Genomic DNA, 144179 nt, shown 5'->3' with positions numbered 1-144179 from the left:
GAGCAGTTCAAGGATTGGCAATGTAATTGCCTGAGGTGGGAAATAGACTGCTGTGATGATAACAATACCTCGGTAGAAAGTGTGGTGCGCATTTAATTGTCAATAACTCCATATCAGTAGAGCAGCAACAGAACAGTATTGTAATATTCCTATTGTCACACCGATTGTTCACTTCCTTTTTTCCCTTTACTATTCGTTATTAGAGGATTTAGTTTTTGTGAAACAAAAGCCATCACAGTTCCTGATATCCTGTGGGAAACTGAGCAGGGCATACAGTTTATTATCCAGTGCCTGTATGTTGGCTAGCAGGATGCTTGGCAGAGAAACTGTATGTGGCTGTTTGCTCAGACGGTTTTTTACTTTGTGTTTCTTCCAATGCTGAGATGGATGCAGGGATGGACAGACAGCTGGTCTTGCTTGACTGTGTGGTCGGGAACGTAGATGGTGTTAATTTCCTCCTGCTTCTTCCTCCTCTTCCTCGATGTTTACTCAAATATTTTCATTTTAGAATCCCAAGTTCACATAGTTAGTCCATTTAAGTTGTGCATTTCCCTATTCTGATGAGCATCTTATACTGTAGTCACTAGTTAACATTGTTTTGAAAATAAATAAATACAATTCACATTGTAAAAGGACATTTAGCGAAGCTGTTGAAGAAGCAACTTGATAAACCATGCCTTGAAACTGACAGACTAAGCAGCAGGGGAGACAGGGTCAGTTTGAGGTGCCAAGGGTGCTGATATGGCTGCCTACTTAAATGCAAACACTGACTGTTAATGTCTTGTCAAAAGAATGAAAAGTCCATCTGCTAACCTGTTTTGATTCACTGAACACTGAGTTGAAATTCAACACAACCCCATAACCTGTTCACTGTTAACTTGCTGCCACAATAATCAGATATTATGTCCACTACCAAGCATTGTTGTATTGAATCACTTTTTTATTTATATACAGATTATATGTAGGATTGTCATTCTAAGTGACCCCTTTCACATAAACAGTCATTTGTGTATTTAAAAAGTAGATTATAGCAGCTTTAGTAAATTCACTGGAATATAACCAAGTTCTCCTGACACGCCTCCACCTATTATTTGCATGAACCTCCCTTAAATACAGATGCAATAAGCACACTTTGCAAGCACTGTGCAGAAGCTTTAGTAATTTCAGCCCTGACTTTTTGTAATGTGTCAACTTCTATGAAGTAGGTTCATATACAGCTAATTTAAATCAGCAAAACACTTTGAGGAAACAATGCCTAAACTGATTGCAGCTTTTGTTGCGTGTCACCCCCCATGTTTGCAGCCTACCACAGCTTCTAACTGTCAAGTGAAGACAAAAATATCCCAAAAAGTCATCAATCTGCTTGGTATTACACATTTTTTATTTCAAAGTTTATTAGCCAACATGCATGAATTAGTTGTATCATGAACATAATTTAAGAGATTGGGTTGCCATTGTGCCCAGGGCCCTGTCCCATTTCATTATGTCCTGTCCTTCACTGACTGCTGCTGCCTCCTTATTTCCATTTTTTTCCCCCTGTCCTACCTGTCCCCAGTCAGCTCAGTTCACCCAGCATGCCTTTTGCCCTCTTCTTTGTTGCTTATACTCTGCACTGTGCGTTTCATCTGTAGCAAGTCCTTTTCATCTATGTGTCCTGTCTTGATGTACTACATGGCCCCTGTAGTACAATAGACACTCGACTTCATGGTGCCATGCCTGCAGCATCACATCAACGTTGTGTTCTGCTGAGCTCCAGTTATTAAACAGAAAAAAGAAAAGAAATAAAGAAATTAAAAATGACCTGGATGACAGAGAGTTCATCAATAAAATACTGTCCGTTTCATCCCTCACATCTAGCACTATTTGTTTGTGCTGCACACTGCATGCATACATTTATAGAGTTCCCCACTGAATGAAACATCAAATTTAAACTTTAAACCATTGAGTTTCCTCATATCAACGACAACCACTTTTGTTTAAAATCCTTTAATACTCACCCTACTGGAAAACATTGGCTTTTGTTCATGTTATTTACAAAATGTGAACAAATTTATGTCAAGTTTTTGTAAGAACATGTTCAGTATAGTTACATAACAAATATACAGGTCATAAATAAATAAATTGTGAGATTACTAAATAATGCAAATTTGTGGCTTAGAGTGAAAGAAAATGTTTTTTTGCATTTGATGCTTTTATGGAATTTAGGGAATGACTTGCATTGCAGATGCTGCAATTGTACCATTTTTTTAAATTTTATAAAATGTTTTAATGAAATATAACATTATATGTATACATAGTTAATTAAAGGGAAGTGCTTTGTTTCCTGTGGCAACCATATCAGTGCACTTCACTTAAAGGAAATGTCTTGAATACACATCAGCTGCCTACTTCAGGACATGTGTAAAAAAAAAAAAAAGTGTTCAAAATAATAAAGATGTCCAAAAAGCAGTGAACAATACCAGAGCGTGGTATGAGTGGGGGGAGAGCGGTTAGCCAACAGACTGTAATGTCATGCTTCAGTAAAGCTGCTCTGGTCAGAGCAGTCAGCAGAGGACAAGAAGAGAAAAGCAGCACTGGTGACATTATTTGTTGAATCAGTGATGTCTGTAAGATTCTGTGAAATGTTCACCTTCAGAATGCACTGTGCTGAGGCATGCTTCAAAATGTCCGCTGTGGTTTGTAATTGCATTGTCATCCCAAATTGAATGATGTAATGAACTCATGCATGTTTCTACAATAAAAAACATGGTAAAGGTGTGTGCAGAAAGTGGGATATCATATTCAGCAAGGACACTGAGATCCCTACCTGAGCTATGCTCCCTACATTTTTAGTAAATTGATTCTTCCGATGAGCAAAATGGGAATTGGCATCCATTTATTTACGTATTCAGTTGTTTTGTTTAGCTGCTAAAGAAATAAAAGCTCATCATTTGATGAGGTCAAATATACTGGTGTTATAATTATGCCCAGGTGTTTAAAACCATTTAAAGTAATCTTGAATAACTAACTGATCTGGGGAGCTCACTTCCTCTCTATTGGATTTACTCGGTTAATTTGAGAACCTTTGGGAACTACACATACACAGTCCTGTGGTGCAACACCCTTTTGAAATGAGATTTAGCTTTGGTACCTTTTTCTTCGCTTTTGTTGCATATTTCACTAATGCACAGCAAAGTGTAATAGGCTTTTTCGCCCAGGCCATGGCATAATCTTTATTACTGCAGCTACAGTGTGATGCAGCGTGGGAAATAGCACAAAGAGCAAGGTGAAGTAACTCATTTTTGACTGTATTACTGGTAATGCTTTGCATTTGTTATCCATTTAACATTAATACTCACTCACTGACATAAAATGTGTTCAGAAAAGGAAATCTATCTGTGTGAAAAAGAGGGTAGCAATTGTCCCTTCCACAACACACAACAGTTCTTACCAATCTAGAAGTTTTGCAAATGTGTTTTCTTAATGTTTTGTGGTCTGATATATTTAGGGAAAATCTAGACCTAATTTTCTCCAGAATATTCTTAGATAATGTTCATCTAGATAAGATAATGATTATCCAGGAGATTAATGTTGCCAAGAAGTTAATGGGTTATTCTACAGCTTGAAAGATGGTCTTTTCATGAAATGAGGCTGTGTATGCAGTAAGAATATATATAATAATATATATATATATATATATATAGATATATTAAAGAGATATATATAATATATATATATAATATAGTAATGGTGTCCATTTCATTCTAAGACCGTGTCAGCTCCTATTGGATATTTTTTAACCAGAAATATATACTGTCTTGCCAGAGTGGGAGAGAGTTCTCGTAGGCTGCGTCCGTTTGTCCAGAAAAACCTTTTAACCATAATGATGTCAACTTGCATTGTTCTGGGTGAAAGGACTTGAACAGTAAATGGCATGCTGGAGTGAGTTATTTTCTGTTGCCAGTAAAGGATCCAGAGTGTTGTAGGCAGTGGCTGACGGCAGTAAATAATCCTAAATCTGGTGGAAACACAGCTACGGGAAGACTTCAAAACCAATGAGTGTGTAGTTACCATTTAAGAACACATTTCTTTTAACATAACTTTCAAAACTACACCAAATACATGAAGGATCTGTCATAAGCCATTTTTTAGTTTCTGAGAAATAGGGAAAATAGTAAAATTCTCCCAAACTACTGAATCTCTGAACCATCTCTAACCAAATCACACATAATTAGGCTATTCTATGTGATCTCCTACTAATAACTAATGTAATATTTTTACCATTTTCACTGACTGAGTCTCCCCTAAAACTGTTTGGAGCCCCCTTGGGGACGCCTGTCTCACACTTTAAAAAACATCTAGGCTATTTATTTGGGCATAAAATGTGAAACTAGAGCTGCCAAATGACTGGGTGTTCAGGGTACAGGCAACATGCATACTACCCACATTAAAAGCTGGTTGAAAATCAGCAAAGGAAAAGACCTTCAAGTAAATTAGATATGTGTTAATACAAATCGGAGTGTCACTTACTTTACAAAAATAGGTATTTACAACATTTTGCAGAAGTTACTCAAGAATCAACATTATATGATGTGGCTATTGTTACATATGCATGCATATAGTATATGCTGTAAATATGCTGTAGCTCTCCATTCATGCTAAAGTCACGCTCACATTTGCAACTGAACATGGTCCATCACAGCTGCATTTAACTGATAAGGCACTTAAGGAACAAACCTGATGGCAGCACTGAGACCAAAGACCAGTAAAAGAGATTGACTGTATAAATCCCATGTGGAGCTTTCCATATCTTAATAGACCAGCGCGAGGGCAATGATTTACAACACAACAAGCTATGGTGGTAGGTTGGTGCTATGTGTGTGTGTGTGTGTTTATGTGTGTGTGTTTGGTGCGTGTTTGTGTGTTTGGCAAGCTCAGGATTTTTCTGTGCAGGACGTCACATTACTTTTCCTGAGTAAAGAAATACAGCTCATGCACGGCACATCTGCTCAGAGCCACAGAAGGACCAGGAAACCAAATGAGGCTGTCTGCTAAGCCGCCGCTCTCCACCCACGCACACATTTCCACAAACTACTCACTGTTTATACCTTAATCCAATCCATACCTAAAACTGACAGCAAATCCAAATGAAACTGACACTACAGTTGGTGGATCGACTATAGGCTGGATTTGATGTATGAATGCTCCAAACACAGAGAGATGGGAAATTCCCCACCTGTAGGTCTGGATATCTCCACACAGAGTCGTAAGATAAGTGTGAGGGATCAGAGGACTAGGTTGACAGCAGGTCAAATTTTGTACAGATGTTCATGGTCCCAATAGGATGACTCCTACTGACTTTTACTGCAGGTCAAATGTTCACCATGTACAGTGAACTCTCTCAACATCTACCAGATGGACTGGGACATTATTTCGTACAGACACATTGTACATGGTACTGAGAGCATGGTCCCCTGACTTTCTTCTTTTATTAGGTTTCATTAGGTTGACTTGTAGTTTTGAGTAAAAAGTCTCTGCTGTTATATGGATTGTCATTAAATCTAGTTCAGACTTCCATATCCCAGTTAAGATGGATTGTAAGGTCACTGGTGATCCCTTAAACCAATGGAAAAAGAACATTCTCCTCAATTTCAGTTGCACTTTTTAATGGCATGGTAAACATTACATCTGCTTAAAGTTAGTTTGTTAACATTGTCATTATATGTTAGCATGTAGATACTAGCATTCAGCATAAAGCACTGCTGTGGCCAAGTACAGCCACTAGTGATATTTCAAAAGGATAATAATAATTTGGAAACCAACCAGGAGATAACCTGAAGCCAGCAGATGGAAAAAAAGAAACACAAAGCTTCATATCACTTTTAAGTCTGTTACCCAAGAGAAGCTGTCCTTATTTTCTTAGACCTTTGATCTGGGATTACACTGAGGAGAGAACTATGTGTATGGACAAGGAGAGCTCATGGTGCAGCCTGAGGTGTTCCAGACCTCTGAAGTCAATGCTTCCACTGAATCCACTGAAAAGACTGAAAAAATGTCAAACTGAAGACTTTTATACTGCTGGTTTAAATTATCATGAAGATGGTCATTTGGAAAAGTGATCATGTGGAATAAATGAGTATTTAGAAAGAGAATAATTAAGAAAACTCAACAAAATTGAGCTCTTCAGGATCGTGTGAATTTTCTGTTGCTCCTTTTTTGAGTTTGAGCAGTTTATTTTCTTTCTTTTTTTATGCTGTTACAAACACAAGAGATACTGTATTAGTTTTCTCTCAGTAAAATTTTACATAAATTTCTCTAGTCCATGCTGGAGCTCTTGTGCTCTTGAGCTTTTGTCTTATTGATATTGATGAGTCTCTCCACTGATCCACTTACTGAGAGACACATGCCCTAGCAAACCACAAGTTACAGTTTATAGGCCACCTGGACAGTGAGTCTGGGTTGGCCAATCTGGGACCATGAACGAGGGGGTGCATAGTTGTGACATCACAGCATTACAGTCCTGACAGATTGTTGAAAATGCACTGAATATGGTCTTTCTTTGTTAATTGAATGAATGAAATTCCATAGGTTTTGCATTGTTTGTACAGCACCTAAACCTACTTTATAATGATAATATGTTTGGGAATCTCACTTTTTACAATATGGGATATTTAAGACCTTGGAAAAATACTTTTTGCATTTTCCATATTCCATATCCATATTTTAATTGAATCCCAATTTATTCATTCACTTCAAATCAGTGTTTTGTTTTGTTTTTTTGTAAATGTGTAAAGTGATCTTCACCGCCTTGTGCTAAAAGGATTCTGGTAGGGAGGGTGGAGGTGAAACACATGTAGCACCCATTCTCACACAGCCTCAGGCTCGACAGCTCACTCTACTTTAGGAAGATGTCACTTCCCCTCAAACCAAAGGCGTTATACGACAAATTGCACAATATGTGCGTCACACAGCTTGCCTCTGGTCTTTAGACTAAGAGGTGAGATGCCTGCTGGGATCACCTTACATCACTGCACTCACCATCCTCAATGAGCTGAATCTGCAGAGGAATATCCTTCGGAATGTAAATAGACACATATATGTGTTCTATATATTTCCCATTTGATTTTCAATTACCCTGAAATGAACTTAGGGAGGATTTTCTTTTACCTAAATGTTTCTTCCCTCTTCCTTTCCTCTTTTTTCCCCATCAAAAAGCTTTGAATCAATTTCATGCCCTACAAATGCTGTTTACCCTCTTGGGTGTGAAACATCTGCTGTTAGCTCCCGCTGGCTGCCTGAGCATCCCTTGCTCTCTCTTTCCCTCTCCCTCTCTGGCTTTTTTTCAAAGACTTCATAAAGAAGCTTGTCGCAGTTCAGGCCCTGTGTGGAAATGGTCGATTGCTCATAATGTGCCTTCAAGAATGGGTGGTGCAGTGTATTTATTTCCTGTATTCACTTATGAGGGACACTGCTTGAGTGCATTGTTAATTCAACCTACACTATATTTTGTGCTGCAATTTCATCTTTGTATTCACTGATTCCTTGGTGTGAATATTATACTCTTCAAAGTTGTTGCAGAAAACTTATTTCCAAAGTCCAAAGAGATTTTACAGTCAATAAAATAATTCCACCATCTGGAAAAGCCTTTTATGAAACATTTAAAAATATAAGTTTATGAACGTCCAATAAATGCTATAATTATTCCCCTCTATGTCACACTGTTTCTCTTTCTTCTTGTTAAAATTGCTGTTCTAGGGGCTGTCGGATTTAGAGTGATTTTTAAAAGCCTATAATTACTGATACACCCCAATGCAGTGCCACGCTAACAACTGAAAAGCAGCTGCTTATACCAGAGTGCAATCTTAGGAGGAGATTTACACAACTATGGTAAATGGTTTTAATGTCCTGTAATCTACACTGATATAGGAAGACTATTATGGGTGCCCAACTCAAAAGAATGTAGCATGACACTGTGTAATCCATATGTCCTTAGCACATGTTTATTCAGAAATATATTATAAAAAATGTTCCCACAGTTATCAAAGCTACTTTACACAGACAGTTGGCAATCAGGTTCATATATATTCTATTTTTTGTTTCCAAAATGTCGAAGTTTAAAGTCTTTAGATACATTTGTGTTGTATGATCATAAAACACTACAGCCGATGATTTGTATGAGAGCTGATACACATTATGAATGCCAAATACAATGTCCTCCAGCTGCTGCACATCAACTCTCAGTGATTTACAGAGTTTCCTGATACACAGTTAAGTAAACTGCTGCAAACTATAGCTGCTTTTAGCAAACACTAGCTTGGTTTGTTAACCGGGCTGCTCAGGCTTTGAGCTCAGAGCTCCTGGGGAGTGTTTGTACCCCAGGTTAGGGTTTTCAAGGCCTGGGTGTGCAGGAACGCTGACAGGGAGCAGAGCCAGTGTTGTGCTAGAACTGGTGCTAGGCAAGCGGGCAATGTAACAGGGCTCAGCAGCCTCTATGGACAGAAAAGAAAAAAAAAATGTGACAGTAACTAAGCAAGAAGTCCCTGGGTAAGAGCAAATCTGGGGCTCTTTTCACTAAACATGCACTTTATCTTGAAAGATGTATATGATTAAAAAAAAAAAAGCTCACATAATGTTCACTGTAATCTCTATGACCACAGCTATAGTGTGAAATACAGCCAATATTTTTTTTTCTTATCCAGTAGATTAAGGTCAGACTTTAGACATTAACGTGTGCCAAGATGATATAGTGACACATTTATCCAATGCAAAAAATGTTATTGTAAATCAGAACTCTAAACATAATAACTTTCGATAAGTGGGACTTAAGTATATAATCCTTTCATTTGTCTGATAAGGAAAATTCTCCTTTGAACTTCACTGAGATGATGTCGAGTCATCCAAGAAATTGGATAGAAGAAATATTGGCTTATTTTTTTTCCCCACTTTTCAGAGAATGTTTTAGCCTTTGGTGTTATTGATATAAAATGGTTCATTACAGAATGCATACTGTGTTATGTGCTGTGAGTCTTGTGTTGGTACATCGAAGGTGGGCTGTTTCTGTTAACCCTTACCTGTGCCATAAACGGGTCACCACTCTGGGGAGGTGATTATTCTCTAGCCTGGTTAATGGTCCTTACTGACAGCACTTAATGAAAATTAATGACCAGCTTTGTGCACACAAATAGGGCAGCAACTGTATTTTGCTTTAAGATCCCATATTCAGAAGCAAACCACAGTGAATTTAGATGGATAGATACATTGATGGATACAGATGGATGGGGTTGCTAGGAGTTTACAAAATCTTATCAATGTGTTTATACCCCTTGCCAATGTGTCCCTGCAGATTAAACATTCAAAAATAAATCACACCACCCTGCGGTAATACCCTAAATTTACTTGATCAAATGAACTCCGGGATGTCTTTCTGTCTAATAATAACAAATTTCAGTTCTCAGCCAAGCCTCTGATGAACTACCTTGGCACTATTCTTGCTTCATCATCCACTCATCGGCTCGGCCCAGCTGGCTGCAGAGAGTAAGCAACAACAGCTAGAAGAGATCAGACTCAGCCTTAATCCTGTGAGAATCCCATTAATGAGTATTAATGGATGTCTTGGAATGCCATGATCCCTGCAACATGGATGGGATCTACAGTCTTTTAACCTGACTCAGTCTCAAGGATTAGGTCTTAATGGATTTAAAGGTAGATACATTTTACTTGCTGTCTTTGAGACTTTAATTCAATACCTACACTGTACATAGTTGGATCGAAGGTTATTTTCCTTATGATGAGTTTATGGAGAGTTTTGTCAGGAGTGTTGACTTCATCTACTGGCCTAAAAATATAAAACATCTCAAAAATAGCAAAAGTGTGGAAAAGAAAACATTGTATAGTCTGTCATGAGTTCATCCAGGTTCCACACAGAGCTAAAGTTCACCTTATTCTTACAAATTTCCTTAATCTCCAACTGCCTCTAGTGAGCTTTCAGTCCTTGTTGCCCACATTGCTGCATCCATCTTCCCATCTACTGAACTTTTTTTTTTTTTTTTTTTTTTTTTTTTTGCTACCTAAATTGTTAAGGTTAACTGTTTTGGATCAATATCGGTCTCTCTTTTTTTTTTGTTTTTTTTGTTTTTTTTGTTAAGTCATATGAGAATTCATACTTGCTGATTTTAGACGGTTGCCTAGCGACACAATGTCAGTCTCTTATTCAGATTGTCCATGGTATTTGGATTTTATTTTATTTTTAGATGATTCAGCAGGTACAGCTGCAGGATTCTGTTTTAATACAGAATATATACTTTGGAGTGTCATGTTGTAGATTATGCCTCCGGTATGTTGGGTTTGCGTGAACCAGTGCATGGTAACACTGTGTACAGAACAATTTAATCATTCTTGGGAGTTTATAAACCTACACCAATGTTGGCCATCAGTGGGCATATACAATGGGAGAGTCCAAGAGTCATGGATCGTCTAAAAGTGAGAGAATTTAGCTTGGAAATACACTTCAAAATTTATCTGAACAGTGGTGAAATCTTTAAAAGATGACAGTGTAATATCCTTGATTCTTATTGAAAGTTGTTGTTGATGTACAAGTAAAAAGTGGTCTGCTGATATTTGGTAGAAAGCTAAATTTCAAATCTATTATCTGATGAAAAACTAGAGTGTAATATGTGAGGCAGAGACCAGAAATTAACCAAAAGGCAAACATATCCAAGCACACAATTATGTCCAGGTACATTACCATAGAAACAGGCAGGCTATCTGCTTTTGAGGACAGGAGAAAATAATTTGTTTGCTATGTGATTTAGGTGAGACTGAAGACTGAAGCTCTTGTCATGTTTTAAAGCACATTATAAGATGGATTAAGGACTATTCTTTTGAGGAAATATATACTTCTTCCTGATGAGTTCTTCTGGATCAATGATTAAAAGGAACTTGAGCTGTGTATTTAGAAGGCAGATTTTATTTTTGTAGAGCTTGGGACAGGAGTTTATTATTTTCTTATGTACAAAGTCATGCTGATGGCTTTGTATATTTTTGGTGTCTAGTCGATACTAAGACGACTAAAGCATTTTAGTGTCTTGCCTGAAATTATGTGTATGTTGGTGAACGGCAGTTGAAAAAAAAAAAAAAGTCTGTGGTGTGTCTTTGTCGGTTACATAAATCTAGTTCTAGGTCAATTCCAGACGTTGACAACATTGGGAATCTCACCTGTGTTCCAGCTATTTATGTTTTAAAAATGTAACAAGTAATGTCCCAAGAGAGGCACAACATTGCTGGTTGGTTCACATGTTTCACTTTAATACACACGCGATTAGATGTTCATGACTTATGGACGAATGATTCATCTCACCAGCGGGTTCAAAGAATACTCCGTGGAGGGCAGTGCATTTACAGGCCAAAGCAAACTTGTCACAGTTTAGCTTGAGGGCAAACATTGCGTTTATTGTTACGTGCTCCCCTTTGAGAATATATTCTACATAGTGCATGATCTCCAGTCTGTCATGACTTCGAATGAGCTCATTGCTAACGCACTCTTTTACTCAAGAGCTATTGTTCTTTTAATTATGATTGATTTTTGCATTGTGCATTTAAAATACTGCATAGGTGGTTTAATAAATGTTGCAAACATGCTTATCGTTTAACTGCTTTTCTGTTTTGCAGAGTCAGTTGGTGAATATTCAGTAAAAAATGCTGAAAAAACATTAAACAAGATGAACACTTTTCCTTCATATAAGTAGATGGAAACATTGGAGCATGCAGTATATTTGCATGGACACATACTGTACATAGAAAGCATAGTTGTATATGTGATGGATATGTCAAAAAAAAGCTTGTGTGCATTATAATGTATGCATGGATACTGTGTTCTGCTGTGTTCACACATGTCTTCCTGTAGAATTACAGTGTCTTTCAGAGATAACAGATATTTCTGTGTGTCTGGTTTGTTCTTGTGCTATTCCATAGAGGCCCGGCCAAGATATTAGCAGTCGATACTTGCATGAGGCATCTGAAACCATTGCAATTTATAGGCCTTGTTTCTGCTGATACAGCCTGGCTGTCAAAATCATCAGTGTGCACACAAACACCGGTCCTCCCCCCCCCCCATACACACACACATACATACACACCCTACGAATGAGAGGTGGGGAAGAATTGAATCTCTCTCTCTGTCTATTTCTCTCGGCTTCTCGTTCTCTTTTTCTCTGGCTGTTTATCTTTCCCTGCCTCTCCCACCCCCTCAATACTTCATGCCATTCAGAGATTATCTTGTTTTCCTCCACTTCCACAGCTGCAAACCTCATCAGGCTGGGATTTGTGTGGAATGCTGTCATTCAAAACCTTTCAACCGTGTTTTTACAAATAATCTATACCATTAAAGGAAAATAGCTGAGATTATCGCATGCATGGTAGTAGTGAAGAAGAGGCAAGATGTTGAGCAAACAGAGTTAAGAGTTACTTGCATTAGAGGCAGTCAGTATCTCTGCATATATCTGCATTTATTATGACTATGGAGTTTAATTTTAATGAACACACATTCTCCTAAGGTTTATGCTGTGTCATAAATTGGCCACCATTCTTTGTTCTCAGCTAACCCTGTCCCTGGGGTACATATCAAATCTCCTTTTCCACATTGAGGAATTATACATTTCAATTGGCCACAGTGGATATGCCAAAATCCTACAGAGATAAATGAAAGAGGAGTGTGAGGAAAGCTATCAAGGACTGATAAGTCAAACTGATAAACCCCACAGTGGTTCCTTTGGTGGCCTGATCTAACATACCTGTTTGTATCAAGCCATACTGTCAATAGCACGCAGTGATTTGATCTCTGCCTCCGGGCCCTGTGATAATTACCCTGTGAGAGCATCAATGAGGATTTATTGGTCTTCGCTCCACAGTGCACAAAAGAGCCTGCCTTTAATCTTTGTGGGGTGAGAGACTTCGACTTGTTAGCAACGTGTGAGAAGCCCCATCGTTTCTTTATCCTTGACTAATCATTAGTGGAAATTAGCGTGTACAGGGATGGAGTGATTGTGAATGCTGTGTAGAGAAAAAAAAAGGTGAAAAGTGAAAAAGTACTTACAAAGTAGATGGTCACTGTCACTAACAAATAAGTTAATAAGTGACCATGAGAGGCCAAAGAAAAGACTGTTGAGCATATTTGACTAATCCTGAATAAAGGAACTCATTAGCCAAAATTTGAAAAGTATCTTCATTAATTGTGCCTTGTGTGAAGCTTTTTGTCAGATGTGGGGACACGGTTTTGAATAGAAATCTTTTGATTGGGAATTGCTTTTCAAAGACTAAAACTCGATTGAGCTCACTTGATTTGGTTTTAGGTTACAAAAATTGCTTTTCATTTGTGTTTGTCAGTGTTCAACGTCATGTCAGTCAAACAGAACAAACCTGAAGCATCATTTTTTAGGCTTCAAGTTGTTTGTCTGACCAACACACAGCAATACATGATTGTGTAATGGGCTGTGAATGCTGTCAAAATGGATGTATTAAAGAGTTGCTCACCAGGCGAATACGCCACAAAGATTTTTCAGCAATCTGCAGTTTTTGAGCCCGTATAGCATTGATACTACAGCTCTTTACTGGCTGAGCTGGCACATATTCATGACCAAATCATTTACTGATATAGCCTTTTGAGACTTTGTCATTACTACCAAATCATTGGCTCAGTGTATTTTTGGGCCACTGGAGTTCCTGTGCCTGTAATACTGATTGTGAGCACTTGTGGCCTACAATCTCTGCACAGCTGTTCCTCTGAGCCTCATCAAAATGACACTTTACGTCACTGTGATGTCTTGTGATTATGAGACCAAATCAAATGAGAGCAAAGGCAGGAAATCACAAACCTATCATCGGGTGAGATACTCTTCAAAATGTACTTGGTCTTATCTATTGAATTTTTTGACATGCCTAAATACATAAACTGACTCAGTAATACAGAAACATCCACCCAAAGCTCATTAGTTAACATGGCAGGCTGTAGTAGGAAAAGCCCTGAGGGTACTGGATTTAGGATGGCAGCTTATTGCCAATATAACTTTTCATTTAAATGAAGAATGTGGTATTTTTCATTAAAATGTACATAGTAGGCCTACAGGCCTTAAAGCAGTTATAATCTATATTTTTTATTAATAATGGATACGGCTTAATTTGTAAGGGGTTGCTTCAAGTGATTAATCTACAGTTAATTATCACCCGACTTTGTAGTTCCTGTCAGTCCCAGCATTTTAGCATATTTTCTCATCTAGTTTTCGCTCGGCAATGTTATTGCTTCGGTTCACTCCCACTGCTGGGCAGCTGTTTCAGCAAATGAGCTCCGAGAAAGCCACGCAGCCCAGGACCAAATGGCAGACAAAGTTAGTGACTAGCTGCTCTGTGTCCGCTAAATATGTAAATAAGCAGCTGTTTGCTACTATTTTCACATTTAAACTTTAAAGGTGATGATATTTTAGTGAGAGTACAGTTTGTTTCCGCTGGCCCCAAAGAGACTAAAATATCAGTTGTTGCAGGTTTAAGGTAAAGGTTATGTTTAGGCATGACTAAAGGTTAAAGTAGCATCCAGGAAATGAACATGTCCTCTAAAGTATCCTACTGTGTGTGTGTGTGTGAGTGAGTGAGTGCGTTCACATCTGTGTTGTGTATTCCCATACCATCCAAATCTAGGTCACAGAAGCCAGAACGTTGTGCCCTTGGCCTAAGCGTGTGAACCCCGAGGTCTGAGGAAGGTGACTCCCACAGTGTGTAATTAAACAGCAAACTGCCTCACTAAACATGGATGCTGCCCTACTGAGCGCCTCCTTGCTCTGGCATCTGTGCCCGACACTAGACCGGCTTCCTTCGCCCATTTTTCATGAGCACTCCACACACTGTCAAAGAAGTCAACAAGCAAAGCAGGGGAAAAGAGCTGTACCGTGCCATCAACCTGAAAGGTTAGAAGTCAGGAACTTTGGAAAAACAAAGAAAAGTTTGTTTCACCTAAGGTAACACATCTCAAAGTGACTCATTATACTGTATCTCCCACAACACTGAGGTACCATTTAATAGATAGCAGCAAAGAGCACACTTTGAAGATGAGCTTTATGTATTCTTTAGAAAAAAATGTCATGAAATGTCAAAGACAGCAGCACTGGTGTTCGCTCAGCTATGTCAGCTCCTTTACTTTACAGCACCCAAGCTAAATGCCAGATGTGTGGTTGATATTTATTTCAAGTTTTGTCATCTCATATCTTGCAGATGATAAATAGATGGATAGATGGATGGAAGCCATTCATAAAAACATGTGCATTCATTGATGGTTAATTGACCTCCACAGGAATCTTCTTTAAAGCTGAGCCAGAAACTGGAGGTTCTGTGTATGTCACATAGTACAAGCACACAATACACAGTGCACATTTGAACACAACAAAAAGGCCACATCGCGCGAGTACAAAATCAAATACACTCTCACCAAGCTACAAGTAATGAAACCTTATATTTGTGTGGGTTTGAAAATGATTCTGTGCATTGGTGTTTAACCACGGTCACCCGTATGAAATAGCCTGAGACCATCTGCGATTTATGATTCGCTCCCAGCCTCTGGCAAGCCAGGCTGAATAATTTACATTGTGCTGAGGTCTACGTGCCCAGAATGTCTGATGCCAAAAATAGAAGAACGAAGGGAGAGAGTGGGATGAGGGGACAGAGTCAGACGAGCTACCACTACTGTTGGGTTTGTGGCACAAAGTGGGTGTGTCGAGGAAAAGGGAGTGGGTAGCACGCTGAGTAATTGGCCAAACATGCTGAGTCACATGGAAGTGCTCTTCTGAGCCTTGCTAATCTGTGCGCCTCCAGTGTGTCACCATGACACTATAAACACTATGTGCAAGAATCTCTTTCCCCTTTCTCCTCGGGACTAGAAAGAGATGCTCACATTAAGTCTGTGATCCACATGTCAACAAAAAAAGGAGGTGGAAAGGATGAAGAGCCTGTTTTTTTTATATATATTATATATTTTCTTACCCCCCTTCATCTGTCAAATTCTGTTCATTCAGCTCTGGTACAAAAGCCTGACAGATATAGATGAATGAGAGGTATGGAAAAACGTGTTGAATCTTTAGGTAATCTGTGGTGGTTGTGTATTTGTGTATACATGTTTACAAAAAAACAAACAAAAGTCTGTTTTCTCCTCCAATGCCTCCTGGCTATAACCTTGGATGGCTCTGACTCTCTCACAGGTGAATGCATCTTAACAAAGGTGCAGCCCCACAGCTCCCAGCACTCCCAAAGGCCCCCAAAACTGCAAGATGGGTAAAAAAACAACAACCAAAAAACATAACAACGACCCTGTTTTTCATGGCTGTAGCATGCACTCATTCAGCAAAGGTCAGATGTAAAAGAGTCATTAACATTGCTGGAATTTCAGAAAATAATGAGCTACAATGATATTGTCTCCAGTAAAAAAAAATACAAAATGCTATTTGTCACTAAGCACATAAAATGTGTCCTTGAGGATGCTTTCCTTGTGTCTTTGAACACAAAAGTAAGCAGGCAAACAGCGATTGCGTTCGGTGATAATCTCCAACTTGTGCCAATCAGTCAGCCTAATCACATTGGGGATTTAATGAAAGTGGAGGACCACAAGCAGCACAAAGTTAAACTGAAGCAGATAAGAAACTCCAGTGGCCTGTGATTGGACCTCATTGATCTGCTGGGTTTATAGATCCTTATCATCTTACATTATGTAAATTCTTCCGTCTCGTAAGAGCATTAGCACACATCCCTCGTGTCTTTACTTTTGACCGCACATGGTTGTAAAAGGTTCTCTTTATAGAAGGGCTAGTGACACTGAAAAAAACATATTGTGAGACAGTATTTGTTCCTGGTATTGTTTTTGTCTGAGTGCAAATGAGAGATCACAACACAGCTATGGAACCAGCGATGGAATTTCCCCAAGAAAACTGAAACATATTGCTTAATTCATGGCTTTCTGTTTTCTTTTATACGTATAATTACTAATAATTAATAATGAGTGTCATGAATCAAAGGTGCCCAGCTCACATGGTCGTACAAGACATGGGGATGTGACAAACAAAAGTAATAAACATAATACGAGCAAAAGAAATATAGTGCAAGATAAAAAACAAAATCACACCCGTGCTCTGAAACACAACGGTTCCTTTAAACACATCAAACATAAAGTGCTCACTTCTGTTGTTGTTAGGCATTTAACACAAACTGAGCAAAGTGAAACACATTTTTCTCTATAAACAGGTACTTCATTCATCTGACATAGAAAACATTTATTTTCCCCAAAATAAACAAAATGTTGAATATCCCCTAAACTGAACTGGAAACTACTGGCCTTCCCATGTTCTACCCATGTGAGCTTATGTCCACAGAGACCCCATGGGCAGTTGACAGATGGCGAGGCACTGCCATACACAGATGCCCACCTCTTATCTCGCACATCTTTGCCAAGACAAAACACATGAAGCAGGCATGGAATCAAGCAGTTTAAAGCAGATAAAAAAATCTGGGGAACAACACTGAGGGAAGAAAGACAAATTATTACACGATAGATAAATATGTTTATTCAGCAAAAACTTTATATATTCAATGTTGTGATGTCTAGCACGTACACACACATGGACATTTATTTTCTGCGTTTAGAAATGTCTTTTATGCGCATGGATTTGCAAAACTACAGATCTAATGCTTTGAAATCTGTTAACATGAGGTACAGTGTTAAATGTGTGTTACATTAAAGAAATAGTGCTTAAAGGACCACACCAATTTGTTTCCAACTTTTAGCTCCATCATTACAAATCATGACTCTCATTACCTATTTAGTTAGCCTGTTTTTCAGTGCATGTAGTTCCACAAGCCTCGTGTGGATACGGGAAGGAAAGTAAACGTAAAGGCTTGTGTAATTTACAATACAGCCCCTCAGTTCCATAATCGGCTATACCTCCCTCATGATGTCATCCATAAAATGAATTTGCTACAGTAATAAAAAAGAAAGCGCAACCTGAACTGAAATACCTACGTGGAGAGCAGTGTAACAGTGCAACAGACTCATTATCAGTATATACAGTTGAATTATGACAGCATTACAACCATTACAGTAGATGGAGTTGAAAAGAAAACATGATAATTACCTCTGATAGTTTTTCAGTACCCTCAAGTATTAAGACTGGAAAATCTCCATATTATTTTGATATCATACAGACAGTGTAGGGAGAGTTTGAGCGTTCCTTCTTTGGGTATCTGCCCATGCACAGTAGGTGTGGAAGGCAATGCGGATGTGGACATCACTAAAATAGCAGGCATTTAATGTACAGGTTCTCTTGAATAAATATACATTAAACATATTATAAAAATACATTTGCAAAAGTTATGGCACATCAGTGAAACAGTGTACAACAGTTTGTATTGTGGGCAGGAACTGACGGGAGGAATCCATTATTACTCTTCTAGGTAACTGGATTATGCACATTCTGTAATCAGCCAGATCTGTGTACTACTGCAAGGTAGTGATAAGAAACAAAGGGAAGTAGGAGCTATAGAAAAGCCAAGACCATAGTTTTCTCCCTGTATGGTGTAAAACTTAACAATATATTAAATATATCATTGCATTATAATGTAGTGTGAGTGCTGGTTGATCTATGCTGGATTAACTACTAATGTTCAGTGTTGGCCAGTTTTTACAGTAATTACTCATTACATATTACTCGTTGAAAAAGTAATAGCATTACTGATCCTGTAGTGGCACAGATGGGTTACTTTTGGAGATCAATCAGTGCCTTTACATAATTCAAAAGCCTCCACACTTACACATTATAAGCTTAACTCATGTAGGAATAAAAACAAGACATTGTGTTTTAACAATCAGCAGGCATTCAGACTTGTGTTATGATGTCGTAACAGCTATCTTACCACTGAACTCAATGCTCCAGTGTCTCATCCTCACTGTGAAACTTATTCCAACCTCTGAACAAAGCCAGTGGCTATTGTTAGCAAGTCAGCTAAGAAGACCAGACATTGCATTTATCCCCTTTTGGTAGTAGGAAAAACCTTCAGCTTCTGTACTAACACGTCCAAGTCCTGTTTCTACTTTGAAAGCAAAGTGTTAAAACTGATGTTAACCATCCTGTTTAATCCCTGTAAATTAGCAAATGAGACCACTCCCAAAGTTGTTAAGTAACAAAGTATTACACTACTAACTGCTGAAAAGGTAATCACATTGCTGTAATGCATTAATAAGTAATACATTACAGCACTGTTTAAGAAGCAGTAGGATTAAGTGGCAACTCCTAGTGTGAAGGATATGGAATAGGATAGGAACTATGGTCAATGCAAAATGTATGAAAAACATGAATGGCCCAATGGAGAGTCAGCCAGTACTTGTACTAGTCCAATATGGTACACTCTGTGAAAGATTACCTGCAGCATCTAAAAGGCCATATTTTCAATTGTTGCCTGTACGTAAGAATTCCTGTGAATGAAGTTTCAAGAACATTAAAATTGGTGTTATTTGCAGATGACACTAGTATTTTTTGTTCTGGGGGGGATTTACATGAACTACTGGGGAGGATCACTACTGAAATGTGCAAACTGAAAATGTGGTTTGACAGAAACAAATTATTGTTGAACTTAAGTAAAACTAAATTCATGTTATTCAGCAATTACAATAAGAATACACAAGTACAGTTACAAGTAGATGGGGCGGTCAAGAAGCATTTCAGTTCTGAACACAAATCACTCCACATTCTCTACTGTTCACTGATTTTACCATATTTACAATACGGTGCAGAGGTTTAGGGCAATATTTCTAAATGTACAATACAATCTCTATCCATACTGCAGAAAAGAGCCATAAGAAAAATTCATAATATCGGTTATAGAGACCACACAAATTCACTATTCTTAAAATCAAAAACATTAAAACTCACTGATCTGGTTCATATCCAAACAGCAAAAATCATATACAAAGCAATAAACAATCGTGAGGCTGGCCTGGGTGTGGAGCTCAAGCAATGTCCAAGCATGACGTGAGGCTGGCCTGGGTGTGGAGCTCAAGCAATGTCCAAGCATGATCTAGTTTAAAAACATGGCACAAACACATGGTTTTCACGAGGTACAGGGAGAAAGAAGGGCTTCAACAATTGGGTGTTTTCATAAATAATAAATGGTGTATGTATTTGTTTATTTTATTGTTGTTTTGACTATTTTTATTGGATTTGTTTGTTTTTGTTTACTCGCACATGTTCGAAAGAAACTGAAACTGAAACTAAATTGTCTCCCTAAATCTTTCCCACTGATTCACATTAAACACAGTGCTACATATAACCATGCGATTTGCCTCATTGCAAATTTTGGCATATGTACTCAAAGAGCTAAAACGCAACACTGGTGCAGCCCTTTCACACAATATTGGAATAATACTCCTCCACTCTATGATCAATACAAATGGTGTGCTTTATCCTGCTTGTTAAACATGTCTCATTCACTTTACATATGTCTGGTATCATGTACATCCATGCCCAAACACCTCAGCTCCAACCTGAGCTGCAGCATGCGCAACACAGCTCTCCAGATTGGAACCCAGCTTGGGGTAAAGGTTAATGGAAGCGACCTGCAAAACAGAGATTTACAGCTACCGCATCTGCTGTGGCAACCTTGGCATCATAACATTCTTTGTACCAAAAACAACTTTTTAAAGAGAAAAATAAAAATAAAAAAATGAAAGCAAAAGGGAACACGAAAATGTTTTATTTTCGCACGGCACAGTGTAAGCTGTCCCTGTATATTTGCTCGATGATTCACATTCATAGGTGAACTCGAGAAACTCAGTGTCAGGCTGAAAATTGCCTTGAGGCAGGTTAAGATGATTCTGCCAGGCTTAAGATCAGAGGAAATGGAAAAAGAAAAGAACACTAGAGAGAACAAGTCCCAGTCTAATGTGAACACGGGAAGGACAGAACGGAGCTGTCTCTCACCCTCGAGAAAATCTGGAAATACCTTCTGTTGTCAGAATCACTTAGACAGAACATGTGCACTGGTGTAGACCATACATTTACCCATACAAGTTGATCATCGAACTGTCCACACCCTATTCATCCATCTTTGTATCTGTCTTGTATCTCTGGTCTTCTTGTATCTCTATTATTCTAAAAAAAAAAAAAAAAAATCCCAAAATGTTTTAAACATTTAATATGCACATTTTATTTCCCAAAATGATGCTTCATCATTGACGGTAAGCAGGCTGGACAGGCGGCCCGTACACATTTTTTTATCTGATCAGCTGTAGGATTTAGTCACTGAGACATTCAGACATTGATTAGATATACAAGTAGAATGCAAGTGACTGATTGTGTTACTTCTCAAGAATACATATAGAGCATATGTACATTCATGTGTGAATACTGCAGAGCAACGCTCTTACCATTTCCCACTTGTCTTACATTCAGTCTCCATATCATTCGCGTGAAGTATCTCATGTGCACGCGCACCCATCTCTGTAAGCATGTGCATTTCATTCTATCAATAGCTTCAGAGAGAGCTGAAAAAGAAGAGCTATTGAAATCACTGAAGGCCTCAACATTTGCAACCTGAAAGATTATTCAACATGTGAACGTTGCCGGGCAACAAACCCAGTTCCAACCATGGAAGTGTTTTGCTGAATATTACCTTTAAAAATGTATTTTTGTTTTAGGAGGACACAATTAGTCACCGAAATGTCCAGCTACAGTTGGCTGTATATTGTCAAAACAAAGAAAAAAACATTTCACCTGTGTGCAGAGGAACAAGAGGTTTTTCTGTTCAAAGACTCTGTCTTTTTTTTTTCTTCCTCTCTCTCTTGCAAATGTTGAATACTACCTACTTGACAGAGTTAAACCAACAAGCAGAGGCAATTCATTGGTGGAGTTAAAAAGTGATGGTAAACGATAGTTATATTTCTTGAGGAGAGAAATCACTGCTGTAGCCTGTGTGCTGGCACTGTCTGTATCTCCATAACTTCACAGGGTATTAATTGTTTCAGCGCCGTCAGCAGAATGGCCTCTGCTTGTTGAACCAAATCCAGAAGTAAAGTCATCAGCCAAATTGCATGGGAGCAGATACTGAGGCTGAGCCACTGTGCAAGATGCAGAATTTTAAGATGATGTTGGATAGCGTCTAGCTCCATTTTGAGAGGTGCACTAAAAAAACAGGTAACCATTACTGATCAGATAGGTGTGTGGAACACTGAATACTCTGTAGGCTGGCATCATGACAAACTGCTGATTTATCAGGAACAGGTTCAAAAGAGTTGTCAAAGGTGGAGCCGCTATTGACGTCATGTGACAGACACTCTTACCAACAACTGACTTACAATACTGCTTAGCATTCCAGAATGCCTGATACCATCAGAACAAGAGAAGAAGGGCATTTAGTGTCAATCAAGTAGCAGTGATTAGTTGGGAATAAGTTCATGACCCTCTGTGCTAGCTCAAAATTCTTCTGAAAGAGATTTTTATTAAAATAATACTGTGAAGGACATACAACCTATTTAGCTTGAGTATAGAGCATTTCATTGAATATAACCAAAGCTTTGTGGGTGTGGTATTCAGATTTTTTTCTGAATTCAAGTAATAAACTATGGTGAAATGTACACAGAGGTACAGCTGCATAAAGGGCCAGAACTGTAATGTTTTGTTGCTTTATAATGAGGCATTTGTTTCTACAGATGCTGCATGTTCTCCTTCACCATGTGGAACTGCCATGTTTATACAGTAGCCCAGACAAACTAAGCACTGGCTCTAAATAGGGCCTTTCACATTTTTTGGGTGTTTCGTGCCACTATAGTTTCTCCTTCACACTAGGAAGGAGAGGGTGAAATGAGGGTAATGCAATCATTAACTATACTGCTAGATGTCACTAAATCCTACACACTGCTCCTAAATGGTACACCTGCATGTCCAAAAGTAAAAATACTCACTGTTAATGTTTAGAATATTAAATAACGACCTTTTAATGTTGTGGTTGACCAAGGTTCCATTTTTTAAGTAGTAGTGGTACTATGTTTGATGGAAAATCTTTATATGCAAACATAGTGAAGAAATCTTTGTTTTGCCACTTAAATGTAGCAGAGTTTGGAAAAGGAAAGCCCCAGCACCTCTGATAAGGCATTTCATGAACAAATTGTCATATTTAAACGCTATTTATGGTTGCCACAATGCCAGCTAAGCTCAAGTCTGAAAGAAAGGAGCAACATTAGATTAGTAACTCAGTACAGATGCAATGCACATTAAAAATTCAGATGCCTATTTCCTCCTTAAATACACACAAGCTTTAAAAAGGCTGCTGGGGTGACGCAGAGGGAGGCCGCTGTCGATTAAGTACCATTGCATTTCCAATACGGGCTAGTGCAGAATGTTAAGTAGAATTATGTTTATGACTTCTGGTTCAGTCGACCCTCATAACCCGTTCACACAGAAACTCAGAATCCGAGAACACTTCTTAGAATCAGTGCAGTTAGTCACTCAAATGTGCCATTTCAGCACCATGGACAGCGTCCTGTTATAGTATAGCTGTTTATAGCTTTATGTGTATGTGTATAGGCTACTTGTGAAGCCAAACTTAAAACATTTACCTCAAACTGAGTTTAAACTCTCAAACAAGCTCAAAGTGTCATCATTTTCCAAGAAAATGTCCTCACTCTGAAGTCCTAACATTCAAAATGGTTCTCACAAATATAGAAAAACACACAGTGCAGCAAGATACTGGTTCTTATGCAGGAAGCGATAACTAATGAATGCCTTACTATTAACAAATGTCATCTTGCATCCATGGATACTAAATACTGAGCTATGATAACATTTCTTAAAAACACACACACACACACACACACACACACACACAATTTCCTCTCGCCGAAGCAAACAATGAAGCTGTTAAAATGAAGGACGCTTGCAATATTTGGTTCCACCGTGGTGGTGACGGGATTATTTTAGGTTTTATCCGTGCTGACCGTCCTTAAAACGGTGCCACAATAACGTTTAACTCACGGTGCACCTTTGGACGAGCTCATGGGTCGCAGTCTCACCAGAAGAGGGCATTCCTATTCTGCCTGACAAAGTTGCCTTGACACGCAGACGTGATTAACAACAGCGTCATGCTGTATTTCAAACCGAGCAACAACGAGAGTGAAAGGAGCATTTGGACAAAAAGGTGGATATCTGGATATTTGACTATTCCACGAGACTCAATGACAGCGTTTCAGAGAGACTTGTGGATAACCGAGCGTTACTTTCCTCTGTGCGCCATGCGCGGATCAGACTGAGCATCCCTGAGAATATAGACGCCAGGGTTTTACTTGGGAGAAGGAATCTAAGGGCTGCTTGACTCATTTGGAAAATTACGCCTTGTTATTCTCTTTTCTTCTGTCTTTTTTTGTGCACGCCAACGTTTCTGTTAAGTTCTGTGACGGGATTTTCGCGGAATCTCCATGCGCATGTAAGACTGACATGAAACACTTGGATGTGGCTTCGTTATTGTCTGCGCCTACTGCAGTGCTCTTTTTGGCTGTAACTTGAAAAAGAGAGAACGATTCATTTCCTCTGAAGACATGGATAGGGAGTTCTGAAACCGGATTTTTTTTTTTCTACCCGTTTTAATCTGGAGTTGGAAGTAAATGACATTCGCCCCGATTCACTTGTACGCTTATAGATGCAGAACTAAACCGGATAGCACATCCAGGTCCGGGAGAGTAAAGGGCAGGTGCGCTTTGGAGTCAGCGTCTGCGCGGAGAGACCGGGCTAGTGGATTAGGACGGTACCTGTCTGTGGAGAGCGCGTCATGCGGACTCGGATGTCGCGCACTAGAAGCCATTAAAACCTGTAGGCTGGAGCTGACAGATAAGCGGATATGGGTAAGTTCTGTTTATGTCACCATCTTTTTTTTTTTTTTTTAAATCTGATAGCGTGTTTTAAAATATACTCAAGCTGTGCTTCATTCTCATAGCACACAACAAATTGTCTCTTCCGAGCAGAACCTGGTTCGAATCAGACGCTTGCGTCAAAAATGGTCGTCTCCTCCAATGCACAGTTCTGACATGTAATAAGGGTTTTGGTGTCTTTTTGCCAAGTGGTTTCGGGGAGGTTGAGGAATGTGACTGAAGCCTGTGCTGTAGCCTGTTAGTCGCAGAGCTGCAATGTGCTTTTCCTCCATTTCCTGACGGTATGTGGCTTATTAGAGACTTAATTCGGGGGATTTTACAACCCAGTGCGCTTAAAGATCTGCTACTTTAAAAGCCAACAAGCCTGTTGTCCTTTTATTTATTTTATTTATTTTTTCCTTGACTACTTAGACTGTCTGCCTCATTGACATGGACGGAAATGCTAATGACGGCAAATGTTGGAAGCCAGTCAACTTTATAAAGCGTGGCCCTGCATAATCATTGATTGTCCTTAATCTGTACGCACGGAGCCTATTGTCCAGTTTCAGCTCAGCGCAAACGCCTCCCCAAAACTCTTGTGGGTTGAAGGCACCGGTCGTGCAGGTTTTGCTTAGCAGACTGATTCTCATTCAAGAAAGCGGTCTTTTTTTCTGCACCTGCTATCAAGAGGGACTCTCCAAATCGAGCATAATACTGTGCGTCCATCTATCAATACTATGTGTTTCTCTCGCTGTTTGTGTGTACGCCTCTCCTTAAGTATTGCATGATTATATTTCTGTGTCTGCGCGCGTTCATTTTCCCATCTTATGTTCAGTGTTGCCCCGTTCTGTTTCCTCTTACGCGTGCGCGTCGGTTACACGCTCATAAGTCCCCCTCCTCCTCCTCCTCCTCCTCCTCTCTCATCCCTCACACGCACACTTTCTTGCCTCCCTCATCTGTCCCTCTCTCAACATATAACTGTTTTCTCTTTTGTATTATTCCACCCTCTTCCCCCACCAAAAAAAAAAAAAGCTTGAAATAATTCAGGCTTGTTCTCCATCACTTGCATTCTCTTGGTCTGATATTATTGTCTTAGGTAGCCTAATCTCCTCAGCCATTCTTAACTAGCATACAGATGGCCAAGTTCACTGGTGGTGCTGTGCCATTAATTGTGAGGCCGCATGATATATCGACCCACAGTGGGTTACTGCACCACATCAATATAAGCTACAACGGCACACAAAGCCATACAGTATAGGCTGCGGAGCTCAGGCGCAATTTATGTGTGCTGCCAAAGAACCATATATGGTTAATCAAAGAAGTCTGCTTTATGGGCCTGTTTCTTAATGTAATATCACAGCATGTAAGATAACCCTTGCATACTTGAGGTGAAGGAATTGTGACTGTGACTCACACGTGCCTGTGTCCAGGTGCACAGACCGGACCAAAAGCCCAACTTTTGTCAACCATATAGCTTCATGCTGTTGCCCACAATTATTTGAAGATTACATGGCACTGTAGTCTCAGTTATCCACCCAGTGTAGCTGACTGTGATGCTCTTCATTAACAGCATGCAGCGCACTTATGTTTCATGGACCATATCATTAGAGTTCTGCTTTGCAACAATAGGGTAAGGATCGTAAAAAAAAAAAAAAGCCAAAGCAAAGAGAAACAGTCACACAGCTTTGAGATAAATTAAAAGAGTCCAATAAGATTTCACACACCTTCCACATATCTAAAACATACTTTTTGCTTTGAGCAAAAGTAGGACCATCTGTGTATAGATGCCAGTATTGGCTCATCTGCAACTTCACGGTTGCCAGCAGAGGGTCATCTGTTGCCTATACAACATATGACCCTCTGTTTGCCCTACAGCATCCAACAGATGGCATTGTTGAAATGTCAGGTGTATAAGGTGAAGGGAGGCGATCAACAAGCCCTTTGAGGGCAATATGTTGGCATTTGTTATTTACATTTGCTCATTTAAAAAAAAATCAATAGTTTGCGAAACACATGGGATCCAGAATCCATTATCCACAGTAGATACTTATCCTGTTCGGGTTATTTTTAGGAGCTGGATGAGCTACCAGCTGGGTACATGATGAAAATGTTCGTACTAAAATAATCTAATGTACAGCAATGTTCGACAATGACCTCAGTCTAAGAAAACTAGAAATAAAACAAAATAAAATGAAAAAATAAAAATAAAAAATAGCATTGCCTAAGTGGGAAACAGACCAGGTTTGTAATTCAGCCTAATAGGTTAAGAGGATGGCCCTCAGTACAGCCGATGTGCAAAGCTTCAAAAGGAAAATGTGTTTTTGATGAAGCCATTCTGCAATATGTTTATACCTCTACACTTGTAATGAAACTTAGTAGCAAAATGCATTTCCTATCTCCTAACCCGAAACCTAACCATTACCACTAAACAAACCTAACTTTTTCCCTAAGTTTTAATCTTCAAACAGAGATTTTGTGTAGTGGTCAAAATACCTTTCCAAAAAATATGTTCCCACTGAAGATCTCATCTCTTGTTTTTAGTGTTTTGGAGCCTTTCGTCAAAGCTGTGTTCCATGCCCGCTGACACAATGACATTACTGTGGATCCATTGGGTCAGTTTGACCAGGATGCTGGTCTCTTGCTGGGTATCCAGGGTGACATGGTATAGAAACAAAACACAACCATTACAGTGAAATATGAGGTTACAACACAGTTTTTTTATTGAATTCTAGCACCTGGAACAGAATTTCAATTATTATATGTCACTTAGAAATAGTGATAGAAGAGGTGCTGATGTCTTCTGGTTATAGCTTATTTAACTGCATATTTACCCATTGTTTTCCAAAAGGGATCAGATCTACAAATCATTTGAGTTTCACAGATTTGGCAGATTCATCAAGATGCTGTGTTGTTACAGTAATCATAATGAAAAGTACTTCAGTGAAGTCAGAGCCAGAGAGAGATTAGCCCACTGCAGTACAGCAAAGGTTGTGGGCTCAATGGAACTGTTGCCACCCAGGGAAATCAGGAACCAGACAAAAGGCAAAAATCAAACAGAATACTGTATATATGATGTTTTGGTTTATGACGATACTCCCAGCAGTGCTTATCTATATTCCACCTAATCAGTGCTATAAATACAAGACAAGCACACCAGGACACAATGTTTTTCAACCACTGTTGAAATGGGTTTAACTTGGCAGGCCTTGCTATCATCTCAAAGATAATTGGAGACTAATAGGATGGCTTAGGCTAGTCTGGGGACGTCCTTCCCTATGTGTTCCGGCTGCTGTCCAGTCTCTATGTGCAGTCAAGGCTGAGGTTGGTAGCATTTTGTCAATGACAGGCAGCAAATAGGAATGAGCCACTTGTGTGCACTCAAAGTGCACCAGTTAGCGAGTCCATTTGCCAAGTTATTAAGCTACATTTGGTTTTATTTTAGGTCAGCAGTAAAGTGCACTTACTCGCTCTATGTGTTAGGGTTGAGAGGCAGAAATAGCTATCTTCTCGTGCTGAGGACAGCAGGGCTGTCTGCTGCATAACTAAGCATTACGCACATGCCTTTGGACAAACTTTAGCTTTGACATATCCAGACGTGTTATATTTAGACAAACAACTGGAGAAAGTGACAAAGAAAAATGAGAAGCACACATCGATATGTTATTACACCGAGCCTGAAAAATAAAGCGAGAAAAATACCCATCCTGAAAGTTGGATCTGAAAGCTAGTAAGAAAAAAAAAGGAAAAGAAAAGAAAGATGGTTGAGGAGGAACAATGGAAATCAACAAGGGAAGCGAACGGGCTGAGGCGATTCTTTTTGACCATGCATAAAAATAGACTTCACATTATCAAAACATCCTGATGGCCGTAGGGTTCAAGGACATGCATAACTAGCACATTTTCAATATGAAATGAAGGAGAAAGTGTTCATCTAAGTAGATACAGTATAAGAACAGTAATACAGGGAGGTACATCAGTTAAGAAGTAATAGGGACACAAACTCTATGAGTGACACCTCAGAGGGTGACTTGTGCTCCTTTGTGAATAAGATTAAAGGAGTAGTGTGGAAGGAGAAGGCTTACAGAGGCATTAGCGCACAGAGCGCTCATTAAACCACATACAGTGTCAGTAAGGGGGGAGAGGTGTCTTGTGAGGCAGGCTCAATCTGAAAGAGATGGTGGAGTCACTTCTAGTAAAGCATATCTATTATGCACATGGGAAATAAAAGCAATGGGGGGCTGTTTCTTTGTCCTCTTGGGATACGAGTCAAACACAAAACATGCATTCATGTTTTAACAGCCCACGCAATCTGTTCCCCAGTCAAAAGTGTCTATTAAAATTGCTTTAATGCACATGGAACATTACACATGGGCACCGTCCTGTATCAGCATTCTTCTACTGTATCTATCTGTTTTTGTTTATTTAGTTGTTTTTGTAAGCCCTTTGAGGCACAGTGTTGTCGGCAAATTAGTTAAAGTTCCATTCAGAAACCCGAGAACAACACATTTACTCCACTCAGACACTACATCATGTTGTGATCATCATCCTTCTCTCTGGAATATGTATGTGAAATCACAAATCGTGTGATCCGAGAGGAAGAAAAAATGATTGATGTATCTGCTGGTATAATCAATAGCCAGCACAAATTATCTGTACAGTTCTTCAGTTTCCTCCATCTGTAAGGAATGATGAAAGATTTCTCTGAAAACAAAGAGTAAGTCTGGGTCTCTCTCCCTCGCAGTCACAACTCTTAGACACGCGCAAACACACACACAAATACAAAAACCCATATGGGATCAGCAGATGCTTGGCAAGGAGCGAAATGGCTATGTTCGATAGCATATGCTGTATGATTCCTCTCAGCCAGTCTATGTCAGAGAATTATTTGTGACAAATCCATCAAAGACTACCAAAAATATAAAAAAAACTAAAACTGTGCTTATTTCCTTATTTGCACACCAAATATTCTTAAAGCCCAGAGTTTTAGCTCGAGTTCCTCATCAGTGTCACACATCTGCATATAACACATTCACTTTTACAAACTGGTGAATTGAGCATAGCGCCTGCCAACACATCATACATTTTCTAAGATAATTAAAGTATGGACCACTTCTATCTTGACATATTAATCTTATCTTACTGTGATAATGGTAATAAAGTCCATACTTGATTATATTGCCTTGAGAAACACGCATAAGTAGTGAATCCTCCCTATACCACCTCCTCAAGGGGAAATCAATGTATCTTAATGACAGATCATTAGTGGCTCTGTAAAGGGGAACGATTTTAATGGAAACAACTCTGTCTCACCTCAGAACAAGGAGTGATATCACAGGAAGCTGCTGACCACTTTTCTTCACTTTTCAAGTAGTATCTAAAACAGAACATCTACCTCTCTGAAATGCAAAGTACTTCATACATATGTAATCATTATCCACAATGCAGGACATGCCACATTTGGCATTCCGACAGTTGTTTTCAGTAGCAGGAGATGAGTTGCGTAACTCCATAGGGTTTACTGTGTTCTTTATTTCAACCTGTGGAAAGCAGAAGCGGTGATTCATGCTGAACCTGTGCTGCTTTGCTCTGGTTAAACATGAAATGGCTGGAGTCTAAATTGAAACGCCTCCAGGATTGTATACACAACCATCAGCTCTTGAATGTTAATTTGGTCTGTACAGGCTGCCTTTCATGACTTATCTGCCTCTGCCATTTGTGCAATGATGGCTTATGGGATGACTAAATATATATATATATATATATATACAGATAAAGATATGATTGAGTAAAGTGCAAGTTGCTTTCCTACAACATTGATTGTCAGTGTGTTATTATTGTAAATATACAGCACACATGACATCAAACCAAACAGCTAAGACCATGTAATTTGCAGTAATCCACACAAACTGAACTTTTCTTCGAAACCAAATATAAAATTGGTTTTGTGATTGAAATCCTCAGTTGAGTCGATCAAAGCAAAGCAGTGTGGCCTAGTCATTTGTTATTTTAAAGCTTATTGTCAATTCTAATCCATGGTTTACAGTTTCAAGAGTTGTTTTCAACATTACGGTGATTACGTCATGTTGAGCTACAAGTCGTGAACTTACAATACACTTTCTCAGAGTTCTAAACAAGTTATGCTGTTTTTCTGATAACGTGTTTGTCACTGTCATGGGGAACACATTGGTGTCAGACAAGCTGCTGTAACTTCAGACTACCTGCTATCTGACCAAAATATTCACCACAAAAGTGTGCTTGTAAGAGATTACTCTCTTTCTATATATAATACATATCAGGCTGATTCTGATATCTTATAATATCTGCAGCCTCTTCTGGAAAAAAATACATTTATATTAAAATAGCATTTGCTGAATCCTTCTGCCTGTTACCTCTTAATCTATATTAAGATTAAAGAGTTCCCATCGTCTAGGTGCCTTGGCGGGTGAGTCACATTATTCAGAGCCTCAAGCAGTTTTCAGACCTGAATGCAACAGCAAAAACTAAACTCATATGTAACATCTATTGAAATTAAAGAAGCATACATGCTTGTTAGATAACTCTTCCTCTGATACAACCTAGACACATGTTGGACTATGATATCTATAGCTGCAGAAACTGTAGGCTGGTAAAATACCAGTTTTGATGAATTACTGTTAAGCATTCTCCTCAATTGTTCAATTTGATGACTGGACATAGGTGTAAATAGGTGTGACTGTAGGGATGGTGAACATGGGTTATGAGGGGTCATGTCATTAATATATGTGACAACTTTGGAGACTAACAAATAAATGCAAGGAGTTTCCAAGATATGGAAAAATGGACCTCAAAATCTAGAAGTGGAAAGGCATAATGATACTGGATGAATATGACAGCTTTGGATATAGACAAAGTGAAGGGGCCTGGTATGTAAAGAATAGAAAGGAAGATGATAGAAACTGCACAGAGGAATATGATTCTGTATCTACGTGACTACTGATATACTATAGTTGTAGATATCTCTGAAAGGAAGTCTGGCCATTTTGGAAAAAAGAGAGAGAGAAAAAGGAAATAAAAAGAAGAATCCTGAAGGGAGGCCCTGAAGCGTGGCCCTCATTTTGAAGTTCTGGCATCTCCACATCAGTCGGGATGGAGAAAAGTCTTTCATCCTTTAGGATATAGCAGCAGTGATGTATCATTGTCTTGACTTTTATAGCTTAATGTTAGGTTGTTTGGTGACTTTTTTTTTAAACTTTTTTTTGGCAAAGGTGCTAGTGTCCTTCCTATACAGATGCACACACATTAATCATAACACTAAATATGAGTGAAAACACAACTTTTCACTTTTTGCAGCAGTATTGTGACTTGATAATAAAACAAAACTACCCCTGTGTACACGCATCTGATGCTTGCCTCATGATACCCCATGAGTGTGTATAAATATATCCACATATTTTATTTTCATAAGATTAAATAAATTGTAGCACATAGGACTGTGGAGACCATCCACCATCTATCCAATACTGAACACTGGGAAAAATAAGAATTTTTGAAATACATACAAAATTCATCTCCTTACCCTTTCTCCTTTCTTGTTTTCCTTTGCACCTTCTCCTCTCATAGGCTCTGCTCTGCGACGTCGCTGGCTAGTGGTCCAACTCCTGATGCAGGTGTGGCTGGCAGCAAATCCATCTTTGAGTGAGCGTCCATGCCCCAAAAGCTGTCGCTGTGATGGAAAAATTGTCTACTGTGAGTCAAGCGCCTTTCGCGATGTCCCCAAAAACCTCTCAGGAGGCTGTGAAGGCCTATCTTTACGCTACAACAGTCTCGCCAGTCTTCGTGCAGGACAGTTTGTAGGCCTCAACCACCTCATCTGGCTCTACCTGGACCACAATTACATTGCATCTGTGGATGGAATGGCCTTTCAGGGGGTCCGCAGGCTCAAAGAGTTGATCCTAAGTTCCAACAAGATTACATCCCTACACAACACCACATTCCACCCTGTCCCTAATTTGCGTAATCTGGACCTGTCATACAACAAACTGCAAGCCTTGCAGCCTGGGCAGTTCCAGGGCTTACGAAAGCTTCTCAGCCTTCACATACGCTCAAACTCTCTAAAAATCATCCCAGTGCGTCTGTTCCAAGATTGCAGAAATCTTGAATTCCTAGATTTGGGTTACAACCGCCTGCGCAGTATCACTCGGAATGCATTTTCTGGCCTAGTCAAGCTCACTGAGCTGCATCTCGAGCATAACCAGTTCTCAAAAATCAATTTCTCTCACTTTCCTCGACTCTACAATCTGCGGGCTCTTTACCTGCAGTGGAATCGCATTCGCTCAATGAACCAGGGCCTGACCTGGACCTGGGCCTCCATCCAGAAACTGGATCTGTCTGGGAATGATCTGACAGAAGTGGATGCTGTAGTTTACCAATGCCTACCCAACCTGCAGACCCTTAATCTGGACTCCAACAAGCTGACCAATGTCTCCCAGGAGGTTGTTGATGCCTGGATCTCCTTGACTATGATTAGCTTAGCTGGGAATGTATGGGACTGTGGCCCAGCGATATGTCCTCTGGTGGCCTGGCTGAGAAACTTCAGAGGGGCAAAGGAGACCACTATGATCTGCGCTTCCCCTAAGAAAGCCCAGGGGGAGAAAGTGATGGATGCTGTTGAAGCTTTTGGTGTTTGTCAATCAAACCCGGCAACAACTCTCACTGTCAGCATTCCTCCAATGCCATCCAGTGTACCTGTGCAGACTGATCATCACCCAGCCATTCTGGCTTCACCGACTGGTTCTGGAAAGAGAGGAGAGGGATCTATCAGAGGCCCCACATCATCAGCCGTTACCCCACCTGTTGCACTTCCCCCAGAGCAAGACTTGGAGCCTGTGTCCTTCCATAAGATTGTGGCTGGAAGTGTTGCCCTTTTTCTATCTGTTGCAATGATCCTGTTGGTAATCTACGTGTCATGGAAGCGCTATCCTAGTAGTGTCAAGCAGCTGCAGGAGCACTCAGCAGCGGCCCGCAAACGTCGCAAGAAAGCTAGAGAGACGGAGCGCACCTTGAGCTCTCCACTGCAGGAGTACTATGTGGACTACAAGCCCACCAATTCTGAGGCCATGGATGTGCTTGTCAATGGGACCGGACCCTGCACCTATACGATCTCAGGCTCCCGAGAATGCGAGGTATGACCCACACCACCGCCACTTCTCCTAAACAAAACTCTGTCCACAGCAAGAAGACCGGAGGTAATTATTTACACTGCTTTGATAGCTGATAAATCTGATACTTGATTACTTAGCCTCACACAGCAGGTTAGGTAAATACTGTGTACCCATGGATTATTATTGAACGAAGCAGAGGTGGTTTTAGTGTCACTTTGTGTATAACAAGATATCTCGTGTTCAGATGGGGGTTTGATAATTTGCTTAAATCGTCATCTCTGTTGAGATGCAACTGTTTGTTTTGCCACAAAATTATACAGAAATACAGAAAAATGAGACTGATTACATTTCCTATTCTGCATAATCTTGAGCTTAAGCTTTGCTGTTTTATGATAAGACTTTGTGCTTGTTGAGGTACTCGTTTGCTTTTTTTTTGCTTTTTTATTTGCTTACATATCACAGGCTTTGTGCTTTGTGTGTTTGCTCGACAGCTTTTTAGTTTTTGATGAGCAGTACTGTGTAGTGAGAATAGTTGAATGGTGGGAAGATTCACTTTTGGACACTTGATGTGAATACTAAGAGGATTTTGTCACTGAATAGAGCTTCCCCTGAGCTGATGACTTCACACTTTTCTTGACATAGGTATGACTCAAGATAGTTGTTGGAAAATATTTAATGCTCACAGTCCCCCAACAGCACTGCCTTTCTGATTTGTTTCCTTCCTTTCCACACGACTTGCTGAAGTTAGTCACTTGTTCCCTCACTGGCTTAATTGATTTGTCCCACATAAAGCATAATGCATTCTTTCACTGCCCTTGCACACTTTACCTCATGGAAATGTGTGACACACACAGAGAAGGCAGTAGTGTTTGATAGTCCCTGAAGGAGTGAGAATCCTTTGAAATCTTTTATACACAGGCAAGTGAATTTCTTCAAAACAGTATTTACAGACTACAGCAATGAGGGAATTCCTCCTTTTCCTTTCAGCTGCTACATTCTTGTGTACCTGACATACGGTGCCGTTTTTGTTTATATCTTGTATTGTACCACTGCGTATCTGCAAGTTTCCCCATCTATAATGAAGCAAAGCTTCTGTATGAATGTATTTCTCATCATTGTTTTACTGGCCCTGTGATAACAGTGGAATGGGGTAAGCCCACCGAGATGATCAGGTAGCCCACCCTCTGAAACAGGAACCCAAAAGTGTAAGACATATTTTTGTCTAGCTCTCTATACATTCTCACTTCACCAGCCCACTCATACTCCTAGAATTTCTCAGAATTTCTATGGTATGAATTTCTGGCAGGCTCTCTCTGGAGGAATGACTGTAAATGCAGAGGTTTAAACAGTGTGGAGGAGGAGGAGGAGGAGGCGGAGGAGGAAGGTTCGATCATCCACATTCTTTTCCATTTTTGTTACGGGCCGTCTGGCTTTCCTAGAGGCTGGTTACTTGATAAGTGATATTTGCAGGTTGCTCGCAGGTTGATTGTAAAGAGGGACTACAGATAACAGCTGCCATTGTTGTTGTTTGCCCTGCCTCCCCCATAGGCTTTTAGTGCCTCCATTCAGCCTACAGTTCAGTGCTACTTTATGTTTAGTGTGAATTTTAAAATGTACAGAGTTTAAAAAAAAAATAGAAGATGCTGTTGGTAATGATGTTTTTCAAAGGCTGTGCTTAATTCTATACAGTGCCAAGCAACCTTCAATTTAAATTATGTCTTCACATGACCTTGTTTTGATACATCTTTTGTGGCTTTAACATGCCATGCTTGAAGCCGACAAATGTGCAATTTCATCTTATTTTCACAACGGGAAGCACAGTATGGTCTCAAGCCAACAATATACACAGAATGTACAGAGGCTAGATATGATAGCACTTGTCACCTAACATATAGTATGCTGCAAATATGCTCCAAAAATATTTATTATTATACTATTTATTCTGATTTTCTTAATGCAGTCCAAACACCACCACCTATAATTTAAATGATTAGTTAATCTGATTAGCAAATTATTTTACTGCCCACAGTTAATTATATTAATATCAAAAAGAAAAACAAACAAACAAAATCTTACAACAAAGATGAACTTTAAAAAAAAGAGGTTATGGTTATTGATATTCTAACTTTAATTTAAAGAAATGAAAAGTTAGATAAATATAGATTTAGCTTTAATTTAGCCTAGGCCTTTTTTTGAAAATAGTTAAGTACTTAGAGTAAGGATTATGGCTTAGTATGGATCCCCAAATTACAAAGTTATCTCAGGGGTCGTAGAATTAGCTCACTCCTGTGTTCTGGGCTCTTACAAAATGTAATACTTATTGTTAACAGTGCTTGTTAGAGAATTGTTATGGTCAACAGTAATATAGGAAAACAATGGTTGGCTATTGCACTGAGGATCTGGAGGAATTAACTGCACTATGTAGGCAAAAGGCAAAAGGTAAAAATTAAAATACATTGATTGTCTTCCAGTATGTCATACTACATATTGCAAGGAAAATGGCTGATTGTCATTCCCGATGCCCCATGGCAGATGGATCAGACTCATTATTAGACCCATACTGCACGGTCACGGTAGGCCATATAGGAGATTTTATCTAAAGAAGGTGCCATCTCCTTCCACTCCAAGGAACCCCACACAAATTACCTAACAGCCTCTTCATCAGTGTAATCTAGAAACAGGCCTGCCATTTACCACTGAAATCATTGCATCTACCCTGGCCTTTTATCTTGACTTGGTTGAACTTGGCAATTTAGCTAACTCTTTCATCCTGTGAGCCAAGTAAAGCAGGAATTAACCCTGTAGCGGGCCAAGAGCCAAATGAACATTACAGAAGCAGCAGAGTGGAACAATGTAGAAAAAAAAGAAAGTAATGAAATATTTGTGATCTATGCTCTCATATGAAGGAATTGTTGACCAAGAAATACAACTCAGAAGACAGAAAAGAGTTCAATTTTTTTCTTTTAATTTAGGGCAAAACAGGAACAGATCAAGCAGTAAAGAAAGGTAATAAAGCTAAGACTAGACAGTAAAAAAAATAAAAAATAATGAAATATATTATCAGCACTGTAGGACTTTGAATAAAACAGAATTTAAATTATACAATTCTAGTTTTCATGAATAATCATTTGATCACCAAATCAGATATTCTCCATCTCCATAGCGGCGGGAGGGAGGCTTGCACACAGGTAAATGTAAATCAGGTCATTATCTGAACACACGTTTAATCTTAAAAAGGTGAGATGTGTTCATAACATACTGTGAATATCAATGATCAGAAATGTGAACAAATCTAATCTAAGTATCACTGATTAATAAAAAACAAAATTCAAATGGATAGAGAGCCCTACAGTCAGCGTGTTCTTTTAAAGTACTCTGGATGTCCACATACACGCTTAAATTAATGTTTTAAACTATTTTAAACTATTTATACTGGATAGGAATTTAGACAGACATGTCATCCATTTGAAATTCCTATACAATTGTGTAGCAAAGTACAACAGCAGATTAGGTGATTAGCTTCCATTCCACTAGCCAGCGACGTCGCAGAGCTCTTTTTAAATTTAAGGCCTGCTCTGTCCCCCTCCCTCCCTCCCTGCTTTCTGCAATCTGCTAATTAACTCAATGCACCTATAGGGGATTGTTTTTGTCAACAGTGTTACATTTTGGCCTCCGGTTTCTTACAACACAACCTGTCTAGCTATAGCTATATTATAAAGACATATTGTATGAATCTGTACTTGTGCAAACACACACACACACTCGAATATACTCAGTGGAGGTAAACTAAGTGATGGCCTGGCAGTCTGCTAATTCCTGTCACATCCACAATTCTGTTTCCACAGGCTCCTTTTTTTATCCCCACACTCTCCTCCATTTTGTTTCTTGAGATATCCTTGAAAATGCATTCCCTCCAGCCTTATCTGTCCTTTTGTCTCATCTTAAAACATTGTAGAGGCGAGACAGGAACTATCAGTCAGCAGTCCACAAAGTCCTGAGTTCATCTCAGAACGCACTCCGATCTTGTTTCTACATTCTGTTGCTCTCGCGTGGACATAAATCACTCGGCAGAACGCAGCAGCACCTGCTGCACTCTTACCACCTTACAGCCTCGCCGCTTCTCCTCAAGCTCGATGCCATAGTGGATCAGGTCTGCTCATGTCCCCTGAGTGTGAATTGCTTATTCCTCCTGTGTCACTCTTGCCATCCCTTCCATTCACATTCTGTGCCATCACTATAACTCACCCTGGCCCTCTTCACATGATTGCCCTTTATAAGCCTCCACATTTACCTGACGTGAATGTGAGTTTGGCAGCCTTTTTGGTGAATTGCCTCGAGATGGTGCGATCCTCATTTTCCTACGTCCCTTCAACCTTCCCACAAAAAGATTATTTTTAACATTTCATTTCTTTTTTCTATCTTCCTTTTTATCTTGTCATTTTGGGCTGCCACTTACGGCTTTTTCATGTATCGGTGCATCACTTGGCATCCATGGCCATTTCATTCAACATTTGTGACTTTTTTTTCCCCACAGTTCCTTCCTTCTATTCTCTCATCCCATTTCACTTTCCATCTGTCCTGCAGCCCTATCATCATCCCTTGACCTCTACCACCTTCCATTCCGAACTGCTCCTTCTTGTATCCTGCTACTTGGCGGTCAAAAACTAAGCAAGCTAAGTGGATGTTTTGCAGCTGCTACAAAGTGGCTCAAATCTTGTTCTTTGATAAGCATTTTGATGATACGCCAGGCCTGCTCTGCCAACTACCCAGTAGTGCTACCCCCTAATTCACTTACTACTATCACCCAACTTGTCCTGAAAAGTCCTGAAACTAATTTCTGCTAGCAGGACTGTCACATGCCCTCTTGACTCTTACATCCACATCCCTTCCTCTGATAGTGCTGCTGACCTTTTCCAGACTACAGTCTCCCACTTACTATAATGTCACACTGCACACAGGTGTCTTGTAATTAATTAATGTCGTTCCTATTTTTAAGAATCCCAGACTCATCTGATGCTAAAATCTAGACAATTTGTATAGCCCCTATGTCTCCTGGATGTACTTCTCTTTAACTGACTTTCTGAATAGGTCGTACAGAGCTGCATCTGGATAGTTAAGAAACTATCCAGATTCTTTACACCTGCTTGCTGATTTTAATCAAATTAAATATATTTATTCATTAATCAGTTAGTTGGCTGACAGAAAATTATTCAACAAGAATAGGCCATTAACAATACCTTAAGTGATTAACAAGCACTCCCGGAAAGTAGACAAATTTATAACAATGAGAAGTTTTTCCTTTTTCCAATTATTTGACATTTCTGGTGTAAATGATTAATTACAAAAACAGATTAATCCATAATGAAAACAAGTGTTAGTTGTAGCCCAGATTGAACTTTACACTATTAATATATTCATTCTCACCCATCAGCTCATCTATTTTTCTTATGCTGATGACATTCCGCTCTACTTTTATATGCCATCATGGCACTTAAAGCAAAATCCATTGTACAAAATAGGTTTTTATTAAACAGTAACACAAGAAAAGGGAATAGCAGATGGTAAAGCTGAATAGATATATTTAGATTTTCTTATTGTACAGTAACACATATGTAGGTATGTGTATCTGTGCATGGAAAGTGTGCATCTGTTATATGGAAGAAGAAGCAGAATATGTCAGCTGCTTTATTTCTGATTAATTCTGATTATTTTCCCCTTCCTTTTGTTCTCCACCTCTACCCTTGCCTTCTTTGCTTTAAGCCATCCCAAAGACCTGTAGGAGGTTCCTGGCCTGATGAAGGTCAGACCTCTTCTTGAATTGCCCCAACCACATACATGAGGGGGGGGGGCAGTACATCAGGGTCTGAGAAGCAACTTTCTGCTTGAAAGAAGATGACTTTGTTAAAGGAACAATTACCTTCATAGTTAAAAATATAGTGTCCAAGGTGCCCTGGTAGTTCACCTGGTAGAGCGTGTGCCCCATGTGCTGGGGCTGGGTCCTTGCCGCAGCAGCCCTGGTTCAATTCCAGCCTGTGCCCTCCCTCCTCTCTCTCTCTCTCCCCCTCCCCCCTTTCCTCTATCTCTACAGCTGTCCAATAAAAGCCGCACAACAAATACATTGTTCAATATTTATCAGTGATATGCTCTGTACGTCAACACTCCAACCCCCTCCCTTTAACATCATGCTGCTTTCATCTCTTATACATCAAGAAGACAGTGATTATTTACAAGAGCGCACAAGGTCACTTATCAGGAAATGTAAACAGGTAATTTTAAGTTGAACATAGCCAATGTTGTTGTTTTCTGGTGAAGATAGTCGGAAATTGAGGCATGCACATCTGCATACAAAGTGTACCTGCTTGCTCGATTTGCACCCACAGTGTGCACACATGTTTATGAAAATATAGTTCTATATATATATATAAATTTTGCCCTGCACCGTTGTAGAGTAGTGGCTATCTCTCAAGGTATGAGGCGGTTTCCTTCTCTCCCGCTTTCTTTCTCCTTCTCTCTCCAATCCAAGGTCATGGTGTCAGATTGTTAATTGCTCAGAAAAAAAATCAACACAAACACTGGGAGGCTCGCCAAGGGCAAGTAAGCTATCTGTAATTCAGTGGGGAGGCTGAACTTCTCGATGCTAGTGTCTTCAGTCGACAATTAGCAATGTGGGAGACTTCAAAACATGCACTGCACGTGAGAGAACATCTCTCTCATCCGCTAATCCTGCCTGTTTCACACTCTGGTTCCACGCCGCTGCTTTCTGCACCACCGTTTGATCCATGCTTAATGAGGGTGTTAGATCACCAATATAGCAATTACATTACCTGGAAAAGAAGCAAGACTCTTTTTTTCTTTTCCTCACAGTTTTCACAATGCGGCCCAAGTGCATCATTACTGCTCAGCTTCCTGATGCATTGCCTCTGTTAAGCATTTCCACTCGTAGCTGATGCTAATCTTAAAATCTTTTACAATTTACATCTGATGTGCTTTTTTTTGTACCTGCTTGCTCAGCAATTATCTGTTTGTTCACTTTCAAAGCATTTTTTTTTTTCAAAGCGGTGTATGATTTGTTTCACACCAGTCTTTTGGCCTTTTTACCACATCTTACTTGCTTCACTACCTACTGATACAAGCACTGCTGCTTTACACAGCTTGTTCTATTCAGCTCCCCATATGGTTGAGAAAACCAGAGTGACATATTGTCACTCCGTGTGAAGGACACACACAAAAAAAACGGTCTCTTTTTAGAGATTGGGTATAAGAAGTCCAGATTACTGACACAGAACAATATCACATTAGAGTCACAACTTGCTTGCCTCAGTGTTCGGCTTGACACTGCATTTAGTGACAGCAGCAGCAATCAAAAATGTTCCTAAACTAGCATCTATCTCTCTCCCGCCACTGCATTTCTTGCAGCAGGTAATATAAAAGTCTCCCCGTTAGAGAAACTGTGCAGCAGAAGTGCATCGAGCTTATACCAAACATTTCCGACCTATCAAGCTAGGTCTTTTTAAAAGCCTTACTCTTAAAAAACAAGTGAAACAACCTGCCAGTACAGTGAGCATTTTATCCCCTTTGAGGATGTTCCACATCGTTGTCTTCTTTATCTTACAACAAGGAGAAATAAGGGAAGTCATTGCTGTAGAATAAAAAACAACAAAAAACATAACGAAATAAAAATCTTTACTTTTATTTCTTTGAATCACTCAATTTGAAAACAAAAAACAATTTAAATGCTTTTGTGCGATGTTCCGTGTCATGGAAATTACTGACATTTCATGAAACAGTTAAACTTTTTTCATATTGGTTGCAGGTGTCTTGTTTGCAATGTTAAATGCTTGGGAGTTGGGTGGAATAAAAGGAAGGATAGACAACATCTGCATGGACCCAGCCCAATGATGCATTCTCATTCACCCTATATGATCATTTTCATTAAGGTTAGACAGATTCACCTCATCCATTAGTCACTAATACATGTTGATCAGCAAATATGTGGGAAGAGGAGGATGAGTCATTCATGGATCTGCATCTGAATACACCACTAAGTACCTGCAGCAGTACATCTGCTCATGTGCTATAAAATAAAGAAATAAAAGGCAACCAAGCCATTCCTGTGATGGACATTTTTAATCACTTTTTTTTTAATTCTGGGAACACTCACTGTTGAATGAAGCACTTCTGCTGAAGTTGTGGAGAGTTCTTCACTCTTTCCAAGAAAATGATGTGCTATGTAATGAATTGACAATGAGTCTAGTATAATTAGCCTGTCATCCTTGCATAACGCTGCTGTCAGATGGAAATATTTGAGCTTTCCAAAGTCAATTTTATATTTCTATTTAATAGGTTTCATGGGGCCTAGTGTAGAAGAAACTTACTTAGAATTAAAGACTGTATCTTTCAAGGAACTAAACTCTCAATTCATTACTGGAAGAATTGGTATCTGATTCTTAGGCTGGTCCTAATGAACTATATATTGTAATTAAGAGGAACTCTCTCCAGGGCAGAGGCCCAGTCTTTTTCTATGGGTGGACAGAGTATTACGAGTCAAAAGCACCACATATACACGTGTCTTGAAAGGGATTTCTGTAATCTTTCTGTTCCTAACTAAAGAAAGAAGTACATGATATTTCCACTGGCATATATCTCTCAATGTCTGTAATAATACTTCCATACATAACTAGTCAGCAAAACATGGTTTTGTGTTGCATAATTTGCTTCCAGACCATAAGTCATGTCTGCCCTGTAGGGGTCACCACTGCATTGTGTCCATTGTGCATCCACTCAGGTGTTTTAACCTAAAGCCAAGCTTCGACTAAAGGACTTTTTTGGCTGGTTTATCCCAGTTGTTCTCCTATCAAAGAAGAAAGAAACCTTGGTCTGTACTGATGTTCAGCCCAGGTTACCTTACAATGTGAGATGTTTACAGAAAACTGAACCTAAACTGCCCACAAACTCATCAGGAGGTTAGTCCCTAATGACGGTTTTGCCAAGCAATGGTAAACATTTTAGCTCTTGAGGTTACCATTTCCTCACATACAACTACTGTTGACAGATAAACTGACAGTTAAAATCTCCAATCCAATCTAACTTTATTCATAAAGCACATTTAAAAACAACAGTTGATTAAAGTACCACCATAAAATCAGCACAGTAAAAACGCAAAAAAACATAAAACAAAATCATAAAAAACACAAAAACCATAAAAACAGCACAGTAAAAACACAAAGGCCATAAAAGCCAACCAGACAAAAGACAACGGGACAATAACGCTGAAAGGCAACTCTCATAGTGCGTTAAAAGCCAGAGGATAAAAATGTGTTTTAAGATGGGATTTAAAAACGGGCAGTGTAGGGACGTACATGCAGAGGCAACTCATTCAGTGGTTTGGGGTCTACAAAGACACCACCTCTTCTGTGCTTCAGCCTACAGATAATAAGGAGCAACTGGTCAGCTGACCTGAGCGACCTTGATGGGATGTATGGTTGAAAGAGGTCAGTACAGGAGAAATTTGCTCTTGCTCTTTCACTTTCTTACTTCTAGTTTTCACAGAAATATATATGACGACCCATGTTTCCGTGGCTCACCAACCATTTTCTCATCTATACCGTTTTACCTTTCTGCTTTGTTTTTTTTTCTTCTTTTTTCCACCTCTGCAAAGTCTCCATTTTATATATGTCTGCTTCCCCATGAAGTCACGCGAGATCACATGAGGTCTTGCATCGTTCTCTCTGGCACAGTAATCTTAATAATATCCCGTAGTGTGTGATGTGCCATTTTCAAATCTAGTAGTGTGTGCATGTTCGACAGAAGATCTGTGATGTTTCTCCGTATGTGAAGGTACATCGAAGGTGAATACATTAAGATGAGTCCATTTGCCTAACTGTAAATAAAATCCAGTATGTTCTTAACAATGAAGATGGCTTCGTTAGAAATGCATTGTATTCATTTTGAATACATTTTGTAATTGTATTCAGTCCACTCTTTCCTGGAGCTCATGAGATGTTTGTGCTTTCATTGGTACTGACAACATTTAAGGCATCCTGTTCAACTGATTCAACAGGCAGAACAGATAGGCTGGCACTCGGAGTTGAAGCTGAATAAGACAGGTAGGCAAGTGAACCTGGCAGAGAAGCACGTTCAACAGGATGGAGCAGCCGACAGGCGGACAGGAGAAGCAGTTAGAAAGCCAGAGGAATCAGGCAGTCATCCAGACTCGACAGCTAGATTGGCAGGCGTCCGTCCACAAAGACACACAGGCCTTTGTCCACAGACAGCTGTCCATCCTCTGATCGGTGATGGCTCAAAGCTTTTTTGAAGTAAGATAATAAGTTGGAGGCAAGGCTTAGCAGATTGGCATGTTTTCCTCAGTGGTCAGATCAAAACTGTTCTGTACTGCGAATAGTGTGTGTGTGTTTGTTTTCTGGGAATTAAAGGGCACTTTTTATCAAAAGTGTATCAAACTCACTGGGTTAATTATGTGACTTGGATTGAAAAATTACATCTGAGTTGGAAACACAAGAGTACAACTGTGTTTACTGCTAGACTGTGAAAATAACACTGAGAAACAAAATCCACACTAGTACATGGTCAGTGCAGTACATTACTGGACACATTAGAAATGCTGTTCTCCATTAAAGGTTACAGTAGCACAACGATTAGTAGAGTCAGTAGACAGACAATTATCCAGCAATAATGAATATGATATAGATTGTTGGTCTCATATAACCATTCTAGAGAGGCATTATTAACCCTTTTCTGACACGTTATTTGACAACTAATCCAAAATTAATTGTCTAAATACTTGTTAATGACAAAAAAAAATAAAATAAATAATAATAATAATAATTGCAGTACTAGTTCATTGTCAGACAAGCACAGCATATACACAAATCATGCTGAATTGCAATTAAGATATTTTTATCAAAGCAGCATTGTACAAGACAGAAACTGCCAATATATTGAAAGGTGGTGCCTGTTTAAATGAGGATATTCCAGCTACAGTTATATATTTTTTGTAGTTTGGAAATGACTTTATGCTTGCTGTAAGCTTTGTTGGGGATGGTAAAAATTGTTGGCCTGCTGTCAATTTTTGGTAGGATTTTCAGTGGTTAAAAAACTCAACTAAACTCATTTAAATCAAAAGGTGGCCATCTGAGGCTCCCGTTTCTACAAGTTACACCAGCCCAACAAGAATCATAACACAGTAGCAAAAGCGATCAGACATCAAATTTCAGATGTGCTGTGATGAGCTGCCAGTCTTTTATGTTGTATATATAAAGAACTCACATGAAGGGGTGTGAGTGAGTGAAATATATTGATGGTGAAAACCTAATGAAATTTCCCATGCCTTTCAAGTTTCATCCATCTGCAGCGTGTAGGTGTCAGAGCTGGCTGCCTGCATGTGCTGCATCCACTCATACCAGCATACAAAGTAACCTTCATCTCGCCAGCTAGGATATTCTCGGAGGTTTCATTCCGTTGTGTCTCCTATTCCTTTTCAAGCCCTTTTCTCTGCTGTGTCAAGCACATATTATTTTTAGTTAATTACCTGTCTCTGTCAACCTCCAGCATCCCACTCTGTGGCCTCACTGCATCAGCCTGGATCCAGGTTGTCTCCCACTGCAGGAAAATGTACACCTCTCATGACTGATGACTTCTATTCTTCCACAGCTTCACTTTAGTATTCTCAGCCTCGCGTCCATGCTCCAAGAACATAACATAAACACATGCGCCAAGAATAATTCCCGACTTGTGGTCCACTTTTTCTTTTTTTTTTTCTTTTTTTTTTCATGTATGGTGTTGGAACACAAACAGAATGACATCCCAGGACAATTGTGAAGAGAGAATGTGAACGGAAGAATGAGTGGTTACAGTATTACAGCTTTCCAATACACATACTCAAGCAATATCTACCCTACAATGCAATATGCTTCATATAACAAATGTCATATACTTAAAGGCCATCTTTCACAGTAAAATATAATGGTCTCTCTTATCGATTGAATTAGCAAGGTAATAAAAAAGTCTGTATTGACAAAACTGACAATGCATTCGTTGGGGATTGATTGTGCCATGAAGCCAGTAAGGCTACTTAGGGATCAGGACCCCTCTCTGCATTCATTGACTGCCTCTTGAAATGTTAAAAAGATCACCGATAATGATGATCATAAAAAGATAAAATGAGGAAGAGTGCAAAACCCACCTGAGCCTTCTGTCTGTTATAATTCATATTCGACATCATTTTCAAATATTATTAATCGAATTTCTGTCAAGCTCAGGATTTGACTATGTTTCTTTTAGGGCATCTGGGAGTTTGGTTATGAGAAAGGCTCAGTATCAGTATACAATATATTGTATTATATATCATTACCGGTTGGCTTTCCCACACTATAGAGAATGACAAACCAGCTCTCCATCAACACCAACATTTTTTTTTTTTTGCCCACTTACGTCAGGCTTCCTCAAAATTTCCATTATTACATCATCCAAAAGAGTAGAGCCAACTTTCCAGCACCTGTTATATTTCTACACTGGTAGTGGATATCTATATCATTCTTATACACATGCAGTATACATGAATGTGTTAGCATCTCAGAATACACTTCAAGTGTGTGTGTGTGTGTGTGTCTGTGTGTGTGTGTTGCTTATCAAGAACATTGCATAAAGCAGTTTTTATATTTTGCCCTGAAATACAACCTGCTCCTGTTTATTTAGGAATATGTGCCATGTAGGCACAATAGTAGGTATTAAAACTAGATTTACAAGACATGGCTTCCTAAGGTTCTATCGATTGACTAATTTTGTGCTTGAGTTTTTCATATAACAGAAGGCGGGGGGGTTGTGGATTTGCGGAATACTACTTTATATGTGGAAAAAATATATAAAAAAGCTTGTGTGGCTCAAGAGAGAGATGCACAAACTGATTACAACTGCTTCAACTGATGTGACTTGAGACAGTGTTGTTTAGGAACAAACTGATACATTGTGGATAATGGAGGTGCCAGGTTTTGACAAAGAAAAATGTAATGAAACATACATCTCTAATTTGGCTACATTGATTTTGATCCCCCCCCTTTTTTGTGTGTGTGTTGAACCTGGGCCTCCTGGGACAGATTACCTCTTTTTCTGGTAACATTGCAGTACATATTCCGTAAAACAGTACTTTCTTTCTTTCTTTCTGAGATCATTAGTCATTTGTTAAAGCTGTTTGTAGTGCAATGCATTGCTTAAATACCTCCTGTTAGAGGCTTTTTCACATTTTGCATTACTCTGCAACATTGCCCGAGATGCGTTGTCCCGTATTATGATTTTGTTCCTTCATTTTTTCGGGGACGTTCCCTGACAGCAATGCTGTCTCTTTCAGGAATGCCCTGAATCACAGTTACACTTGGAACACCTGGAAGCCACCCAGTGCAACCACTGAGGTTTGGAGCAGTTAAGGTTAAGGACCTTGTGCAAGTGTGAGCAGAGGTGACCACTGAGGTGATTTATCCTGCCAGTCCGGGGGATTGAACCACGACCTTTCAGTCATAAGCTTGCTACTCCAACCTTTAGGCCACCTCTGCCCAACTTCACTGAGCCAAATACACTCCCTCAAGTCTCTTACTCACTAAATTATAGCTTTGTAGTAGTCTAGTGCAGCGTATTTGATGTGTTTATCACTAAAGCAGTGGTTATACCTCATGAGGAGGAATCTCTCTAATTGTTTTGTAGACAACCTGTTTCTCTAGAGTCAGCACAAGACTTCCCAGGCTGAAGAGTCTCTCCTGTAGACAGCATCGCTGTGTTCAATTTCAAGGATATTGTAGGGTAACTGTTTAGGTTCTCAATCTCTGACCCAGACTTCAAATATTCAATGAATTCAGTGCACATTTTTGCACAAACGTGCATGAAAAGACAGATTTGATTTTGATTCACTGAACAACAACAAATAAATCATACAATATCTGAGAGGCTAAGTTTAGTTAAGAAGAGAATAAAACTGTTACATTTTAAGAAAGATATTGAACTCCAGGTTGTCTCTTGTTACCCTTGTAATGACTTATGCAATAGAAGACTGGAATGCTCCAAGGGCTCCAAAAGGGCAATTAGAAGTCTACTTTGTGCTACAAAATTGATGTTTTAATGCTGTTCATTGGTGATAAATTTTAAAAAGGAAACTGAAAATCATTCACAACAAGCATTCCCCATTTGCACAGCTATCCCAGCTCCTCCACAGCTGGTTCAATTTCAACTGTGGGGATCTGTGAGTTTAATATTTTTGGACTGTCAGTTGGAAATAATCTGGTTAATCAATAATGGAAATAATCATTAGGTGTATAATCATAATTGCACACAATTTTTCATTTTTCATTCCCTAACCGTTCTTCGTCAGCGGGTTTCCCCTTCATCTAATGTGTAAAGTGGATTCAAAAGGTGAAACCATCAGGAGACTGCCTTTTTTTAATCTGCAGTGTGTCTAATATTTCATTCATTCATCTTAACCGATACACAGCCTTTGAGATATGATCCCCACTGCTATTTTGCCACTGATTATGACCATTAACAAGCAGTCTGTCTGTGAATGAATGGGGTCACTACCCTGAGCATTAAAACATTCATCAGGGAATGTGATTTAGTGGGTGCTCTCACAGAGTGGGAGGATTTGCTCTTTGTAACATGGACATTTAAAATGGGACATATTCCAAAGTGCATCACAATCAATGCAAATAGAGCATTTTAATCACCTTGGCCATTCTAATTGAACTCTTTTCTGATCCGCTGGATTGTTCACTTCAGCAGCTAATGCTTGTCCGATTTGACATTGCAGCTTCTGTACAGTGGCAAAAACTAGTCCTTATATTTCTACAGAAATATTCCAACCTTGAACAGTTTGCTGTTTTTAATTGTGGCTGAAGTAGCTGTGTACTTGACCAGTAGTAATTGAAAACCTGCATTCTCATATTTTTTTAAAGTGATGAACTGCCCCAAATTAAATGGTTAAGCAGACTCTTTTTAATCAAGGCAGGTTTTTTTTTTTTTTTTTTTTTTTTCGATTTTCTCATAATTAGGGACCAGCGCAGGGCAGTAATCAACATCAAGCTAACCTGATTTGGGCTAACAAACCTCTATGACCGTTACAGCTGATGATTGTAGAATAATCTGCACAGTGCTGCTGAGAAGATTGAAGTGGTGGGCGTCAATCTGGTTATCCTTTCAACCGTGAATGAAATCACCTGCTAAAAGGATAAAAATACATACAAAGCAATGCAGGGAGTTGTGACAAATATAGGAAAGGGACAATAACACATACTCCCAGGGTACTGAGGACCTTACTCCTTGTCTTAGACTTTTTTTTTTTAGAGAGGTGGCATTTTACGCTGTCACCTGAATTTATCAAGTCAGCTGCAAAAGAAAGTGTATTACAGATACAGAAAGGCCATCAAAAAGCAATGGAAAATTACAAGTTGAGCCAAAAGATAGGAGTAGACAAAAGGAGAGAAGAGAGAGAAATGGCTAAGTGGACCTGGAGGATTTGAGGATGGAAAGAAATTGATAGTTGAAAAAGGAGAGTGGAAAAGAGCACACACACACAGTCACTCTCTCAGCTCTTTCTGACCTGAGAGGCACAGCCTGTTTGATTTAGTGCCAATCAGAGTTTTTAATATCTGTGCAGTGCATCATAATTTATTAGGATTATCATAAACTTGTGCTAGGAGAAGGCACTTGTGCCTCCCTCTCAGAATGAATTAGTCGCTGCAAGCTGGAGTGTCAGTCAGGCCAGAAATGGCGACACCAGCTTTTTTCCCCACTTTGTTTTTTCACCATTCCAATGTGGCCCATCAAAGCCAGGACCTACAATAAATATCCATCCCATCATATTCCATTCTAGATGGGGCCAAGGATATGAGGTGAAGGAGAGCTAAAGGCAGGTTTTAAATTGCATTCTGGGCTGGAAGGGGGGAGGTTCTCTGTCATGAAACAGCATGGGGAATTATTTGCTTTGGGATTCATTAGTAGAATCAAAAATGATGGAAGTGTCCATCTTCTTTCCAAATATCGCTGTTAATAAAATGAATAGTTAATCAATTATCCCTTTATAACTTCACCCCACCTTCCATATATCTCCATTATTGGTTTTGCATGATTTACCGGCTAAGGCTTGCCCCACTTAATTTGAACACTGGGTAATGAGGATCATTGGCTGTTTTTGTTGACATTGAAATGAAGACACTGATCTCTCTCCCCATCTGCTAATCCTTTTCATTCCATTTTGATCACACAGAAGAAGGAGAGAGCCATCGAGAGCATTGCATTGAATATGGTGGTGAAGCTTTTATTGTATCTGTCCAGGACTAAGAGCCCTCTTCACCTACTTTAGTCTGTCCGTCATGGATGGACCAGTGTTGAATTAATTTACTCAGGACAACAAAATGGTTGAGTGGGGAAAGAAACAAAGGTGCTGATGTAATTTGAGAGGGTTGTGTAAAGATCATTAGCTTCATACTGTTGTACCATGTCAAGATGTGAAATAAAAAAAAGTCTCTTTTATCTGTAAAGGAGCAGTACACAATATAACACAGACTTGAGAACATCTTGAGCACTGTCCTACAAGGTGTATCCCTCAACTGGAAAATATTGCACCTTGTTGCAAATTTAAGCATAATTAATCAAATGTGGAAATGTGGCTTGCAAATTTTATGCACACAGGAGAGCATGAGCTCTTCATGCAATGTGATGTCTATCCTTTGTAGATGTTTACAGCAATTTACTCAATTTACAGCTTAGCTTTAAACCCTATGGTGGCCAGCACTGTCGGTGAAAACACATTCCAGTGAATGGAAAGGAAATGCATGGAACAATAGATGGGCTGGCTTTTGGGAGTTTGTTTGGGGCCTGTACTGGCATGAATCTCAGTGGGAGTATGTGAGGCAGGCAAACTGGAAGCCTAATTAATCCAGCATTTCTTAATTAGTCTCTCTCCTGTCCATGATGCACTTGCCAATCTCCGATGCTCCCTTTCGCTCCTCTGCTCTCCCTGTCTTCCTGATATGCTCTCTTTCTCTCTCTTTTCTTCCCATATTCATCTTTCTCTCATGATCTGTCTGGTTTGCCATTTTTCCAAGCTTGTCCGAATGGTGACAATATGTTCCGAGGTGATAAACAAGCACACGCTGCAGCAGCTTAGGCAAAGCTGTGGTTGTCTGTGTTGTTGCTTGTGTTGCCACTAGAGGACCAACAACAACAAAAAAAAAAAGCCCAGCTGTAGGCGGCAAAAATTGCCTGCACCACATTGTCTTTAGAGATACACGGTGTGTCTCACAATGCAGGTGGTCACTGTTTGGCAGGATGGCATGATGCCCCAAACGCTGCACCTCTTGCATGTGGATCACCACAGTAATCTGCAAACACTGGCATGGGAAGAAAAAAAAAACATCTCTCCAGCATGGTGGGACAACAGGCCCTGGCAGCAGCTGTAACCAGGGCCAAGGCTGCTATGCTCAGAGATGCAGACTTTAATGACGCTGCGCAACGCCGAGGCCCAGCCCACTCACTCTGTGCCCAGAATAATGAGGCAGTTATTCCACCAGTGGCCATGACCATTCAAAATGACTGCACTGTGAATACTGATCAAGACTAACTGTTGACATTCTCATGCACCATGCTGGCTTTATAATGAGCCGCATGATTAACTCATCAGGGTGTGCTTGTCTTTCTTGCTGGAAAGGTAGGCTAATATACCCCACTTCAAACATAGGATTAGAATTGTAGCAGAGCAAAATTTACATAATTTATTAGTGACTAGTGTTTGTGTTCAGCTAGAATTTTCTTTTCTTTTTTTTAAAAGTACCTTAAACCAATAATTTGCATTGGGAAGTTTGGGTAGGTTCCCACAGTCTTAAAGCTGCTTCAAATGAAATGTCAGCAAACAAGTCATTGTAAATCCAAAAACAAAATGGAAGAAATACATGACAGCAGACAGCTGGTGAAGAAAGTAGATCATGTAGCTGCAACAAAGTAAGAGTTTACTTTATCACAAGACCAAACCGGATCGGACAGTACATGACTCTAAATGAATGCTAATTTTGCTCTATGTCTGCAGGATGTGTAAAGAGACTAATGCTTGCTAGCAGAATAAATGCATATGGTAATATGTTTAAAACTAATAAATAAATAGTAAGCTTTAGATGTGCTGGTAGGAGCATTTTGTTACTTTTGACAGAGGTGGCTACTTCTTACCCCCTATTTCCAGTCTTTATGCTAAAATAAGCTAAATGGCTGCAGCTTCATATTTACAGTATAGTTTGGAAAATTGTGTCAGTGTTCTCATAAATAAATAAAGCATATACTGTAGCTGTATTTCATTAAAATGTCAAATTCCTTAGCAATGCTAGGATACATTCGAACCGCATTAATACAATACCACTGGCTAAATGCACAGCTTGCTGGCATTTGTACATCAGATATGTCAGACAAATGTGTATTGAAAACATCATTAGAATTAGCATGATAAAAACAAGCTGGATTATCAGATGATCTACTTCTAAAAGTAACATATTAGGAAAAAGTTGAGTTGAGTCTGATGCGATTTAATAGTGCACGTACATCTTAAAAGTCAGCCCCAAACCCTATCTTCGCTCAAAAAGCTGATGAATAGAAGGTGATAATTATCTGAAACAGATCTGACATACTGCCAGTGTACCATAATTTGATAAATATCTTAAGGGGTAATTTTCCATCTTTTTCCTTTTTTTTTTTTTACTTGTAAAGATGGGCTATTTGTGTATCAAGGTCATCTTCCATCCCTGCTGCATTTCCACAGAACAGTTGCCAGTTTTTTTTTCTCCTTCTCTCTATCTTGCTTTCCCTTCGTCGTCAACCTCTAAATATATGTACAGTATATAGATGATTTTTCTTTTCTCCCTTTCACTCCTGACCTCTCATTTCCATGGGGGTAGCACACAGTCTGAAATAGAGAGCAGAAGAGGGTCGAGGTGAAGTTGTCTTTTACACTCCAGAAGCTAAAAATCCCTTTTTCTCCATGCTTCCCTCTAATAATGCTTCAAATGTCAAACCTTAGTCATGATTGCCTTCACCATATTAGATGAGGCTTTGGTGGCATTTCGCAGTGAACTTCGTTTCAGGTGAGATAAAAATCCTTCTGATTATTTCAGATGGTATTGCTTTAAGTTTCAGGTGCAAACTTAAAGGTTTAGGAAATCGAGACATGGTCATTTTCAACAGTGCACTTTTCAACAGTGTACTGTACAACAGCTTGTTGTAGGTTTGAACATATCATACAGCTCAGTTTGGAAACACGTGGATGAAGTGACTCTACATGGTCGGAAAACAATCCATAGTTGTTAGCTTTGTATGCTTTCTGCATAACAGCTTGGTAAATTGTTTCTCTAACTCCTTAACCGGGCCTGTAATCCCAGGTTACTCAGAGGCTGTGTGGGTCTGAAATCTTGGAGCTTTCAAGGTTCTGCACTCTAACTGGTGTATATAGTGACTCACCACTACACTGCAGTCTGCAGACTTAACCATCACAGTCCCTGAGCACCAAGCATAAATCTGTTTAGTCTGCTCCACTTTAATGTTTCTTTTCTCCCACATTTCATGTTTCTTTGACGCTGTGATTCACCAGCTTCATCTCTTCAAGAATATCAGAATATTTTTTTGGCACATTTTTTTGGCCTATTCAGTGTGGCCCATTTCTTCTGTGTGGGTTTTTGGTTCTCTTTGTGCCTTTATTTCTATAGCACTCTCTCTTTCCAGGGGCCTCCTCGGCATCATTTGCATGGCCTACTTTCTGTATGGGGTTTGGTTAATACCCACTAGTAGACTCTTGAGAAGTAAACACTCCTTGTGCCGTGACTACCGTTGGGCTTTCCTGAATGAACCGATCCACTTAAGGCTTGATCTCCATAATGCTTGTTATACCATCCAGGACCATACTTCCTTTCAGGATCTTGACCAAGCAATCACACACCTCCGCAGGGTCTAATGAACTCACTTCCTTCTAAAAGAGAGACACTTAATACAACAATTATATCAACACAGTTCTTTTTAGCAGTAATCTGTACTGTGTACCATATATGTATGACTACTAATGCTATATTTTTAGGCGTTTGCACTTGTCATTATATAGATAGAAGAGTAAGAAGTCAAAATACTGTGTGGAATCTGAGCACCTTATCAATGAATAATGAAAACCTTCTTTTTTTTAGCAAGTAAAATTTCACAGAGATAGGGAGTAAATCATGTAAGCGCTACATGACTGACAAAGCACAATATTGTATTAAAATACTCCACAGGGAAGAGAAAAAAAACCCTTCAAGGCTTCTGCTACTAATTAAGGTTATTGATCCTACTTGGCAGATTTTCAGCAGAGGAGAACGCACTCAGTTTTGACGTACAGTTTGTCCAGGTTCCTCAGCAGTCACTTTCATAAAGTGTGGTGCGATTATTTCCACCTGTCACAGTCTCTTTCAAATTGAGTTTCAGATGTGCAACAGCTGAATCTAGTCAAGAACAGACAGCTGTGTCTCTTTCACTTGAGAGGAATCTGTGTTCCTGCTTGCGAATCCATGATTTGTTTTCTTCAGTGCTTATTATGTAGTTAATTCATCAAAACAGTTTTTAAAAAATATTATGCTGTGAGATGATTTGCAACTTTAGCCTATTCCAATTTCATATTCTTTCCATATTCATTTTTAAAGCCAGCCATTTCCTTTCATATTCGCATGTCACGTGCACACACACAAGACATTATGTAGGCTGCACATGCACATATATATATACTGTAACCTAAAAACCGTAAAGCACAGTGAAGAGTGAGAAGTAAAAGTTCAAATGTAAAAAAAAAAAAAAAAGAAACATCAGTTAATAGAAAAATCCACACATCTATTATAGTCTTCACCTGTCAACCTGAGTGCTATTCTCCATAAAGCTTCAGGGTACTCCAGTATTTCTTCTCAAAATATTCCCTACAGAGATGGAAAGGAAAATAGATCCATAGGGGAGTGGCAGATGCATAACTTCATAGCAAATGATCAGCAGTATTCACACATTTGCATGCATTTCTTCAATATTTGGGGGGGCGAAAGATGAAAAAAAAAAAAAAAAAAAAAAAAAAAAAAAAAGAGCTCAGGAAGATAATATCCCACTGCATTTGCAAGGCTTTCTGGGACATCAGAACCCCAGGAGGAAGCTGCCTGTGCACTATAAACAACTTCTCAGAGTTTGTGTTGGGGTTTCTTTGAGAGAACAGGAGATAGACATGGAGGTTTGTCTACTTGAGATGGGAGCAGAAAATAAAAGATGGGAAACGGATGAGAGATAGAGAGGGGAGAGCAGGGTTCATATATAATGGCTGACTGGTAGAGAATGAGAATTGGCTGTTTTTCATTTCACCTGTCGTTGTAAAGGAAGCGCCTGTCACAATCAGGGCAATGTCACCAGGACAGACGATGTTTCCATGACAACCGGGAATTTTCCTCTCGTCTTTCTGATTTGTGTTGAGCTGTTGGGATAAGGTCTTTAAGCAAGAACGTGCTACCCCTGCATGCACATAAATGAGAGGAACACTTCTTCTGTCCATACCATGAGAGCAGTGTTCTCTTTATTCATTGCCACATTGCTCTTCAGATCTTTGTCTACGTGGTACTGTTTAATTCTGCTCATTTCCAGCTGTGCCTTTTGATTCTCACTCTGCTTGTTCTACATCAAACACTGGCAGGGAGAGTAAAATTATAGTCTGTCATGCTGTGGCACCATTAATGTCTTATACTGTATTTGTGTTTAACATCTTGGCAAAAGTCAAGATAATCAAGTTCTCATTCTTAGAGACTCCAAGTTTTGCCAAGTGAGTTTTGGTAATCGCCTGGTGAGAGGCACTGAAGATTCCGCTTCTTCCAGCGGAACAAAGAGAGCACAGGTTAACACCCCTAGGCTGTCTATAAAGATACAACAACCTGTCGGGTTTAGGACATTTTCTGTGCTATCCATGAAATCCCCAGGATGAGATGTATCCGCGCCGTGATCCAGGATAAGGCAGTGCTGCATACCGACACACAGCGGTGATTCAGATTATCGTGGTGGTTTAATAAGTGTTGCAGGAAAAAGAGAACATCTTAAATCTCTACTCACGGTTGTCATCATGGTGAGTGTGTGTGTAAACTGTCGCTTCACTGGAGTAACAGAAGAAAATATTTTCTTACCTTTTGCAGAATCTGGTCATGCAGATAGTGTTGCCTTTATTTCTCTGGTTTATTCCAATAGTCAATAAAACAAGCTGCAAACAATGTTTATAGGGATTTTTTTTTCTTTAGTAGAAAGTAGCTGCAGTAAAAATTCTTCACAGCGATCTTTGTAGATTATCTAGGGCAATTTAAACATTGTCTGTGAGAAGACACGTTAATGTTGAATTCTTCTAATTAATTTTTTTAGTGCTGTGAAGACACAGTAAGGCAAAATCTTAAAACCTCAGCAGATAAAATCAAAAACTATCTGCATGCTTAGATACCACTAAAGGTAAGCAAGGAAATCTGTTTTCTTTTGTAATTTGGATGAACCGACACTTTAAGTGGAGTCAGCGTTTGTGTGAGTGGCTTTTCTATTAGGAGGGAGCTGTAAGTGATGGCACTGATTCAGATAAGATCTCCGTAAAACACCGTACAAACTGTTTTGTGGTTTGTATTGTCGAAGCTTTGTTGGCCTGCACACAATCAGACCTGATGTAGAAAGAAGAAAGGAGCTGTAGCAGAATCAGAGGCCACTTTTCTATTGTCACACAGTTGGAAAATGATGAGGCCAATCTGTTCCATGCAGAGAGAAACAGTCCCCTGTAGGCTTACTGATTTTAAGGCAGTACATTTATGTTATGTTCCACCATCTCTCATTTTGAGAGCTGCAGGTGGGCTTTTTTTTCTGTAGCACAGATTCTACCTCCCCATCTCTATGTGGCATTGAGTCTCTTCCCATGGTACTGACAGACCTACAATAGCGTTTTCACGATGTATTTACTTTGGACAATGCTGATTCTCGAGGTTCATTTCACCTTTAGTGAAGCAGATTGTAATGTATTCTATCACTATATTACATTCTGGTTTTAGAATTATTTCCGGCATATCAGATATATATTTATTTTTAATAGTGAATGATATTTCTAAATGTCACTGAGGCAATCAAATAATGGTAAATTACAAATCCAGTGATGAATGGCATCTCATACTGTAGTTCTACCTCATCAGGGATGTTTCAGTTTGCAGAGTGCAGTCATTGTAGAAAACAAGATGGTTGGAACAAATGGAGAAGTGAAGCAAAACACGTATATGCAACATATTGATTACCATCTGAGCCACACAGTATTAATTAGCTAAGATTCAAATCTTGACCACAGAGCGTCATTAACATTCTGATGAAGTACAATGCTATAATTATACAAACCCCATTAAAATCTCTTTAAATGTCTCAAAAATCTAGTTCCTGAAAAATCTAATTAATTCACATCGAGGCATCAACATGCTTGCCTGTGCAAACACACAAAAAGAAGGAGACTATGTGTTTGTTTGACATCACATGACTTAAAACTGTGTTTTCAATTAAAACAAGAAATCTTTGGTATCCTTTGCCAAGAAACTTTAGATCTTTAGTTTTTTTTTTTCTACAGCAATCAAGCCCAGAATGAAATAAAGACCAAAACATTACTCATTCCCATTCCTCATTGATCAGTTTCTCTTTTAATCAATACATGCATGGATTTCTATTTGAAAGAATGACACTTCATGGATTATATGGGATTCAAACGTCCATGCTGATCTGTTTATTTTACTACCATTATTACATGCAACGGTTTTTAACTAAAGCTATAAACATATTACTGAGTGTGTGGTCACTGTCCATTTCTCTAGAATATAAGATAGATAAAATAAAAACATAATTTTAAGCATTAAGGGAATCCATATTTGCTGAAATGGCTATTGTCAGCAATATAATTGCTTAACAATGTCATGAAACTATATTCCGGCAAGTGTATGTTCTGGGTTTGATGTGTCGTGGTTAAATCACCATTAACTCGAAGAGAGACGTGGAAGGAGATGGATATGTCTTAAACAGCCATTACTGCTTCCCAACACTATCAACTCCCATTAGGCAATGCTTCCTGGTTTCACTACTGAATGTGATGGGAAAACAAAAGAGGTACAGTACATGCTGCAGTTTATTTGGGCTGTCTGAGCTGCTGGTAAAATATTCAAACTTGTAAATATGTAAATATTTTAACTCTGTAAACACTGTAAATATATTTTTAGTCTATCTTCTCCATTGCAGGAATTCTCTTCTCCTAACTTCCTTCTTAAACTTTGCACAAGCATAAAAAAAAGACTTGAAGGACTGCCAGTGGACTAGCTGCCTACAGATATCTAGACAGCACATGTGTGAAGTCTGATTCATGCTCCATCTATACATGCGGTCAAGATGATTAATCATAGTTCTGGTCATGTTCATTTTCTGGTGGTGGGAATGGCGTTATCCAACAGCTCAATTTACAGTTACTATAGTAAGTGCAAGTACTTGGCAGTCATGAGAAATACATGAACCCTATGGGTACACCCTCCCTCCGACTCCCACAAGTCCAGCCGAGCTAGGTTCAATCAGTCTTGAGCTGGGTTGTCAGATCGAGGGGTCATAGTTGAAACAAAACTCCTAATGACTCCCAGCAGAGACAACATTAGTCTGCGGTCTCTCACTTCGGCATGATGCAAGTACACTGGAAGTGTGCATTGATTTTCCCATCATGTCAGGACTATTCAGCAGCGCCAAATCCTTTCCCAGTCTCTCCCAATTAGCTTTCGGCCCGGGGAACACTGTCGATCCCCATCTGCCCATCTGCCTGTCAGTGGCTTCATTCCACTGAAGGACAGAGATAGGAAAGTAGAAGTAGAGGAGGAAATGAGCGAAAGAGCAAGCAAGCAATGGATAATTCTGTGTTTGGCGGCTACAGGCGACAAGGCTTGGCAGATTTGTCCAAAGCCAAAGCCAGTAGGGGTGGCTTGGAAGCGGAAGGACTCCCTGAGAGAGATACTGTTGTTTGGATGATAGAGTGAGGCACAATGCCCACTCACTCTCTCCGAAGCCATTTATCAATGAAAACACAGGACTTGTTCTCCATACAGCCTCTGCCAAGGAGGGATGCAGATTTCTCATTTCAGTCTCAGTTTTATATGTCTCCGTTTCTGTCTATCTTCGTATCTCCCCTTGGGATGGAGCTATCACTGCACTGCCCTGAAGGTTAGAGAATCTAGTCCAGATAATGGCCTGTCTAAGAGGACTTCAGCTGAGTCTTTCACTCTCCCAAAAGGCCTTGGCGCTTGAAGTTGGCAGAACCAGATGGACTTTCTGTATGATTGCTGTCTCATCATTCTTCTCTGGCTTCTTCCGCTCCTACCCCCTAAAACAGAAGATAGCTCCCCTCTGAACCGAAATGAGTGACAGAATATATCCTCCTAGTAACCCTGCATGCAATGTCGCTCTGTATCCTCAACTGCCAAGAATTGGCCACATGCCACAATTGTCAATTTGAGAGCTGGAATGAGAAATCTGTGCAGAGTAAATGAGTTAAAAAAATGGTCCTGTCTGTCAAATTTAATTTGACATCCAGTTTTCTCCTCGCAGGGGTCTTTTGCCATGCCCACCTCCCACAGCTGAATAGTATGTAATTTTATTTGTATGGAATAGCTGTTATATTCCATTGGCCATTAGTGGTTTCATCCCTTGTAAAATTGGCTCCTTGCTTATGACGAGGCTTTGTCTACGCACATATAAATGTTAGTCCATGCTATTGTGGCAGCTCTGTTGTCCTCCCTCTTTTCGCTCATTGGAATTCCTCTTCACTCTTTGTCCTGATGGGTGGTGTAATTACTGAAGCCACAGGGAGGCAGCTGTATTTTATAGTTTGTGGAAAGCCTGCTGAGAACTGCCTACTAGTGGGCAGGAAGAGAAATACATGCTGCCACTCCGTTACCTCATCAACCGTCGTGCGCTAGATGATAAATCCCCAAATTTGATGAAAAAAAATAATGCGTGCTCATGCACTGATGGTGACACATGATTGCCTACTATCAACCATGCACACAACATACACTGACAAACACTCATATAAATGCATGCTCACACAGCAGGGCATGTAGACACACATCGTGGAAATGTAGCTGTCCGCCCCTGCACACAAACAGATAAAGTCGCCACTGGCCCGGACTGCAGGCCGATAAATTTCCCCCCACATCCCTTTATGGGTTGTGCTTTTTATTTTGCTGCTGGGGTTTTATCTGGGGGCAGCAGTAGCTGAATCCGCATATCCTGGCCCTGGCACAGCCAGCACTTCGTCTACAGTGCATTAGTTCTCACATGAGGAATGAGTTTTTTGATGAAACGGCCCACCATTCTCAGGCCTGATGGAACACCACTATGGGTTTACCCACAGTGATCTAATCCACAGCTGTGCCCAGACACCGGCTGATATACTAGTGCAGAGAGACAGAGAGAGATTGAAGGAGCTGAATAGAAGAGATGTGGAGTAAGAGCAGGGGATTGAACCAGAATGAAAAGGATATACTCCGCGAGGAGAAACAGCGATGAGAGGATCCTCCATTTGAGGGTCCATATTTGACATGTGTACGTGTGTGTCTGAGTGTGTGTGTGTGTATCTCACCCATCTCGCTGACAGATAAACAACGCCTTGCATGACTGCAGGCATACTGGTTGGTCAGTGTGGTGTGTTTGAGGGGGTAGAACGAGAGAATAAACATCAATAACAACAGCCACAGTGAGAAACAACATGCAACAGCGGCAGCGGTGTTGTAGAGAAGCCCACATCAGCAGCCCTGGAGGACCAGAAACTGCATTCAGGAGTGTGGGTATGACTCATTGGTGGGCTATAATGACCACAGATGGCCATTAGCGAGGTGTGAGGTGAACAGCGTAGGCTTCCAGTCCTATGGCACCACAGAGGTGTACACTTCTTGGTTATGACAGGCTCAAACTTGATGCGCGTCTAACGAGCCCCCTGGTAAATTGTGCTTGTGCATGGAGCGTCTCCTCTTTTCACCTCATGGAGAAAATGCTACCAAAACGTCGCTGCAGGCAGATTCCACATTTCGGGGATCATATACTAACCTAAAACATCTAGACTGCATTTCTAATCTCATCCTCTGGCTTCTAAGCAATTACAAATTGAGTTTGTCACGTACTCTCGCTTCTCAATCAAAACTGGTGTTCTGAGTGGGATTTGAGTGGGATAAGCACTTCTACAGGGGTATAAGGTAACCCTTCACTCACAAATTTCTATGACACTCACAATTTTGAGCATTCTAGCATCATTTGAGTTTGTTTCATGTCATGAGATTAATTATGAGTTCTACATATATAGTTGTTTTTTCCTAACTAAACGACAAGAAAGTGGACTATAAGTGGACTACAAACAATGTGATTGTTTAAATGAATGCTGGATTCTGGACTGAAATATGTAAAAGTTCGTTTTTGGAACTTTCAGAACGAACCACTTCCCTTCCATATTTCCTTCCTGGCTCTGCTTGGGTTTGGCACACTTTAATGACTTTTTTAATGACTCTCCTTCTCAGGCCTCTATTTCCTTCTCCCTCATGTTCTCAGTGGCGCTCTTATTCTCCAGGTATATTCTGTGTAAGTATAGAGGAGGTGCCAAGCTCCTCTCCTGGATGGGTGCTCAAATGCTTCAAAGAGTTTTGGGGGAATTTTGTTGCTCCCTCTATCATCCGCGGTTCGTCCCACATGCCTCATTCCTCCTCCTGTCCTCTCTGTGTGCCATCTTTCTCTCCAAGCTCATTTAGATTTCCTGCCACATTCCATCATAGCTAAGCTGAACAAATCCTTGCATATTTTCCTGAAAATTGCTTGATGCAAATGGGGTTGAAAAATGTGGGTTTTATTTCTTTTTAAAAGAGTTGTTGTGAGAGGAGAGGGAAACAAATGTATAGATAGGTCTAAATGAGTATTGGCACACCATGTGTTCTGTTTTATTTACACACACTAACTTAAAGGAGTATTTATTTTTAAACTGCCTTCTATTGCACCAGTATCTGTCTACCTGTTGTCGGCCCCAACATTGTAAACCAAGAATGACTGAATTCTGAGCCTACACTGACACTTTGTGTGGCCTCAATGAGAGCATAACTCACACAAATTGGGATGCAGCCTTATGCTGTGAACACCAATCCTCTACCTGCCACATACTGGGTGAAGCCATGTATTATTAATAGGGTACATTGTACTAAGTCTGGAACAGCCAGGACCACACCAGAGAGTGAAACGCTACAAGCCAATGCTAGAGCATGGACACTACTGTCCCATATTTTGGTGTGTTCTTCTTTTTCAGCTTTGGCAGGTTAGTTTGACACATTTTCCAGTTTCACTGGCCATGTCTTGGATTGGAACCCAGCTACACACCTGTTTATTATCGTCCACAGAGTTATACTCACCTTAGTTTTGTGTTGCTTTCTTGGCTCTACCTTCAACTCATCTTATTGCATTGTGAACAAGAAACCCCAAACCTATTCATGGATAGTGAATTTGCCTCACCATAATTAACTTGGAAAACAGATTTATGTGCAATTTATATAGAATGCATATAAATGATCATTTACGAAATTTTGAATCGCCTGCCACAAAAGATTTAGCAGATAGTCAGTCAGATAGCTGAGAAGATTACTCTGTAATAAATATAAATATGTTATTTTGTATTAAGGGTTTATAAAATATAAATAGTATATGCACTGTACATACAAAACAACAAATGCTTTACAATGGTTCGATCAAATTGACAATTGAACCAAGAAAAATATACTTCTGAGCAACGCTTAAATAAGAATAAAAGCCAGTCATTGGTAAATAAACTGCAAGCTTAACATCGACATTTGTACTGATTTGAATTGCAGCAGGTTCTGATTGCAGTGTCAAGTGCACAATAATGCTTATAACAAGTAGTAAGAACAAGAAGTAATTTCATGTTCAATGTGATCAATAAAATTTAAAAAATAAAAAATAAAAAACAAGTTTGAATTCACAGGTATATTGCTTTGGCAAAGGTATTCTTATTACTTCAAAATACAAATAGAAGACTAGTCTAGGGTTGGCACAATTGGAATTGATTATGTAATATAAAATCACAGTTGGAACATTCAATCCAACCACTGAGTAGACAGAGAGCCCAGAGAAAAGCAGTTTCCCAAAATATTCAAACTTTTCACATTTTACAGTATGGTTATAAGACTGTTTCATAACATGTCCCATTAGTGTCTAACATGACGAAACTTGGTTTGCACCTCATACAGGATCAAACACTTCTTATCTACTGCATCGTTTTTCCTAAAGCTCAAACTTCTTCAAAGAAATGTATTGCAAAGCAAGACTGTTTCCAACTCTTCACACTTTGAATTCTCCCATCCTGTCCTTTCTTGTTAGTCAAAACAAGAGTCTGATCCCTGAGAGACTGCTAATAGGTTCTGGGCGTCCTTTATGGTGCATCGGGCCGGTGATGGAGCAGCTTTGCTCCACTCAGCAGGTATCCGTCTCTAACTCCTCCTCTCAGAGGGAGCTGGACACTAGGCAGACAGATGCGTGAGAAGCCTGTGGCAGGGCTAGAGAAAATGGATCACATAAAAACAACACAAGCTGACTGTAAATGAGCATGGGAGCAGACAGCGGGGGGTGGGGCGGGCACGGGATGGTGGCTGGGTGAGGCAAGGAGCCAACAGCCCTCGACCAGACGCTCCGATTCAACATATCCAATCATTCACACTGCCTTGAGCCTCAGCGGGGCTATTATGGGATTCCACAGGATGTTTTTTTTTTTTTCCTGATTGACTCTCTTTGTGACTGACAGCTATCTACATTGATTGACACTAAGGGAACTAGCAGCCTGCTGAGAGGGGGGGGCGCCAGGCTAATTGACTGTCTTCCAGCTGGTTGATGGCTGGATTCAGGAGGAAGCGGCAGGCCTGTGGCCTAGTACCATTTTTCTCTGCAGATAGACTGCAAATGATGAATCCTGCTGTAATTATTTGGCAGAGATGCATGAACTCGGTTAGTTGATTCTCACTTTGTCTTTTCCATAAACATATGGATGTTATGAGTCACCACTAATACCACCCTGAGTGTGGGGAATTTTTTATTTTGTCATTATAAGTATAAATACTGTATCAACACTCCAATGCCAGAAATTAGAATTAGATGGAGCCAAAGGGGTCTACTAAATAAAGCATTTCAGTGGTTGAATTATTGAACAAATAGAGATGTATACCTGCAGCAAAACAGCAGAGCCTGATGGTCTTGCTGGAACACTGCAGCAGAAGCAACCATGTATTAAATTATGTGTTCCAATTATTTGCTCCAGCCTACTACGGTGGACAAGAAGACTTTTTTTTTTTTTTTTTTTTTTTTACAAGACTATGATTAGTAAATAATAGATGTTGCACACAGGACACACACGTGCACTGGAAGTGAAGACAGAAGCCTCAGAGAAGATAAAGGGAGTTATTACAAAGTCTGGAGAAGTTGGCCACAGAGGCGCAAAGAAAACATAAACTAGTCTCGGATGGGAAAATTCATATTGTATTGTGTGTGATTTATTACACATTATATAAATTGGATAACCATTTTATCCACCGAATAGAAAAACCTGCGTTGGCCTCATTCATATGATTAAGAACAATGCGAAATATGATAACTGAATAACATGTTCTCTTTTGCAGCTGTCCACTCCACCAGGTACTGTAAGACAATTTGTTTTGTCAATTAGATAGAAGTTGTGTGGTAGCAATATTAACATTTCTATAAGAAGTAATTTATTTTTCTCATCTTGCTCCAAGGCAGTCTCCTTTCTATTCTATATGCACAACTCTAAAGCAAACTTTCTGAGCCAGAGGATAATAGCAACGCCACCCTTTCAATACATTTTAAATATCCTCTTGAGTAATGCTGATAAACAATATTTGATCCAAAGCTAATATCCATTTTAATTTGCAGTAGAGACACAATGTCTGCACTGAGGTCATCCTATTGATTTAATGTAAGCCACTTCAATGGGAAAAATGGCATTCCGTACACAGTGGGTTGGAATTGATTTTGCACAAAGACACAGTCATTGTAATGTTTCTGTACACTTCGACGGTGGAATCTTTAAGACAAATGAATACATTTGATTTAACCATGGCTTTGGAAGATGGATCGTTAAGGTGAAGACTTGATGAACCATAAAAACGTCCTAGTCAATTCTTATGCAAGCCACTTGTCATTGTAACTACGGAGTTGAGACGCAGGAGGACCTTTGGTAATGCACCCAGAATGCTTCTTTGCAAAAATGGAAAGTGGCCAGCGAGGAATTTGGATGGCCCATCCAATTTTCTGCCTCAGTAGATGTCTGTGGGTGTCAGCCTTATGCATGGAAGGCCATGCTTTGATGGCAACACATAGAGACTTCAGTTTCTAGTCAAATATATAACTAAATAAAATAGAGACTTCAGTTTCTAGTCAAATATATAACTAAATAAAAAACAGATAGATAGATAGATAGATAGATAGATAGATAGATAGATAGATGATCCTGACTAACTGCATGAAAGCGATAGGCTTATAAAAAAAAGTGTGGTGTGTGTGGTGTTGCTCCACAGCTCCGGCTCAGGGCTCGGCATTGACAAGCTGTCCACATCTCACTGTAATTTAGAGACCTTACCCCAGAGAGCGGGTCTGAGTTATAACATTTCTCTCTACCCACCCTTCCTCCCTTCTCACTCCTTCTTCTTCCCTCCACCCATCTTTCACCCTCACCATCTTTCTTTCCCCGCTGTGACTTTGTTTACCACTTGTAATGCTATTCAGTAAGGGACAATTTGGGGTTCTTGCAACTTGGATTTATCATAGTTAGAGCTAGCATTCCTGGTGTTTCTAATGGAAAACTTGGTAAGAAGTGTGCTAAGAGTGGTCATACCTTGGTTGTGGGCATTCACAGTTTTCCTGTGCAATGAGGGATTATCACCAACATCTCAGATGCATTCACTTTCAGTTTTACCTCCAGCTAAAGGGGTTTGAATCATCTGGTTAAACTGCTTGTTTCCAAACTATTTGTTCATCTGACTTGTTTGTTTGTTGATGGTCAAAACTCAACATTCATTTCACTTAAATGTCATACTTTCCAGTTTTTCTCTCAGCACATTCTACTACCCAACTTTGTCCCACTATCACATTATTTGGACTGTTTAAAAGTCCAATCTGATTTCTACCTTAATTCGTTGTGACCCAACTTTACCCCCAGCAACAACTGACTGGGTAACAAACCTCAAACATTTCTGCTTTAATCTTGAGCTATTGAAGGAATGGGTTTTTTTTTCTTCGTTTGTTTTTTTCTTCCAACAGTATCATCTCGGCGTGACAGATGGTCCTGTAGATGTAGGTACTGAAGCTTCCCCTGCATTCCATTACTGCAGGGGTTACCTTAATTGTATAAGCTTTACCCATTTTCTTCACAAGTAAATCGACTCAGTCCTCTGTGGTTTGAACATCCTTTATAAAAGCATGTATCCAATCAGCCTGTCCTTGATCAGGTGTCCCTGAAGATCAGTTGGAAGTTGGTTTCTTTACACATGACTGAGAAACAATTACATTAAATAGAAATGGACATCCCAATGGACACTCAAAAAGCAGTTTATCAAAAGTCTGATTTTCTACAAGCAAATTACAATGCAATTCTGTCCCCACTTTACACAGATGCCAGTGATTAGCTTAACAAGAATTCAAACAAATTCTATAGTGTTCAAAGTGGGCTAGGTAAAAAGCTAATTCCAGAGAGGTTTCTCGTGCCTCATCACTGTTGACATTTCCATCTGACAGCGAGAAATTAAGACCGGCCACTTTAGATGCTAATTTAACGGCTTAGCACATGATTTCCCTTTCTCAGTAAAGCTTTACTCCTACCATAAAGCTGTCGCGCTGCTTTCACATCCTGCTTCCTTACAAGCCGAGGTACAGAGGTACACAGCAGTCCTCTTACCCCACCGAGAGGAACAACAACCTTCATTATGTTTAGGTTTAATCACTTAATCCGTGCTTTAATACAGAAGTAAACAAATAAAAGCACATCTAAGTAAATGAACAGTTGGGGTTGTTCTGTAATAGCTTGTAAATCTTTCAGAGTTCGTAATGAGCTCATTTCTCCTCTGGGCTCAGCAGCAAGAAATCAGCACTTCACACACGAGTGAGAGCGGCATGCAAGCAGACTCCCACTCTTAAATGTGTACTACTGAGAGACTTGGGGCAGGGGGGGATTGGATCGTTTGTTTGGGGAAGTTGTGTTAATCTGTATGAGCACCTTACTGTACATTGCCCTTTTGATAAACAGTGAGCATTTCAAGGAAATGCTACAGAAATATAGCTTCATATGGCACTGCAGAGATGAGCTGTTACACTGCATATGTTCTTGACGGATGTCGTGCAGGTTTTACTCGTGAATCTCTAAAACATGCATGGATTTACCACGTAACTAAAACAGAGAGCTATCTATCTCGCTTTGTGCTGTGAAAAGCTTGTGCATTTCAATTTGAGCATTAGATACCTAGCAGTAAGATGAGATGACCACCCTTTCAGCTGTATCTAGGCAACAAGAAAAGCACATAATATTTCCCTTTCTCTCTTTCCTGCTCTGCCTCTAACTCTTTATCCTTTTCACTCCAGGGAACACCCCATCATTACTTTTAAATTAAAGACTCACACAGAATATTTTTTGTCCTTAAATTTGTCTTCTATCTATTCAGACTTTCCCTTGAAACACAAAACTATGAGCTGGCGGTTTCCTGGTGCATCATCCGCTGAGCACTGACTGTGTTTTATGGCTCTCCTTGAGGAGTGATGAAATGTTTACCAGTGGGTGAGGAACAAACAGGGCGAGGAGAGAGAGAGAGGAGGGGAGGGTGATGTGTGGGAGGACTGGCTCACTCCTAGGAGGAGGGATGGGGAGGGAGGAGGAGGAGGAGGATGAGATATAGGTAGAGTTTGATGTCATCTAGGCACAACCCCCACTAAGATAAATCAAATGTAGGTGCAAAGTTAGTTAGAGCAATGTGTTTTTCAGTGTATGTGTGTGTCTACAGTGGTACAAGTCTTTTTTTTTTCTTTTTTCTTTTTTTTTTTTTTTTGTATCTGTCACTGGACTTTTTTGCTATTTCTCCTGCTGTCCATGTTTTATGTTTTCTGCCCACCCGTCTTCAATTTGCAATCATTTCCGGGAATCAGCCTTACATAACCTTCATTTACCCAGTGATGTCTGGCGTTCAGCACTGATGCTTTGAATTCGAGTTGCCACAGAAACAGTGCTGGATTTTTACTGTTGGAGAAAGAAAGAGAGAGAGAGAGAGAGAAAGAGAGAGACAGAGAGAGAGAGAAAGCTTGGAAAAATAATAGTTTTTTAATTACACAAGGGGCCATTAATTGTTCTGAGCATCATGATTAATTTATCAGTTACTTATTATATGTAGTTATCAGTTATTTGCAATCCATTTCTTCAGTGGGACATGACATGAATACACGTGATGAAATAGCCTCATGAGATTTATGCTTCTTTCTGCTTTCAACTTAGAAATATGATTTTTTTTTTCCTAATTAGCCCTTCCTTTGAATCTTTTTTTTTTTTTAGCCACATTTATCCCCTCTACCATCTCTCCCATCTTTTTTGACATTTTGAAAATGATAAACTGAGGATTAACTTGCATAAGAGCTCCAGATGCATTATGTATTTTGACTCTTTGTTTAGTCTGCCACAGAAGCTTTTAATAGTTCAATTTGATGCATTGGTGGAGTTATGCTGAGAGATTAAAGAGTTCATTTGTATTTGTTTTTCTAGTTTAGTTTTTTTGTGCCACTGCAATCCCCTGGTGTGCATAACATAGTACTAAGTGAGGATATACAGTATCTGTTGCACTAAAATGACAGAATGTTATAAAACAGCCTGATATATAAAACAGCCTACACATGCACGGAGCTATTTCAGGTGCTGCTTGCTGTTGTAAATACAGATATCACTGCAAGTTTCCAACAAGTACAGAAAATAAATAAACAAATATATATATAAATCTATATATTTTTTCTTTTTAAAGTAGAAAGAATGTTAATAGACCGTGCTACCATAGTCTCCAAATTCACTTTTTAAGTGACAAAGTATGATCACGAAGCTGTGCAGGTGTAGCTGTGGGCACACATTCCAGCCATGTTTTAATTTATTGCTCTTGCAGCAAAATAAGTGCACCTGCTAGAGTCCCAAAGTATCCATGCTTTTAGCCATTCCAGAAGTTTCAACTTTGACAGTGTGGGTGCATAGAATTTAAATGGTGCTGCATTAAAAGAAGGTTTTTGTTTTAAAAGGCAAACCCTCCTGCTCCCCAAAAAACACACAGACACATTACCCTGACACATGATCGATACACTATAGCTATATCTGCATTCATCTGGAGTTAAGTTTCTATTCATTTAACAGAGATAAAAGCTCTGTAAGAGCTGCAGAGCTGTGTGATTAAGAAGACATGTCTAAGATGTGTACATTTTACCTGCACTTAGTTTTCCTCTCAATCTTTAGAAAAGCAGTAAGGCAGCACAGGAAGTAGGCTACAGAGGGAAATGAGACACTGACTCTGGCTGATAGTTCCACAGGATGGATGTGGCTCAGTGGTGACAATTCATGCTGACACCCCCAATGACAAAGCTATGCTTTATTGCGGCCGACAGACTAGTACCTGCAGCCCGGCCTCTCCGCGGATGTTGCTTGATATCCTCTGCAGTGTAAAAAATCACACGTCGCCAATGATACTACTTGAGAAATGCTACTGTGTAAGAAGGTTTCTAAAAATGTCTTACACCCAGCTAGGGTCAGTGCATGCTTTACTCCTCCAACATAGAGGGGATCAGTGTGCCTGGTGGGCAGACTTAGAGGGAAGAATTACTAGGGCAGTTGTTAATTATAACTACGCTGCATTGCACAAGTGAACATTCGGGCACCTCTGCGGTGAAGCAAGAAAAGTAAGGGTGGTGAGTGTGTTTGTGTTTGTATGTGCACCTTATGTCTGTATGGAAACAGCATCTTGGTACACACACACACACACACAGAAAAAAAGAAAAAGCAATTAGTATTAGAATGTGAGACAGTGCTTGCAAAAGGTCACAGAGAGCAGATACTGAAAGAGTCGCAAACACGGAAATCAAAGAGCACACAAATTAGAGACATATTTTGTATGGGGCATACTGTATAAGAAAGAAGGCAAACCGATTCCTGACAGATCTTGCCTTTTGTGAATTCATTCCATGACCTTATTTTTATTTTTATTTTTTTCCTGGGAAAACATCCTTTCAAGAGGAGAAACCTGCAGGGGAGAAAATGAAACGTCAACACCTTGTTTACTTTTTTTCCTCCTTTCTTTTGTGTGAACTATACTCAGACTTATTAGAGGGCATGAGAAGAACTGAGTAAGAGATAAGCTAAGAATCCCCTTTAAGTACCTCTCCATCCATTAAGATGGAGATTATAGTTTCAAAGCTAATTGTTTTTTTCCTCCCTCCCTCTCTCTTGCTTATTCTTTACATGGGGAATGTGCAGGAAATCAAGAAGTGTGCTCCTTTCTTTTCAATTTCCCTCCTAATAAAATTCCTCGCTTTTATCCCTTGTCCTAATATAACGGCAAATTAAAATTCATTGAATTTCAACGTGTTCATTAGGCTCTGAAGGTGAGCTCTCTGTGAGAGGATGTGGCGCTTTAGAGGCACTTGTCTTCTTCAGTGCAAGTGAATGACAAATAGAGTGTCAGAAGTGAATGCAGAACAAGTGTGTAAGAGCTGATGGAGGCTTACTAGTTGCTGAAGGATTTCCACTTAAAGTACAGTATACTGTAGTGCTATGCATGCTTATTGTGCATTCTTATGACCATGCATTGCTGAAACATGTGCAGGCAGATCCATTTATAATTGTAGCTGCATGCAAATCATGAGTCTAATCACTAGATGATAATGGACAATTCGGGAGCTGAAGTTATAGCTGAGGACATGGTGATAAAAAATGGTCTTGGCAGCTGTTGTGGATTCATGTGCAGAACAAACAGTGGGTTAGTAACCCTGACTTTCTCAAAGAGACAGCCAGCGAGCAAATAGTCACAGAGTCCAGAGGGAAAACGAAATACCAGACTGTGAAAACCTTTCTCCACAGGAAAACATGTACAGTCTGCGTGCAATGTTGAAAGCAGTCGTGTTTGTCACATGTCCTACATATGTGGTTACATACCAATATAATAGTCCTACCATCCCTCTACTGCTTTTAACAATCAGTTTAATTCTTCATATGTCAGTGTTATTTCTTTTATTGTCTTTCTATTTCTTTAAAACACCCAACATACTAGTAAATAGGGTTTGATGAGATTGCAATTTCATTGATTATGTAATACTCCACTGATGTGAAGCAGTGTGCATATACTATATAGGTATTGATTCTGTGTGATGTTGTCTATTGCACTATAATTAGCTATTGCTTGTATGTAATTGTCCTTTTAAGTTTGCTTTTTAGCCTCATACCAAACAGGAATCAAAGTGTTTACAGAAAAGAATGGGAATAATTTGGTAATATATCATAAAACCTGAATAAGATTTTTATGCACAAGCGATTATTTGGGGTTTTGGGGTCAGTACAGGGTAAATGAGTTTAGTCTATATTGGCAATACCCAATATTTGGACTGCTATTATTTATTTTTTATTTTCTTTTAAAGAAATGTGCAGTATTTTAAGTGTGACACTCAAGACCAAGCTTCAGACCAATTTATGCTGCCAAGAAAGCCATGCTATGACTGGATGAGAACAATAATGCATTTTGAATTATTGCAGCCAGCAACAAGGTCACGCTTAAGCACAGTCATTACTCTAAAATTGGTAGAAAATGTCATCATCCTTAGCTATGACTAAAACTGCAGAGGAAGCATGTCAAATCTAATTAGATTGCCAGTTTAATTTCATCAGATTTGGTTCCAGTAAAGCAATAACTGCTCAGCTGGTTCAGAGCACATACATAAATGTAAATTCTATGTATTAATCCAATATCCTGCTGTCTGTCTGTGTATCGATAGTGCATTTTAATGCAAGTAACACTTTAAACAAATCAATGCAAATGCACAAGAAGCTCTCTTTTGACCGATAAGTGTAAGTACTCAGACATAACAACACCCTGATGGACTGATATTAAATTGAATATTTATGGCGTGAATTAAGTATGTAGGAATCCCCATAGACTATGGCATATATAATGCATATAAGCAGGGCATTTAATTCCCTGCTGCAAGCCTTTCACCTTCTTGTGTTGTGCTGAAGGAGAGACAATGACAAAGAGAGCAAGAGAGAGATAAAGAGGGACGTACAGAGAAAACAACAGAGTTCATCAGGTCTTGGCCTACTGTGAGGTGAGCGTGGGGGGAGAAGTGTGTGTGTGTGTGTGTGTGTGTGTGTGTGTTGGTATGTGTGTGTGTGTTGGGTTGGAGGGTGATTAGAAAAATCAAGGACAGCCGCCTGTGCCTTCCCTAACTCTGTTAGGCCAGACTGGCATTTTAATAAGGGCTGCTGAATACCACTGCTTCATCCCCCGGGGAAGCCGAACACACACACACACACACACACACACACACACATACACACACACGCATATCTTTGGCCACATGCACACAAAGTATACAGAGGGAGGTAGGGCCACAAATCATGTGTAGGTGTGTATGCAGGCTAATGTACACAGAAGGATGCTGCGTATATAAAAAGCCTCAAAATCTGCATATTATGAAGATATAAATGCACACTGCTGGATGTGTTCTAGATATTAAATTACTTCAAAAGTGAATCTATAAATGGTAAATTAAATAGCTGGCAGAGATAGCCACCATCCTTGCCCACATTGTAATACCATTACTGTCCGTACAAGAGCAGCAAGGGTGGGCCGTGTGAGTACAAGAGAGCTTTCACATTTTCACATGTCAAGCACATAGCCCACTGACAATGAGAGGTGGGAGGGAGCACGGAGATAGCAGCGGGGGTGAAACAGGCTTGTGAGAGTGTTCGCTGCCTATCAGCCGCCGACTGTAGCGTCACATCCAGAGGTGGCACATCAGCCGAAGGGGACTCATCTGTGAAGTGTAATGCAGACAGATGAATGCTGCCTCATATTGACCAATGCAAATGAAAAAGCAGAGTCATACATTACGTTTACACATACAGCGCCCGCTCCTGCGATCGATCTCGAAGTGTGGAAGCGACGCTGGCTTGCTGTGATGTACTCATTGGATCTCTGCTGCCACAATCCTTTACCCTCATCCTTTGTCAAAATGTATGTAATGCATCTCTGCATGGAGGAACCCGGCTCAGCTGTTGTACAATTCTCTCTTTGTGTCCTCTGAGAGTGTTTTGATAAAAAAAAAAAAAAGAAAAAAAAGAAAGGCCTATTAAATGTCATCAGCTGGGTATAGAAAATGCATGTGAGTGCTGAGTTTCGATGATGACTTGACTGGTGCAACTGGCAAATGCAGTTGGAACCAAACTAATATGTTGACCTTTTAAGCTGACAAGTGTGTAATGTGATTGCATGCACGCAGCTTCGTTTCTATTTTCTTGAGGCTCCTTTTCACGCAGCGGGGAGAGCAGCTTGTGAGAGGGATCAGAGTGGTTGTGATACCACTCGCCCTTTTAGGCAAGGAAGAGATGAAACAGAGCAAGGTCCTGATTGAAGATAAATCCACCCTGGTTAGCTCCGCTGTGCTCCTCGTGTTGTTGTTTCTACTCTTTTCTTCTTCTTTTTTAGCTTACAGTCTGTCATAAAACAATGACATGCTTGCATAATTCACTCATTTTCAACTAAAGCTGATTTCTAGACACTCGGAGCTTTTGTTTGTCTAACACTAAGGAATCATTTGGTTTCATCTGGAGTGTGCAATAAGGTGTGTCAATTGTTATCCTCGCATGCAAGCAGGGACATGCATGGAATCTTGTGAATTACCATATGTATTACTTCAATTCAATTATTGCTATCCCCTTAAGTTAGGAGAAATGTTATTGGATTTCTCCTCTACGTCTTGATTTATTCATTTTCATTTACCCACCAAGAGCCATTGAGAGCAGCAGTGTCCAAGCCTTTTTTTTTTTTTTTTTTTGACATGCATGCAATTATTGCTGCCATGCGGTGCTTATACATACACCTATGTATATCCCCAACATGTATAGGCTCTGGATCGCCCCTTTACATTATTGGAATTGCCCAATGGGCATTGACAGCAGGGGCTTAATGAATTAAAGTGGACATAGCTGACTCAGTTCAATCGATAACTGGTCCCCTGCGGAGCCCTCCGCTCTTGTGCGCCAGAAACAGCAGAGAAGGGGGAGATAGGAAGACAGAGATGGAGTGACAAAGAGAGCAAAGGAGTAAAATGAAACAGAGAGAGAGAGAGAGAGAGCAGAAAAAGAGCATAGAGAGGAGAATAAGAGGAGGGACTTACCCTCAAGAGAGAGATGATGTGAAGGGAGAGAACCAAGGATGGGGGATGAATACAAAAATGAATGGAGGCGATGAATGAGGACTTGCTGATGAAAGGGTTAAGTGTTTTGCAGTTCCTCACCCTAATGGCTCCTGAGGCTTCTCCTCAAGAGGGCTAGTTTGTGCGATATCCCCTGAAGATCCTGCGTGATACACACTTGATTCCTGTTCCTTTTTTCATCCCAACAGCGGCTTGTTTGTTCTTTACAGCACAAACAAACTGGGACTTTATAACACATGTGGCCTCATTCAGTCCAGCACTCATAGGAACAACATTCGTCTTGCTCTTCATCGTGCCCGCTGAAATCATAATTGTTGTGGCCTTTTGAGCATTAAACACTTTTCGCTGGTGTGCTTTGTTCCAACATGCAAGCCTGGCAGTAGGAAAAAATTTAGTTTTTGTTGTGTTTTGCATAAGAAAGAGATTAAAGAAAACTGTTGGCCTTGGAAAAAAAAAAAAATACATGCAATAAAATGCAAAGTATAACCATCTCGCAAGGCTGAGTGATCTCTCTCTCCAGGGTCGACACTAGCTCAGGGATTCCAAACACCCACCATTAAATGGATTTTGGCTGTTTTATATTTCACGGGTGTGTGTGTGAGAATAGATGCTACATAGCCTCCAACAAAGCCCACTCGTGAAATAAATGACAGTGTTGGTCGTTGGCTCCCACCACTCGAAACAAACAGTGTTTTGGATGAATACCTAATAAGGAAAGACATAGTGTGATGCCCTTAAGGAGAGTTGAGACAGAATAAAAAGCTAATTTTATGTGCAGCACACTTTTCCAGCAGAGACCACGAGATGAAAACACACACCTTTGACATTTAGTTTTTTTTTTTTGGTTTTCCTAGAAAAATGTTATGGCTAACGTATAAGCAAACAGTTCCGCTGCACGCACAGCGGACGTGAAGCGGCATAAGCATTAGAGTCCGATATTCACTCTCCTTGGAGCGCTGATGTGGCCTTGATCGAATCCTTGCTTGTCAGTTTGAAACGAGGTTGATGAGCACGATATGACTGGGCTAAACTGTTAATGTGATATAAAACCAAAAGAATATGCAATATAATTGATAAATAAATTTAAAAAAAAAGATTAGTGGAGCTTTTACTATAGTGATGGCAGATTAGAAAATGCCAGAGAATTCAAATGTTTAGAAAAAAAAATAGAAAATGACATATAATAGATGTTATGTAAGAGGACCTCCAGAATCTGGGGCCAGATAGAATATGAATTTGTGGTCAATAAAAGAGACTTTTCAGATTTCACATTCATGTCCATTCTGTAATGATTGCCTCCGCCATCTCCACTCCTTTCAATCACACTTTCTCTTTTTCTCATATTCTATTATTTTTGTTTTAGCTTACCCCCGCCCTGTGCTCTCTTTTCGCATTTTTCTGCCTTGACAGGGAACGGTTTCGCCTGTCATGTCAGACTTGTGACTGACTGCGTGATGGATGGTATTCTGGTTAGAGCTCTGCTCTGTTTAAGGCACACAGTGGGACAGAAGCACCCCCGCCACCTCCCACTCTACCTGTCACGCACCGCACCCTGCTCACGTCACCCTGTATTACTTAGGATTTTCTCTTACCGCTCCTCCTTTTCAAAGCAACCTTGCTTTGGCTCTTCATCCATTTGTTGGCTTTTCACTCTCGTCTGGCACTATTTGTCTTCCCGCTGTGTATCTGTCTGCTGCAGACAGTCCATCATTGTCTTATACATTGCACTGTGATTCTTTCTGCATTTGAATTTTGCAGAACGTAAAGCCTTTTTTAAACCGTCTGGTGTTTAGTCAGATGATTTTTTTTTTACATTTTCTAAAACTTATCTGCATCTTCAAATCCCTCTTTGCACGATTGTCTTTCAACAAACACAATGTAATCTAATGGCACCCTTTTTACACATTTTTTTTCCATTAGGCTGCTCTCTGTTCTACAATCTTTTTGCTTCCAATTATTTCCTTGCTGTAGCCCTGATCATGGTGTGTGTGTGTGGAGGGACAAAGTGTTAAAGCTTAGTTATGCTAACAAGGAGCGGGGCAAACACAGCCTTTTCAGGCGTTGCTCTGGTAATGGGTCCTTGACTGATTGACAGGCCTATTCTCTGCTCCTCCTGAGTGACAAGTCTGCAGTCGCCGCTGCAACGTAGGAAATGAGAGTGGAATTACAATACCAACCATGTCACCTCCTCAGGGGACAGGAGAAAGGAAAATACAATCACAGTCCCCATCAAACACACACCCGCACACACATACACAGTCGCATTTCCATTTAGCTTGACACTGGTGGAGAAAGACACACATGTACAAACACACACACACACACACACACACACACACACACACACTACAGCAGTGTTTTACCTGCTATTATACTAGCTTGTACTTGAGCTTAAAATGACACCCACCCCAGCTGTTTAGGCAATGAAAATAAATGAAAAGCTGCACGTCTGTGGACTTTCAATCATTGGATCACAGCGCTTTTATTCTTATGAGCCATTCTAGAGGGTCAGTGTTTAAAATCAAACAAACCTGACTGAATTCAGTACATTTTGTTTCATAAATGTATCAGATATTGTTCTGCTCAGAGACATTTGGGACCTCAGCTTGAATCGTTTAGAGGAAATGACAATGTGAATACAAGGGGGCACTATTATACTTCATCCTCGTCCTCCTGTAGGGAAGTTTGTGTGTGAAAACTTCTTAATATTTTAGGCTGTCGTAGGGATTTGTTTAAAGAAACTGTAGAAAAGACAGAAACTCTTTCTATCTCTCTTGGCTTATATAGTATGTGTGTGTCTCTACGTGTGCTTAAGAATGAGAGACAGGGTAAAAAGAAAGAGTGAGCAGGAGAGCTGAGGTATGCTGTCTATTTATTTACACCACTTGAGAAGATGCTAATTCAAATCCACAGTTATCTCTCCTGTCTGCCAAGTCTTAGTAATATAATCCTTGTAAGCAGGGGGGGAAAAAAGATGACCGAGGGATCAACCACTGAGTGAACCCACAGGAGGAGCTTTGCAGCCTTTGTCCAGTTCATGCTGTGATTTTACCATGTGCATTACTCCCTCTGAGTCTCCACCAGGTCTGATTAATAATAATGCTTGGGTAGATTAAAGTCTAAGTGGGGACATTTCCTATTAAGAGCTTTCTATTATGTCTGCTTTTACATGGTGACAGCCACCGGCCCAGAGTCTGTTTGTGCTGCATTTACTGTCATTCCCCTGTCGCTCGGCCTTTACTGCCTGTGGTGCGAGCGGGGGTGTTTATGAGTTTATAAAGCCTCATGACGCATCATCATGCTTTTACATGCCTGCACGCCTTTTTCCCTTTTCCTCCCAACCATCAACCCCCCCATCCCCCAGGGTTCCCGACCATCCCGGTGCACTCATTTAACCTTGTTAAACCCTCTAAACTGGGCCGCTCAGGGGCTTTTACATGCCACAGCAATCTCTAACAGGGGATTCATTTCCGTCATCGTTAAAGGAGAAAACCTCTCGCATCAGCTGTATATAATTTACAGACACCAAGCTTGAGATCTTTAGAGGAGAAGGGATGGCTGTTGCTGTGGTGTTTCACAAAGATGTGGCCTTGGGGGCAGCAATAGAGACAAGAGGCAGTCCGGTTAGTGCTCAGAAACAACACTTTGGCCTTTTGTGGTGTGGCAGGCCAACACAAGGTTAAGGGTTTAGGGCTGTAAGAGCAAAGGAGAACCAGTGGTGGAAGCAAAAAGACAGATCCATGTCTTTAGTGTAAAGCAGCAGCTGGACGGGTGCACAAACGCCATAATGAACCCTATTGAAGGTGAGCAGGAGCCAGGTGGCCAGCCTTTCAAGGGTGGACAAAAGGCAATCAGCACTGTGCCCCCTTTGTTTGTGTGTGTATATGTGTGTGTGTCTGTGTGTGTATGATGCACACACTTCTGCACAAGTGGAACAGGGATCAGTCAGAGAATGGAATTGTGTATGGCATTGAGAATTGCTTTCAGGGGAGCTGGAGTGTGCTGCTGTAGATGGACTAGTATTATAGCCTCAGCAGACATCTATTGTAAAATCCCCTCAGAATTCGTTGTGGTTAGAATAAAGTCCTGGTGTCAAGCATAAGACCGTTCAATAATTCTCCACTGTAAATTGATAGTTTTGAGTGCATTGCACCACAGTGTCATGGGCTTCTGGAATTGTTTTTGGTTGAGCTATGGGTTTCCAATCTTGCAGTTAATGATACTTGTATTTTATTTTTCCAACTGCAGCCATCTGTACTCTTGAGTTTCAAATCGACCTCATGAGCGCACCTGTTTGAATGAATAATGGCTGGCACAATATTGTGTTGTTAAGGAGCGTCATATGGGGAAAGAAATGATGATGGTTTCCTTCCTAAAGATGTTCTCGGCAGCCACAGCATGGGGCTCACTCCATAGATAAACCACCAGATGTTTCAGTGCTGTAGATTCAGCTATGAATCTTCTTAACTGCAGCTCAACCCCCCAATGACAGAACGACTATATGGTCAAATCACTGTTTGTGACAGCACCCCACAATTTCTGCCCTTCTAACAACCGCCATTGATGGTTTCCCTTTACTCATTCCCACCCCTCCAATTCTGCAGCTCTTCTTCACATTTCCTACGGGGTTCAGCTCCTGTGGCACGTGGCTATATTTCAAACTGCACTGTTTGCTGGTGCTAATGCATTTAGTATCAATGGCTAATTAAAACTGCAAGATCGCTTTGGTAAAACATCTGTTCCACTCTTAATAAGCAGGGCTGTCTTGAAGCGATTGCGTTAAGTGTCATTAAGTGCTGATCAAACGATGCTTCCCGGTCAGTGGCGGTAAACGTTACTGAATGCTGAGTTGTGCATGCCTTGAATTCAAATACATTCCATACCCAACGATCACAGTATATCTTCTTCTACATACTTTTTGGGGTCTTTCGTTGCTGCATGTGGTGTTCCATCCTGTCATTTCCATGCTGTTTGCTGCTTTGCTCCTTTAAATACTTTAAATCATTTTGCAACCATTGTATTTAATTCTTTTTTTTTTTTCATTTATTTTGTGTGTGCCTGTTAACATCTGTTCAAAGACAAATATAAGCCCTGCAGACTAACTGGGTTTATTTACAGTTTTTTTCAGTAAATAAAACTAAAGAAACTCCCAAAACATTTTGCAGTATCGATAGGATCCGCACATATCGTTCTTGTTCTCATTGTTCCTTCTCTGCTAAAGGAATAGTCCTAACACTTTAATCATGATTATGATCTTAAAGTGGTTGTATGATCTGATTCAAACTGAATCTTACTGACAGTTTAAATGTATACTGATATTTTGACATGAAAAATGGGGATTTTATAACTGCTTACCTAATGAAGCTTCTTGCCGTGTTTTCTGTTTTGTGTTGAATTACTCGACATCAGTAAACGCAACAAATGCTTCCCTATCTGGGGCATCCATTTACATAGACGAAAAAGAGACAAGAAGAAAGAGGAAGAGACGGATGTAAAGATAACCAAAAAGGTATTCATTTGGAAGTCAGAAAAGCAGAAAGAAAAGAACCTCAAAAGGGAAAAGACTTTTAAGTGTGCTGCAGGAGACTTCAGAGAGACTGATAATGTGTTTCCTAACTAGGTCAGACAAAGGAACCCGTGACATCTGACTCACCTTAATAGTGGATATAGTGAGATAATGCAGCTGATGGTCTCACTTCCCAGGCATCACCTTGATTTAAATAAATATGGAACCAATTTAGTGTCAGATACCCAATCATCAACATCAGCCCTTCTAACATTCTTTATACAATGTGACACTTTACAAAAGACACAAGGATCTGTTCTATAAAATGGGTAGTCTTTTCCATTTCTTGAATGGTTATCTTCAGGAGGCAAGCTCTGTTGTACATATTTCACATATGCTATCATCTTTTATTCTAAAGTTTGAATCAAGTGATTATCTCGTGGGTAGTTGGACGTATTCTGTTAAACCATAAAAACACAAAGCGAGTCATGTCAAGGTTTAAAGACTCAATGAACTTTATTGCCCTCGTGATGGCCTTTTTTTGTTTAGGCTTAATGGATTTGGCTGGCTTGGACAAATCTGGAAGGCTTTTGTGTTTCTAAAGGTTCTCTCCTTTAGTTAAACTTTCTATGCTCTTGTCTCGATTGCACCACCCTACCTGGATCCACTCTGAATTACTGTATTTCCATTTTATAATATTCTGTGCATCCCTCTATGCAAGCATCCTGACGCTTGTCCCCATATAATGTCTGAAAGGCAGCATTCCAAGTCCTGTTGTGTAAAGCATTGGTGTGCATTGCTGAACTAATGGCTTTTAAGATGTCAAAGGGAAATGTAGTGCACAGAAAAAGAAAACTCATTGCCTTGTGTGGGTTTTCATCTAAAATTGGTTCCTGTGCACTGTGCACTCGGACTGCTGCCATCCATTCTGCAAGAGACCTTTTTCTCTCTCTCAAAGAATGGTTAACAGCAGCAGGCAGCAATGACAAGTCAAGTGGATGCATATTGAATCTGTTAATGTTCACCCTGCCTCGTGAACTATCAAATGACATACAAAAGCCCTTCCTGTATCTATGTGACTGTGATTTTGTGTGCATCTTTACATCTTACTCTTGGATGTGGCACTTTCAAGTGTCCAAAGAATGAGTTCCTAGCCATTAAACTGTGGCAGTTGGATGAATCTGATCCCTTTATTTTCAACCTTTGTAAAAAAACATGTCTGGTCTTCTCTCAGGTGAGCAAAGAAATCTCACATCCGCTACAGTACCTGAGAAGCCATCAGCTTATACAATACTTCTTCGCTCTGGCAATCTTTTAGCCAGCAAATAAAGGGCTCTGTGAGTTTTATCTGCACTGCAATGCTCCCTCTGAAGGCTTCCTCTCAGGAAATGGAGGAGGAAGTGAGGGGTTGTGCACCGTCAGTTATCAGATATACAGTAGTTGCTCTGGGATATTACTCGCTGATAGATTCTGAATAAGACATCTGCCAAAATGCTTGGAGAGTCACTTCTTGCATAGGCGCTTCACAGGAGAGCAGACACCATTTGATTCCAAGATTGAAAATGCCAGAAGTTGCAATTGTTCCAGGTCTTATTATTGAAACACAGAGAAACTGCATATAGCCATACTCATCCCCGCCCTAATTTCCCAAGCCATGTGGGTTAAGAGGATGTGTAACCAACAGACGAGGACAACTCCACTATATCCACAACACTTGCACCGACACGTCTGACAGGTGCTAAAATGAGACATAAGGGCTTGTAAAACCCGGACATGGAGAGCAAGGGAGCTGAGAAGCTGCTGATTCTGAGAGAAAACAGAGAGACGCTGCTGTCTCAGGCCATAACCCCAACAGCATCACTATGAACCATTTGTCTTCATGGATATGACAGTCCTTAATTATTTCCAGGGGAGGCTGAATGATTTGTATTTCAGTTCATGAGCTACGGGTCTTTTCTTCATCTAGTGTTAATGATTTAACTAAGTGCCTCTCGTGTGCTTTATCTGCATATGAATTCTGTTAACCATGTTTTTTAAGCCCAGCATATTCTCACTGATAGCTATATGATTCTCCGGCTCCTGTTTAATTATCATTATTATTAGAGTATAAGGTAATTGTATTACTGCCGTTGCTATTGCTATAATTGGTTTTATCATGTGGTCCAATGGCTTCACTTAGATGTCCTTCAGTCGACAATATGCTAACAATATTCTGTTTGAAAATCAACCTGCAAGCTTTGAAGCCCTACTCCTTGCTCAATTTGGTGCTCTTTGTTTTGTTTGTTTGCCTTGTACATTGGTGAAGTCTTTCCTGAAGCCCCCTTTTTTTCCCCCAACTCTCCTCCACTCCTATTTCCCAAGACATTGCCGCTGTAAATAGATTTACCTTTCCCCATAGCAAAGTCTTTTCTGCATATGTTTTCCCTCCCCGATCGCGCCTTTCATCCCTGACTATCGGACTCTTTCTTCTCAACTTGAGACTAAGCTGAGGGGACGGATTGGTTCAAGGTGTCACGTTAATAAAAGTCACCCTGTAGCATCTCAGTGTTGCCATTAAGTTTGGTTCCATTTATATTTCTACTTCATTAAGCACTGAAGCCTGACATATTGTTTTATCTGTGTCTAGTCAGTTGTGTACTTCGCTACTTCATTAGAAAACACAATAAATAAAATATTTCCGGACACCAAACGTATGCATCAAATTCAAGTATGTGAGCATAGCCTCTTGTATAATGTAATGTAATGTAAAATACATGTATAAGTACACTCTGCCATTGCTAGAGTCTGACTAATCTGACAGTGTTACCTATTCATGAAATCTTCCTGTCATATGACAGCAAACAGTGTAAGAGTGGCTTCAAAAATCCCCAGTAATCCATCTTCCAAGTGATTACCGCAAGAACTGGCTCTTAACTGCTTGTGACAGCCAACATGAAACACCGAGACAGATGTCATAAGTTATTGTCGTTGGCAGTCAAGAGGCATTATGAAACTTTAATGATGACTTTCATCAAGCTTCACAAAGCACCGTTGACTCCAGACGCCGTGCAATGGCGCTCCAGCCCAAATTCACCATCCAAGCTGCAACTAGAAGAGCATCTTTCCCAAAAGACTTACTGGAGCATGGCCTCGAGCCACCTTGAACTATACCACTGCTCCTCAAATAACTCAAATGGAGGTCATTTTGCAGAGTGAAGTTACTGTAAGCACAATGGATGTACTCAGTCTGCAGCAATGGCCCGAGGAGTCCAAGAGCATAAATGAGGCCTGGTATATTATATTTCAATCTCTCCCTCTTTCTCCTCTCTCTGTCGTTTGTGTACGCATGCACAACAAGCTATCACACTGCATTTTTTCTTTCACTCTTCCTGGTTTGGTTCTTTGAACATTTTGCAGTGATGGTGGCAGAAGTCCCCAAGTTGCGACTCCTACTCATGTCCCTCAGCTCGTTAATGTTCAGACGGCGTGGTTCCTGCTCTAGCTTCACTCTCCCCCACCAACATGTCCCTGACTCTTACTCAGTGCCTATTTTCAACCCCATTTCCCACACCTAAATCCTTCTGCGTAGAGCTAGCATGTCCCACTGTCTCAAGTTACCCTCAGTTACCCCAGCCCTGTTACATGCAGCATCAGGAAAACCCAGTCATCTACGAATGTTTCCCTTCATTTACGCATGGTTACCAGCCAGCCACAGAGGCGTAATCCTCTGCCCAACTGATCGGGCTGCTTATAACGTTAGTCACTTCTGACAAGCCAGCCCAGAGAAAAAAGAGAAAATGAGAGCAGTGGTGATTGTGGGAGGAGACAACGAGGTGGGGAAGTGAATTCTCTTTGAGGATGATCTGGCTTCTGAACTTGGTGAAAAAATGTCATTTGCCAAAGACCACCAAAGTGTAATGTGCAGCCCTAATGAATGGGAATAGCAAATGAGGGACTGGCATATACAAACACAGGCTGTCTGAATAATTCTATTAGAAAACAGTCAATGTTCATTTGGGCCATAATTAGGCCCCCTCTCCCAGAGACATGCTGGCCTGATTGATAGTCAAATTGCAGGAGATTGTGTTTACTTTTTCATCCTATCTAGTTAGGAATTCTTCCTACGTCTCATGTCTCATGTTCTCTCTTTCATCCCTCCCCCAATCCCCCCATCCATCTCATGAATAAACCAACAGAATGGCCGGAGGTTGATTCCTGGAAACAGGAAACACAATTATTGTAAACTCTAGGTACACCTCTCTAAAGGGAGGATGGGGGCAATAGCAGATGCATTTCATCACTCTGTATGTATGATCGCGTGTCTGTCCGCTAGCTTTTAAAGCCCCATTAAAAATGTCATAAATGTACATCATTGCTCACAAAGCTGGCTTGCTTGCTCCATTCAAAACATTTAAATATTCCAAAATGTTTCCTGCTATGAAGCATTTTCAAACAAACCCAAAGTGTTTGATTTATCTGTTTCAATTGTGCTTCAGTGAAAAATGTTTTGCTTCCTCCATGGCTCATGGTACGTATAATGTTATGGATAAGAGGAGGAATGGCATCATGGTGTCATCATGATCCTTGAAATATCTCGCCTTAGGGCAGCACATGGTACTTGCTGTGTTACAGTGTTTTTTTTGCAGAGGGGGGTGTGCTTTCCATGCCTTCCTTGCAGTTAACATACGACATAGCTCGAGTGCACCAAGTGGGTGGTATTGCCTTTACCGCTGTTTCACAGCAGTGGTGCAAAGTACATTTACACAAGTATGGTGCTTATCTACTATTTTGAGCTACTTCTGCTATTTTGTACTTCTACTCATCTACATTTCAGAGGGAAATTGCACTTTTGACTCCACTACACTACCACTATTAAAAACCGTTAGTTACTATTTATTTTGCAGATTCAGAATAGCAATACAGATATGATAAAACGATTCATCATGGGAGGAAATACAAGTAGCATATAAATAAATAAAAAATGATCCCCACCATTAAGCCATGTGCATAATAATGCATCTACAATCATAATCCAATCATATATATATATATATATATATATATATATGATTATGAAATAGGCCAATGCATAATGAGTCCTTATGCTTTCAGTTTATTACAACTTTCAATTTTCAAGTAAAAAGATCTGATTACTACTTCCATCATTGTTGGTCAGCATGTTCTGTTCTATGAGCTGACCAAACAATGATTTCACTTTTGTGGCCTTGTTGAGTTATGTCCAGATTACATCTGTTTGTAAGGTGAGTCAGTCAGTCGAAATCAAGAGATTGTACTAGCTCCTGTTTTCACACTGCTCGGATGTATTTTCGAAAAATCCATTCATCTTACATTTCATCTCCTCCTAGCCATTTCCTGGATCTCTGCTGTTTTCCCATTCATGCAAGAAAAGGGGACTCAAAAGTAAAGAACGGGGATAATATAGTTTCCTATGCCTTTCTTTGACTATTGCACTACCAAAGGGCTTTTGCGTTTCGTAAGTGCCCACGACAGCAGTTTTGTTTTCTATATTGTTCGCTCAGGAGGCTGGGCTGATGAAAAACGCAGCCTGCATGATCCAATGGCAGCACACTCACCCTGGCAGCCATGTGCGCAATTGGAGTGTGCTGGCAGCGCCTGCAGTAATGACTTAATATCAGTCCTCCCACAGTGGAGCAGATGAGAGCACAGGTGTGCAGATTGTCCCCTGTCACATGGCACTGCAGGGCCCACACACGCCATTCTCCATTACTTAACCTACCACAAGGCCTTATACACTGACATTAACACATACATATACACATATGTACCATTAATTGTCATACTGCAGTAGCGTTGCCTGGCTGTTTTTCATGTGAGGCATGTGCAGCATGTTGCCTCTAAAGCGTGGAAACATGTCTCAAAATCCTTCCGTCAGAAGAATGCATGCACATCTCTGCACCTTTCTTTATCCTTCACTCTTGCTTGCTTGCTTTCACGCTCCCTCCTTCTGTCTCTCTCTCTTACACCCACACTCTCCCATGTGCCTACATAACCACATTGTCTCGCACAAACACAGTATGGGAGAGGAGAATGAAATGGTGATACTAGTGATAGGAATGTGCTTTAGCTTGAATCTCACGCTTGAACTTCAATCTAAGCCGAGTCACATCCTAGCAACCCCCCAGACTCCCCCCCCCAAAAAACACGGTGGACGGACCCAGCTGCTATCACAGCCGCACATGCACGGCTCTGTCAACAGGTCACGGGTGCTCCACTGGCTGCACTTTGTTCTTTCTCACTAACTGCAGCAGCTTTTTTGTGCTCTAAGACCAAGCCAAATGTAAACTCATGTTGGTTTTGCTCTGTTCTACTCAGCCTGAAACCCAAGTCAACGAAACATTTAGTTACATTTTTTCAGTGGTCGGCTCCAAATGGAAGCAAGAAATAACTGCTACAGTATGCTCCTGCATATCAAAGATAGGCTAGGACACAGGTCAAGTTTGTTAAATGCAGGTTTGAAAGAATCATTTTTATTACAAGTCTGTTATTATTTTAGTTTCTTTTACACCAATATAGACACCACGTTCCCGCATTTCAGTAGTTAATTTAGTGAGTGCAGTGTTATCATAACTGGTAGAACAGACCCTTTAACACACTTCATTTGGCACAGCTGTGGCACACCGCAGGTAAGAAATTCAAAGTTGAAGTGACACGACACAGATATACACTCTTTCACACTAAACTCAATAGTATATTGTCATGTGAAATACATTTAACCTGGCATACATTTTAAAAAGACTATTACATATGGTACATTTTGATCATTACACAGCTGAGAGTATCATCTTTTTTTTTCTTTTTTTTTTACACTTATCCCGCTGCACTGCAGCTCCTGGAAGCAGCTTCGGCGTGTTGGTCTCAGCTGACAGTTCGAAGAAAACACATCAAGGCAGTTTGACTCGCTGCTGGACACCAAAACACTTGCTGTGTTTGAAAACCAAAAAAAAAAAAAAAAACGGAGTCTTACAGTTTGCTTCTGGCTTCACAGCTGAAAAATATCTTTTATAGATGACAGTAGACTAGAAACTTAAAAAAAGAGAGTTTTATGGATATGACGGAAAAAAGTCACACGGACATTGAAAAAACAATGGTAATTGATTTTGCAGAGCGTGAGAAGCTCTTACAGATTATGAGCAGGGGTGTTTAAAGCAAAATTTGATTTGGTTTTAATTGTATTACACAACAATGAAATAGTGAATACAAAGTAATATGGAGCAGCTCAAGACAATATTGTGACATGGCGAGTGTCCACATGATGAGAAACATATGGTCGGCTGTAACCAAGAAGATAAACGCTTAAATTTCCGTCTTTGATTTGCTCTATTAAAGATTTATGCAGAGCTAATGAATATTTTTTGCATGTGTTTGAAGTAATTTGTACTGTCAAGATGATTTTCTAAGGAGCAAATTTAGCCCATGATATGAAGTGACTCAGCCAAGGATCTGAATGCGTTCAAAGCGGTAGATGTACAGTACCTACAACCATTCATTTTATGGTTGATGAGTTTGTGTAAAGCTTTGAAAAATCCACTACAGAGACATGATTTGTCACAAGTACGGACTAAATAGCCTCCGGCAACTGTTATGAATGGTTACTGTGATGTCACACAAAAGGCCTGTTAAAACCATTGACATGAATATAAGAACAGGCAGTGATGAAATTATACAGCTACAGTATAGTATTATATCTATTTTCAGAAAAAGGATGCAGACGTTCAGCAGGAACAATTATAGTGAGAAAAATACCATGTAGTGGTGTTACAGTTCCAACAGTTGATCCTGATGCTGATGACATTTTGACCAGATTTTGCATGATTTAAAAAAAAAAAAAAAATCATCTTTCAGCTAGGCAGTCATTTGTGTCAGTGTTTTTTTCTCTCTCTTTTTTCTCCATACAGTAGATTTTGTATCAAGCTTCTTCACCCAGTGTTTTCTTCTGTCACTCAGAAAAAGAAGTAAAGGTAAACATGTTATTTTCCTGCAACATAGCTTCAAGGAAGTGCTATTCATGAACAGACCTGTTCCTTGAGCTTGTCCAGACTTGTTTGAGATAACACCAGGAGCTGACTGGCTTTATTGTTTATTTTTATTATTGTCTTACCTATATTGTGTGTGTGTGTGTGTGTATCTCTGTATGTTTGAGAATGTGTGTGCACCTATAGGGTTGGATGCCACTGGCCGCTGTTGTTGTAGCCTTTGTCTTGTGATGTTTGCTGTGAGGTAAAATCACAGATTCACAAATGCATGATTCATATCATTCGGAGCTGAGTGGATTGCGGGTATAGAATTAGAGATAAGCTTGAAATATGAAAGACTGCATGGAGTTCATTGTGGTGCAAATCACAGATTCAGAAATGGTACAGAAATATCAATAAAACAGAGATACGTTTTGATGTAGTATGATAAGTATGAGAAGCTATCATACCTTGTCTTCAAAATACTAGAAAATAACATCCACAAGTGAAATACAATTCAAAGAAAGAGTTATTATAATGCCTGAAGTGAACAAAAAATCCCAGAAATGCAGGCAGCAGGCAGTCATTATGGAGATATACTTATACTTTCTAATTTATACATAGAGTAAGCATATGAAAGAGCACAGTATACCATATATGCAGTGCATGAAGAGTCATAAAATATGCATAGAGTAAGACAGTACAAAAGTGACTGAGTCTCAGCCCTGGAAATGCTCAGAGCAGATGTACAGATGTTGGTTATATTTCTGTTCCAGTATAAGAACAAAGAAAAGATCTTAGGCAGACTGATCAGCACATATAGATCTGGATAATTTCTCAAGAATTCCAGCACCTTTGTTACAAAACTATCCATAGTATTGACACATTGATAAAGTAACATTCAAAACATAGAATGAATGCAAAACATTGTTCAGTCGATGGTGTTTCCTTTGAGGATGCTGTTTCATTCAGTATGCATTTCCATTTCCTTTCTATAGGGTATAAATGATCCTTTCCAATAAGTGTGTCTAGTAGTGGTGATAATTTTTGAGCTTGCGGCCATAGAGTTCTTTCAACAATCTCAAAGAAGAAAGTGACATTAAACCAGTCCAAACCCAATATATTTGCAATTAAACATTTTCCCAGACAGGTTTGAATGTTTGGACAAGGCCAGTGGCTGTATGGTCATGGTCCAGTGCTAATCCACACTCCCTCCAGCAAGGGTACTGGGACTCAGTTCATTTCATTTTATTTTTTGCTTGGCTGAAATAACAAATAATTCAATCTTATAGGCATTGAAACTTACCTTAATAATTCCTGATAAAGGTAAATTGACTTGTGCTTATAAAGTGCCTTTCTAGTCTTGGTCTAGTCTGCCATACTTGTCACACACATCCCTACACTGACAGCAGAGGCTGCCATGTAAGATGGCAACAGCTCATCAGGAAGTAACACACCGATGGCACAGCCGTCGGGAGCAATTTAGGGTTCAGTGTCTTGCCCAAAGCATTATGCATGTATGGCAGGACAAGGCATATGAGGCACTGACACTCTATAATATTTTATGGACTCCATTTGACTCTGTGCCTTCATCTCTATTTCTTCCTTTGTTTTGTCATGTGGAATGCATTCCCCTGCTTTGAAGTAACACACAAATCTCATCTTTTTCTTTGAAGTAAAATGATTGAGACAGTCTGTTTTCTCGGGGTGTAATAAGATTGACTCAGATGACACACCCGCTTCATCAGACTAATTGCCCTTTTTCGCAACTGTGCTACTGAGGGATTTGTAAGAACCCACGGGACATCAAAGACAAGCATCGTCTGCTCATCCCTATATCCCCTGTCTCTTTAACATCCCTTCTTATAAAAACACTGGTCTGGCTTAATTGACTTGGCCCCATCCAGAGTAGCTCTTCCATATTACTGAAACCTAAGCTGCTTGTGAGTGTCATGAGGCAAGCCAGCAAGGCCCAGGGAGAAAATATTCCACGACAGCTCCTGTCCCCCGGGCCCTTACTGTTCTTCCAACAGCACGAGTGGCTGAGAATGGAACATTTGGATGATTAAAGGGATTTGGTGGTACGCAGTGTCATGTTACTCTAATCTCCCAGATGATGGATTAGGGGTCTGCCCTGTCATACTCCCCTAATCTGGTTCCAATGACGTATGCATGCGAGCCCCACTTACATTGACACCCACGCTGCCTTCCGAGAGGCCCCCGAGGAGCAGCAGTCGGAATTTGACCCAGTCAGTCAGATTTCTGAATACAAAAGCATCGCATGAGCGGCTTATAGTCAGTAAATGCCTATCACTTATCGCTCTGCATTCCTTAACTATAGCCATAAAAGAGCAATTGTTGAAAATCGTCATTTCTTTTCCTCTTATATTTGATCCATGTATCTTCTTTCTTCTATTGAGGTCAGAAAAAAAGATGGGTGGTGATAGATAGAGCGAGATAATTACTATTTAGAGTATTTTAAAACCCAAGGGAATGTCACATTTTCTAGCTGTCATAATGCACATTCTTACCTGACACCAATGATTTGGCTGGATTGTCTCGTGGGATTTTGACTTTGATAAAGTGGAATGATATTGAAATTAATAAGGTGAAAAAGACAGATGTGAGCCTTGGCCTTTGCCTTTTAAGTGGCTGTCATCGCTTTTTGAAAGGCTTCATAAGGAGAAAGAAAGAGAGTGAGAGTGAGAGAGAAATAGAAAAGGTACAGAGGGGATGAAGCAAGAGAATAGCTTTCCACTACTGCCGCCCCTAACAATAGCCCTGTCATCTCCCTCCAAAGAGCAGATGCCCAGGTTCCTGGTGGCATCTCCAGAGAGAATGTCAGGCGAGAAATAAATCTCCCAGCCAATTTATGTGAGGAAGGTGAACTTTTTACTAGCTTTCGATGGTAAAGGCAAGAAGGGAAAATCACTGACAGCTCTGAGTGGAGATTTTCTTTCTTCTTTCCTAGTTGACATGGCATTTTTATTCATTGGACCTCCAGAATGCACTCTTGTGCAACGTGGGGGTGAAAGAGAGTCAAAAACAGTCCATGTGAAACTCCCCAGACAGCACAATGGTAAAAAGTGAGAAATGTTTCCTTTTACAAGTGAGCTTGAAGCCCTGCTGATCACTTGGCTTTTTTTCTTCTTTTTTTCAGCAAGATCGCATTAGAGGCAAGCTGTAAATACTCATGCGAGTAGGTGAAAGAGCACATTGCATTACCTATTTGCTGAACAAACGTGACCTCTGCACACATTTCTTTTTTTTTTCTATTACACAAATCTGCAGTACATGTAATGTGGCATTTACCTCAAGCAAGCAAAACTCAAGCACATAGAATTAGCTGTAATGGTCTATTTTTGTTGCTTTTAGTCCCCTCCTCGCTATAATACGGAGCCATCATCTTACCCAATGTGGTCGTGAAAACTGTAAAATATTCACATTAAGCCAATTTGTTTTCTGCGGTTACTGTAGGTCTAACTGGCATATTCATGTTTGAACTCTAAAAACACACTGTAACACAAGTGAGAAGTGCTTGGGATTCAGTGCATGTGCAACATATTGATGTATCATTTCATGCCAAACAAAGCAGTCAAGAACCTTGAAAAGAAGTGAGGGGAGAACTAAAAACCCTTGCACATGTAATTTACAGGATGAGAGGAGAAGAGAAGGTTACAGAAATGTGGCATATCTTTGCATAACAGTGCCACCTCCGAAAATTGGTGTCTCCCTGGGACCTCAACTTATGAGCCTTTCACACAAGCGCCCCGCCCAGTCATTTTAATGAGGGACATCGCAGCAAAGGGGAAGCGGTTTTGATCATGGCTGGAGTGGTTGCGTGCGTGGGGCACTGTGCTGAACGTCTGGTGGAAGCTTTTGGGGGAATGCTCGTGAAGGTAGATTGGTTGTCAGGACAGTTGCCACGCAGTGGTTTAAAAACGGTCTTTAGAAAATGATGAAGAAGCTAACGACACATTAGTCACACATCTCTCGTTACTGAGTACCTCCCCACATAGATCACAGTGAGTCCTCCCTTCTATTTTATGCTTGGTGAAGCCCATGTCTCTAAATTGTTCCTTGTATTTTCATTTTGACAACGCACACAATGGACAGTTAGGGAATCACAGAAGTCACACTCAATGTCACCTCAGCCAGAGAGAGCAAACACATTTCCAGGTCCAGGTTTGTGAGGAGAGAGAGAGAGAGAGAGAGAGAGAAAGAGAGATGCCTTGCATACAGAATCTGAAGCTGAACAGACCAGTGTAGCAAAAAAATGTATTTACTGGATGTAACCCCAGTTCTACAAGTATGTGCACAGCCCTCTAATTTCCTGTTGCTAAAACACAATAAGAGCAACCACTCTTCCTCTGCTTTAATTAGGAAAATTAATTCACATATTATAACATTGGTATGCACTTTACTCTGCTACTCTGGGTAAACGACCCATTTTGGCTCCTGACCCTATGTTTGGAAGATGCTGATCTGGAGAAAATATGCTGGAACAAGGCCTTGAATGCCAAAATGGTCAATGGATTGGCATTGTCATGCTTGGTTAAAAAGAGATTTAGCTTTTCTAAAATTGATACAGGACTCACTTCACTCAAAAATAAACACAAAGATGCTGCAGATGCAATAAAAGAAAGGATTGATTTTAAACCCACTGATGGGTGCTCTACCAAAAGTATATCAATGCTAATACCGAGTGTCTTGATTGTATTGTGCAATGATTGCATAAATTAAAAAAGAAGAACGCAGATTTCGTCAGACTTTGGCGAAACTTTGTTCAATTGCTTGAGTGTTTCCAGATTTGGCTCTTATAACAAAGGTTTCTATTACAGAAAAAAAGAAAATATCCTAGACAGTTGCAGCAACTTTGGAACACAATTGTCAGTATATGCTTTGGCAATAGGATTTCCCTTAATTCAAACTGACCATGAAAAAACAAACCAAATGGACGAACAAGTGCAAGCTAATATAATGGCCTCAGGTTAGGAAGGCTGCATTTGTATTATAGATATATTATATTTTGCGTCACCACATAATTAAATAGAAACTTGACTTTGACTCCAGATTTAAGCCTTTACAGCATTTTTTTAAAGTTTCTATCACAATCAAAAAGAGGCCCAGACAGCTCTCAATGGAGACAGTGAGTGCAATTAGTTAATAAGCAGCCTATTTAATGCCAAGTCCCATCAATAAAAGTGAAACATGATGTAACAAATGAACCTTGGAGGAGCAAGAAGAAACTGGCAGGCTAGCAAAAGTTTGAACTTTTGCGAAACTTTTTCTCAAACATCCTGCACGCTGTTTATGGATGGACCTGTATGTGTGTGTTGGCATTTTAGTGTGTGTCTGTGTTTCCTGTGGTAGAAACAAACTTACAACCTTGTACTATATTGAAGGGAGTTCACACTACAGAGGCCTACTTTCACTTGTTCAGTGATGATGAGATTTTGCACTTAAGAGGACAACTCTCAGGTCTCACCGGGCAGTGAAGATACTACATGACTGTGTAGATGTAGTAAGTAATGTTAATTAGAAAAAAAAATGCTTTACCATCTCCCTAAGGGATGACTCAGTGGCAGTCAAAGCTGCAAAAAATTGCAGTGGGGAAAAAAAAAAAAAAGGTGTCCCCAGTCAATATATATCTATGTATTTTCTCCACAGTTGAACAAAATGTCTTATGGCCTTATCGCACAGGAGAAAAGTCAAGAATAATCCAGAAAAAAAAAAAAAAATCATTAATCTTTGTGACACTTACCGAGTTCAAGTGGAAAGCTGGTGCGGAGGAGGTCTTATTCACATCCATCCTCTTCCATCTGTCCTGCTTGGTGGAGTCTCCTGGCCCCTGAGGGGGTCTGCCCGCTAGTGTGGCACACACTTGGTGGAGGGATCTGCAGTGCCGGCTGGTTACCGGGCAGAGTTCAAATCTATTTCTGTCTGTAGCGGCGGCGCATTTTAGGATTGGCTCCTCCTAGGCAGGATGTCAGGTATACCTGTAAAGGCAGTAGAGGAATGTAACAGAAGCTGCCAAGGTGCTACCAGAAAAGTCCATTCTCCTTCTGCTTTAATGAGCCAGGCCCATAAACAGACACATCACCTGCACTGTCTCGGCACATGGAAGCTCATTAGTATGTGCATAAAACATAAGGTGGCAGGGAGATGTACAAATGGTATGCTGTCCCTCCATCCAAGGTGGTGTTATTATGTGCATATCATTCCTTACTTGGCCGATATCTTCAACGTACAGTATTCAGTGAACCTACTCACTTAACATAACATAAGTCCCTCTAACCTTGTGAGACTGTCCATGTAAAACGGTAAGATGTTTTTACGTTATCTGCTGAACATCATGGCAGCATATTTACAGTGAGGTAGAGATTGTTTGGATGCCTTAATGTAGCTCATACTGAATGTCTAGGTGGCAGGCTTATTCTCTCTCACTTTGCCCTTTTCTCTTTCATATTTCCACACTGCTGCAACCATGGAATTCACTGTCATTATCCGCTGAACACTGGAGGAATATTATCGACCAAGAACATTACATGTAGTGCAGCAAATTTGCTGCCTGCTGCGTGTCGGCTTCTGCTTTTTTCAACAAGACCTCATACCTAAAAGACAAAATAGGTTGTTGCTGTCTTGCAAAACAGCTGACAAACATGATTGGGATTTAGTTAACTTAAACTGTTTGGCTCAGTTCATGGAAAGTTTCAAAAGGGAAAGGGTCAAAAGAAACTAACCTCGACTGTTGGTTTCTGTTTCTAGGTGATGGGATGTGAAAAATAGTTGATGGTGTCAAAGTCAGTCTGTGTTCCAATTCATTCCAGTGATGTTTTCACGTGGTTGAGGTCAGTGCTCTGTGTAAGCCACACCAGTCTCACTTTTTACTTTGTGTACAGGGGGAATATCATGTTCAAACAGAAAATGGTTGCCAAAAAGTCACAACGCAATTGTCATTAATACGCTTTAAGGGTAGAAGATTAATTAGGATTGTCTTTAATTAGAAATAACCATTAAAAAAAAAAGAAGTACACAAAATACATGGATGTGACATAAGGTATGTATTTAATATGGGCCCTAGCTACCATGTATCACACTGTGTAGAATATGCATGCTATTTTACCACAAAAAGGAAAACCATGACATAAATATGTTTGGTGTTTCCAGGGCATATATTGCAAATTGCATCATTTTTTAACTTAACACGAGTTCTTCTTTGGACACAGATATATTTTTGAGGTAGCTAAATCATTCAGACGGGCTCCTTCTCCACCCAACATGTTGTTGGAGGTCCTTTTCTCTCTATGAGCCCCAGTGAAAACGTCCTACCGGCACTATATTTATTCCCCTGGGCATGTCAACATACTTTTGGCCATGTAGTGCATTTTTATTTTATCATTTGGATGAACTACCCCCCTAATTATGGATCCTGTTCCTAGGTTTATTCTCTCTGACTTTGCCTTTTTCTCTCCTGTGTTTGCACAATGCTGCAACTATGGAATTCACAGTCAATATCCATTGAACACTGGAGGAACATTATATACTAAGCACATTAGATGCAGCAAATTTTCTGCGTGTGGCATGTCCAGTTCTGCTTTCTTCAGCTCCATATTTAATAACTGTATTGTGCTAGTCTCCAAGTCGCATCCTACTTTACGATGCAGTTTGCTGTATAATTCAAAGCATATTGTTTGTCTAGTGTGACACACAGGCCACGTTGGGGCATTGTTACAGTAATGCTATTGGTAGGAAGTGCTTTTATGTACATACATGTGTGTGTGTGATGTCTCTGTCATTGAATGAATGTGTATGTGATTCTTTGTAGCCCCTGCGTGTGTGCGTACATGTGTAAGTGTCCACTGTGGGACTGAGCTCTCCTCTGGACATGCCAAGGGGGCGACTTGGGTGATAGGATACACTGCTGCTGTCGGCCATCCTTCTGAGATAATGTCATAATGGGGGGGGACAGCTGGCAGCTTCGTTTCCTGTCGGCACAAATTTTCTACTACATCAATAACGCGTGCCATAGCCCAGCTATGAGCGCTACGGCTCAGTGGGCGCATGACTGTATTCTCATGTGTCCTCTCGTTCTCTCGCCTTTCTCCTTCTCCCCCTCTCGCCCTTTTTACCTCTCCTAATTTATCTTTATTTTATCTCCTTCACTCCTTTTTCTTCACCACCATATCCATTATCATTCATATGCGTTACTATGCACATCAATCTTTTCCTCCTACACAAATCTGTTTGTCCTCATTTTTATTCATATTTTAAGATGCTTTTATATGCTAAATGAAGCATAAAAGCAAGTGAAGTTTACTGTATCTCCAAACATGATGCAGTTCTGATATTAGACAGGAGTTTCAGGGTGGCTTGAGTACAGGTTTAGTAAATATGTTGATATTTTACGACATATACTCTGAAGCTCCCATTTATTCAAAGATAATATGACCTATAACGGATTCTCTTTAGCTGTCACTTACTACCAAAATGGAGATTACTAATAACTAATTACTAAGGATACTTGAGAGGTATTAACAAAATGATCCACTTTCGTTGGAATTTAAATGTTGCTTTTGGCATTCTCGTCTAACCTGCAATTTTCTTGGTTTTCTAATATAATCTTGCTTGATTTTCTACAGTCTTGTAAAATATGTGTTGCATAATAAAATATCGATTAAAAACTGCATATCTTTGATGGGGCTGTATAACATTAAACTAGTTCTTCTCTCAAAGCCTTGTACAGGCGATGGAAATGACAGGGAAATGGGGGAGGCGGGCGTATGTGATTGATGACTTGTTGGAGCATCAGGGACCCATGGGTGGCATGACAGTGTAACACTTAAATGTGGTTCAGGATTTCATGAGGACTCATCAAAGCTTGGTGATACCTTGTGATAGCTGTCTTCAAAGAGCAGGAACAAAATGGAGCAACAAACCTGAGTGCCTCCTACATCTCAGTATATCCATATCTTGTTGGCTTTTTTTTAATTATTATTCTTTGTTTTTTACATGTTTTATTGTTTTATTTATTTTATTGTTTTATATTACAATTCCATCCTTAATCTTGAAAATCACTGTAAATCACACACACACACACACACACACACACACCCTTCATTCCAGAATTGTAACGCTGTAATGCTACACTGCAAATTTAATGTTAGAACCATTCACATCTGTAATTAGTAGGCCTTGAGAATGATTTTGAAATGTACCTATCTAGTGCCAGCTGGTATCTTCTTTCCTTAAGGTAGCGTTGATGCATTGCAGAATCAAGAGGCACATCGTTATAACAAACATCAGTAGGTAATGATAATGTGCTATGATCCCAAACTGTAAGGCATTATGGAATATCTCTACAATTATTTGATGGATTGTCCTAAAATACTGTACAGACATTCATTTTTAATTCAAAGAATGAATCTTAATGACTTTGGTGGTGCTTTGCCTTTGCTTCTAGCCCCACCAGCAGGTTTCTATTTGTGGTTTTGAGTCAAATGTCTATATCAATTTATGCTATGAAATTTGGCTCCTGCTTTAGCAATTCATCATCTCTGTGTTAGTCTTGTATTTAGAATAGGTTATATTGTTTGTAGTATCCGTGATTTATTCCTGTTTTATGAGTTTTTGCTGTTTTGCATCCTCTCCTAGTCTTTAAATGTTTTAATCTTAATATGTCTCTTTACAGCACTGTGTAACTTGGTTTTAAACGGCACTTTATTTAAATAAAACTCATTTTAATTACAGTTATCCAGTCCATTATCACCACTTTGGTTTAGTTATACTAGGACTGAATAATGACCTGACAGAACCTGTTTTTTTAACTAAGAAAGACTAATCACTCCTTCCAAATACAGCAGTGTCAAGTGTAAACAACTCTCTCCTAATGTGATTAGGCTAACAATTGTTTGAACATTACAGGTCGTGAATGCCAGATCAGACTGTTGGTTGCAGTTTTCCATCATCAACTTCTTTCACATTCTGCTGCTAGCTGTGCTGCTAGCTTTGTTGTTGTTGCAGATTGTGGGTGGACTTTAAAAATGTTAACACCGTGCAGAGCAGAAGGAGAGAGAGCCAGCCAAAAGCCTGCTGGAACCAATGGTAGAATTATCTAGAGTCAAACATCTGGTGAGTTAGACAGTTAGGCTGCCAATGTACTTGACTGATGTTTTTTTCTTTCATTGAATATTGGACAACGGACCGTCATGTGGTGCACTGCTGATATGATGGAGATATTTGATACAGCTGACCACAGCTAGAACAAAGCGTAAAGGGCTGCAGTAACATTTGATGGTTTCATGCATTCAATTGACTTATTTTACATTTGTAAATGGTTTTGGTGATAATCCATTACTTAATGTCTGGGCTTCTGCTAACTGGTGTAATATATGAAATTGGCCATGCTTCCTTATGCATTTTTATTATCAGTAATTACTGACTTTTATTATTGTGACTTAAATACTGTTTTGTAGTCATGTTTGTTTAGGTGGAAATATAATTCTTGACATTTTATCACATGGCTATGTTGAATTTCCAGTGTAGTGTATTTATCATTTTGCTTTGGAGCCTCACAACACAAAAAAAAAAAACAACCAAAAAACAAACAACAACATTAAAACCAACAGATAGCTGTACATTTAATGGCTGTTTGCACTGTAGTTTTCAATACATATGAGGTTTATCTCTTTTCTTTCTTTTTAGTAGGAAGTCAAATGTACCTAAGGCTGGACAATTAATGAAATACTGATTGTGTTCACAATTTTGGATTCCCACAATGAACTAAACTATCCAGCCAAAGCTTCACTTTGTGGAGCTATCCATATGCATCCTACAGTAGTGATGTTAAGCAAGACCAAATCATACACAAAAAGTACATGTGACTTGTGTCTGCACCACCAAACAACACCTGAAAAAAGACCACAAACTGCAGTACAATAAATGCATGAAGGCCAAGAAGAATAAAACAACAACAGCTCAGAAATCCTTTACAGTGCCGATGTATAGCACGTTACCATGTTGTTCAAAATAATTATCAATTTTGGCTATAATCGTGCAATCCTATAAGGAACGTCTTATAATAATCAGACAGCTACAGAATTCGTGTAAGGCCTTTTGATTTTCCAGCCTACTGCAGAATGCATTGGTTGTCATCTGAACTGCAAAACACAAAGCGAAATCATTGTTCTCAACCTTATGTCTCATATTAAATTCAGAAAGCCCTAGCTGTAAAAGCACACCGCAGAGAAATTTGAACATTTACACGACTTGCTACGCATAAACAGTGTAATAATGACAGCTACTCCAGGGTGCTGTGATTTCAAACAGCATTTCACAGCCACAAATGAGACAAATCATCACAGTAAGATGGCAGTAAAAAACCCTCTTAACAATTTTGCATTGCATTTTATAAGACACTCATCGCAAGCATATTGTATTATACATATGTATTTTGCAAGAATATGCTGTTTCTCTGTTTGACACTGGTTTGATTTTTGCAGGTTCTAAAATAATCAATTATTCCTGCACTGGCAGAAGTTGTCTTTGCTTAAGACACTTGCAAGAACTTTTTCATACGTTTCTGGAGAAATCACCATGGAAACGGTCATATTAATGCCCAAGACATGACCATGCAATCAAACCACTTAGCAAGCAAGTCAGAAGGAGGTAATTCTTGCTTCCTTCTCTCGCTCTGTAATTCAGTTACCACTGGGCTGTCATTTAGTTCAGGCAGACTGACAGCGCTTGAAAAGTAAGGAAGAAACAGCAATTACCCTGGGAGAAATGCAGTAGAAAGGCAAGAGTCATCAGGCCGCTTTCATGTCTACACTAAGACACAGGAAGTGATGGAATGGCTCCATGTGAGAATGAAGAAAGTGTCCTCGATCTTTTGATTTTTTTTTTTTCCCTTTTTCCATGCTGTATTTTGAAGCTTTTAGATGTGATAAGCCTCTGTAACATCATCAGCAGGCTGCGTGTCATGTATATCGGTGTGCTACACATCAAAAATAGCCAGTATCTGGCATTTGATAAGAAGCTGATACAAATATAGAGATATATCTGCCCGGAGGCATAAATCTGACACTTTCTGTCAAGTTGATGATATTTTTTAGAGCAGATTTGTCTTTGGAGCTTTCACATCACAGACTGGACCTTTCTAACTTCTTATTGTCTATCTATGTTTCACGTCAATATGTATTTTATTCCTATCAGTGTTTAATCAATTGTGGCAAGCTACCAGTGTGCAGTGTTCACTTTTAGCACCCAATTAACGTTTATGTCAGTACTCATAGTCTGTACATTCATAAAGCACATACAGAAACTGGTAGCTATTGTGACTAATGCAGCATGACTTTGAAGCTGTAGTGCCAGAAACGTGAAAAAGATTCATCTTAAATGGAGACATGATAAGGAATGGTGATAAAAGTGGCAAACAGCCAGATTTACAGAACTCATACATAGCCACTTAGAGCAACTTACATGTAAATTGATAGCACTTCTGAGTCCTAACGTATCCCTGGAAAGCAAAATATGGCAATACATGACTGAGGGAGAGTGAAAATGAAAGCAATAATGATGATGATAACAATCCAGCATTTAGTCATATTTCCACAAATACCCATACAGCCACAAGCTGTGGTGTAATTACCCAGACAGAGTTTTACTGTGTTAACATGTGCTTGAATTGAAACTAGGACAGAAACAAGAACGGGCATGAAACTAAAACCAAATTACCCTCGATTCATCCCATGCTGCTGCAACAACACAACAAGTTTTTTTTTTTTTTTTTTCTCCACATTGCGAGGGATAACTAACTGTTCTGACAAGGACATCCAAATACACCCTATTACAAGTCTGATAGGGTCTCAGTAGAGTATGAAGCTAGGCATTAGTATTGTAGTACAGTGTCATCATGCCCTAAGACAGTTGTGGTTGTATTAATGAATTTCTGTATTTTTCTAATATTCATAAACATAAGAGTTTGTCTGTGATGCCACTGCAGAAAGATGACTGACTCTACCAAAGACAAGAGAGATCCCTAAGGACCCTATTACTTAGTTCCAAATTCCTGTCACCTATCACCGTCCATGTTCCATTATGAGTGCTGTTCACACAGATTTGCACTGCACGAGAATGTGAGGGATGTTTGATTTAGTAGTCAAGGCGGAGCAGGCCACTTATTTTACATCTGTCAGCTTTAAATTCTGCTGAAGTACATGCCAGGATACAAATCGAGCTTTCCTTGGTTTGTTTGTGTGTTTAGCTGGGGTTTCTGCCAATCACTGAAATGTAATTTTGAGTAGAACTGAAGGAAAATGTTATAGGTGTAAGTCAGCAGGGGGAACATAAAATATGACATCCAAGAAAATACAAATATATAGTATCTGAATCTATCTCAGAGTGTAAAAAGACAAAAGGCTGAATATCTGTGTGCCCATTGGGCTGAATGGCCAATTAATTGTGAAAATTGGAAAGACAGCAAAAACTAGTCGGTTGTTGACTGTCACTATCAGCCAGATGATCTGGAAGTCTAGTTTGGGCCGACACTGACTCTGACACAGCTACTGTTCAGCTATTTATTGTTTCCAAGCACAAATGGTATATTTTTAAAGAAATTACATCTAGCGAAGTCACTATTATATCTGACGTTTCTCAACATGTCTGTTGTTGTCTGGAGCTCATTAGTCAGCTAGTCACTGGAGGATTGGCTTGTCAGGTTTGCCTCAACATTTCTTTGATATAAGAAAATTAAAATATGAGAATTTTACCTCAGATGAAACAGCTACAATGCTAGAAACTTTGTGTAACATAAAAGTTAGAGAAAATAGATTTGTGTCAGGAGGTTGAGGTTCACATGCAATAAGCAGCTACAGTCGCACATTTTCTTGAAGCCTTTAAAGAAAACAGTAGTGTAAAAACAAAAGACTCATTTGAAATGTGATGAAACGTTCGATTCAGACCAACTTGCCAAGCAATCAAGCAATCAAAAAGTTTGTTAGGCTGGAAAAAAGGATTAATTACAGTAGGTGACATGGATTTGAAGGCACATAGAAATGACACAAGAAGCCTATGGCAAAGCCTATGATTCCTATAATAATTAGAATGAAGTTAACTGTAGCATGCAGATGACAGAGGCAGACCTGATGTAATTGTTTTTAATAAAGATGTAGGTTTGCATATGGATGGTGTGAAAGATTTTAGAAGGGCAAAATTTGATTGAACTCATCCGCATTACCTCAGGGGTGACCTTTTGTGTTCCTACCAATGTTGAGACCAAGCCTTCACCCTTAATTTAAATCAGTCTTCCTTTAAAGAAAAACGACAGATGTGGGTGACATCATGACCTGTAAAGCCTGTAAAGCTTTGCATATATTCATAGATTTTACTGCGTCTCATTTGTACAACCTGAACTAAACAAGAAGAGGAACAAGATGCCAGTGGCATGTACAGATGAGGGAGAGATTGGGTAAGAGAACAAGTCAGAAACATAGCAGGGAGGCGAGAGACAGTGACAAGGAGCCTGACAGTGCATGGAAACATATCGCTGTAGGCTTGGACAGACTGCTGGTCAAAGTGCACCAGACTGGGGTATTTTGCTGTTAAAAAATTCTGTCAGGTTTGGATCCCCCCTGGACCACCCTATTCTGGTTGTGTAACCTCATCTGTTAACAGAAGTGCTCTGAAATCCTGCAGTGCGCCTGCCTCAAACTCCTCAGGTGGTTTGGAACTGAGACTGTAACCGTAATATTAAAAGGTGAAGCGAGTCTAAGAGGGCAATCACTCATACTGATTTTTAGATAGTACATCTTTCATTCACTGACAACAGAAGAGGAGCTTTTTTTATTGTATTTTTTTATTTCCATTGACACATTGTTCATATTGGCTGCTGGTGTGACATCCATCTATTCATTTTTCATACAGTCTTATTCCTATTATTTAGTCATGGAGAAGAAGGTGCTTTTCCCAGCATGCACTGGGTAAACTTTAAGGAATTAATTATGGATGATTTTACATTCACTTGTGAATCCACAAAGTCAATTTTAACTTAAGTCCTTCAAAATATATGTATCTTTGCATTTTTCTGCATAAAGATGAACATAGAATATAAACATAGTTAGTCCAATGTTGATTCATTGTATGTAGCACTGAGCAAAACAATGTTAGGCAATGTTTGCTGCTTATTGTTTCATTTAAATATTAATTTGCTCATATTTTTATGCCACTGAAAAGTATGGCTATTTGCTTTTCTAGCAGGGTCCAATCGTGCCTGTGAATGTATGAGCATGGGAGGCATCAGCTGACGCATTTACTGACTGTGTGTGTATGAAAATGTGTGTGTATGCGAATGTTTTTGTACAGTACATGTATGCGCGTGCAGGTTTGTGTTTGCATGGTGTCATCTGTGTCTTTAAGTGGGTGTATGCGTTTGTGAGGGAGAATGGGTAGGCGGATCGTGGGGTGGAGTTGGGGGTTCGAGGGTGCCAATAGGGGTGCTACAATAATTTCACTAAAGGCAATTTGAATATTGTTGCTCCATTACAATAGCAATCACTAAGAGCCACCTGATGAAATATTTATCAGGGAATTGAGGATTCAGGCAGTTTTAATTACCATTTGCTAAACAGGCATCTCACAAGGTTTACTGTGGTGCCATCAGTCCTGTCATTCAGTGTGTGCTTGTCTTTGTTTACAGCGACATGTTTTCCTCTGTTTTCGGTGCGCTTTACAAGCTTTACATAGCACAACAGTACATGCAATAAATCCATAGACTGACTTTGACTAAATAATATGATTCAGACTTCAGGTATTGATAGCAAGCGTTGCTATCAATTCTGAGTATGTTAAGACTTGTACCAGTTTATAAAAAAACAGATCAAACATGTCAAACTGCTAAGTCCTGTTCACTCAAGCAGAAAATGTTGTCTTCTAGAAGGATTGAACAATTACAAGGACATTTTATCCAAGAAAGTAACAATACAATAACATTTCCATTAACATCCAGACCTGTGGCAGAGCTGATGTTGTGATGCCGTGGCTTCTTAACACAGGGCTCAATACTTCTGCTAACTCGTCAGTCAGGATAGTGTCTCTGGGCGGAAAATGTAAATGGCTGACAATGTACTCACTCTTACTGTGCTCTCTGAACTCAGAGGAGTTAATCCTTATTGTAAACCTGTTTACACAAGGCTAATCTAAGAGCAAAATCAAAACTGGCCTAACGCTAAAGAACAAATCTAAAATATATATATTTTCCCAGTCCCAGAGAGGTCTCAGTTTGGTATGTCTTCAAGGGCTTTACAATCTTGAGCATCTGACAGCATTTATTCCTAGACAAATCAAGAGAAAAACTTGACAAAAGTAACTATGTTCCTTGGCAGACAAACATGCAGCAGGTGTAGGAAGGAGTAGGAGTTGTAGATTGACAGTGCAGAGGGACGCGCTTACAATATAAAACCACAAATCTCAGGGTAGAAGATACTAAAAATACAGAATAAGAATTACGACACATAGCCATGAACTACAAGATAACACTACAAAGTCTCCTGTGGGTCAGGTTAGAGATCAAAATGAAATGACTTGACAAGATGTAAAATGTGCTACTAAATGATTGATGGTATGAAATAAAGACTATGCGATTCTTTTTCTTACATTATTTAGGCGAAGCTGCATTGCAGCAAATTGAAACTCAGTTGATAGATTGTATAGATAAATAGATAGGAAAGAGTGAAACATAGATAGACAGGTGAATTTATATTCTTAGGTGGTGAATAGCATTTCTTGTGGCGATCAAAGAGCTTATTTGATTCTGAATTCCAGATGACTATATTTCTTTGTGCCGTTCAATTTTGTTCCATTTGCATTGCTTATTGAAATTCAGACTAGAGATGTTCTACCCTCAAAGGAACTGTCTGGTCAAGGTTTCTCAGTGAATAGGTTCTCTCTTGAGGGATTTGCTCTGCCTTGAGAGTATGCAAAACTCTCCCCCCAGGGATTGCCTGTAACGACCTGGATTTTCCTGCGATTACTTAAGCCCTATGGCTAATTACCTTTTCAGATGGAAACATACGCCTCCTCATTAATTCAACATTCCTCAATCTATCATAATTACTGCCAAATAAGTTGTTGTTATCGCTTTAATTTTAATTAGTGCCTGTGATTCTACCTCAAAAGAATTTCCTTGTACTATGTGCACATATTCGAGTAAAATAAATTTATTAAAAACGTAAACCTACACTTGTTGCTATGGTATTTTCAATGTGTGTTTGAATGAGTGGCAGCTCTAATAATTCTTCTTCAAAAGGTGTCGGACAAAACGTTGTACCTGTCTGGGATTGTATTACTGCCTAGACTGCCAGTCTTAATATAAGATTACCTTTTCCACATTTTTTAATATAAACTCTGTCCATATAAAGGCCTCTAGCAGCTGCAAATAAGTTATCATTAAAAAAAATGACATCCCTTAACTTTATTTCAGTGGCTACTGTATCTGATGATCTAATAAGAAGCCTGTTGATCATCTTAAATATAATCCTTATCATTGTATAGCTTCAGCAATCGTGTTCAAATAAGTGTGCAAATTATTTAATGACATTTTTTTTATGTTTCTTCAAATTGAGTAGTCATGTATTATAAATAGGGAACAGTCAGAAGCATAAATGCAATACTTTTCTCTGTATGCATTCTCAGTAATGCAATTGTAAAGACTCATGAGCAAGTGAGAAGTAGCAATTTGCCAAGCAATGATAATAATTAAAACAAACTGGTGTTTCACACTTTGTTAGGAAACAGAACATGTTGATTTGAAGAGCTGAAACTGTGGGGAACTATTTTAAAAAGGGAGAAAAAAACTGACCTTATCTAAACTTTTGAACAGTAACACAAGGGTAAAAAAAAAAAAAAATCTGAGGAGAGCCAAGAGAGAAAGAAAGAACATGATTAACCATGGAGGCCACATGCTGCTTTGAGATGCCTTGAGTTGTTTGTTTGCATCAGTAAATATCTAGCTTTGTTAAAAGGCCATCTGTGTCCGAATGCTGTTGAGGCGGTGCATGGTGAGTCAGGATGGGAAGCAGATAGGGAGAAGGCCTGCATATCAGTTCTGGCTGCTACCCAACTCCCTTTGACATGTCTTATTAGTCAGGTCTTTAAAAGCCTCGGCCTGCCTTCCCAGGCACACTCCTCCCCAATATCCCTGATTAAAGTGCGACTGACGCTCCCAGTGTAGAGCCAAGTTGGCCACACAGCGTTTATGTTGGGTCATGCTCATTACTCAGACACAGTGCCAGTGCCACAGCGACTGAAAGCAGCACATAATGCAAGACATCAGCAGCCAAGAGATTTGGGAACTTTGAATTCAATATGGGACAGGAGAAATGAAACTACAAATTGTTCTCCTTTGACACAGCCCGTCATTCGGCCTTCTTAATATGCAACGGGGCACTCAGCAATGGGTGCAGGTGATTTACTGTATAAGTGGAGCTGGAGGCAATTTAAATTTGTTTGTTAAGCCATGAAATACCATCAGTGTGCCCTGACTTTGATCATTTGCATGTATATAGATGACATACAGATAAAAGGAAATATATGGTTTTAGCTGCACAAGGTCCTTGTTATGGGGTTAGGTAATATTACACCGCTCACCTTTAATGTCAGTGGGCTGTGTGTTCAGATATAGTTTGAATTACTAATTTAATTTTAATTTAGTTTGAGTTTTACTGTACTGTATCACTTGGGTGATGGAAACTAATAAATAGAAATAATTAATAATCTTATAGTCATTATAATGTTTAATCTCTTCTGATTATAAATTCAATTTGTGCACTGTGCTTTACTGCCTTATATTACAAGAATATTAACAAAATAAAAATATATTCATTTCCTTTTTACTGTCTGCAGGCATTCCATTATGACTGTACCTGTATGATTATAGGTGACAATTAAACTGAACAGCCATTACATAGCCTGAGAGGTAAAAACCCAGGGGGATAAAAGCCCCACCTCCATGGAAATTTCACCCCTGGGCTAAAATGATTAGTCGAGTGCTCGTTTAGTTGATTAGTCAGTTGACAGAGAATTAATCTACAATTATGATAATCAATTACTCATCATTTGGCAAGGGAGAATGCCAAACATGTCCTGGTCCCAACTTCTCAAATGTGAGAAACTGTTCTTTGTTTGTGTGTTTTTGTTTTTGGAAATGAATATCCTTGGGCTCGACAGGCAAAACAAACCGTATGAAGACGTCGCCATTTTCACAGATTTCTGACATTTTATTAAGTAAACAAATAATCGAAAAAGTAATTAACAATGATGATAATCATTAGTCGCAGCCCTAATCTGTACTGACAGAAGTGAGACTCTGAAACAAGCTGTAACAGCACTGAGCACATACTGTACGCTGCAAGCTTTCTGTCTCATTTCCATTGTTCCGCAGACTCTCTGCCCCCGCCTTCATTAGTTGTGGTAATTGCGTGTTGTGCTGGATGTGTGTGTGGAAGCAAACCGGGCCGAGGAACGTGTTGAGCATTGAGTAACATTTCACGGCCCATTTGCTGTGGTCTGCAGAAGCTCCTTTACTGTACGTACCGAAGAGTGGGAGGAGGTTGTGATGAGCCGACGGTGGGCACTCATTGGTGCGTGAAGGGGGCCTCGATCCTGTCCTCTCCTTCTCTGTCTTTCCCCAGTTTTCTCTTTCACTTTTCCGTCCGTTAAACCAGCCTTCTCACTGCTCTGTATGTATTTGTTAGTGCGTATCTATCTGTGTGCGTATGTGCGTGTGTTGTGCGCCAAAGACCTGTAATCAAGAGTCACTGCACATAAAGGGACCTCCAGTCATTAAGGAATTAGTGGGAGGCTAACGGCTTGTTTACAGAATCAATTAGTTTAAAATGTGGACGTGGGCTCATTTTCACACACAGCTCTATGAGGTAATGTCAAGGTTGTACATCCTGCTGAAGTTAACTGACCCTTTATGACTCGACGACTAGCAGAGTCCTGAGAGGCCCCTTTAATCCCAGTCAATGGAAGTTGGTTTTAAGGACACAGTAAAACAGCAGTTAGAATATCTTTAGCTTCTGTAATGTAACACACTTCCAGGTGAAATGGAATATAATGGGAGGGTATAGTTTCAGGAAAAATTTGACTAGATCGTTAGGGCACTTGAAAGCGGCTGTTATTTAGTGTGAATGGAGTTTCTGGAGAACGGTGAATTCTTTGCTTTGTCATAAAAAGAGGATCTTTATCGTTTAAACATTCTTCATTGCAGCCTTCGATTACATTAATTACCACAGATGTTAACACGTAGACAGATGTGTACCACTACACACATAAGCCTGTTACGTACACTTACCCATGCAGCTGGGAAGACTTCCTCACGGGATGAGCTGTCTGAAAACAAACTGATGGTGTTTAGCTTCACACCCTCTCAGACACGTCCAACGCGCACCGCTCTGCTAGAAACCTGACTGGTGGGTTTGGTGTCATTGATGCCCGCCTCGTCAACATCTGTGCTGACTACGACCGCATGCCAAAGGAGCATACATTTGAATAAAAAACACTCACACACAAGGGGCTGCCCAAACACGTGTGAAACAACCACGCTCACATGCGGCCTTGCGTGCACGCGCGCACACGCACTGAGCCACAGTTTGCAGAGGGCACATGATTATAGCGATTAGGGTTTCTAGAGTTAATTTGTGGCTTTAGAATTTCACACTTTTATATAAAACAAACCACTAATGAGTGAGTGACACCATGGTGCCCCATGGACCTGCTTTTACATGTAGAGTGCATGCACTGTATAGACATATTTAGACAGCTTGCATAGTGTTGTTAACATTACAGCACTGTGTAAGTTGTTGATTTATTTAAGTGTAGCCTGCTGATATGGGTAATGGACAATGCTGTGTTCCTGAATATTTTCTTTTCACATTCTAATGTTTTCATTTATTCAGTTTTGTACCTATTGTGCATCATCATAGCTGTCCAATGAAAACCACATATCTTCACTTATGATGTTGACGACGCTAGATACCTGATAAACTGCCCAAAAGTGATTTTACTTGTCATTTTAGGTGATGTAATATATTGTTGTTGTCCAATGAAAACCATGTATCTCCCATTTTGATGATTTGGACTATTTCCTGTATATAGTAGAATGCACGGTGCATGGCAGCACGGTGGTGGTGCCTTTCTGTGTGGAGTTTGCATGTTCTCTACAGGTACCTACGCCCACAGTCCAAAGACATGCACTTAATAGCCCATAGGTGTTAGGGTTAGTGAGTGTGAATGGTGATGAACTGGTGACTTGTCCAGGATGAACCCCACCTCTCACCGTAAGTCAGTTGGGATAGGCTCCAGCACACCTGTGACACTAGTGAGGATAAGCGGTTACAGAAAATGGATGGATAGATATTCTCATCTATCTATGATCAGCATTTGCAATCTTATTGACCAATGCAAAGATGTTTTGTTACATTATGTATGTAGGATAGATGGAAGCTCTGTGATCTCTGCACACACGTCAGATGGCCAGTAACCTGGATTATGCTGATTTTCATTTTATATTAGTAAAATAGCTTTCACAAAAATCTTTACCATCACTTTCTGATCACACATTCAATTTCTAATTATTGTACGGGGTGTGTACCAGTTGTGATTACTTACTGCTCTTTCATTAAGCAAGTAAAAGTGAAGACAAGATAATAATGGCTTCGCAAATGATGTTGTAGTGGGTGGCAAAAATATGAGAAAGCTGGAAGCAGAGATTTATTCTCAGTGGCAGTAAGTACTTTGTACAACAACACAGAACTGTGGGACGTGGTTATACTGAATGAGTTTCCACAGTATAAACACTGGACCTTTACATCAAATATGTATCACAGCTTGCTTTAAATATAGATGGACCAAAATGAATTATGGTAATATATCTCGAGGCTTCTACAAAGAGGATGAGACGAGAGGGATAAGAACTAGACAAAGAAAAGAGTAATTGAATTATTTTCAGTGACTCAGTTGTACTTCACTTTTAATATCCCCCAAATTAATTATTAAAGACAGTTATTTTTTTTATTTTTTTTAGTATTTAGTATTTTAGTTAATAATGCAACACAAACAAACATATACATGCTTAAAACATTGTTAGAGCAGTCAGTAATACCAGCATCATTTTATAATGAAAAAAGAAGGAATCCCTGTTATATTTTGGGGATTTGTGTGATTTCTACAGAGACAAAAAAAAGAACATCCCACTCAAAATGATACAATAACTAACAATTCCCAACATAACTCGCAGGTTTACAGATATAATAATGGAACATTAATGAAAAGAAAAGTTACAGCCCGAGCAACAATGTAGTGGGAGTCAGCTGCACCTCCTTCACATCGTTATGCTTTGTGTGCCACAATACGGTGACTAGAGAGGATCAAAATGTTTGGCTGGGAGAACGGCAGACTTTTGAACCGTAATGCTCCTAAAACCCAGGGAGGCATTAGCATTGTCTGCCTGTGGCACAGTTACCGGCTCCTTAGCTGCTCATAAAAGTGTGAATGCAAACAGAAACACAACTTCTGAGGGGCACTGGAATATTGTAAAAAAATGAATTTATGGGATTTGGGGGCTTTTTAAGGGACTCTGCAAACAAATTAGAGTTGTAACGTTAAAGCTAAGTATCCACAGATGGGGGAAGGAAATGTTTTGCAATTCTCTGATCAGGATTTTACGATCTCTGGTTATTAGACAGAGTAAGTGTTTGTGCACAATGCTACACACAGAGGTGTCACTAAACAGAGAAATACTCTCACGATAGATGCTGTGTACTTTATCTGAACAGCACCTTTTTTTTTAATTTTCCCTTACAACAAAATGTAACAAAGCTGATCAAACATGTAACAATGATAACCACAAAATGGATGAAAATCACCAAAAGTCCCCCTGTAAAAGAGCCATTTTGAGAAAAGATTTGAAGGACGACACTTGCCTGATTGGCTTAATGTCCTTGGACAGGTTGTTTCAAAGCTTTGGTCCCCTATGTGTGTTCAGGCATATGGAGATAAAGATCCAGGATGAGGCAGGATGCCAGTCATTGTCAATTGAGGCACATGCAGGTAGCTGTGGCAGAGATCCAAGGAAGCAAGAACCCATCCAGTGGTGCAGCATGGGGAGTTTAGAAAGTTTTTTCATGCAAATGCTTTCTGACAGGCAGAAGCTGCAGTTTACAATTATGATCAAATATATGATGCAACAATATACAATAAAGGATGCACCTGCATCAACTAGAGCTTTCATACACAATACTCATCAGCAACAGAATCGCTTTCCAAATGAGCCATTGTTTTCCGATGGAGATGCCAAACCTCGGGTTAGGTGCACCCTGCTCAGATTGAGAGTTTGATCAATTTCAACTCTGTTGTTGTTTGTTGGTGACCTTTCAATGCACCCTCACGATGACAGCTGCCCAATGCATAATCTGCTCTATCCAGCAACGGACACAAAATAATAAATAAAAAAAATTTCACGCAACCTAAAACCTTTTTCCATCACTGACTTTTTACATATCTTCTTCTCAGAAGGAGGATAATTGCCAGCGCCTTCTTCTGTCTTAAACCGAAATACATAATTCATAAAGGCTGGGATCATTGTTTTGCCTTTGAAATGTCCTGCCACTTCCCTCCTACCTGGCACATACTCTGTGTCCAACACAGATATAGGACTATTTAAGTAATGTTGGATACTGCAAAGTAAAGACACTATAAATTATTCCCTTAAAATCTTGACAACCAGTGAAAAATGAATCCATTTGTCAAGTACCAGTAAATGCTATGTTAGACCTATTTTTTTTTCCACATAGTGGCAATGTCATTGGGCGCCCATTCAGAGCTAAATATGTAAATTATGTTCTCGATGCTAAACAAGCCAGAAAGCAACAGATTTAGTGAGCGAGACAACCTGCCTCTCTGTATTTTAATGTCTGAATGGAGGGAACATCTTCAGGCCTTGAAACTGCCAGGAAGCCTGCTTCAGGAACTCAGGGTGTACTTATCAGTGCAAAAATAGAAAGCAATATATATATATGCGTGTGTGTGCGTGTCCAAACCAAGGCATGCCTGAATGCTGATAACCAAGATATTCAAATCAGTTCTAATATATAGTCCCACAGTGCAAGAATGTTGCAATTAGAATGATATGAATGTTTTGTTGTTGTTTTGGTGAAAGGCTTTGCAGTAATGCATGACATGCCACTTCTCGAAACTTCTCGACAACAGCCGTCATGTTATTTTGTTTCTTTTCCAATTTAATCTTTGGAAGACAGGAAATGAAATGTTGACCGATAAATAATAATTTTCATACGTGAAATATTACAATTCAGATTGGTTAGACAGTAGACACTAAACTTGCAGGTAGGAAGATGATTTTGTTGGTGGGTAAACGTTGAAAAGAGCCTTGATTAAGTAATCAGTAATAATGATAATAATAATTACAAATAACAAACTGATAGAAGAACTGACCCCATGATGTCACTTTAACATGTTTCATTCCCACCCAGACCACGTATTTTTTTTTTTAGAACAGTTGGGAAATAAATTGAAATGTCTATTTTGTATTTTTGTTAGTCTGACCAGATGTTATCCATTTACATATTTGGCTGTCTCCACTGTCAACAGACTATTCAGTGTGAGGAATTAATAATGTGCTAATGCTGAGAGGCACAAAGAGAAGCTGATGGCATTCCTAATGAGCTAGCTGTACCTTGCGACTACATGGATGGCCAGTGAATATCAATGGCACTTCTTGTTCATGGAAACTGACATAAAGGCTGTTTTGGGTCAATGATTTTCTCCAGCAAGCCAAGTCAGGCTGGCTGATATTTATGTATCTTCCAACATCCCATGTTCTTTTTAAAGCTGCACAGAGTTTTGAAAACTAAAGTCAAAATGTCAAACTGGTATAAAAACTCTCATCTTGCTGTATCTGTAGCATTTTCTATCTTTTTTTTTTTGTCCCTAATTCCTTCTCCCTATTGAATACACTCCAAGACAGGCACACACACATATACACACACTCTGCACGAGGTCAGATTTATGCCCTGACAATTTGACAGAATCCACTGAAACAGATAGGACTTAATATCGGTTAATTAATTCATTGGACCTGAGCAGGGAGCTGTGAGCAGAGCTGAGGTGGATTGGGGGGGTGTGATGGGAGATGAGGAGGTGGTGGTGGTGTGGGGAAAGCGGCAGAGGTATCCGGGGTTGGTGAAGGGTTTAAACTGAAAGGGGAATGAGGGGAGTAATCCACTGAGTGCCTATAATGTAATGAGTCAGCCTCGCTTAATGGAGTCCATTTGAGGAGGAAGGAAGTAAGGAAAGAAAGGAGGTGGTGGTTCTGGAGGTGCGTAAATGTAGCTGGAAAAAAAAAAGGGCTGGGTTGGAGGACTGAAGGGTGATTTTCTGTAAATGTCAGTCCTGCAACACTAGATCAAAGTGCTCTCAGCAACTGTTTTATATGAATGCATGACTACAACTTTGTGCAATTGCCGAATGCTGCACTGCATCATGGAAGCATGTTACAGTAAAGCTCCGAGCTACAAATAACCCTATTTTTATCTAAAACAGAGCTGGTGTTAGTGCTGGAGTAGTTTTATCTTAGCCCTGTGGTTCAGTATAATTCCTGAACTGCCAAGCTGCGTTAGTCAAGACTGTTTCCATTTGACTTTGAAATCTGTGCTTACACACACACACGCACACAAACGCACACTATTCCCCTGTCTCGACCAGCATATATCTGCATTTCATTGACACAGTCGGTCCTCTTTTTTAAAAGAATCCTGTCCTAAATTCTCTTATGTCCCCTCAAATATAATTTATCCAATCCGAATGACTTCGCATGATAAGTCTAAAAAATGTACAAGGATATCGGAGACACATTTTTTTTTGGTTGCTCGTACATAATTTAGAGTTCATTTGGGATCCCTATTAGAGTATCATATGCTTCCTGTTCTTGACTTGTTCCACTAAAAAGAACATTTTCTCACCTGCGGCACCTAACCATTCAGCTAGTTTTGTTACATGTGGTTTTGAGATCAATGTATCTGATATTTCTTCTCCCAACGTATTCTCATAGGGACTATTTCTTTGATAAAAACTGCACAGAATTGAACAGTGGAGAATTATCTGGGATGCAGTCTAACCAGAACATAGTTTCTGGTATGAAGAGTTGCTTTTGTGCTTTTTTAATGCAATTTTTCAAGGCTTTGGAGACACACACACATAAAATTCAATACATCTCAAGTGTATGGTAGTCACAGCACAAATCATCTTAGAATCTTTGACATCGACACACTCATTGTCCTGCTTTGGGAGATATAGATAATATGTCCTTTTGTAATTTGGATGAAGAGAAGAATGAAGAATTATTTTTATTTATTTTATTTTTAAAACTAGATTTCTATTGTATTTTTTTCAAGCACTTAAGATATCATTCTCCATTGCTTGTTAAGGTAAAAAATAAAATGTCAAGGCAGTGCACGAAAGACGGTGCGGTTGTGACACTTGCTCTGTTTCCAACGTCACCTCAAGAGTCAGGGGTTGTATTATTCATATCTTCCGTGTTGGTGTCATATCAGCAGCTCCTGCTGTTGTTGTGTGTTTCTTGTCGCCTGTGTGTACTGATCTGATGATCTGTTGCTCTGCCAAGTTGCAGTGTTTAATCCAGGTCAGCTGCCATCCTACCCTGCTGTTCTCACGGCCTGTTAAAAATCTCTTAATTGGCCTCCTCTTTAAGGCGAATAGGTGTGTGATTTAAAGTTAGGGAGACAGAATGTCACGAGAGTCTCATCTGTTTGTTTGGCACTGTTTAAATGTTTGAGGGGAGGGAGCACAAGACCCGACACATAGCCAGATGTGACGAGGGCTCCTGGCTCTGACACAAGTGACATGGCACTGGAGAAAGGCCTATTTGCTCCAGCTCTTGTACCAGGGGTTGAGCACAAAAGCCTCTGCACTTTTGTCATATGCAGCATGGTTTGTGTGTCATTCATGCACGCACGGCTATCTAAACATGCATGCATCTCATTCTTCCGACAGTTGCAGGGAGCATTACAGCGAGTCGTGGGCAGGAAGCGTACCCTGACTTTATGAAATGCTTCACACATCTGTAAAAAGCAGTCGTCGCAGGGGCTCCGCAGCACACATTTTGGATGTTTTTTTGCAGCAAATGGGTTTTGGGTAGCTAGAGGCTCAGGTGGTCACCATGTGAGGATGATTACAGGGGGCCAGCAGTGAGCTTCTAAACTAACCGTGCTGTGGGCTTGGAGTCACACAGGCACGATGAAATGTTGTGTAACAAATTAACTGCATTGGAAAAATGGAACATGATTTGAAAGTATATAATATTTATTTGAAAGGTAAACAGCTGTGGCTGTTGTAGCTGTAGATGTAGGGCTTGTTATTTGTGTTTCGAATGTTTTTTTTTTAAACCCAGTTATTATTCACTCTTTGTCTTAAAAGGTCATTCCACCAAGATCACAGAACAAACAACAGCAGCTAAGACTCAAATAAAAGCTCTATTTTGTGTTTCTAGGACAGCGTTTCTGGTGAGACATTTTGCAGTTTAGGTTTTGAGATGCAATTTGTCAAAGCTTCAAGAACCACACGTTACATTTCTCACCTTTTTCACCAAATTTGGGTGAAAATCTTTCTGCCATGAATGTATCTTTTAAATGACAAAAAAATAGACGAATGTGCGTTTAAAACAAACAACAATGCAGAGATTGGAGTGACAACGACAATGCCCTTTGCAAACACAAGCATTAAGCATCCTGTAGTTTATTGACTATTGACTTCAATTTTAAATGACTTAATTCTGGCACACAATTACTTTAGTCATCAATCACCAATTTTCCGAGCTTCGCTTCAAGCTTCAAGAGAACGTTGTTTACTTCATATTATTGATCAGCATCCTCTTGTGGACGGAAGCAGCAACTGTTGAGTGTGCGGTGGCATAAATAGATCACAAATAAATCTTTTATAAAACATATTTTTTTGTGTGTGTATCCAAAGGACACACTGTTGACAATTTGTATATCTAATGGCTTTTTTTCTCTCTCTCTCTGTCCCCTTTTGTTCCCTCTTCTCCTTTCTGTACTTTCGTCACATCCACCACATTCATCCTTCCATCCATCTTTTCCTATATTCTCTCTGTCTGTCTAAACAGGTCCCCCACCAGTTGGGTGCGCTGACCTTCTACCGCTATGAACAGCCTATTGTAGACTACTGCCAGGCCCATCAGCCCCTGAGGCTCAACATGGGCTATGAGGGACCCCCACAGGGCCTGGAGGGCCTGGAGGACCTGGGACCGTGTGATAGGGGCACTATACAGACAGTGGCTCTGCCTGCCGTGCCCTCAGCTGCCAGCATAGGTGCCCCTGTGCCAGGGCCTCGCTCTCCTCCACCTCCCCTCAGACCACCGACTGAAGGTCCCAGCAGCGGTCCTTTTCCTCCTGCCGAGCGCACTGGCACACTGAAATTTGGACGCTAGCAGGCCGAGCCTGATTGTTGGAAGTGGGGCAAGGGCCTCAGATTCACCGTGACATTGAAATGAAGGGGCAGGCGAGCTGGTTATTCAGTGGGGCCTTGTTTTCAGAACATAAGTATGTGAACTAGAGGACAAAATTTTTCTAATTCTGCCCGAAGGGATTTGGCATCTGAAACACAGTCTCACTAATACACAGTATAGAGGGGGAGACATCCCTGCAAATCATTTTAATTTCTTTTTTTTTTCCCAAAGCATCTCACAGAAAACCCCTCACTACTGAATCATGGGAGGTATTTTAGCATATCACAAAAAAAAAGCAGAAGAAAAAAAAAAAGTATCACCTTGTTTCCAAATCTGGTCTTTGCCATATTCCATGATGATCAACATCATTGAGCACCTGTTCACAGCATAATAGCAGTCCACTTGTGTTGAGTCAGGAGTGGAAGGGAAAGTGCAATAAACATGAGTTCTCTATCACGAAAAGTGAGAGCAGGAACATGAAAGAGAAAAGAGATGGAGCTGGACATGAAGTGAAGAGCAAGGCGCTTCTTACTGTGATTGTTATTCAAATATCTAATTTGTAGTCGTTAACAAAAGCAAATCCATATTATTATTTCATCAAGATGGGTCATTTCTTAAGACAAGTAGTTCCATTGATTTTCTTTTGTTTTACTTTCTTTTGTTTCCTTAGATGTGGGATCTCTCGCTGAATTCCATTAATGTGCATGTCAAACCAAAGAGTTATAGTTTTTTCTTCTTTTAATGCACATAAGCTGCTTTAGCTGAGGGCATTCTTAAAATGCCAGTTGGTCTACTAAATTAGCATGTACCAACCAACACACACTCACAATTACAACCAAATCCCCTGCTAGTTTCAGATGAACAGGGCTTGTCATTACAGATTAGCAAAATAATTGTGATACATACAAGTGAAGTACAGAAATTTTAAAGATATTATTCATGATGATGTATTTTACGTGGTCCTCCTAACATCATTTCAATTGTTCAGTCCATGGGACACTTTCGAGGAGATATTTCCATAAATTTATTAAACATACAGGGGCCCTTTTCCCAGCAGAATGACAGGTCTTTGTATTTGACTACATCCCAGATGAATGATTCACTATGCTTTAAAGAAGTAATCATGGGAAATTTATGTGGTAAAACAAGTACATTTGAATGCAAAGTATTGTACATATTATTAAAAAAAGGTCCACTTTACTGAAGGTCAAACCACTCTCACTGCCCCCAAACAGTCATATGAAACATTGTTGAGTCAATGTTTGACTTTCATCACACTGGACAATTTGAAGAGCACCATGTCGCTGGGCTGGGAAAGCTCTGGCCATGTGCTCTCCCCTCCACCACAAAGAACAACAGTGCCTGGTGGAGGCACGTTGAACCTGCGTATGAACCCATGGGCTGTACTGGGAATATTGCCTGACATCTCGTTTTTTTTTTTTTTTCTTCTCTTCAGAAAACGTGTCTGCAGTGCAGGACATTATTGCACTCGGTAACACTTTGGCCACCGTATCAAGCACTGCTACTCAATGACTTATGGAGCTGATGAGGACTACAGATAGGGCTGTGATGGCCTCTCAAATATCATCTTCGGCTTAATCCAAGCAGTGCACCGGGGTCGTTTTCTACATGTCAGTGGTCATACTCTCGGGAGTTATGGAAACTGTGTTTGGTCCTCCCACAGCGCAACTGATTGATAACAGATGAAAGTGCGAGGGGCATAAATACCCCACAAGAATGGGCGTAACCTCAAGATAAAAGAAAAAAATAGGGAATTATTATTTTTGTTTTGTTTTGTTTGTTTTATTATTTTATCGTTTTGGCTCGGAGCATAAAAGACAGTTTTTGAGGTGTTCAAAGATGATGTCAAGAAATTCTATAAGACTAATCAAAGGACAAAATCGAATAGAACTTATTTATCGTGTAAATAGTGAATCTTTAAAGATGAGAAAAAAAAAAGTATGAACTTGACTTCTTCTGAAACACAAACTGCTTGTGAACAGAAGAGGAGCCTTATTCACTTTCCAGTGGGAATCTGTTACCAAGATGAGTCGGTGAAGAGGTTCCTACTGAAACGCTCCTGTTGTTTCAATGATAAATATTTTTCTATCTGCTCCCGTCACTACTCTACCATTAAACACAAATTATGTTACTGAGGTTATTTCTCAAATCCAATCATTTTACTGAATCACATGAAGAAGGGAAGAATGGGAGCCCTGTTATTGTGATGCACTTCAAATGTCAAACCTCACAGAGATCCATATTTTCTGTTCTGATGTCGGACATGTTTCACTTTGCAGGTGGTGGCCGCACGACGTGTTGTTAGTTACATCCCAATCCACTCTTTTTGTTTAGGAATCTCAACACTATCTGCCATTTCAAGGTCTACTCGGGGAGAAGGAGTGTGCTATTCTTTATACCAAGAGTGAAGGATGTTTTTTTTTTTTTGATGTTCCATTATTTTGTTAAATGTTTTACCAAAAACCAGCCCCAAAACAACAAGTGACCCAAAAGTCTTCATGGTTTCATGACTAAGAAGGGGTCAGTCCCCTTCATGTACAGGACAATGCATAAAAAGCAGTTGAATTGCTCAGTACGGTTGCTTAATAGTGCTGGTGGAGTTTACTTTGTAATAGCAGCTGTGCCAATGTCTTTATAATGGGAGCTCTCTCAATTCTATCCATGTATTGTCTTGCCTTGCTCTATATCACCCCTGCTAACTCCTTGGCCTGAATTTCATGTCTGCCTCTTGGTGACTCGGGTGAACCTGTTTAATGATGTTCTATTTCTGTCCGCATGCTGATATTTTGGGAAAGTATGCCCAGTTAGGGAGGAGCGCTGAACCAGAGACAAACAGTATGGGAGATATATCCTGTCTGGAGTGCCCTAGAACCAGCAGCACGTCTTATGGACAACTTTGCTGTTTTTAAAGCAACTTGTTTGCTGACCCATCCCTGCCCTTCTCTCCCCTAAGGTAGAATTCCCTGGCACTCTATAGGCTGTCAAACAGAGGAAGAGCTGTGTGTTGGGCACTCACTCCAGGGACAGACTTTCCCTTTAATAGTCTCCTGCTAAAGCCTAGTACCCCATATGTAGTAATTACTTCAGTTTTCAGAACAGTGATAATGGTTCAATCCAGTCTAAACACAATGATCAAAGTTACTTTGCCCTTCATGTGTAATTAGAAAATGCTAATAAAATCTTTGTATGTTCACAATTAAATCAACCACTAATAAGCGATTGAGTAATCATGACTACCTCCCTGATAAAATCAGATATGTTCAGCGGAATGTTCGAATCCTGCTGCCAGTAATTATTTAGTCTTTTGTCCATTTTTCTTTTGCCATCGGAGAGCTGGAAGCACAGGCGCTGCATGCCAATGATGCATGTTTGAGCTGAACTCCAGGACCGTCTGCGCTAGCCCCGCAATGCCAACAGGCTTTATTTTCTCTTCTGCAATGTTTGTTTACAGTTTTGTACACCCCAAGCTCCCCATCCTCCCTTCACTCTTTGAGTTTGGGCTCAAGTCCCCACTGGGAACATTTCTCTCTGTTTTTTTCCCCCTTCTTCTTTCCTTTTTTGCTTCGGGTGGGGTGAATAAAGGTCTGAAGAATTGCAAAGAAAACTTTCATATTTCAGCGCTAATGTGCAAAGGAAAGCTAAATGCAAATCTCCAAAGGGAGGGGGGGGGGATGCAGAGGCGATGGGAAGGGGGAGCCAGTGATGCTGTACAATAGGGAGGATATAGAGGGACAAATGGAGTAAGTGCAAGGACATTTTATTCTGTTACAATGAAAACTTTGTGATTTTTCTGAATGTCCCAGTCAGCTTTATCGCCACTGTAAGAAAATAACGCAAACTGCTTCAGCCAAGCTCAGACACACGCAAGTCACACACGAGTATTCTGCAGAGTTACATATGGCACTCACAGGCAAAACAAAAGGCATAATCAACTCAACTCGGATCTTATAAACGTATTATGCATGCTCACATCGTGAAGATAAACCGACATGCTCACACATTCAAAACACTTTCATTTTAATTTTTTATTATAATTTACACTGTGAATCCATTTAACATGTCAGCCTGCAACTGCAGAAGAGTCACGCATAAATACATGTACACAAATGAAAAGACACGCATGTGCGTCACATGCATTGATAAATGTAGTGGGGGGAAAAAAAGTAAAGTTCTCCAGCTTCTGACGCTCCCATCCATTTCAGTTCACCCAAGGCCATCTGTGACGGTTCAGTGGGTTCTAATCCATTACCTGATAAATAGATTTTAAAAATGAATTCCAAGCAAGACGTGGAGTTGCAGCTTTTCCTCCTCTGCCATACATCTGTGTCTTACCCGCAGGGAGCACTGGGGCATACCCATACAGCACACAGTCAGTATGTATGCACATGGATAGGGGGCCTAAGCAGTGAAAGAAAAAAAAAGAAAAAAAAAAAGAAAAACAAGCTAATGCCACCATCTGCCACTTTCAGATTCTGAATTTGAGTTTCTATTTTTGTTAGTGTGTCATTAGTGTGTGCGCAGACTACAAAGTGGTAAGGATTAATAACTCTGTCCTGCAAGGCGTAAAAGACAGACTGGAGGCATTGCTAGTGAGTTAGCTACCCCGCATGTACCCAGATGGCCTGTATGTGTGTGTGTGTGTGCGTGTGTGTGTGTGTGTATCTATAGCAGCACCTACTCCTCTACCTCCTGTGAACCAACGTCACCATTACTGATGTTCAGGCCAGCCCGGTCCCCATTGATTGTTATTGTTCCATGCTGTTTCACATTAGCAGGAAGTCTTTAACCTCTGACCGGCATTGTCCTGACTCTGTTTTTCCGCCATTGCTCATGTCAGAGGGGACACAGAAAGGCAAGGCATGATCATTAACCTCTGTCAGGGAAACACACTTTTTCGTTTGTCTGACAAAGCCTGTTTACGTCCCTAATTGGATTTAATGCGAGCACTGAAGAAAGGAATGCTTTTATTCAAACGGCCTGCATTCTACTCCTGCAGTTGACTTGCGAGCGTGCAGCGAGAGAGAAAGCCGAGAGAAGCTGATAGAGCAATATCAGAATTAGTCTTTGTTTCCTTGCAGGCTCAAATCAAATTGCTGCCTCTTAAACGCTTTCCATATAAACCAGGGGATCCCCGCTGTCTCCTTCTCATCCATTTCCTGCAGAGACCATTGATTTCTGTAGGGTGTAAATATGCGCTGCATTGTTTTCTTTGGTAGTTGGTTTGTTGTTGATTTTATTTTAATTTTTTTCTTATTTGGATTTTTGTTCTTTTTACTGTATTCAGACCTAAAGCATTTTTGTGGAGACCTGGTCCAAGCGCAAAAATATGGCTCTTCTTTGAGTATATTATTGTCAGAAAAATGTTTTGTAAAAATTTTGATGATGATATCAGAAATAAACATCTAAAGATGGGAACTGTGATGTCTTTTTTACCTGAACATGATACAATATAATGTAATCGAATTTTCTATCTATACAGTGGCTGTGCAATGCATGGAAAATGCAAAAGGCTCTATCCAGAGACAGTGTTTGAATTTGTCCATTCTGGGCTGCTGTAGAAACAAGGTGGACAAGGACCTGCAGCATCTGTAGAAAAACATAAAAACATAGTTATGCATATAATATACATGTTATATACAATATTTAATTTCTGCCATATTCTGCAAATGAAGCCCCCTAACTATTGGCAGTACTACTCTGTGAACACTGTCAGAGTAAGTAATGTTTTCTTTGCTTATGAAGGGGCATGAGTATTAAAAAATAACCAATGATGATGTCCTCAGGGTCTCTTGAAGTTGGTTTTGGAGACAACCCAGCATTATACAAGTCTAGATGTGCTGTCATGCTGCTTTACAAGAACAATGCTAGTGATTTTAACACAATTAAAATTTACACGTTTTGTCCCCTGCTGCGTCAGATCTTTTTTTTTTTTTTTGACTTTCTAAAAGTAAAATACAGAATCCCTTTGAGCTTGTTTAAGAAGTATTCATGATATTGTCAATTACTGTAATCAAACTCAGTGTAATATGAAAGGGTCATCAGTGCTGAACTAATGGGTACTGTCACAACACAGGTTGTACTGGCAAGATGGTTTGTTGTTAAGTCAACAGGACCACAAGCCATTACAATTTACACTTACCCTGAGTTGCCAGCAACAAAAAATAATGCAAGTCTTACCTGAGCTCCCGTGAACTCCACTGTTTTTCCACTCATCCCACACAGCATGGCAAACTTGGCATCCTGTTCTCCTGATGTCAGCCCTGCACGAAGCTTTGCATTGGTTTTAGCTGATTTCAGATTAACAAATAGACATAGATAGAATCTAAATCAAAACTCTTCAGATTATTCATTGTGCATCACTGTATCAGTTGCTCCTTTCTCTGATGCATCCTCTCTTCCAATTGGTATCTTCCCTCTACTGGCTCTTTTCAGGTAAGATATTCTTAAAACTTGGCAACCAGTCAAAAATGACAAATGACAACTTTTGGCCGTGACAGTACCAACTCCCAATTGGAGTATGGGAACAGGCTTCTCATGCATCAAACAGATCTAGAATCCCAGAAGTCCCACATTTCAACTGGGAGACTTTTGCAGGTTTATAGTGACTGAGGCAACCATCCACGACTCTGCCATCTCTATTTGAAATTCTGCTAACCCTCCGCAATTTTATTTATGGAACCATGCTGAAAAAGTGATGTATGGTTCCTGACTACAAACATTACATGGACAAGGCAACCAGATACAAGTAGTCGAGCAGAAATGATAATTGACTGATTCATTTAAATTCATTCAGCTGCATTAGCAGATGACCTTTGATGATGAATGTTGAGTTGAGTGTAACATAATCCATGGAGAAGACAAAATAGTTGTTCCCCAGTGAGGACTGTAGCAGCCATCCTCCAGTCGTTTCTGTACTCCCTGCAGGATTTTTTTTACAAGTTTCTTTTTCTTTTCTTTTTTCTTTTTTTTTACTGAGAATCCGGTGCTAGCTCTTTGGGAACAGTCTCTGTTTTAAAATGCCTTATAGTTAAGGCTCTGGTTTCTTAAAAGTGTGCGCTTCCTCACTGTCTTCTCAATTCCTCTTGGCAAATTATGTGTGTCTTGGAAGATCTATTTTAGTTTACTTAAATGTCTAAAAATATATACGTGCACATTCCACTGGGCTGGGGTGTAAAAGACAAGTTAAAGATTTCAACACTCATCCAAACATCTAAACAATTCACAGTAATGATTGTAATCGGGACCTTTCACCACCTGCAGGACTGCAATCACAGAGTCCAAAGAGAGGGAGCAGAATCACACTCAGCAGGCTTTGACAACCTGTGGTTAGCCTGACTGGTGTTTCCTCAAAATAGCAACACGATCCACAAAGAACACCACCAAAAAGAAACACATGTGAGGCACATTGTGATCTGTGATCACACTGTGACAATGGCCTCACAATGTGTAAGGAGATTGTCCTCCCTTGTAGCTGGGGTTTGATGTTCCACTCAACATGCTGGCAACTTGAAACCTGCTTTCAGGCTGAAATAGTGCTTCACACTCATCAATGTTCTATGAACCAAAACCTGCTCTGAGCTGCCATGCTGTTAACCGCCACGAGGAGCATGGATATGAACAGGAAACAAAGCTTTTCAGTTAACATTTTGTCAAACTGGAGCAATCTAGCTGAACTTAGTGGAACAAAACCTCTTCAACTCTTTGTTTTATATTTTTGGAAGTTAACACCTGGATAAAATAAATCTACGTAGACAAGAAGTAATAACAAGATGTGATAATTCTCACGTTGATTGTATTCACAGCACGGAAAGTAAAGCACAGTCAAGTGCACTTTTGTTTTTTTCGCTGGCTGCAGATGCGCGCCGCACCTGGGTCACACACACTCATCAGTTTGGCATGGCTCTAAATACTGCAATGCTCATGAGCCTGTTAAGTCCATGGAATGGACATGGAACCAGCCAGAGACACAAATCATAGCTGTAGCAAGTTCTGAACAATTTATTGCTGCAATCAGGAACAAAACGCAGCATCGTGCTTTCTGAATTTATCCAAAGTTGAGCCAGAAATAAAATATGACGCAGAGAAAAAAAAATAAAAAATGAATAAAAGCAGGTCCCGAAAGTGTCTGTAAGAGCTGCTTCATACTTGCTGAAAGTATTGCTGCTAACCACCAAAGGTTTGGAAAGAGGTGCAACAGACCTGAAACCTCAATCCAAAGAATGCAGCTTTGTGTGTTTTTTCTCTTTTTTCGTTTGTTTGTTTGTTTTTATTTATTTTATTTTTGTAGAAAAATTAATGCAACAGAACCAGTTTTTTTTTATTATTTTTTTACTCCACGCATTCTTCTTTGTTTTAATACCCATCATGTCAGATCGCTGTCACCATGAGATGGATTCTGCTCAAAGCTTCTACCTCTTCAGGAAAGGTGTTTCATTTGCCTCTGTCTATAATAATATTATAGAGTATATATAAGAGTATGGCCTAGGCCTGTTTGAATAATATTATAGAGTATATATAAGAGTATGGCCTAGGCCTGTTTGATATAGAAAGTGTCATGAGATAACTGAAATAATTTGGCACTATATAAATAAAATTGAATTACACATGCTGGATGAGTGTTTTTTTTGGGAGGGGTTGTTTTTTTTTTTTCCTTCTAGAATAGAGATGCTCCATGATCCACTTTAAGAAATAAGAAGCTTCATACAGCTTTTTTTTTTTTCCCACACACGTAGCATGTGTAGTAAGAGCGTGTAAAATCAATGGCACTCCTCGTTGAGATGCTTTTTGTAAAATAGGACACAAGTAGAAAGGTGACTGCTGACGCAAAATGCAAATTTGCATTACACCACTATATTGCCAATAACATTTCTGTAACTGTGCCTCTCCAAAGTGTCACCAAAATACTGAACAGGCAGGCAGGTGAGGAGAAAAACCTTTAGAAAATGCAACGACAGCGGCCACATAACCTACATTTTAGAGCACTGTTTATTTTATAAACCTATGTGACGCTGCGCTGTCATACAAACACTCAGGAAGTAAACTTGATGAATGCAGCTGACTTGTTCTGAGTGAACCAAATACCCTCAGCGAAAGAGTACCGTCAGTGTCGCAGAGACGGGAGATCGGTTTACTTCAGCCCGCTGTCACTTCAGATGCACACATCATGCCATCACAGCCTTCAAGGAACATGACAGGTCCGCTCACAGTCCAGCTCACAGCGGTTTTCAGGACATGAGGTCTTGCTATCTTTTACTTTTCTCCTCCAATGATCAAACACGCCCTGGAGTAACATCAAAACAAATGTCAAAAAAAAAAAAAAAAAGTTCCCGGTACATTCATCAAACGTTTAAACATGTAGCTAGATACCTATCACCTAGGTTATACATTAGTTGTAACCTTTTTGCTAATTGCTGCTGCTGATAACAGGAATAATTTTAGCGCCGGAACATGTTTACGATTATCAATAGACATACTGCACTCATAATTTAGCAGTAATTATCACAACCTGAACTATCAACATTTACCCATTTTTGCACGTTAAAAATATAATTTGTAAAATAAGTGTATTTATCACACTGAAGAAACACTGTGAGCAGCATCATATCGAAATTCAGCAAATTGCTGTACTTTGTAAGGGTACCAGCTTTTTCCTCTGCAAAGACACACCTTATCTGAAAGGTTAAAAAAAAAAAAAAAAAAAGGTCTGACATGGCTGAGGGGTCAGCCTCTTTCAGCTGATTGCACACAGGCCACCTCATCTCAGTCTGTGTGAAAATGCCGGTGGCTGGTGGTTGATTGGCCAGGTCAGATGGCTTGGTAAGTACGCAATGTCTGATTCTCAGTGACCTTTACAACAGCATGATGGTGGTGCGGGGCTGAAATTCTTGACTAGAAGGGAGTGGAAAATTCATGGGTTTTAGACACTCTGAGGTTGTTTTCAGTGTTTTGCAACTGCAACTCTCTCCCCCTCTCTTTCCCTCCCATTCTATTTTTTTAACCAGGCAAAAATTTCTATGGCACTATTATCCCTACATCCACTGTAAGTAATGGAGTTCCCTCAGGGATGTAAAATGTCTTCCTGTCCTCATATAGCCTACACTGGCTTTCAGCTATATCCTGCCACAGTCTGGAGCCACCTTAAGTAAATTTCATCCACAATTGTTGCTCTCTATCCAAAGAAAGCCCTTTTCCTATTCCCTTTGGCACTTTCTTTTTACACACTGTGGCGTGTCTTCCCCTTCACCGGAAACTGAGCAGTCAACATTTAAAAATAGAATTTACATTTTGCCCTATTTGCTGTCATTTCGTTTTTGTGCTTTCATGCATTTTCCCTTTGTGTTTCCTAACACCTTTTTAAGAAATCCATTGCTTTGTAAATAATTGAAAAAGTTGAAAATATCAGCAACCAGGCAGCAAGAAGTGAAAGATTTGTGAGAATGTAACAAAGAAAATAAACTGAAAGAGTAAATTTTGTACAAAACAATATTTACTTTAAATGTCATGAACAGCTCCATAATTGTAATTTTGTTGACAAACTGTATTGATAAAGAGAGTTGCAGTAACTAGTTTTGAAATGACAAATCTCTGAGTGCAATCACCTAGTGAAAGTTTTCTGTTCACCATGACATATAAAGACTATGTTCATATTTAATGTTCAAATTTTACACTGGATCTTCACAAATGGGGAAATTCTATTTTAGTAACTAAAGTGTTCAAATAATGTCTTTGAGCCTTTGTAGCTGTAACTCTAGGGTTTCTTTTCAACCAGACAAGAGGGCAACAACAGACCGTTAGATGCCAGCAGGGAAGCTTTAAGCGGGGGTTTTCCACCACAATACCCACTGTTACAGAATTCAGGAGAGGGAGAGTCCATCCCCCCTGTGACAGAGGAGAGTAAAGCCTGGCTGCTGGGCCTGAGATACAGGCAGATTTGAAGATGCACATTCAAGGTCATCAGGGTTTCCTGGACAAAACGTTAGAGCTTTAACCAGACAGATGTTTATTCCCACCAGAGAGCTGGAGCAGCGGAGTGTAATAGAGGGAAAGCTGGGACGCCATGCAGCCCCCTGAAGGGAGGGCAATGAGCTTAAGCTTAATCAGAAGCCTCCCTCCTATGCCACAGTGTCACATAATGAGAAAGTTAGAAGGCTCTGTGAAAGATGGTGTTGGTATTGTACACATTTTGCACATGAATGAAGCTTGCAGAGGCTAGAGTTCATGAATTCAAGGTCAGCAGTGAGCTTGATAGCCTGGCTTTAATGCCATGAAATGAGGTTCACTGATGTGCAAATAGTGCCATGTGTTTGAAAAGTAAGAAAACAGCGTTCCAGTCTAAAAACAAAGAATAAATAAATGATGGAATCACAACTGATGGATGTCCCTTTGGCTCAGTAGTTTGAGTATGCTGTGTCATGAGGAACTGTAATCAAAACCGTTGTCTGTAACGGGATGGAGAAAGGTTTCTTTACCAGAACATGCTTTGGAGGTACATAGAGAACTAAAGGTTTGAAGTTTAGGCTTAGAGTTTATATATGTAATAATTAAAGTCTATATGCTACATCCACCAAAAAAACTTACCAGCACTTTCTCGTCCTCCTCCTCTCCCAACTAGCCACATATCCTTTTGTGAAGTCCTTTGTTCTGGATTGGAAGTAGTTTTTGTTTGAACAGTAAGGGTGGACTGCCATTTTGAGTTGATCTTGTTTTCTCCTGTTTTGTTAGTTAGGGAGGTAAGTCTATTGTCATTTGTTTTCTGAGATAAGTGATGTATTTTCCAGATAGAATTTTTTTGGTTGTTGTTTTGGCCTTGGTCCACCCTGAAGCTGATACCTTAGGGAAGATGGGGCCCTTTCTAGTTATGCTCTAGGCACCCCTAGACTGAGGCATAACAACATTGTTTTGAAGACTCGAGCATACACTTATATGTTCCAAACTTTTCTAGCATAAAACAACAAATTTTAAAGCACTAGACTGACTTGCAATCAGAAAATAGGATTAGCTGGCTGCTATGCCTTGTGCTGTTGCACTTACTTGATATTTGGCTGTTAGCAAAGTTGTTAACTCACTCATTTTTGATCATAAGTAATATATCCCTAACAGATACACCTGTACCACTGTTCATATCTACAGCAGTGGTACTACACTCTGGACTTGGGGCACTAAATTGCAAAAACGACAATTTCTACTAAATGCAGGTGTACCAATTTAAACTTGGCAAACTTCTAATTTTCTAATCTAATTACACGAATCATATAAAAAGAGACTTATCACAATGTTTTTTGCAATGTTATCAGGACTAAAGCTAGTTGAAGCAAATTGAAGAGATCATCTTGATTTATTAGCGCAATTTTAACTGGCCTAACACCTTGTTGTTTTTTTAGGTTGGTGCGTGTAGAGTACATGAGGTTTACATGAGAACTGAAGCCCTCATCATTTTACCCATTAACTTTGGTCAGCTTGTTTTGCTTTTTTATGTTTTTTACCCTCAAACAGGGAAAACTAATGTACTCTGATTATCTGGACTTTTGTTTTAGGCTTTGCCTCATCATAGAAACCTGGTATTTGATTATTTGTCCTTGGCTATGCTTTTCAGTAGCTCTAAGGAATTCCAGTATTTCAGTGATTAAAAAATAATCTGGCAACAAAACAAATAAAAGCAACAACAAAAAACATCAAAAAAATATTAGGCCCTTTAACTTTCAATGTGTTTTTTTTTATCAATGCTGCCCCTACTGCAAACTCCAGGGCATCATTGCTTTATCCAGCTTGTTATTTACATTAAGACAAATATCCACCAAACATAGCTAGTGAGATGTAAGCACAACTGCTTAATTTCACTTGCTCAGTGAACAAGTTGGACATTTTGCCTGAGGTTTCTGGATTTTTAACCTGCTTTTTTGCTTTTTTCATTACAAACCATCTTTAACTCCCTCGTGTGGAGGTTTTAGTCCCTCTCATGGGGTGCAATCACTGTACAAAACCTGACCTCTCATACCTGACTCAAAGCACTTTTTTTCTTAAATTGGTCCTTCTTCTTGATGCAGAGGCTCCCAAGGCAGAACACACACACGCACACACAACTCGTGCATTATTTGAAGATTTACTGAGAGAGGCCTGCACTAAAGCCCACCACTGGGCAAGGCCTTTAGTATTGAGAGAGAGGAATGGACTTCATTTACAGCATAACAAAGCAAAGTGGAGCAGATCAGAGAAGAGTGGGGCTCCACGGTAGTAAATGATTCCACTGAAGCTCTATAACAGCTGGGAATTTTAAATTTATAGAAAAAAAAACAACATATAGAAACAGTACATCCTCCAACTGAATTCATGACATATCATCAGACTCTTCTTCTGATGTAGGGCAAATGGGTATTAGAGGTTATGTTGATGGATGGCTACATTAGGCTTTAAGTGGAATTCTAGTGTAATAAAACAAAGCTGTTTCCTGCTTTATGTGATATCAAGAGAGGTTTAAACACATTTTGCAGCAAGCAAGAAAACATTTTATCAACCTCAATTCAGAAGCTGCTTACACAAACTAATCTTACATGTCAAACCAGGTAACCAATCCTACCATTTCATAACAGCTTGAATGTCCAGTTGGTACTATCTTAATCCCTTTTGTCATCAACACATAATCTGTAAATCAGACTTCATACTACTCAATATATGTTTAAAAAAAAAAAGAAAGTGAAGGATTGGCCTAACTAACCATTTATAGTACTAGACCTTGTTAAGTTAATCGTGAATTAAAAATCTTAAATTCAATTATTTTTCATGTCTACACTTGAAGGTGATGTCCACCAATTTTACACATCAAAGTGTTTACAAGTCTTAGCGAGTTATTGTGGAGTTATTTACAGAACTACTGAGAACAGAACTACTAGAACTGCTATATTTACGGAACTTCTGCTGGACAGGTTGCATTGTAGGTGATGTAGTGTACCGTGTTCGTCTGATAAAATCCAAGTGTATCCACTTTTGATGACTTTTGAAATGTTATTATTTTCTGTCTGTCCCGGTCAGCATTTAGAATCTTACTGACCAATGAAAATATGTTTTGTAACATCATATCTGTAGGATAGATAGAAGGAGGATACTTTTGGACAAATAATGTTTTGATTTCGGATTAAGGGATAGAAGACAAAGCTCTGTGATCTCTCCGAACCTGTCAGACTGATGCACGCACATCAGTGTCAGATGGCCATTTCAATCCGAATGAGTAAGATAGCTTTGATTAGGTCAATATGTTATGTGGAAACATGTAGGGCTGAATTACTATTGATAGTTTGCTAACTGAGGTGGACAAAAACAGGAGGGTCGAGGCCCGCATGTCATTACCGTTTAGAAAAAGAAAAATGCACATATCCACTTTCAGTTCATTGATGACTGTATAAACAGATCTTCATTTCTGATGCAAAATGTGTTTAATTAGTGTTTAAGGTTTATTTTGTAAGCTAGTTTTTTTCAGCATCCTGGAAAAAATACATATGTATATGTTTATACAGTGCTGTGGAGAAATTGCTGAAGTCAAAGTTCAATGGTGAGGTCAGGAAGGAAGAAAGTGTTTAGGAGCCTCTGATGTCTTATGCTGTATTAATTATTGACGCTTGGCCAAGGAGAATTAGAGACACTTTCAAAGTTCATCAGAAGTGCCTGAGTCGGTCTCGCATTCTGACGAACTCGTGGATAAACTTTAAACCCCAAGATAACACCACAAATACTAAACGCCCAGAATTAGTCAAAGAGAATGTCTTTACCCATGCAGGTGTTATTGTCAACATATTCTAGTCTGGAGACACAGATGTCTGCTTACGCAGATTGGAACATCAATGGCAAGCTATTATCTATTATGTCTAGGAAGGCAGCAATAGGTCTCTTTGACCCTGGCCACCATAGTGTTGAGATATGGTGGCACCTAGTCAAAGACAAACAATTAATACTGCTGAGGACCTCAAGGCCCACACGTGACCATGTATAGCCTAAGAATAGAAAATTCCATAACATACATTTAACACAGTAAAATAGCAGTACATGCATGGTAACATACAGTAACATCTGAATTCAGGCAGATTCAGTTCAGAGCATTAGACGTCCCAGAGAAGATAGAAGGATTAACTCCCCATTATTGCCTTTTGGAACCATGCTGAGCAACACATTAATCCATCTAGCTTGAGTTTTCAGTAATGCATTTTAAACTTGCCAAGACTAAACCGTCTGAGGTGATGGAAATGCTGTGTCCAATTGCTACCACTGGCATATAATTGAATTCTTGGTGAAATAAAGTTAAGTTTCTCACTATGGGTCTGCATCACATATCTGTCTAATCTTTCATAGTTCAGTGTGTTCAGACAGACTGTGCTGGTTAGAGGGCAGAGAAGAGGACAGGCAGCACAGCTGAGCAGAAGAAGGAGGTGATGAGAGATGAGAGTACAAATGAAAAGAGCGGTCAGAGTCATTTGAATTGGTTGCTTGCCCAGTACATAAGCTTGTGTGTGTGTTGTTGTTGTTGTTTATCTTTTGTCTCCTGTAAAGCACTTAGAAATCAATCTGTTTTTTAAAAGTTGTCTTTAGGGTACTTGACTTGCATTACAGATAATAAAACGATAGAGGTTGAAAGAGGAGAGGAAAGGAGAGGAGTGGACATAATCCCAAATTGAGAGACTTAGATGTGGTTCTTTGATAAATGTATGACCTTGGTATTAAACTAAATTCTCTGAGGCTCTAAGAGAAAAGCTACATTTCAGAGTTTAGTTAGGTCCTCAGGGTGGGAAGTTAATGAGAAACCTGTCTAATGTTTGTGTTCAGCATTCAGTTTTATCCTTGGCATAAAGCGCCTCTTATGTAACAACATGTGTGGGTGGGCTTCCTGAATTGCGCTGTCCAGAGATATACCTTAATCAGTCTTTTCAAGCTTTCCAAAGTGCTATTATGGCTTTTAAAGGGTGTGCAAAAAATCTTGTGTGAATAAGAGTTGAATTAGTCACATAATAGATATGATTAAGCGCATGTGATGCCATTTGATCAGCGAACGCTGGAAACAAAATTGTCAGAAGAGGTGGCTTTCAATCATCTAATCAGTAGAAAAGAATGGATAAATAAAAATGTAGTACTGCCAATTAATATCCTTTAAAGTTGGCAACACATCATGCCTTCTGCTTTGTACTTCAAATCCTCGCCTTGCTGCAATATCTTATGTAAACATTTAGCCATTCATCTCTGCTGTTCTGACCCTTCTTTGGAAAAAAAAAAAAAAAAAAAAAAGCCAAATCTGGCCAAATGCACTTAAATCCAGCTGACAAACAAGCCTGAACCCAGCCCAAAGCGGTTTAGGAAGAGTAATAGTGCATATGTGTAAAAGGAGATGAGGGGAAACTATCCACATAACCTCATAATCTTTATTTATCCTGATACTGGCATTTAGGCATTTAGATTTCAAAAATGCACACCACTGTAGATTACAGCCAGCAGTTGGAGCTGGTTTAATATTCCAATTTATCAGTTGTATGATGTGTTAATGCTGTGGTTAAGGTCTGTTTAGGTTCAGGGAACAATGGTTTGGTTTTAAATAAGTGCCAGTTTAGGTTAGGGAACATTCGCTGTCATGGCTACAATAATAAAAATATATGAATAATAGTCATTGTGCTTAAAAAAAAACCCAAATCACGTTGATTGTCGGTAGGAAATGTGAAAAGAACAGTAGTCTCCTGTACTAAAGTTTTCTGTTTTGTTGACCCATGCATCCACCCTGAACCATCTCCCCACAGGGACTTTGTCACGCTGCAAAAACATCACTCGACTTCCTCCTTTGCTCCTGTCATAATTCTTATGGCAGCCAGAGGGCTTTGTCACTTTTTTGGGGCTATTGCTGAAACAACTCTTTCTGTCCTTCTTCTAGGGAGAACAGTTTTGTTACTGTTAGAATTACACATTACACCCAACCCGAGGTTAGAGTTAGCCACAACAAAGTGCTCAATTTTCTTGTGTTTGCAGTTTCATGCCAGGATGGGAACCAAATCTCCACAGATTTACATCAACACTACCTGAGCTATACTACTGTGCCAACACACACACACAAGCAGATTCATTTGCAGCCACAAAATTAACAATTATCCAAAAGTGTGAAACAATAGTGTTGTGACTGACAAAAATGCTAATCTACCAGAGCCAAGCGTGTTTATTTGTTGACAGTTTATTTCCTGGAGGAATAATATCTATTAGAATAATATGTACTGTAAGCCAATGTGAACAATTCAGAAAGATCATGTGATAAATACTGAATATCAAATAGCTGCAAATCACCCCACTAGACAGAGGAAATCCTTATTTATGGTCTATTTACCGTGCATTTCATTTCTAGTGCAGACTAGTCAGTCTTATTTTTCTCAAAAGGGCAATAAAGATAGATGTGCTGGGTAAAAGCTAAGTATGAAGATGAATGAATGAATTTCACAAACAGTACAGCGGTTGAATAGTAATCAAGCCGAAACACTGAGCTCCGACACTGTGAACAAGTCTGATAATGAACACGTACAACACGCAAATCTTCTCAGATTCATTTTTTTTCTCTGCGCATATCCAAACTCTTGTTGTACTGCATGTCATCCTGAGGGTCAATCTAATTTACTTTGAGCTTTTTCATTTCCATCCTCACTCTTTTTTTTTTTTCCATTTCTGTGTTAAGAGAAGATAAGCTTATAAAATGGCATTTAGGCAGAGTAATGACAGGCATCTTGCTTTCAACCACTAGGCAAATAGTGTAGAGTGTACAGGCTACTAATTTACCTGCATAATAGAGAAGATTTATCATTGGCACACTGGCATCTGCAGGGTAGGGTAAGACCTTGCTGGTAGGGGTCTAATGGTCGGATAGGAGGATATGATCAAAAAAAAAGACTGCATAGCCCCTGACATCTTGACTGTTGCAGAGATCAAACAGTGTTGTCGAATTCAGTCTTGCAGTAGAAATTCAGCTTTATACATGATTGTATTTAGAATATGTCCCTAGAAAGAAAGGAAGTGGTGCACATGTTTCATCTGTCCCTTTGATAGATGATTGAAAGTGTGTCACTAGGTCTTTTGAAGCCCCTGGGTTCTGTTTTCACCCTTAGTATTTAGGTCTTAGGAGGGTGTGAAATAGATCAGATTTTTAACATGTAAATTCTACATGCTCAGCATCCATTGTAATGAAACATTTTCATCGACATGTGGTTAAAACCAAGAAGGAAACAAAACATCGCTATCTATATATAGATATATATTATATATATATAAATGTTGTAGTTAAAGCAACACAGTTCATCAGATGTTGGCTTTCGCGCTCCAGACAGCAGCCTCTAACTCATTTGTGGTCATCTTCAAGGGCACAAAAGAATTCAAATCCCCTATCGTCCTGAATCTGTCTTGGCCAACAAAGCTCCAGAGTGCTCTTCTCTCTTCTTTCTAGCCATCAAAAACTAAAGATGCATGAGCTCAATGTAGGAAATAGCTCTTAACTTCAAATGAAAAACACACAGAAAAACTTTTTCCTTTGAAAGTTTGTGCTGTGTGTTATTTTTGGTAAAGCTCTTGTTCGAATCAAGGCTCCTAGCTTCTAAAAAACTGAATCACGCCTCCAGAGAGTAACAAGTAGAATTCATCTCTCATCACTTCACCATTTAAGCAGTTACAAAGCTTAAACTGAACACCGTTATCAAACGGAGAGAGAGAGAGGCTCTTTTTTTTTGGACAGCTTGTCTTGCAAAGAGCTCTGGATCTCTGATGTATTTAAAAATGCATGCAAGTTCTGCACGCAGGTTTTCAGAAGTCAAGACGAATAATATCTTAATATATCACACTCCCGGGAGAGACTAAATTGATTAATAAGCTTTTGTTGTGGTTGTCGTGAAATGCAAAGATTGCAAATGTATCAGGGTTTCCAATTACTGTAACTGCACGGTGTATACAGAGCTCATAGAGAAAGCAGACAACACACCTTGTTCCCTGTAGATGGACTTTCTGAACCGCTCATGTATCGCTACATTTACTGAGGCGATATTGCCGCTCAATGAGCAACACTTGAACCAAGCAGTACAATAGATCCAAATCCACAATACTTTCTCCTGGATGCCACAGCAGCAATATAAAAAAGAGCTCTATATTGAATGCTCTGCTGGTGGCCTGTTCTGTAATCCTCGTGATTTTTATTATACTCTCCCCTGCTGTCTCTGATTTATTAGTCTGTTTGAAGTTATCCACTCATTAATATTACAGTGGCAATACTTCACTATGCTGCCCACATATCAAGCACTTGCTTTATTCCATCAAATAAATAAGGAAAATAGAATCAGCTTGCCATAATAATAAAGTACAATTTCTCATATTAGGGTTATAGCTTTCAGAGAACTTCATTATTCAAACTAACATTTAGCTTTAAAGGGGCAGACAGAGCATTTGAAGTTTGAAAAATAACGCTTATGTCATCAGGCTTGTATGTAGACTTGTCCTTCACCCACCAGCAGGTCGTCCCGCATGTCCACTTTAGTCACAGTAAAGTTAGTTAACTTAAATTAACTTAGCTAAGTGTATTCCACAATTTATTGTGGTCTATTGCACAACACCAGTCCACAAATGCCAATTGGCTTTTTCAATAATCAACAGATGTGAATGAAAAAATAAAAAATGAAAGCTTGTCTGATTTTGATCCAAACTCTGTAGTTATGTAATGAACCACCTGGTTATCTCTTAAAGACAAAAATCTATTAATTATTCTGATTCTTATCAAACATTGCCAGCATAATTAATAGATAACATATGCTTTACCAATTATTTTCAGGCAGAAACATTTAAAAAAAAAAAAAAGTTTTCTTTGTGTGTGTGTGTGGTCAACCCATGTGCTTCCAGATAACTTGATTGCTTATTAACAAGTTTTAAGTTTAAGTTTTAATTAATCAGCTCCTCACAGCTTCCGAGTGTGTTTGTTTGTCATCTGATTGTAACTGTGTGACAGATCTTTATTTGTTCATTATATGGAAATTAAGTAAAAGCAACAATGCATCAGAGTTAATTGATCTTGCATGTCCCACTTGCTCTGATAAACTTCCAAACACTCTCTCTCTCTCTCAATGGGCACTTGGGCACTGTTACCAGAGATACGCCACATACATCGGCCATCATCTAAGTGTGGGTATTAGGATAGTCCTCTTGTTGCAAGAAGTTTAAAAGATAAGCCCTCTCTATATATTCCCCTTTGAAAATGAATATTTTCCTTTAAAAATTAAAACAAATGTAATTAGATTAGGTGAATTAAAACATATTAAGAGCAATCATCGAGCCTAATAATAAAAAAGTATGTCAAGCATGAACAAGATTAATCATATGATTAGTTGTTTAACTCTCTTTTCACTATTAGTCTTGGATACTTTTCTTTCTCGAGTTCACAGAGCTACTGTCAGAGAACCTTGTTGGGAGTGACAGTTTGTCTAACCACATCATATTATATGCTTCAACTGAGCTGAGACGTGAAGTTCTGGCCCCGCAATAGTGGCAGAGACAATTATATGAAATATTTGACAGGATGAAAATTAGCTCTGCTCTAAAATACCAAACTGAAGATGAAGAAAAGTCTCTCCAAGTAGTCTCTGAAGCCAGTCCAGGTCATCTTGGACACTGCAGAGAAGAGAGAAATCGTGGTGGGAGAATTGAAAGAGGGAGAGAAAGGAGGATTAGTGGAAGATGGAGCCTGAGACAGACAAACAAACAGCTCAACAGATTGACCGGGGATGGAGGGACAGATGAAAGCTACAGACTGAAAGAGTGACTCAGCCAAAATTCATAATCTTACCACGGCAGAGGGGAAAGAGAGTTGTTTTCAAAGTTGATAACCTGTGGTCTCATTCCAAGCTTGATGTAAGTATTTTCCTCATGAGATATGAAAAAAAGGGGAAACATGATGTATTCTGAGCACAAGTTACCTGCCGCCACTTAATTACAGGATCAGTGTCTTATGTCTTAATTACCGTCTGTAATCAGCCAACAGAATGACTGTCCTTTCACTCATTACCTGAGGTTGTCACTGTCACAATAGATTTTCCACGGCGGCTTCTTCCTTTATGGACACAACAAATAAAAGGTGAATCAATTTCCATCACTTGGGTAAACATATGTAACAAACTTTAAACATCACCTGTGGAAATGAGAAATCCAGAGGGGAACTTTACTGAAGAGTTAAGACTTGAGTTTAATGTTCTTTTTTAAGTTGTTGAAGTTGTTGGGGTATCACTGTTTTATTTGTTATTTGTTCGTTTGTTTTTTTTAAGTGAGATAAAGTGTGTAGGTCATTAGATCAGTTGTTGCAGTTACCTTCTTTGTATATTGAATAATTACTGGTTTATTCTTGTTGGCAGAATAATAATTTCTGAGAGCTGAAAGAAGACCTTAAAATGTATTAGCACCAGCAGGGAGCACCCTGCTGAGATATATCATTTAATATAATTACTGTTCTGTTGTTGCACAGGCAGCCAAACCAAAATGCTTTTCTATTGCTTCATTCATTCATTCATCCATCCATCCATCCATCCTGCGAATATCAATGTGAACTCAACAGCAGGTAAATTCATTTTGAATGCACATTGTGAAAACAGACTCTTATTTAATTTATTAAGGCGGCAATAAGCACAAAACTGTTGTCAAGGCTTAATCACTGTTTGTTTTTAAAGGGGAAACGTCTGACAATTTCACATTTGGTGAACTCACTTGTCAAGTCTGGAAGTGGAAAATGTAAACATGTTTTGATGAGTTTGCCGTTCAAGTGAGGAGATGCTGAGACTGGAGCAATTATTTTTATTTGACTAGACCTGTCATACACATCATGTGCCGAATAAAACACCAATGGGACCACTTACCAGGCTGTATTAGCAACACAAAACATTTGGCTGAATGTCCCAAATACCATAACTTCCATTTTATTTGCCGCTCTGTGTGGTACAGCACAGGGAGGAGAACACCTGTTCTTACATTTGCTCCTACAGACAGGTAGAGACTCTAGAGATATAGCTGAGGTCCAACACCGAGTTGCACATTTTACACAGCCTTATATATTTTTTTCTTCCTTTTTTCCTCGTGCTGTTTCTGGAATGCCAGTGGATTTGGCTAATTAGTATGAGCCAGGTGTTAATTAGCCAAGGCGAGCCGGGATCGGTTTGGTTCCGATCCATACCGCTGTGTCTCATGGAGCTCCAACTCTTTGATCTCCCCTGCAGGGCTGAACGCGTCACTGTGCTTGTCATTTCCAATTAGGATGTTAAACAGATATTCCAAATATATCCCCCTTGTTACCCCCTTCCCTTCCTCATCCCATTCAGATGAGTAGAACAAGAAGGATGACAAATCGGCGGAGTGAAAATTTTCTTTCTGTCAAGTGTTCTCCTTTCAGCTGTCTGACAGGAAGCTGTAGCTCCGAACGCAAAGCAACACCCGCTGAGGAGGACATGGAGAGAATATAAACACAGCAACAGTTTTCTGTCGGTTTGGATAAAACCAAATGAAATCATTTCTTTCCATCTCAGGTAATATCTCAGTGATTAGACAAAAGGCACTTCAGTAGTAAGTTGTCTCTCAGCCTCTAAACTGGTAAAGCTCAGGCTGAATGGTCTAGTTACACAATAAATACACAAGTTGTTGAGCGCCATTAAATGCATCATCAAATCTAAATGTGTCACCAGTAGAACTGAGGAGTAATTTGGGCCAATCAATCACCATTTTATGCTAATTAGGAGTGTGTTTGTTGGCACGGCCCTCAGAGGCTTACACATTGCACCAGAGATGAAATACAGAGTGTACAGCCAACTGTGTGTGGGACTCGCAGTGCAGGTGACAGAGTACCTCAGTGCCTCAGACACCGGTGGTGGAAGTTTTACTCAAGTACTTTACTTATGTGCAGTTCTGTTTTACTTGTATGTTATGTACGTATTTCCATGCTACATCTACTGCAATGCATGATATCAGAAAAGATTTATTGAGGGTGCCTGATCACCAAACAGTGTACATACCCAATATTCTGCAGAATACGTACTTTAACTTTTGACAGTCTACATTTACATTGTTGTATCTGTATTTTTACAATGGTAAAGGATCTGAGTACTTCTTCTACCATGGTCAGATACTGACATAAATGGAAAAAGTAGCTGTTTAACCATTAGGCAGCCATGACCTTTCTCCAGTCCAATACATTTTTCAGATTTTTTTCTGACATTTTTCAATCTATCACACAGAGAAACATTACAGTAGTTGACACATGATTATTTATTATTTATATCACTCTACTGTTAAGTGTGAACAACTTTAACTCGGGAGACCACTTTTCATGTCCTGTGTGAAACCAAAAGTAAATATTGATTTTTTTTAAAGTTATGTAGCTACGCGAGTTAACTCGCTCAACATTATTAAGTTACGCCAGGTACATAATGTGACTTACAATGTTCCGATTTCCTAATCCAAAAATTCTGTGCTTAAACCAAACCAAAGTAAAACCATTTCACAAGCTTTATTTTGAAAGACTGGACATTGCATATTTATTCTTGCTGACTTCACTGCATCCAGATGTGACTCTAGAGGTGTACCGATTATATAGCATTGTATATTTTATTTGATCACTGTATTTCACAATATATCGCCTTACTTTTCACTTTGCCATTTATTTTAAAATGTTTTACTGAAATGTGTTACTTTGGCATTCCCCAGTGCTAATGTCAAGGGGCCCGCTCATTTTGAGAGCCGTCAAAAAATGTTTAAATGTGTTATAATCATACGCCTCAGTTCTTGTATGTAATTTTTTTTGCCAGTAGTCTAAGGCTGCAACTCCCAGACATAATTTTTTTGATGAGTGAAAGCTAATGTGATATGAGTCTAAATATAAATTTGTGCATTTGGTCATGTCATGTCCTATCATTAATGTCGTACTTGCTAATTTAATGGCTTGATGTTTTTTCCATGGACATTTGCCCTGCTTAAACCAATCATATGAGTTCGCCAAGGCCTTATCATGTCTTGACATTTTATTCTGATTCATGAAAGAGATGGCACACTGTGAATATGCATAGAAAATGGATTAGTGGCTACAGAATTTCACTGGTGTCTAATTTGCATCTCTGCAGTGCCTCAAATATCTTGCAGCAGTTGCTGCACTGAATCGTGTAAACACCTTTGTTTTGTATGATGAGAGGCAGGTGGGGGGGTTGAGGCATTTTCAGAACAGCATGCAGATACAGAATAATAGAGGATTAAAAGAGGCATATTTGCATATGAAAAAAAAACTGTTCACTTATGGGGAAAGCTTGATGCCTACTGTCTATGGATGAACACCGAGATGAGTAATGTGTCTTGTGGATGAGCACGTGCAGAAATAGCACATAGGCTTTCTCCTCGGTAGGATCCAATTGAATGGCTTACATGGAATTAGCCTGGCTCTGGCACTATAGGATTTGGCTGTACAGACACAAATGACAGGTCATTTAACATGCTGCTGTAATGTCATGGCGTAATGTGGTAATTGTTTGGCTGCGTGAATATGAACCTGAACGTTCTCATTTTGAAAATCTGTGTGAACATACCACAGAGGAAATGGACGATTAATTGGATGGGTGGCATACATATCCTGTGTTTGCATGGTGTATAGGACGGATGGGTAACAGTGTGCGGGGAATATCTGGCTACAGTAAGATGTACAATGGAAGCTTTTAGGACACAGAATCTGTGCGTGTGGGAGGGGAGAGGATGCAGAGAAAAAAATACAGAAGGCAAAGAAAATCCATCAGAGATTGAAAGGCATGTCACTCAACAGAGAAAGTCAAGGCAGGTTTATGCAGAGGGAGGGAGAAGAGGGGCACAAAAGGAGAGGGAGAGAACAAACGAAAAGAGAGCAGTGTGAGAAAAAGGCTAGAGGGGAGAGCAAAAAAAAAAAATACAATTGAATGATACTCCTCTCAACTTGATTTTGGAGTAAGGGAGCTTCAAGGGTCGGAATGGGGAAAATCATTTTGAAGGAAAATGTTAAAATTGAGAACGTTAAAAAGTGAGAGCAGAAAGAAACGGAGGGGGAGGGGAGCCTGGGGGTGAAGGGAAAGAAGCCTGTGAGAGTTGTTGCCAAGACTACAGCAGAGCATCAGCAGCAGGAAAAATGAAAGAATAAGAAATAACAATGACATTTAAAAGAAAACTTTTTTACTGCACTTTCTTTTAGATTTATCGCTGCATTAATTATGATTAATGCATGGAAAAAATAAGTTTTGAAATAAATTATAATACATACATTCTGAATGAAAACATACTGTGGCATTTTCATTTTAATTGTACCAATGAAGCTCCTGTAAAATAGCATATGCTGCCACAGAAAGAAGACCTTGTAGAGGTTATATAAACATGGGAACTTATAATATCGCCCTTGCAGAATAAGAATGTATTACACAAATAACAAGTAGAAAAATCTTTACAATTTTTTTTACCTTTTTCATAAATACATAAATACATTTCCAAAATTAAACATGCTTGTTCGAAAGATGAAAGGTGAAACTTATAAATTGCATTTACAATTTTTTGACTAATGTCTGATCAGCACTGGATGTGTGGAATTAGCAGGCTGTGAGATCTTGCTGTCTTCATATGGCTTAATGAAAGGGGGGACAGTAGTGGGAGGTCATGACCCCACAAAGAGCACAGCACGTTACCACAAAGGCTCTAATTCATCCAACCATTAGAAACATGAGGAGACAAATGGCCAGCAAAGAAGCAGCCATCATGACAGCGCTACCAGTAAAAGGCTCATTGTGAAAAAAACAAAACAAGAACAAAAAAAAAACCAAACAATGTAATGCAATAAGCGCTGACGTTTTCCAATGGCCACCATGTCCCTGTTTTTTATAAAGCCTGTCATTCAATCTGGCCTGGAAACCCTGAAGGCTTTTATCAATCAATGTCTTTGCAGAAGCAATTATAAAAAGAAGCACTTGTGCTGTAAACCCAAATCATATTCATGCTTTGCCTCTCAGTAAATGTTAGATGGCAAGGCAGCAAAAGGTGGAGACTGAAAAGCACTACACAGTTAAGCTTCAAGGACTAGGAAAAAAGTTGTTTCATTCAATCAGACAAAAGTACCCAGATGCTAATTGAGACAGCATGAATCACTGCACTCATGCTCATAGAAACATCTGAACCGATATGCACTATTCTCACAGGAGGTAGACGTTTTCCATATTTCAAGACTGTATCCATGTCTTCCCATCTCTCTTTCTCTCGGGCTCTCTTTCTCTCCCAGTCAGTTGTGTGATAGACTGACCTAGGGATATAAATGACATGAATTCCTATCTATCATTCCTCCTCCCGTTCCCTCTCCCCTTCTTCCGCTCTTGTGCTGTGGAAATCAAAGACTGCTGAGCCAAGGGGAAAAAAGATTCCATCAATCTTCGCCTGTCCCTAACAGTCACGTTTACCTGACAAAGTTGCACAGCACTCTGTGAAATGCGGTTCCTTCCTGCCAAAGCCTTGGCTTATGCCCCTGAAATACTGTTTCTTTCTTTATATTAAATTCTATTTAATGGGCTGCCTTGGTGTCTCAGCAAGCGTAGGTGCATAATGTGAACTTGCAAGATCATGGAATCTGTCTCATGACCTTCGTCACACATCTTCCTCTCTCTATTTTAAGCTTTATTTATTCAGGGAAGGTTTGCTGAGCACGCAGGCTCGCTTTCAACAACGCCTTGCTTAACATTCATACAGTTGCACACATTTGCTGGGAGCAGCCTTGCACTGATACAGTCTTCACTGTTGGACAGCACGTCCACTGGTGCAGCTGAGACTATGCCTAAAGGGTCCCTCAGTGGTAGTCATTGAGTTTATGAAAAACCTGCCTACCTGTATGTCTTCTGAATCTGTTGACACATACCTCCTACCCAAACTGAAAATAAATTTTAGAAATTGTAAATTCACTGAAATAAATAATGTAAAGTAAATCAAAGTTAAAATCAGTTGAAGAATAGGTTTACATTTGTTCAAGTCTACTGTATCTTCTCATGTACATTGTTGAAGTATACTGAAAAGTAATCCTTCCTCCTCTACATATTAGTGAAGAGATCCTCTTTTGATGCAAACCAGGAATTCTACAGTTTATTGGAAATTAGTTGCTACCTTTTTTTCCATGTGATTCCCTCATTTTGTGCCTCCGCACTTGTCTTTTCCTTGCTGAGCTGTGGCTGAGGGACAGCAAAACAAAGAGGGAATTTTGCACTGAAAAGACTGTAACTCATGAAGATACCCACATGTTTTGTCTAACTCGAATGCATTGTTGCAGAGTGTGAGGATCCATTGGAATCCCTTTAGAAAGGGTTTTATTTACAGCCAGTTTGGATAAGAGGAACACCAACAGTGAATAATCAGTTGTACCCACCGTATGGGCACATGAGTATTGTCCTAACACAGAATTGAGGACAAAAAAAAAATCTATCCTTTATACATTGGA

At 39.6% G+C, this 144179-nt stretch overlaps 1 protein-coding gene across 2 annotated transcripts; it reads left to right on the top strand.

Moving 5' to 3' along the window:
- The first annotated feature begins 23911 nt into the window (after positions 1-23911).
- LOC104927297 (leucine-rich repeat transmembrane neuronal protein 4) lies at positions 23912-121125 on the top strand. Of its 2 annotated transcripts, none has more exons than XR_002042738.2 (3): positions 23912-24889; positions 32495-34119; positions 116330-116402. XR_002042738.2 is itself a non-coding variant. In XM_010741339.3 (3 exons), exons 1-3 carry the CDS (start codon positions 24886-24888, stop codon positions 116651-116653), a joined length of 1890 nt encoding a protein of 629 aa, XP_010739641.2. In that variant the 5' UTR covers positions 23912-24885; the 3' UTR covers positions 116654-121125. The 2 variants fall into 2 exon arrangements, 1 of the variants encoding a protein (XP_010739641.2); XM_010741339.3 differs by having other exon boundaries at positions 32495-34056; positions 116330-121125.
- The last annotated feature ends 23054 nt before the right edge of the window (positions 121126-144179 follow it).

The sequence above is a fragment of the Larimichthys crocea genome, chromosome IV (assembly GCF_000972845.2).
Source record: "Larimichthys crocea isolate SSNF chromosome IV, L_crocea_2.0, whole genome shotgun sequence".
Lineage (NCBI taxonomy): Eukaryota > Metazoa > Chordata > Actinopteri > Sciaenidae > Larimichthys > Larimichthys crocea.
This window is presented reverse-complemented; position numbering and strand designations above follow the sequence as displayed.

Coding starts and splice junctions, on each gene's coding strand:
- LOC104927297 (XM_010741339.3), top strand. Junction 34,057..116,329: donor CAGGCTCCCGAGAATGCGAG/GTATGACCCACA, acceptor CTGTCTAAACAG/GTCCCCCACCAGTTGGGTGC.